The sequence below is a fragment of the Amblyraja radiata genome, chromosome 6 (genome assembly GCF_010909765.2).
Source record: "Amblyraja radiata isolate CabotCenter1 chromosome 6, sAmbRad1.1.pri, whole genome shotgun sequence".
NCBI lineage: Eukaryota > Metazoa > Chordata > Chondrichthyes > Rajiformes > Rajidae > Amblyraja > Amblyraja radiata.
In genome coordinates this window covers 97,627,161-97,771,339 of record NC_045961.1, presented here as the reverse complement: position 1 = coordinate 97,771,339, position 144,179 = coordinate 97,627,161, and the positions used below count along the sequence as shown (strand labels likewise).

Here is a 144,179-nt window from a genome sequence, read left to right as displayed (position 1 = left end):
AATGGGAGACACAGAGATAAGGAAGTGCTAGGTCCACGATGTCTCTTTTTCACACCTTACACGTCCTTATCTCTGTGTCTCCCTCTCCCCTGACTCTCAGTCCGAAGAAGGGTCTCAACCCAAAACATCACCTATTCCTTCTAACCAGAGATGCTGCCTGTCCCGCTGAGCTACTCCAGCATGTTCTGTCTTTCTTCGGTGTAAACCAGCATCTGCAGTTCCTTCCTACACAGTTCTCCTCTGAAGTGACTACGTTGAAGGTGCCACATCAGCAAAGTGTTACATAGAAACATACAAACATCGCTGTATCTCCCCCTTACCTAACCTAACCCCACTGAGATAATAATCTGCCACTTTGTTTTTGCCGCCAAAGTGGATAACCTCACATTTATCTATATTATACTGCATCTGCCACGCATCTGCCCACTCACTCAACCTGCCCAGGTCTCCCTGCAACCTCCTAACATCCTCTTCACAGTTCACACTGCCACCCAGCTTTGTTTCATCTGTAAACTTGCTAGTGTTGCTCCTAATTCCCTCTTCCAAATCATTAATATATATGGTAAACAGTTGCGGCCCCAACACCGAGCCTTGCGGCACTCCACTCGCCACTGCCTGTCATTCTGAAAAGGACCCGTTCACTCCTACTCTTTGCTTACTGTCTGCCAACCAATTTTCTATCCATGTCAACACCCTATCCCCAATACCATGTGCACGTGGACTTCAGGATTTAGTACGAACCTGAAAGTTGCCTCTTCACTTCGAGTGGTCGTGTATCAGATATTTCCAAGGAGATACAATGAACTGCAGATGCTTCTTTACCAAGAGAAAAAAAACACAAAGTGCTGGAGGAACTCAGCGGGTCAGGCAATATCTCTGGAGGACATGGATAGGCGACGTTTTGGGCAGGGACCCTTATTCCTAAGAATCAGTGCGAATGTTGTTTATTTTCAAACAGGCAGTGATTACTTTCTTGAATCTATAGGTCAACTATGATTGAATGGCAGAGTAGACTTGATGGGCCATTTGGGATAATTCTGCTCCTAGAACTACTCATGAAATATGAACTTATTCCTCCGTCAGCCAAGTAACATCTTCCTAGATACTCTAAAAAAAAACGACACAAACTGCTGGAGTAACTCAGCGGGTCAGGCAGCTTCATTGGAGAACATAGATCGGTGATGTTTCGGGTTGGGACCCTTCTTGTCTGCTCAAAATAAAGTGTCTGTTTCAGGAGGCCCGTATTAGGTGTTGCAAATACCTTCAGCTCAACAATGAGTTTGAGTTTGAGTTTAGTTCTATTGTCACGTGTACCGATGTAGAGTGAAAAGCTTTTGTTGCGTGCTAACCAGTCAGCGGAAAGACCACACATGATTACAATCGAGCCATTTACAGTGTACAGTTAAGAGAGTGGAGTGATTTAACTCGTGATTGCAGATCCACTTCTGAGACAACCGCACAACGAGCAGCCGTGGTTGGCTGCGTCAACGTGACGATACCGAGTGCCTTCATCCTGCGAACGTCGGCCTGAGAGAGGATGCTGAGAGTGGATCTCTTTTCCTTCCAAAGAAGTTAGGCGATTTTGCAGATACAGTGTGAGTTGTATATTTTCGGTGTATTGAGGTGCTGCACGGTGGCGCAGCGGTAGAGTTGCAGCCTTAAAGTTCCGCCCCACGGTACGAGTTCATTCCAAGAGCTCTCCCGAGTTTGCCCTGATTCGAACTCGGAGATTTACGGTAATGGCCGCTCGTCGGTACTCGGGGCTCTCGTGGACATTTTTCAACATGTTGAAAAATCTTCACGTGTCTTCCTGAGCTTACCTGCCATTAGCGAGTCTTCCCGAGTACCTGCCGTTAGCGTTACGAGCCGCTAAGTGACGTCCCCGAGCTCCGACGTACCCGCTGTTCATTCTCCGTGCTTACCATGAGTTTGATTTTTTTTAAACTCGGGAGAGCTCTTGGAATGAACTCGTACCGTGGGACAGGGCTATTACAGCATCAGACACCCAGGTTCAATCCCGACGATGGGTTCTCTCTGTACAGAGTCTGTGCGTTCTCCCTGTGACCGCAAGGGTTTTCTCTGGGTTCTCCGGTTTCCTCCGACACTCCAAAGACCAGCAGGTTTGTAGGTTAATTGACTTCCGTAAATATTGTCCCAAGTGTGTAGGATAGAACTAGTGTACGGGTGATCATGTTCGGCGCGGACTTGGTGGCCGAAGGGTCTGTTTCCACGCTGTATCTCTAAACTAAATCAAACTAAGCTAAAGGAGCCTGGTGTAGGTAGTTCAGCTCACAGTAACTAGAGGGGAAGCAATCACAGTTGACTAGTAGACCACAACATTTGCACCAGGTGTGATGTCTTGGCCTATGCTTTTCTTCAATGGTCAGGCAGCAGGACAAACAAAATCTCTGGAGAACATAGATCGGTGATGTTTCGGGTCGAGACCCTTCTTCAGACTGGGTGACATTTCGTGTCGAGACTCTTCTTCAGAGCCAGCCCTCAACAGGGGCCTTCAACAACCCCTCCGCCTCCACCTCAATGAGTTCTGGGCCCGCCACGATGTAGACCTCTTCTTCCGTCGCCTTTCTGCCCATCCAGCATCTGCATTTTCCTTTACTTTTTGGCATTGCCCACAAACTTGCAGTTACAAATTTTCAGTCGGAGTGTCCTTGTTTCCAGCCCTGTTCCCCTTCAATAATGCTCTCATTTTATCATTAAGCTTTCAATTTTCTGGTCGCGAGATAGAGTTTTTGTTTCCAAGACTGGTTCGCCCGGAATCTCATTGTTAACCTATATCGGGATTGGTTTCTCATTGGTACCTGTCAGAAGTGACAGGGTTCAAGTTGAGTTACGGACATTTGGTTCACTGGACAGAGTCGGAGGTTGATCGACAAGGCAAGATGCATTCGGGCCCATTGCTTAGACCTGTCTTTGGATGTCTCCCAGTTCTGTGTTTGCACTGTGTGTTGTATTGGAAATCAATGTACTTGTGTCTTTTTCACTCAACAAAAGACCAAACCCATTTAAAACAAATGACTTGCTAATATCACAAATCTCGGCCAGTGAAGGTAATGTACTCAATATATGAGCAGAGCGTTTCAGAGAAACTTTACTTTAGACAGAGATTGTAAACTATATATGCTACCTAGTGTAACATTTTAATTTCCATATTTATTTTGCACGCTTTAAAGTTTCAGTAAACTCTTTAAAATATACATTATAAGATTTCATCTTGCTCTCCCCATTGACACATAACTTTATAGTGTTACTGAACTCTAGTGATAACTCTTGATTGCAGACTCTCAGATTATCTTTATAGTGACAATTTATTATTTAAAATGCTGTTATCTATCATTTGCCGAATGCAGCATATTTTCTTTGATCTGCATTACTGACATCTACACAATTTAAAGTAGCAGAGAGGAAGAATTTCAGAGCAAACTTAATTGAGGATAACATAAAAGGAATTTTCTTGGAATAATTGATCCATTCTAACTATAATTCAGGCCTCTGAGGTAACTGTCCCTCCACCCCCTGTTGTGGCATCAGGTTGGTTGTCTTTAGTTCATGAAAGCAATTACGAAGCATTTGCATAAAATACTCAAGTGCATGAATAATATATATATTTTCATGAGGAGAATGGCTATTGGATCTTGTAGTCCCAGCACATTGTTAAATCCGATCCTTAACCTGGACACTCCTCGGAGATGTGGACTGATTGCTCTTTGTATCCCAGCGTGTTTGACATTCGGGAGAAATGAAACGAAAAGTTACAAAGTGTCATTTACCTGGAATTTAAACAGAGAAACGCGGGGCCATGCAAAACCGGGGATTCATATCGCTGAGAGAGCATTTAATACGTAGAATAAAGTATTCCATTGGCCTGATGAGTGAGGCAGGAAAAAAAATCACCGATGTACGGCCACTTCAAGGTTGCTTGGGGAACAACTTGCCGGCATAGGTTCACATAAGTTTATGTACTAGGAGCAGAATAAGGCCATTTGGCCCATCGTCTACTCCGCCATTCAATCATGGCTGATCTATCTCTCCCTCCTAACCCCATTCTCCTCCCTTCTCCCCATAACCCCCGACATCCGTACTAATCAAGAATCTATCAATCTCAGCCTTAAAAATATCCATTGACATGGCTACCACAGCCTTCTGTGGCAATTAATTCCACAGATTCACCACCCTCTGACTAAAGAAATTCCTCCTCATCTCCTTCCTAAAGGAACATGCTGTAGAGGTCCACGCGTTGTGTAAACACTCCGTTTGATAATTAACAGATACGGCACCATCGCTCACACGCGCATCAAGTTAATATTTAACTACTACTGTGCATTCGTTCGTGAGCAAACCCCGAGTTAAACTCCAACTCCTTTGAATGGCTCGAAGGGCCGAATGGCCTACTCCTGCACCTATTTTCTATGTTTCTATGTGTCTATGTTTCTATGAATCCCAACCACCTAACGGCCCGCCCACCTGTCCCATGATCTGGACCAGATCATGCCCAGTCCACGAGAGAGTTCGAGCTCGACCAACGACAGTCCAATAGATAATAGGTGCAGGAGTAGTGCCATTCGGCCCTTCGAGCCAGCACCGCCATTCAATGTGATCATGGCTGATCATCACCAATCAGTACCCCGTTCCTACCTTCTCCCCATATCCCTTGACTCTGCTATTTTTAAGAGCCTTATCTAGGTCTCTCTTGAAGGCATCCAGAGAACCTGCCTCCACCGCCCTCTGGGGCAGAGGTTCGATACCAAATTGGCTCAGCCCACCACAGTCCTTTAATTCTGCTATGGCCTCTGGTCCTAGACTCTCCCACTAGTGGAGACATCCACCCCACATCCACTCTACCCAGGCCATTCACTGTTTGGTAACTTTCAATGAGGTGTCCCCTCATCCTTCTAAACTCCAGTGCCGAAAAATGCTCGTTATATATTAACCCACTAATATCTGGGATCATTGTATTAAACCTCCTCAGGATCCTCTCCGGTGCAAGCACATCCTTCCTCAGATACGGGGTTTGGCTGTAACCGGGCATTGGGCGTTAGGCATGACTGGAGGTATGAGGCAAATCAAGCAACATTCTTTTTTTTCTTTTTAATATTTTTATTAGAAGCAATGTACATACATAATAATCATGGTATATAACATAATACATTTCATGTACAACTTCGTTTTTTTTTATAGAAAAAAAAGAAAGAAAAACGAGGAGCTTGAGGATAGTAGTGATGTGTAGGCCGCAATAATTGACGGTTAATGATTGATATTTAGATAAATAGACTGCATCCTTAGAAGTGTAGGAAAAAAGCCCCGAAAATAAAAGGGCCTTAAGAAAAGAGAGGAAATAAGAAGAAAATGCAAAAAAGATAGAACTAAACAGAGAAGGAAGGGAATGTGCCTAATTTGTTACGTTACCCCCCCCCCCCCCCCCCCCCCCCCCCCCCCCCACCACAGACCCCCCCCCCACCTAGCTCTAAAACGGTTACTTTCCAGGGTTATGTTGCACCATATTACACCTGTAATAAATCAATGAAAGGTGACCATATTTTGAAGAATTGTTCTGGTTTTCCTGCTAGAACGAGTCTCATTTCCTCAAGATGTAACATTTCCGACATATTTGTAATCCACATTTTAAACGTTGGGATAGGTGCGTTTTTCCAGAATTTAAGTATACATTTTTTTGCCGTTATCAAACCATAGTTGAGGAAACATCTTTGAAATGACGTTAGCTCAGAACAGGCTTCCATTGCTCCGAAAATAATCAAATCTATGTTTGGGTCCAGCAAATGAAGCAACATTCAATGAAAGGCTGAGATAGAGTGGATGTGGAGAGGATGTTCCTGGTAGTGGGCGAGGTTTTAGTTTAGTTTAGAGTTGTAGTGCAAAAACAGGCTCTTCGGCCCATCGAGTCTAAGAAGCATCCCGACCCAAAACGTCACCCATCCTTTGTCTCCAGAGATGCTGCCTGAGTTACTCCAACATTTTGTGTCTCTCTCCGGCCATTGATCACCCGCGAACTAGTTGCAGGATTTCCACTTTTGTATCAGGCACACTAGAGGCAATTTACAGAAGCCAATCAACCTACAAGCCTGCACGTCCTTGGAATGTAGGAGGGAACCAGAGCACCCGGAGGAAACCCACGCAGTCGCAGGGAGAACGTACAAACTCCGTACAGGCGTCACCCAAGGTCAGAATCGAACCCGGGTTATGGGGGGTGTGAGGCTGTAGCTCGGCCACTGCTCCACTGTGCCACCCCATGAACTAGTCTAGGACCGAAGGCCACAGCCTCACAATAAAAGGGCACAACATTAGGATGAGGATGAGGAGCAGTTGCATTAGCCGGAGGGTGATGAGTCTGTGGAATTCATTGCCACAGATGGCTGTGGAGGCCAAGCCGTTGGGTATTTTTAAAGCGGAGATTGATAGGTGTTTGATTAGTAAAGGCATCAGAGGTTGCGCGGAGAAGGCAGGAGAATGGGGTTGAGAGGGAAAAATAGATCGGCCATGATTGAATGGCGCAGCAGACTCGATGGGCTGAATGGCCTCATTCTGCTCTTATGCCTTATGACCTTCTGATTCCCAAGGTCATAGCTCCTCAGCTGAACACTAAACCTGGATTGTGCCTCAAAACAGTCACAGTCCAATGTTAAGAGTCAAGAGTTTAATTGTCATATGTACCGAAAATGAAACGATAAGATCCTTACCTGCGTAAACAGAACAGGTCTGCAAACTGGGTGGTGAATCTGTGGAATTCTTTGCCACAGAAGGCTGTGGAGGCCGTCAATGGATATTTTTAAGGCAGAGATAGATAGATTCTTGATTAGTACGGGTGTCAGGGGTTATGGGGAGAAGGCAGGAGAATGGGGTTGGGAGGAAGAGATAGATCAGCCATGATTGAATGGTGGAGTAGTCTTGATGGCTGAATGGCCTAATTCTGCTCCTGCCACTTATGAACAGAGATAATATATAATAAACAGAAATTCAATAAATTATATTACTAATATGAGTGTAAAAAATCCCCAAAGTTCTAAGTGCAACCTTGACAGTCCATACTTTGTAGTTGAGGTCAGTGTTGGGTAGTGTTCAATTTCTCCGCCCTTTGAGGCTAATTCAATTCCTTAGTGTTATGTCGAACCATATGCATTTTACTCTTGTATATTGAATGCTAAATAATGCATGAGCTAAGAATGTAAAACACAGTTGAAACTTTAGGTATTGACTAAGGATATTTGTGTGTGAATATTTTAGTTTGTGTCCATGATGGCTGTCGGGAGGGAGAGTGGACGCTGGCGCGGTTTAGCTGCCGCTGCTCTCTCTTCACATTGTGTTTTTGATTTTTTGTCTTTGGATCGAATTCTGTCTTTAATTTGTGTATTGGTGATGTCTTTTTTATTTATTTTATTCCGATTATATGTTTTTTTACTCTTGTTAATTTCCTGTAAGGTGTCCTTGAGACTTTTGAAAGGCGCCCACAAATAAAATGTATTATTATTATTATTATCCATACAGAGGGTTGAATGATACCACCAGTGGTGAGGAATGGTACCAACTGCTCCGATGGTTTACACACAAGTTTTCCTTTATTTAAGAAGGTTTTGCACTGTGTCTTACTGCGCAGTGGGACTAGTGCTTTCTTGATCAACCTCAGAATCCTGATAAGAATTCTGTCCATCTTAGAGGCACAGACAGTAGACGTGACCTTAATTACGTGACATCTTCAATAGAAATGCACACATAGCACCAACCAGCAACCATGGCCTCTTAGATAGAGTCATAGAGTCTTACAGTGTGGAAACAGGCCCTTTGGCCCAACTTGCCCACACCTGCCAACATGTCTGAAGAAGGGTCTCGCCCTAAAACGTCACCCATTCCTTCTCTCCAGAGATGCTGCCTGTCCCGCTGAGTTACTCCAGCATTTTGTGTCTATCTTCGATGTCAACCAGCATCTGCAGTTCCTTCCTACACATGTTCCATTTTGCCCATATCCCTCTCAACCTGTCCTATCCATGTACCTATTTAAATGGTTCTTAAACCTCACAAAAGTCTTTGACGTCTTCAGCTGGGAAGAACTATGGGGCACGATACTTACATTTGGGTGGCGATTGAAATTTGCATCCATCTTAGTTCTGCTTCATCTTGACATCGAAGGCACGATCTCAACAGACCATGAATCTACAACAGAGGCAAGCTCAGTCAAGCTGCGTGTCAAATGAGGCCGCTCTATTGTCCCAGTACCTCTTCCAACTTCTTTGTGGCAATGCCTCACCTCAACACCAACAAACTACCTGTGGGAGTTGAGCTAAGTGGGTAGAGTTGGTTCCTTACAGCGTCAGATACCCACGTTTGACCCTGACCGCGGGTGCTGTCTGTACGGAGTTTTACGTTCTCCTGGTAACCGCGTGGGTTTTCTCCGGGTGCTCCGGTTTCCTTGCACATTCCAAAGACGAGCAGGTTTCTGTAAATTGTCACTGCTCCCACCCCAGCCACAGACTGTTTACCCTCCTACCATCCGGGAGGCGCTACAGGTCTCTCCGTTGCCGGACCAGCAGGTCCAGGAACAGCTTCTTCCCTGCGGCTGTTACATTACTTAACTCTGCACCTTGGTGATTGCCAGTCCCCCCCCCCCCGGACACTCATTCCCCCAGAAAAATTGCACTACTACGACTGTATGTACATATATATATTTATTGCTCATTATTCTATATTTGCTCTTCTAGGGAGATGCTAACTGCATTCCGTTGTCTCTGTACTGTACACTGCACAATGACAATAAAGATTGAATCTGAATCTGTGTGTAGCATGGAACTAGTGTACGGGGTGATCATTGATCAGCATGTACTTGGTGGGCCGAAGGGCCTGTTACCACACTGAATATCTAAACTTAAGCAAATAATTGTGCGCTGAATGGCTTGTTCCCGTGCGTATTCTTTAGTTTAGAGATACAGCGCAGAAAGAGGCCCTTCGGCCCACCGAGTCCACTACCGCTGCACCACCGTGCTGCCCCGACTCTCTGTTTTTGACTGAGGGCGTAGGAGAGGAGAGAAGTCAGAGGGAGGAAGGCAGAATCAACTCCTGCCTGCAGTAATGAGTGATGAAAGTTCATCAATCTGAAATATCAATATCATTATCATCCTTTTATTGTCATCTTGCAAAGCAACAGTTGTACAGTACAAAATGAGAAGACGTTTCCCAGGGAATACCGGAGCATCGCACATAAAAACTTAAACATTTCATGCATAAATAAAAACGATTAAAAAAAACAATCCAGTTCCTGATAAAACAGTACGAATAGTTTTAAAAAGTGCAGGTAAAAAACAGCAACATTAAAATACAAGTAAAAGAAAAGTCATAAAATGTCCATGGCAGCTGATTTAAGTGCCCTGAGCCAGTGCCAGAGTTATTACTCAGTGCCAGTTATTAAATTGTCAGTGCAAAGCCGCAGAATCAGGTGACTGTGAGTACAGAGTGACTGTTTAGCAGCCTCACAGCCTGTGGCAGGAAGCTGTTTAGCAGTCTGGTTGTCCGGGCTTTGATGCTGCGGTATCTCTTGCCTGATGGCAGGAGATCCAGATGTGTGTGGAGGGGGTGCAGTCTGTCCTTTGCTATGCTCAGAGCTTTTTTCAGGCAGCGGCTCTGGAACAGTTCTTGTACCGAGGGTAGGGAGATGCCAATGATCCTCTCTGCTCCCCTCACTATCCTCTGCAGAGACTTCCTGTCTGAGCAGTTACAGTTGGAGTACCACGTGTTTATGCAGTACATGAGTACAGACTCCACCGTGCCCTGTAGAAAGTCCTGAGGATGTTGGTGGGAAGTGAGGCCTGTTAATTGTTTTCCGCTACATACAATTACCATACGACCTTCTGAGTATTTCCATCACTTTCTATTTTCACTTGCCAAAACGCTGTTCTATTTGCAACCCAAAGAAATAACGTAACTGAGGGAGATCAATAGCACAGCACGCTGTCCTTCTTAATAGTACAACTAGTTGTCTTGTTAGAATCCAGACTTGTTCTGAAACCTTTCGCCAATCTTTGGAGATTTTGCAGCCCTCTGAGAGGAATTCATATAGCCAAGGTTAAGTCACCAACGAGAGTCTAGAGCTAGGAGGCAAAGTCTTAGGATTTGCGACAGACCATTTAGGACTGATGTGCAGGAAGGAACTGCAGATGTTGGTTTAAACCAAAGATAGACACAACAAGCTGGAGTAACTCAGCGGGACAGGCAACATCCCTGGAGAGAAGGAATGGGTGACGTTTCGGGTCGAGACCCTTTCTCAGCCCGAAACGTCACCCATTTAGGACTGATGTGGCGTGCGGGCGGCAGAAGCTCGCAGGGCACTGCGGCCTACATGGCACGGCGGACCGCGGTCTACAGGGGGTAAACGGCGAGCCGGTCCCTGCGCAGAGATCCCGGCAGAGCGCGGTCAACAGTGGAAACATCACATGCTCCTCACGCTATTCTGCCTCACGCTGCCGCGGCAGGGTCACCAGCATAATCAAAGACGTATCGCACCCCAGCCACGCCCACCTCCCCTCTCCCATAGAGCAAAAGGTGTAGGAGTGTGAAAACTCACACCTCCAGATTCAGTTTCTTCCCAGCTGTTATCAGGCAACTGAATCATCCTACCACAACCGGCAAGCGATCCTGAACTACTCTCTACCTCATTGGAGACCCTCGGACTATCCTTGATCGGACTTTGCTGGCTTCACCTCACACTAAACCTTATTCCCTCATCATAAATGGCTCGATTGTAGTCAACCAAACTAAACTAAACTAAGCCGCTAAGTCAGCCCCTGCTCGATCCCGGAGGACCGGGAGGATGGCGGCGACAACGGATGCGACAGGCGAGGAGTGAGGCCCGGAGGAGGGGAGAGGGAACCGAGGTCTGGCTTACCACACCCTCGAGGTCGGTTGCGGGAAGCCCCCCCCGGGGCACAGAGGTGGACGGGCGGGGAGAGGGACATGGGTTCGCAGGTCTACCAGCACGTCCATGGGAAGGCGATGGCTGGAGGCCCTGCAGCAGTCTGCAGCTCAGCTGGAACAGGCAACAACTAGAGCATGGACTGGACTCTGAAAATGCCGTCAAAGCATGGAGCCTCGTGCACGTGGGATCAGTAGACTATTTCTGTGCATAGAATGCCGGAGGAACTACTATTCATAGAAACATAGAAATGTAGAAAATAGGTGCAGGAGTAGGCCATTTGCCCCTTCGAGCCTGCACCGCCATTCAATATGATCATGGCTGATCATGCAATATCAGTAATCCCGTTCCGGGTTTTTCCCCATATACCTTGATTCCATTAGCCCTAAGAGTTATATAACTTTCTCTTGAAAATATCCAGTGAATTAGAAACATAGAAACATAGAAACATAGAAAACAGGTGCAGGAGTAGGCCTTTCGGCCCTTCGAGCCTGCACCGCCATTCAATATGATCATGGCTGATCATCCAACTCAGTATCCCGTACCTGCCTTCTCTCCATACCCCCTGATCCCTTTAGCCACAAGAGCTACATCTAACTCCCTCTTAAATATAGCCAATGAACTGGCCTCAACTACCTCTGTGGCAGAGAATTCCACAGATTCACAACGCTCTGGTCGAAAAAGTTTTCCCTCATCTCCGTTCTAAATGGCTTACCCCTTATACTTAAACTGCGACCCCTAGTTCTGGACTCCCCCAACATCGGGAACATTTTTCCTGTATCTAGCCTGTCCAATCCCTTAAGAATTTTACGAGTTGCGTTTACCTCATATGGATTTTCGCTGCCGATCGGTGGATTGAATTTGTCCCCTGCTGTCAGATCCTCGCCTGGGTCCGAATGTGGTAAACTCGCTGCAAGGCCACTGAACATAAATGCTTTTATTTATTTGTCCGCCATTCCTTTACATCCTGGCAACATGTGTCCTCTGACCTTTCTGCCTCATTGTAACATGTGATACATTTAAACATGGCGTTAGTTGCCATGACATCCCTCCCTTATCAAACAAAAAGGATCTCCGCACCATCACATTGGACACTGAGCATTCCAACACTAATGGGCACTTCCATTAGTGGGAGAGTCTAGGTCTAGAGGACATAGCCTCAGAATTAAAGGACGTTCTTTTAGGAAGGCGATGAGGATAATTTTTTTTAGTCAGAGGTTGGTGAACCCGTAGAATTCTTTGCATCAGGCTGTGGAGGCCAAATCAGTGGATATTTTTAAGGCAGAGACAGATATATTTTTGATTAGTACATGTGTCAGAGGTTATGAGGAGAAAGGGGTTAGGAGGGAGGGATAGATCAGCCATGTCTGAATGGCAGAGTAGACTTGTTGGGCAGAATGGTCTAATTCTACTCCAATTCCTTGTGACCCTATGAACACTATTTAGGATGGGGCATTTGTTACAGCAATAACGCATCGTTTTCACATCAATACATCTCATTGACCTTGTCCCACTGCCTCTGTCTGCACTGGTACTGGACTGATCTGGTACATGTCCTGTCCCACCAGTTCATCATTGTCTACTCCTCAGATTCGTGCATTCTTGGCTCATCAATTTGGTCGTCTTGAGTCCGATCCCCCACCGTCTTAACTTCAGCTTGCAGTGTCCCTGGACTATCACGATGGTGATACTTTTTCACGTACGTTGCGTTTCTATCATATTTGAATCCTTCTGGCAGTCGTAATGGGCCTGTCCCACTTAGGCAATTTTTCAGCGGACTTCCGGCGACTGTCAAGTTGCCAGCAGTCGCCTGAAAAACCAGGAACTGGAACGGCGACTATCATAGTGGAACATACACACACACACACACACACACACACACACACACACACACACACACACACACACACACACACACACACACACACACACACACACACACACATCGCCAGGGCAAGCGGGGGGAGTGCTGTCTAAAATATCCCCACGGTGATACAGACCAAGGTGATACAGACACACACGCCGCGATGAACAGGAAGGTTGGCGCTGTAAGTAAGACGGCTAAAGCACAGTGTACGATAAGTCCTTTAAAAGAAGGGGGGAGAAGGAGAGGAGACAGCGTTTAAGAAGCCAGAGATACACGGCTGTGAAGCTCGGCGGACATTTAACGTTACCGGTCGGTTATCCTTGGTTCTGAAAACTACTGCTTACCTTTTTTTCCCCCAATGAGCCAATGAAATTCACCGGTCAGCACCAGCTTCAACCTACGACAACCTCCAAGGACCTTCAACCTCCTGGCAACCTATTAGGACCTCCTTGCGACCCACCTACGGCTCGAGAATTCTCGCTAATCTCCGTGGCGACCTCATTCTAGTCGCCGCTAATTTTTCAACATGTTGAAAAATTCTCGGCGACCATAATGAGGCCGCGACTAGTTCCCAAAATGCGGGGAATCCTCACGACCATGAAGGCGACTCCCCGGCAACCACCCGCGAACATGTGGCGACCATGTGGCGACTGCATAGTCTCCTGCAGTCGCCTAAAAAGTCGCCTAAGTGGGACAGGCCCATATCATATTTGAATCCTTCTGGCGATCGGACCGCCCCCCGAACTCTGGCCAGGCCGGAGCCGGCATATCAGTCCCCGTGGCCGAATCTGCGGGCCGATATCCCGGCTCCAGAACCGTTGGACCCCTCTCGGAGGCTGTGACCCCTGTTTGTCCGGCAGAACGGATAATCCAGCAAGGCTCTGGAACCAAAGGTGCCAGAAAATCGGTGGGGGACCTGTACTTGCAAGCTCCTAGTTAACGAGTAAAGCTCTCTCCCTGTCACGCAGACATGAATAATAGTGTGACTGGTGCCTGAAGGGTTAATTTCCACCAGCTCTTGCTTCGACTGCCTGAAGTGCCTTGTCCTTCCCTTGTGTCACATGTGGCCTAATGATATAAATAAGTCTACAGGGAGCAAACTGGGCCACTAATGAAACGCTCCAAATGATGTCTAAAATGGATATCACTATTAAGGGAAGGAGGAATTTTCACCCCATCAATCTGCCCACACAGTATTTTACTTTTGGACCGTGAGTCCTGTAGCGACGTCTGTTATTAATAAAACTATGTGCGGAGTGGGGGATAAAACGAATAATATTTTTATATGGTGCACATACAGAGTGATAGGGGTTTTCTGGTGAGATGCTTTGGAGAGCTGAACCAGTTCCCACTGGGAATTGGGTTGAAACCCAGTCTCTTCACTCTGGCAGCTGTTAGTGGACCTAAGTGAAATAAATTTAGACGTTCGCAAATCGGTTCCCTGTGGATGTGAGTTCAGAGCTCAAAACACTGCCCTCAGATTTGTAGCAGTTGGCATCTCTTCAGCATTCTCACAGAGGGGACAATCGGAATCAAGAAGCAGAGGACATAGGTTTATGGTGAAGGGGAAATGATTTAACAGGAATCTGAGGAGATACAGGGAGAGGTTGAGCAGGCTGGGACTCTGTTCCTTGGAGCGCAGGAGGATGAGGGGTGATCTTATAGAGGTGTGTCAAATCATGAGGGGAATAGATCGGGTAGATGCACAGAGTCTCTTGCCCAGAGTTGGTGAATCAATAACCAGAGAACATCGGTTTAAGGTCAAGAGGCAAAAAAAACTATAAGAATCTGAGGAGTAGCTTTTTCACGCAAAGGGTGGTGGGTGTGTGGAACGAGCAGCCAGAGGAGGTAGTTGGGGCAGGGACTATCGCTACATTTAAGAAACATTTCGACAGGTGCATGGATAGGGCAGGTTTAGAGGGATATGGGTAAACGCAGGCTGGTGGGACATGCTGGCCAGTGCAGGCAAGTTGAGCTGAAGGGCCTGTTTCCATGCTGTGTGACTATGATTCGTGGTGAAAATAAACAGGTGTGGAAACAGGATGGGAGCTATAGGTGAAGTTCAGTCCATTCATCTGAGACTAGAATCCAGGAACAGACGGGCGCAGGTTTAAAAGGAGTGGTCTCACTGCTGTACATTGACGCATTTCAATGTGTTAAACACAAAGGAAGACAAACGCAGCTGCAAGTGGATCACGGCCTGGTTCGATATCTCAAACAGCCAAGAAGCAAGGAGACTGCAGAGAGTGGTTTACTGCTCCGCTCCATATCCTCCTTGAGATCACACCTTCCCTGCTCCAACAATTGGCCAAACAGGGCACCACCCTGCCTGATGTCATCTGTTGCCGGCTCTGGTTTATCCTGGTCTTTTTTCGCCTCCAGCTCTTCGCCCCATCCCACCAACCCTTACTTTCAGCCTGAAGAGGGGCCCCAACCCAAATCATCACCTATCCCTTTTCTCCAGAGATGCTGCCTGACACGCTGGTTGACTCCAGCACTTTGTTAAGTTTAGTTTGGTATAGTTTAGTTTAGTTTGGAGCTGCAGCGTGGAAACAGGCCATTCGGCCCTCCAGGTCCGCGCCAACCAACGTCCCCTGTACATTAATGCCCCTGTCCCACTTAGGAAACTTGAACGGAAACCTCTGGAGACTTTGCGCCCCACCCAAGGTTTCCGTGCGGTTCCCGGAGGTTGCAGGTGGTTGCCGGAGGTTGCAGGTAGTGGAGGCAGGTAGGGAGTCTGACAAAAATCTCCGGGAACCGCACGGAAACCTTGGGTGGGGCGCAAAGTCTCCAGAGGTTTCCGTTCAGGTTTCCGAAGTGGGACAGGGGCATTAAACGCTACATTACACACACTAGGGAGAATTTTACATTTATGCATTTGTACCAAGACAATTAACCTACAATTCTGTCTGTCTTTGGAATGTGGGAGGAAACAGAAGATCGCGGAGAAAACCCGCTCTGATCATAGGGAGGACGTACAGACAAGCACCCTTAGTCAGGATCGAACCCGGGTCTCTGGCGCTGGAAGGCAGTAGCTCTTCTGCTGCATCACCGTGCCGTCCCAGGACGTTGACCCATCTACGCTGCCCACTTTGTGTCTACCTTTGGTACAAGCCAGCACCTGCCTCCCCCACTGTTGAAGGGATCGACAGGAAACCGACAATGCCTCAAGAAGGCAGCTGATATAATCAAGATCTACATCGCCCTGTAATCTCACTGTTACACTGTGGTCGATTAGGAAATGGTGAGATGCAACGAGACCTGGGTGGCATGGTACACCAATCATTGAAAGTAGGCATGCAGGTGCAGCAGGCAGTGAAGAAAGCGAATGGTATGTTAGCATTCATAGCAAAAGGATTTGAGTATAGGAGCAGGGAGGTTCTACTGCAGTTGTACAGGGTCTAGGTGAGACCACACCTGGAGTATTGCGTACAGTTTTGGTCTCCTAATCTGAGGAAAGACATTCTTGCCATAGAGGGAGTACAGAGAAGGTTCACCAGACAGATTCCTGGGATGTCAGAACTTTCATATGAAGAAAGACTGGATAGACTCGGCTTGTACTCGCTAGAATTTAGAAGATTGAGGGGGGAATCTTATAGAAACTTACAAAATTCTTAAGGGGTTGGACAGACTAGATGCAGGAAGATTGTTCCCGATGTTGGGGAAGTCCAGGATAAGGGGTCACAGTTTAAGGATAAAGGGGAAATCTTTTAGGACCGAGATAAGAAAAACATTCTTCACACAGAGAGTGATGAATCTCTGGAACTCTCTGCCACAGAAGGTAGTTGAGGCCAGTTCATTGGCTATATTTAAGAGGGAGTTAGATGTGGCCCTTGTGGCTAAAGGGATCAGGGGGTATGGAGAGAAGGCAGGTACGGGATACTGAGTTGGATGATCAGCCATGATCATATTGAATGGCGGTGCAGGCTCGAAGGGCCGAATGGCCTACTCCTGCACCTATTTTCTATGTTTCTATGTTTCTATGTACATGTCTCAGCAGGGAATGGAGGGGTATGGATTACATGGAGGCAAAGGAAATAAGTTTAACTTGACATCATGGATGATACAAACATTATGGGCCTATTCCCGTGCTATATTATTCTATGTCCTATGTTCTTTGTTATGTTTTAACATAAACTCCACCCCCCTGTCATCACAAACAGTGTATTATTAATGGTAATGTACTATAAAAATATTAAGCCATTGTTTAAATATTCATGCTATCTTTTATAATAAAGCAAGCTGATGCTGTCTTTAAAAGATAGGAATTTTGATGATCATAGTCAAACAAGAGGAAAAGTGTAACAGACAGTTTCTTCCATCTTTACCAAAGACCATTTTGCAATATTTCTTGCTGCCAAGATTCATCCACTTCCGTTCCTGCCACGCGGCAATCTCAAGTCTTTCATGTGATAGGAGCAGAATTGGGCCATTCAGCCCATCAAGTCTACTCCGCCATTCAATCATAGACAGTCTGATTTCACTTATTTCAGGAGCTTGGCGACTGTACTGTTACTGGTGAGCAAACTGGGTCAACCATCACAACTACACTCGATCGACAGCCATGGAGATGGTTGCAACATTCACAGTTTCATGCAAACCTCTGCTGTGTTTGTTGACTATAGACAGTTCAATCAGAAAGATTAGAAAGAGAGGGAGAGAGAGTCATTCTTGTTGCAAAGCTGCTATTTTGATGCGGTAGGATCCAGACGAGAATGTCTCTGCCTCTTTGATCGGACTTTGCTGGCTTTACCTTGCACAAAACGTTATTCCCTTACCATGTATCTATACTGTAAATGGCATGATTGTAATCGTGTGTTGTCTTTCCGCAGACTGGTTAGCACGCAACAATGACCCTGAATCTCGTACTTATTGACTCTTTGACCTACTAGAAATAGTAATGAACATAAATGATCAAAATGTATTACTGGAGCGAAGGAATGGGCGCCGTTTCGGGTCGAGACCCTTCTTCAGACCCGAAACGTCGCCTATTCCTTCGCTCCATAGATGCTGCCTCACCCGCTGAGTTTCGCCAGCATTTTTGCCTACCTTTGATTTTTCCAGCATCTGCAGTTCTTTCTTAAAAATGTATTACTGAAATTGTTTATACAGTCTGAAGAAGGGTTTCGGCCCGAAACGTTGCCTATTTCCTTCGCTACATAGATGTTGCCAGTTTCTCCAGCATTTTTGTCCACCATTGTTTATACAATGTCAGCAGGCATCCATACTGTACAAAAAAATCGAAATTTCCTTTACATAATGGGTGGCACAGTAGCACAGCAATAATGCTGCTGCCTTACAGCGCCAGAGACCTGGGTTCGATCCTGACAATGGGTGCTTGTCTGGACAGAGTTTATACGTTCTCCCCGTGACCTGCGTGGGTTTGCTCCGAGATCTTCGGTCTCCTCCCACACTCCAAAGATGTACAGGTTTGTAGGTTAATTGGCTTGGTGTATATGTAAATTGTCCCTTGTGTGTGTAGGATAGTGTTAATGTGCGGGGATTGCTGGTCGGTGTAGACTCAGTGGGCCCAAGGGCCTGTTTCCGCGCTGTATCTCTAAACTAAACTAAACCAAACATTATTCCTCCATGTATCTATACACTGTAAATGGCTCTATTGGAATGATGTATTGTCTTTCCGCTGACTGGTTACCGTGTAACATAATCTTTTCGCTTTACCTGACACACGTGACAACGCACGTGACAACGAACAAAACGGAACCTGAACCTCTTCCTTATTGACCCTTTTACCTAGTAAATATAGTCATGAACATAAATGATCAAAAAACACTTTATTACTGAAATTGCTTCTAATGTCAGCAGGGATTCCTACTGTACAAAACATATTGAAATTTCCTTTACTTAACACTGCCACGGGAGAGCAGTTATTCACATATCACAACTCATAATGGGGTGAAAGCACTTAAGGATCAATTAATGTCCATGGAGCAATATTGACATATGCAGCAACATCAGTAACATCGGAGACACAAGGAACTGCAGATGCCGGTTTGCCAAAAAGGACACAAATTTCTGGAGTAATTCAGTGGGTCAAGCAGCATCAAGGTACACCATCAGTACCCTTTGAGCTATACTCCAGCACTTTGTACTTATCAGTAACAGTGCTATGTGAGAACACCTTCAGATTCAGGGACAGCTGTTATCAGGCAACTGAATCATCCTGGCACCACCAGAGAGCAGTCCTGAACTACTATCTTCCACATTGGTGACAGTCGGACTATCCTTGATCGGACTTTGCTGGCTTTACCTTGCACTAAACGTTATTCCCTTATCATGTATCTATCTGTACAACATAAATGGCTCGATTGTAATCATGCATTGTCTTTCCGCTGATTGGATAGCATGCAACAAAAGCTTTTCACTGTACCTTGGTACACGTGACAATAAACTAAACTGTGACTGAGAAGTTAGTTGGCCTTATACTCATGGGAATTTAGAAGGATGAGAGGGGATCTTATAGAAACATATAAAATTCTTAAAGGATTGGACAGGTTAGATGCAGGAAAAAAGTTCCCAATGTTGGGGGGGTCCAGAAACAGGGGTCACAGTGTAAGAATAAGGGGTAAGCCATTTAGGACTGAGATGAGGAAAAACGTTTTCACCCAGCGAGTTGTGAGTCTGTGGAATTCTCTGCCACAGAAGGCAGTGGAGGCCAATTCACTGGATGTATTCAACAGAGAGTTACATATTGCTCATAGGGCTATAGGGAAATCAAGGGATATAGGGAAAAAGCAGGAACGGCAGACTGAATTTGAATGATCAGCCATGATCATATTGAATGGTGGTGCTGGCACGAAGTGCCGAATGGCCTACTCCTGCACCTATTTTCTATGTTTCTATGTTTCTACCCTCCTAACATGAATAACTTTCAAATCTTCACTACAAGTAATGGTCTTTCAAGCACAGGCAAGGTTGTGTTAGCTGCAGATTCTTCAATATGTTCAACAAAAGAATGGTGTTAGTATGTAGATAGCATCTCCATCTAGTGGCCATTGGTGTCCATCCAATATAATGCAGGAAGTAATGAACATATGCTGTTCACATTACCACACTATTTGCTTTGTAACGAGGAATATCAATTGCTTTCAACGGAAAACAAAAAGGCAGGTCTTTTTTTTGGTAAAATCAGATCACACTTTTTATTTTCCGGCATCGTTTTGTGTCAAAGGTGGAACCAGCATGGTTTAGTGCTGGGGAAATCCTGGCTCACAAATTACATGGAGTTGTTAGAGGAGGGACGGAGGAGGTGGCACTGTAGTGAAGCGGTAGAGTTGCTGACTTATAGCGCTTACAGAACCCGGGATCGATCTGCTGTCTGTACGGAGTTTGTACGTTCACCCCGTGACCTGCGTAGGTTTTCTCCGAGATCTTCGGTTTCCTCCCACACTCCAAAGACGTACAGGTTTGTAGGTTAATTGCTTGGCATAATTGTAAATTGTCCCTAGTGTGTGTTGGGTAGTGTTAGTGTGCGGGGATCGCTGGTCGGTGCGGACTCAGTGGGCCGAAGGGCCTGTTTCCGTGCTGTATATGTATTATAGTATATGGACACATTGATTTGTTTTGTAGTCAATGCCTACTATGTTCTGTTGTGCTGAAGCAAAGCAGGAATTTCATTGTCCTATCAGGGACACTTGACAATAAACTCACTTGAACTTGAACTTGTATCTTTAAACTAAACTAAACTAAAGTCTGTAGTAACCAGTGGAGTGCCGCAGGGGTTGCTACTGAGTTTATCATATATGTAAATGTCTTGGTTGACAAATTCCACCTTATCTGTGCCCTTAACACTATGGCAGTTCCAGGAAAATGGCAGGAATCCTAGGAGTATTGGTGCCACTTCAAAGTCCTCAGTCCTCTGTAGTGTAGATACAGGAGACCTGGGTTTAATTCCCCACTGGCGAAGTACTACAGTATGATAAAGCTTTTTACTGTGTGTCGGTCCATGAGAAGAAATAGTATCAGTTGGGGGCAGAAAGGAAATGTATAACATGCAGCATGTGTATTTTTTTTGGAAGTGTATTCTGTGCAAATGTATCCTGGGGTCTGAAGAAGGGTTTTGACCCGAAACGTTGCCTATTTCCTTCGCTCCATAGATGCTGCCTCACCCGCTGAGTTTCTCCAGCATTTTTGTCTACCTTCGATTTTCCAGCATCTGCAGTTCCTTCTTAAACAATATCCTGGTTTTATGCAAGGTTAATATTTGTGGTGTTATGAGTTTAATGATGGGTTAGGATACGTGTAGGACAGGACACGGGTGTTTAGCATCTGTTGGAGTGAGTTAATCGTTTGTAGTTTCCTTTATTTAGTAGATACTGGTAGCAGGGTTTAAGAGAGAGTTAGATAGAGCTCTAGGGGCTAGTGGAGTCAAGCGATATGGGGAGAAGGCAGGCACGGGTTATTGATAGGGGACGATCAGCCATGGTCACAATGAATGGCGCTGCTGGCTCTAAGGACCGAATGGCCTCCTCCTGCACCTATGTTCTATGTTTCTATGTTTCCATAGGTGGTGAGAGCAGGTATTGAGAGGGGGTGGGTCTGGGATGCCAGAACTAATTGTTCAACCTTCCCGAGGTGTCGTGGCCTAAGGAAATACCAGTGAAGAGAGGAGCCCACTTGATAACCCCAATGATATACAGTACTTGCATCCACATGATCAGTTTTCTATGTGCTTGTTAACATGTACGCAGATGAGTATTGCATATGGAATTAGTTATTGTCCTTAAGTTAGTTAGTATATTCAGTTTAGATAGTACCTTGGCTTTGGGCTTGGTTTTCTTGGTTGAGCGCTTATCCTCAAACGCAAGCTTCTTGAAAATGGCGACACAGTGGGATACGGTAGTGATGAAGGTATTTCCTTTCATCAACTGAGGCATTAAGTTAGGTATGTTGCAAAACCTACCTTAAGCGTAGCTGCAGATCTGTCCAAGCCCGTGTGTGCGATTTTGGCGCCGTTGGGAGGGGGGCGGGTTTAAAACGCGATTTTCCCTAGGCTATTCAAATCGAGGTTGTTCAGCCTACTTAGTTGCTGACGAAAAATCGCTGGGAGATTCTTTCGCTGGAGCTATTTTTAAATTTAATTGGTTAATTTAATTGTTATAGTAGGTTAAAAATTATCCTCTAAACCCGCGACCGCCGACAACAGGACGGATCTCATACAGGGGACAACGGAAGGTAGGTTGTTTATTTTTACATTAAAAAGGGCTTCTTAAGATCCCTTTATACAAAGTTTTATGTTGCGAGTAGCCACATTAAATCCCGCAGTATTTTTCTGGGCATTTGGGGGTACAAATTCACCGCAATGGGAACGTTCTAAACCAGCGCGTTCCACAGAGTTCCACAGGATCCCACTCGAAAGCTGATTTAAATGGCCATTAATTTACTGCAATTGAACACTAAATTCCTTCCATTTGGCCTATATATTAATGTAAATGGGATTTAAAAATCATGTTTTATTGTGAATTCTTTGTGAATGTTATTTGAACACAGGCTATTTAAAAATGTTAATCTTTTCTTAAGAAATGGATAGATGTTTACATCTAGTAATTGAAGTTTGGAATTAGCTACAATTGGGTAACTAACTAATTATATGCTTTAATTTCAGGTGATCCAAGTAAGATTGTTTCATATTTGTTTCAGAATGCTTCAATCTATAATAACTGAACATTTCTTTCAGTTCTCTTAATTTTGAAGAAAGTTATGGCCATTTGACTGTCCTCGATCACAGCTTTTGTGTTAAGTCAATGGAAAATCAATAGGGAACAAGATGCTAATTTCAGAGTATGAAAATGGCCATAACTTTTTTAATACTGAAGATATGAAAGTGAATTAGGTGTCAACTTAAACTTATTTTTGTGCTTTATCTGATGGGATAAATTGCAGACTTGATTTTTAAAACCTCAAAATGTTGTAAGATTGCTAATTAAGTATGAGAGCTGGAAGATCATGATGTACTGTAGCTGTAAAAAACATTACTGGGCCCTGTCTATTCATCATAATAGCATTAAAAAGGATGTAATGCAGAAGAGATTCACCAGGTTGTTGCCCGGAATCGAGGGCTTTAGTTACAAGGAGTGTGGATAGGCTGTGGTGAATTGTACTCACCCAACCACAAGAGGTTCAGTGGTGACCTTATGGATTGACTGATTGAAAGATGGAGCATGGAAACAGACACTTCAGCCCACTGAGTTGATGCCGACCATCGATCACCCACACGCACGAGGTATTATCCCGCTTTCGCATCCACTACCTATACGCAAGGGGCGATTTTACCAGCGGTAAATCGACCTACAAAACCGCACATCTTTGGGAAGCGCAAGGAAACTGGAGCACCTAGAGGGAAACCACTCAGGGAGAATGCGCAAACTCCACACAGACAGCGCCCAAAGTCAGGGTCGAACCTGGCAGTGTGAGGCTGCAGTTCTAGCAACTATCAAGTTGATAGGATTTTAAGGGGCACGGGTGGGGCAGATTTTCCCACTTTATTTCCCAGGGTAGAAGAGTCTAAAACTAGAGGGCATGAATTTAAGGTGCGAAAGGAGAAACTGAAAGGAGATCAGGGGACAAGTTTTTTACATAAACAGTGGTGATTGTTCAGAACGAGCTGCCAGAGGCGGTGACAGAGGCAAGTGCAATTACAATATTTATGAGGCTTAACGAGTACTTAGATTGGAAGAGTAGCAGGATAATGCCCTAATGCAGGAAAATGGAATGTATATAGATAAACATATAAACAATATGGACAATTGGGGTCAAATGGACCCATTTCTGTGGTCTACAGCATGACTTTATGACTAAATGGCTCAAATTTGTGTTAGTGGGTTTGGAGTTGATGCCATCAGTTAGACTATGAGTCGGTTACAGATAAAACCATGAAAAGGTGCACTTCTTGGAGGCAGTCCTGTTGGCATGGTCACTTTCTGGTGAGAAAATGGAAGGGAAGTTGGTTTGCGTAATGGTCTGGGCTATGCCCACAGCTCTCTGCAATTGCTTGCGGTCTTGGATGGAGCTGTTCTGGTTCACGAAAAGCTGACTGAATTACGGCCTTTGAAAGTTCACTTCCCCCTCTGGGAGTGTCCTATCCCTGTGTACAGTGACGGCGCCAGAGTAGAGATTTTGAAAGCTTCAAGTGCTTAGGAGCAAATATAACGAGACCTGGAACAGCCATATCTATATAATGGCCAAGAAAACACACCAACACACATTAGGAGGTTCGGCATGTCTGTGGAATTCTCTGCCTCAGAGGGCGGTGGAGGCAGGCTCTCTGGATGCATTCAAGAGAGAGCTAGTTAGGGCTCTTAAAAATAGCAGAGTCAGGGGATATGGGGAGAAGGCAGGAACGGGGTACTGATTGGGGATGATCAGCCATGATCACATTGAATGGCGGTGCTGGCTCGAACGGCCGAATGGCCGACTCCTGCACCTATTGTCTATTGGCATTCCAACTATTCTCACCAACTTCTACAGATGTGCCATAGAAAGCATTTTATCGGGATGCATCATAGCATGGTTTGGGAACAGCTCCATTGAGGACCGTAAGAAATTACAGAGATTTGTGGACATAGCCCAGACCATCACACAAACCAACCTCCCTTCCATTGATTCTATCTACACTTCATGTTGCATGCTCGGCAAGACATCCAGATTACAGTAATTAAGGATGACGTTCACCCTCTACTCCCTCTTCTCCCCTCTCCCATCAGGCAAGAGGTACAGAAGTTTGAACATACACACCTCCAGATTCTGGAGGAACTCAGCAGGTCAGGCAGGATTTGGTGAGGAAAATGGACAGGCGGTATTTCGGATTGGGGCCCTTCTTCAGACTGAAGATCATCTTTAGTCTATAGAAGGGTCCTAACCCAAGATATCACCCATCCATTCCCTCCCCAGATGACCCATTGAGTTCCTCCAGCACTTTGGGTTTTACCTGGTTAGAACAGTTAGAGTTATACTGGTGTCACAATTTGGGGATCTCAATACATACTCTCCTAATTCTCCCGTGAAATTCCAACTGTCATTTACAAGATCTGCTTGGAAATTGGCGCTCCTGATGAAGTCCTCCTGAACAAAAATAATTGGAAGATTTCACAGGAGTACTGACTTGTTTCTTTTGTTTAATTTAGTTTAGTTTATAGATGCAGCGCAGAAACAGGCCCTTCAGCGCCCGGAGTCCGCGCCGACCAGCGATCCCCGCACATTAACACCATCCTACACACACTAGGGACAGTTTACTTTTTTTTTACACCAAGCCAATTAACCTACAAACCTGCACGTCTTTAGAGTGTGGGAGGAACTCGAAGATCTCGGAGAAAACCCACGCGGTCACGGGGAGAGCGTTCAAACTCCGTACAGACAGCACCCATAGTTGTGACCCGAGTCTCTGGCGATGTAATGCCCCTGTCCCACTTAGGAAATCTGAACGGAAACCTCTGGAGACTTTGCGCCCCACCCAAGGTTTCCGTGCGGTTCCCGGAGGTTTTTGTCAGTCTCCCTACCTGCTTCCACTACCTGCAATGTCTGGCAACCACCTGCAACCTCCGGGAACCGCACGGAAACCTTGGGTGGGGCACAAAGTCTCCAGAAGTTTCCGTTCAGGTTTCCTAAGTGGGACAAGGGGCATAAAGGCAACAATTCTACCAGTGCGCCACCGTGCATTAATAAAACGTGATGCCAATTTCGAGGGCTGGCTCTTTGTGTGCCCTCAGGAGGGAGCTGGATCTGATTGGAGATTCAACATAAAGAAGTTAAATGGTTTCACAGGTAACATCTGGACAGCATGATTTTCTGGCCTGCTTTCAATGGCCTGGGGTGGATGAGGAGAAGTTATCCAGAACATCTTTCTCTTCATCAGCTATCAGTTTTTTTCCTCTCTAGAGGGAGGGGTCGTGGGGGGATGCAAGATATCTACACCTGATTGTTCTTCAATCTTGCACGAGGCCGGGTTTTGAAATCTCATCTGTATTTCTTTTTGTTTTGTCCATTCTTTGAAATATGGCAGTCAAGATTAGCATTTATTTAGTTGTGACACAAAGTGCTGGAATAACTCAGTCAGTTATTTCAAGCAGGGGCGGAAAACCCGGGGGGGGCAGAGGGGACACGTCTCCCCCATGTTTTGAGAGGTGGGGGACATCCCTGCCAGGTTAACCTGTCTGGGCTTGCGGGAAATATGGCCAGCGCGGAGAAGCAGCGCTGGTGTCCCGTCAGTCCAGACAGGGCTGTAGTTAACCCGGTGAGACAGGCACAGTTGAGCTGCATTTAGCGCTGGATTGAGCCTCCGAACCCTTGCGCGCGCGTGTGTGAGTGCGCATGCACACGCGGCCGCCAAAAAATTGTGTCCCTCGTCCCCTCCATGTTTTGATAGTGAGTTCCGTTCTTGATTTCAAAGGTAGGTTCAAGGATATTTTGGGCCTCATATCTGAGGAAGGATGTGCTGGCTCTGGAGAGGATCTAGAGGAAGTGTACAAGAATGATCTCAGGAATGAGTGGACTAGCATATGATGAGCATTTGACAGCACTGGGCCTCAACCCACTGGAGTTTAGAAAGTTGAGGGGGGACCTCATTGAAACTTACAGAATAATGAAAGGCATAGATAGAGTGGACGTGGAAAGGATGTTTCCACTGGTGGGAGAGTCATCAGTCACCAGAGGTTATAGCATCAGAATTAAAGGACCCTCTTTTAGAAAGGAGGTGAGGAGGAACTTTGTCCGTCAGAGGCTAGTTAATCTGTGGAACTCATTGCCACAGAGGGCTGTGGAGGCCAAGACAGTGGATATTTTTAAGGCAGAGATAGACAGATTCTTGACTAGAACAGGTGTCAAGGGTTATGGAGAGAATGCAGGAAAATGGGAATTAGGAGGCCAGGATTGAATGGCGTAGTGGACTCGATGGGCCGAATGGCCTAATTCTACTAAAACTTGTGATATTTTCAGAGCAAATTGGGAGGTGATCTGTCAAACATTCAAATGGGGTGACAGGTGATTTGCACAACCCTCTGGTCTCCCTCGGGTAATGTCACAATCCAACAGGACCCAGTGCTGGGATCAGGAGTGCTTACTTTTCAGAAGTTTGTTTCATTATGTTTCCCATTGAGTACTGTGTCAACAAACCTGCCATGCTGCTGCATATTTCAATTTCACTCTTCCGTTTCAGTACATATGACAATTAAAACATTCTTGAACACTCTTGAGCTTACCATGAGGGACTTTATCAAATGCCCGACAACAATCAATGTAGACAACATCCCATGCCCTGCCCTCATCAGTCATCTTCCTCCCCTCCTCAAGAAATGCAATCAAGTGTCGGGGGTTATGGGGAGAAGGCAGGAGAATGGGGTTAGGAGGGAGCGATAGATCAGCCATGATTGAATGGCGGAGTAGGCTTGATGGGCCGAATGAGCTAATTCCACTCATATTCCTTATGACCTTATACCATTTCCCCAAACTCTCTATCCTCCCCATCCTGCACTATGTAGAATACAAATACAAAGTATTCATTCAAGATGCCACACATGCCCTGGCTCCACATAAAGACTCTCTTTTAGGTCACTCAGGGGCTTTATGTCGCTCCTGGCTATTTATTTACTTTTAATAATTTTTTTAAAGGCTCTGGAAATCTCTTTAATTTTGTTGGTCAGGGCCCCATTTCATGGCCCTATTTCCCCTGCCAACTTTCTTAAGTTCTTCCCTATATTTTCTCATAAGCTAAGGGGTTTGTCATAATCTCCCAACCTACCTGGTTGTGACCCTTGTGCTTTTTTTAATATCTGCACTTTCTCTGGAGTTGTAGCAGTATAATGCTGCAACACTATATTCTACACTCATGTATTTTTCTCTTTGCATTATCGGTTTATATAGCATGATTTTACTGGATAGCATGCTAAAGCTTTTCACTGTATTACAGTACACGTGACAATATAAACTAATATCAATATTTTCGAAAAACCGTAGAGGACACATTTGATAATAATTTCCTATACCTGACATACTTTCCCTTCTTTTTTTTCTGATTAAACCCTTCATTTTCCATCAAAATGCATCATCGAGATTACTAGACAAAAGTGCTGATAAAAATATATGGTTCAATATGGACCCTACAAGCTAAAGAGAATGATGTTCCTGTAACAGTGGCAGGGATACGAAGATTGAATCAGAAGGATTCAGTATTAGAGCAAATATATGATGATACTCTGACTGCCTGATGAGAATATAAAGCCTTTTCATCAAAAATGTTATGAATTGTCCAACAAGCAGTCAGTGCAGGTGTATCATAGCCCCAATGATCCTGGTCTGATTGTAACCTATGTTTCTGCCTGTGCTCTGGTTTCTCCCTATAGACATGCTGGTAGTCAGTAAATTGGCCCATGTATTCATGGGAGGTGGTCTTGGAGGGGACGATGCTCTTTAAACTGCGGGGAATCTTGGACAATACAGCTCACCCCCTCTATGACACACCAGTCAACCTGAGGGATACCTTCAGCAAGATGCAGTGCAGAACACCACAGGAGACCCTTCTTCCCTGTGGCTATCAAACTATACAACTGTCGTGGGGTAGACTGGCTCCCCCCCCCACAACTCTTTGCACGTACCAATCCTTTCCACTCGTAACTTTAATTACAGATCTTTCCTGGTCCGAGAACACTAACGCAATTATCAAGAAAGCTCATCAGCGCCTCTACTTCCTGAGAAGATTACGGAGAGTCGGTTTGTCAAGGAAGACTCTCTCTAACTTCTACAGGTGCACAGTAGAGAGCATGCTGACCGGTTGCATCGTGGCTTGGTTCGGCAACTTGAGCGCCCTGGAGAGGAAAAGACTACAAAAAGTAGTAAACACTGCCCAGTCCATCATCGGCTCTGACCTTCCTTCCATGGAGGGGATTTATCGCAGTCGCTGCCTCAAAAAGCCTGGCAGTATCATCAAAGACCCACACCATCCTGGACACACACTCATCTCCCTGCTACCTTCAGGTAGAAGGTACAGGAGCCTGAAGACTGCAACAACCAGGTTCAGGAATAGCTACTTCCCCACAGCCATCAGGCTATTAAACCTGGCTCGGACAAAACACTGATTGTTAATAAACCATTATTTGTTATTTGCACTTTATCAGTTTATTTATTCATGTGTGTATATATTTATATTATGGTATATGGACACACTGATCTGTTTTGTAGTAAATGCCTACTATGTTCTGTTGTGCTGAAGCAAAGCAAGAATTTTATTGTCCTATACAGGGACACATGACAATAAACTCTCTTGAACTTGAACTTGAACTTGATGTTTCATGTATCTTGTGTTTTATGACTGTTGGCAGATCAATTTCCCTCCTGGGATAAATAAAGTACGATCGCATCGTATCATAATTTGGCCTAAATGCAGATGACTGAGTGGAGAATCATTATAAAAACATAGAACCTAGAAAAGTATAGAACAGGAGCAGGCCCTTCAGCCCACAATGTCTCTGCTGGGCATGGTGCCAAAATAAACTAATCTCATCTGTCTGCACATGATGTATATCCCTCCATAATTGAAGCAAGTGTTACCAAAAATAGGGCGACACGATGCCACAGCAGTAGAGCTGCTGTCTTACAGCGCCAGAGACCCAGGTTCAATCCTGACTACGGGTGCTGTCAGTACAGAGTTTGTACGTTCTCCCCATGACCTGCGTGGGTTTTCTCCAGGTGCTCCGGTTTCCTGCCACACGTACAGGTTTGTAGGCTAATTTGCTTCGTAAAATTGCAACTTGTCCCTAGTGTGAGCAGAATAGTGTTAGTGTGCGGGGATCGGACTCGGTGGGCCGAAGGGCCTGGTTCCATGCTGTATCTCTAAAGTAAACTAAATAGATTGCTGTGTGAGCTGGCATTAATTCAGTGCAGCAACTGGCCTCATTCTATGTCACAAGAAGAAAATAGATCAACTTTAATTCAAAGTATTGAAATTACAGGTTAAATGGCTCACTGACTGCTTGTTCAATTTCAAGAGATGATTGTTTCAGATACATTATGGCAGTATAGTTTTTATTACTTGTAATAAGATCACATTGTCAGCAATTGCATGCTTTCAAACTCTCCCAATTTTGTTAGTGGATGATAAACTACAATAATAAATGAATATTTCCCTGTACTTTTGTCCAGTGGTTGAATATTGCGTCTTTCAATGAATCACGAAGCAATAATCGCTGCATTTTACAATCGTTCCTTGTCCAAGATGTGTTTGCAGAATTTTCTGAGAGATAAACGAATGCATAAATTCACATCTCAAACATAAGGAAGTCTTAAAGCTAAGTACAAAGTCTACAGTAAATGGCTCATCATCCCCATTTAATCAGTTAGGCTACTACTTTTTTTAAAAAACATGCAGTCAAAACAATGCTGTGATTAAATCAACATGTGAAAACAAGTGGACATGTGTAAGCATTTTGGTCGTAAATTTAGTGCCTTTTCTAATCTGATAAACCATATGAGGTTTGGCCAGTCAGTTACAGAAGATTATATTGACCTTAATTGTCTCATTTACTACTGGGTAAGATTCTCTTTTCCTTTCAAGTAGAATTAGTAGACATCTCCTCAACCTACTCAGACACCATCTCCTCCAACAATGTGCAGTGAGTTTAGTTTAGTTTAGAGATACAGCGCGGATACAGGCCCTTCGGCCCATCGAGTTCCCGCCGACCACGATCCCCGCACACTAACACTATAGAAACATAGAAACATAGAAAATAGGTGCAGGAGTAGGCCATTCAGCCCTTCGAGCCTGCACCGCCATTCAATATGATCATGGCTGATCATCCAACTCCGTATCCCGTACCTGCCTTCTCTCAATACCCCCTGATCCCTTTAGCCACAAGGGCCACATCTAACTCCCTCGATCCTACACACACACACACACCAGGCACAATTTTACAGTTACACCAAGCCAATTAGCCTACAAAACTCTTTGGAGTGTGGGAGGGAACCGAAAGTCTCGGAGAAAACCCACGCGGTCATGGGGAGAACGTACAAACTCCGTACAAACAGCACCCGTATTCAGGATCTATCCCGGGTCTCCATCGCTGTAAGTACTGTTTTGCCCCTGTCCCACTTAGGAAACCTGAGCGGAAACCTCTGGAGACTTTGCGCCCCACCCGAGGTTTCTGTGCGGTTCCCGGAGGTTGCAGGTGGTTGCCGGAGATTGCAGGTAGTGCAAGCAGGTAGGGAGACTGACAAAAACCCCCGGGGAACCGCACGGAAACTTTGGGTGGGCCGCAAAGTCTCCAGAGGTTTCCGTTCAGGTTTCCTAAGTGGGACAGGGGCATTAGGCAGCAACTCTACCGCTGCGCCACCGTGCCGCTCTGCCAACGGGATTATAAGGAAATTATAACAGGAGAACTAGGTTGGCATGGACAAGTTGGGCTGAATGGCCTGTTCCTCGGCTATTTAACTCTCTGACAATTATTCTGTGCATAGACACCTGATGTTTATGAACAAGAAACATTTCAAAAATATAGGTTCAACCTGAATTGAATTGAATTGAATTGAATTGAATACCTTTATTGTCATTCAGACCTTACGGTCTGAACGAAATTTCGTGCCTGCAGTCATACATACAATCATACAATAATAAACAACAATAAACACAAATTAACATCCACCACAGTGCATCCACCAAGCACCTCCTCACTGTGGTGGAGGCAAAAATCTTAGGGTTACTGTCTCTTCCCTCCTCTTCTCCCTCTGCGCTGAGGCGATTCCCCACCGGGCGATGGCACAAACAGTCCCGCGGATCACCGAACCCCGCAAACGGGCCGGTTCAAACACCGCGGCCCTGGGGTGGTCGAAGCTGCCGCCCTCCAGTCCAGCACACGCAGCCGCTGGCCCGCGGCTGAACCCCAGACTCAGGTCACCGCCGCCAGAACGCCGTCCCAGCCACCGGAGCACCGTTCCAGCCCCGAGTCAGATCGCCCTCACGTGAGTACCGTTCTCCCTTGAGCTGGGCCACTCCGACGGGAGCGCCGTTCTCCCTTGGGCTGGGCCACTCCGACGGGAGTACCGTTCCTCCCTCGGGCTGGGCCACTCCAACGGGAGTACCGTTCCTCCCTCGGGCTGGGCCACTCCGACGGGCCACAGCCCCTCACGGGAGAGTCTCTCAGCCCCTCGCCAGGCCGCTCTCATGAGAGCGCAATTCCAGCCCCGGGCTGGGCCACCCTCACGGGAGCGAGCCCAGGGCGAGTCCTGTCAGCTGCCTCCAGAGTCCCGAGGTCGCCAGCTCCGCCATTAGGCCTCCGTGTAGACGGAGGCAGAGAAGGGGGATATGACAAAAAGGTCGTATTCCCCCGAAGGGAGAGACAGCAAGCCCCGTTTCACCCCCCCACCCCCCCCCCCCCCCCCCCCACATAAACACAACCTAAAAAACAAAAACGTAACTAGACAAAACGAAAAAAAACAACACAAAAAAGTAAAAGACAAACGGACTGCAGGCGAGCCACAGCCGTTCCCAGCGCCGCCACTTCCGGACGAGGTTCAACCTGACACATCAGCCTCGCCTAACCTATGAATTCCTCCCTCACCCAGTACAGAGAAAGGCAGTAAATATTCAATGTTTTATTCAAATCCTACTCAAAGTGTACAGAAGTGTGAAAACGCACACCTCCAGATTCAGGGACAGTTTCTTCACAGCTGTTATCAGGCAACTGAACCATCCTACCACAACCGGAGAACAGTCCTGAACTACTATCTACCTCATTGGTGACCCTCAGACGATCTTTGATCAGGCTTTACCTTGCACTAAACATTATTCCCTTATCATGTATCTATACACTGTAAATGGCTCGATTGTAATCCCGTGTTGTCTTACCGCTGATTGGTTAGCATGCAATAAACTAAACAAATACTTTTTTTTTTTCAATTTTAGATACCAAATCTCTGGAAGATAGAATGTGCAACATGACTTCTGCTTTATAAATGACTAGACTAAGCGGAATCCATTGGGTCCCATGTTCACACGGGAGGGCTGGTCCCCCAACGCAATATTCCACCTCTCCACCAATTTCAATATTGGTGGCCAGTGGGGCGGGGGGGCTTTCTGGAGGGCTAGTATGGGTATTGTGGGCTGAAGGGCCAGAGGGCTAATATGGACATTGTGAGCCAAATGGATTCTTGGGATGACAGCTCAAGCCTGTTGTGCTGGCAGCTCACTCACGGCTGGTGGGCGAGCAATTGACTCACGGCTATTCCTTGAAATGCCATTTCAAGCAGGGTGCAAGGCCACCGAATTCAAGTGCAGTTTCCGACCACTTCAAGCAGGGTGCAAGGCCACCAAATTCAAGTGCAGTTTCATACCACTTCAAGCAGGGTGCAGGGCCACCAAACTCAAGTGCAGTTTCATGCCACTTCAAGCAGGGTGCAAGGCCACCAAATGCTAGTGCTGTTTAATGCCATTTCAAGCAGGGTGCAAGGCCACCAACTTCAAATGCAGTTTCCTACCATTTCAAGCAGGGTGCAAGGCCACCTAATTCAAGTGCAGTTTCTTACCACTTCAAGCAGGGTGCAAGGCCACCAAATTCAAGTGCAGTTTCATACCATTTCATGCAGGGTGCAAGGCCACCACATTCAAATGCAGTTTCATACCATTTCAAGCAAGGTGAAACCATCATTAAACCACACAAAACACCACGTAAACACCACACTCACAGTTCAGTAGAAATTCAGTGTGTTCAGTTGATTCACAGCTCAGACAGAGTCATGACCTCTCCGTCCTCCCTTGCAGAGACTGAGCCACACCCACACTTCCGGGTTTTATAATCCTCCCCTCACCCACTAGAAGGGGTGTGACTTTCATGGCGTGATTGATAGGAGAGAGATTCTCAACATTTTTTAAACACTAATAACACTTTTATTTTTCATTGATGGGAAAAATTCTCTGCACCTGATGAGTGGAGGGGGACTGAGCAAGATGGCCAAAAATCACAGTCGTAAGTGGTAGCGTTTTAACTAAAATCAATATACAGTGCAAACAGGAAGTTGTCAAGTTACCACCAACAACCATTTGCAGCGCAGCATTTCAAAGCAGTTACCGCCACCAGCAACCATTTGCAGTGCAGCATTTCAAAGCAGTTACCACCACCACCAACAATCATTGGCAGCGCAGCATTTCAAAGCAGTTACCACCACCACCAACAACCATTTGCAGCGCAGCATTTCAAAGCAGTTACCACCACCACCAACAACCATTTGCAGAGCATTTCAAAGCAACCACATTTTCATTTTCAAACCACATTAACGGCACGCACAGTTGAGTAGACATGTGTTCAGTGTTATTCACAGCTCAGAGAGACGTGACCCTCTCGTTTCCTCCATCTTGCAGAGACTGAGTGAGACACAACACTTCCGGGTTTTATAGTCCCTCCCCCCTCCCACCAGCTGGGGCAGCAGAGAGAATGTCAAAAAAATGTAAACATTAATAACTATTTTATTTTTCATCGATGGGAAAAATCTTCTTGTCCTGCGCAGCGGAGGGGGACTCTGAGTAAGATGGCCAAAAATCACAGCCGTAAGTGGCAGCGTTTTTCAAAAATCATGAAACAGAAAAACAGGAAGTGGTCAAGATCTTACTTTTAGTAATATAGATTTCATTCAGTTTAGCCAGAACCAGCCAGCCCCTTTGAACCAAATAAATGGCTCTATCACAGAGCGTGCGGTGTAAAATGAGCCAAATGGTCTCCATCTATGTTACATTATACATAAAGTAGGCAAAATAAGATTGCAATATAGTTTACATTAGTGAATTCTACAGCTTGGAAAAATCAAGATATTATATCATTTACACCAAATGGATTTTCACATTTTCATGGATGCAGCTTGTTTAAAGGAATAACTAATCTAGAATTACAGCATTCGAGCAGAATAATATATTTCTTTCCAAGATAACCCTTCGTGATGCTCTGGAGACTCTTCTCTTGTACTAGGTCCGTGTCATATGCCGAGCATTTCCATGTACTCTCGTTCTTCCTGCAAGTCTACAAGAAAAGGAGCACATTAGAATTACATAATGCAATGTTCAAACATTTATACATGACCAACTTGGATCGAAAGGGAGAAAGTGTTTCCACTGGTAGGAATCGGTACTCTGAGAATTTAGATCTAAGTTAATTGCCAAAAAATAGCCCAGAGGGGAGGCATGGTAGAGTTGCTGCCTTACTGCGCCAGTGACCTGGGTTCGATCTTGACTATGGGAGGTTGGGGATAGCATCAAACAGGAAATTAGGGATGCATGTAGCAAAGGTACAGCGGTTATCATGGGTGACTTTAATCTACATATAGGTTGGGCCAACCAAATTGGTAACAGCACTGAGGAGGAGGATTTCCTGGAATGTATATGGGATTTTTTTTTAAGCCAAAATGTAGAAGAACCAACTAGAGGGCAGGCCATCCTAGACAGGGTATTGTGTAATGAAGAAGGACTAGTTTGCAATCTTGTTATGCAAAGCCCCTTGAGCAACAGTGACCATAATATGCTGGAATTCTGCATTAAGATGGAGAGTGACATGGTTAATGCAGAGACTAGAGTCCTGAACTTGAATAAAGGAGACTTTGATGGTATGAGACGGGAATTGGCTGGGATAGACGGGCAAATGATACTTAAAGGGTTGACGGTGGAGGTGCAATAGCAAAGATTTAAAGATCGAATGGATGAACTGCACAAATTGTTCATCCCTATCTGGCGAAAAAATATAATGGGGAAGGCGGCTCAACCGTGGCTAACGAGGGAAATTAAGGATAGTGTTAAAGCCATGGAAGAGGCATATAAATTGGCCAGAGGAAGCGGCTAACCAGAGGACTGGGAGAAATTTAGAATTCAACAGAGGAGGACAAAGGGGTTAATTAAGAGGGGGAAAAGAACATGAAAGAAAGCTTGTGGCTAATAAAAAAACTGACTAAAAGCTTCTTTGGATATTGAAGAGGAAAAGATTAGTGAAGACAAATGTAGATCCCTTAGAGTCAGAGACAGGTGAATTTATAAAGGAAAACAGGGAAATGGCAGGCCAGTACAAAGTATTTTGGTTCTGTCTTCACTAAGGAAGACACAAAAAATCTCCCAGAAATACTAGGGGACCGAGGATCTAGTGGGAGGGAGGAACTGAAGGGAATCCGCATTTGTCAGGAAATTGTGTCAGGTAAACAGTTGGGACTGAAGGCAGATAAATCCCAAAGGCCTGACGATCTGCATCCCAGAGTACTCAAGGAGGTGGCCCTGGATATTGTGGATGCATTGGTGATCATTTTCCAATGTTTAATAGACTCTGGATCAGTTACTGTGGACTGGAGGCTAGCTAATGTAACCCCGCTTTTTATGAAAGTAGGGAGATAGAAAACAGGGAATTATAGACCTTATAGCCTTACATCGGTAGTGGGGAAGATGTTTGAGTTGATTATTAAAGAAGTAATAACAGCGCATTTGGAATGCAGTGATAGGATCGGGCAATGTCAACATGGATTTATCAAGGGTAAATCATGCTTCACTAATCTTCTGGAATGTTTTGAGGATGTAACAAATAGAATGGAAAAGGGAGAGCCAGTAGATGTGGTGTATCTGGACTTTCAAAAAGCCTTTGACAAGGTCCCACACAAGAGATTAGTGTGCAAAACTAGAGCACGTGGTATTGGGGATAGGGTATTGACATGGATAGAGAACTGGTTGGCAGACAAGATGCAAAGGATAGGAATTAACGGGTCCTTTTCAGAATGGCACTATTGGGGTGCCGCAAGGATCGATGCTGGGACGATTTGGACAAGGGAATTAAATGTAACATCTCCAAGTTTGCGGATGACACAAAGCTGGGTGGCAGTGTGAGCTGCGAGGAGGATGCTATGAGGCTGCAGGATGATTTGGATAGGTTGGGTAAGTGAGCAGATGCATGGCAAATGCAGCATAATGTGGATAAATGTGAGGTTATCCACTTTGATGGCAAGAACAAGAAGGCAGATTATTATCTGAATGGTGTCCGATTAAGAAAAAGGGAAGTGCAATGTGACCTGGGTGTCCTTGTAGATCAGTCACTGAAAGTGAACATGCAGGTACAGCAGGCAGTGAAGAAAGCTGTTGGCCTTCATAATGCGAGGATTTGAGCATAGGAGCAAAGAGGTCCTACTGCCATTGTACAGGGCCCTGTTGAGAGCACATCTGGAGTATGGTATGCAGTTTTGGTTTCCTGATTTGAGGAAGGACATTCTTGCTATTGAGGGAGTGCAGCTTTGGATCATCAGATTAATTCCCTGGATGGCGGGACTGACATATGATGAAAGAATGGGTCGACTGGGCTTGTATTCACTGGAATTTAGATGGATGAGGAGATCTTATAGAAACATATAAAATTCTTAAAGGATTGGACAGGCTAGATGCAGGAAAATGTTCCCGATGTTGGGGGAGTCCAGAACCAGGGTCACAGTTTAAGAATAAGGGGTAGGCCATTCAGGACTGAGATGAGGAAAATCTTTTTCACCCAGAGAGTTGTAAATCTGTGGAATTCTCTGACAATTCACTGGTTGTTTTCAAGGGAAAATTAGATTTAGCTCTTAAGGCTAAAGGAATCAAGGGATATGTGGAAAAGGCAGGAACGGGGGTACTGATTTTGGATGATCAGCCATGATCATATTGAATGGTGGTGCTGGTTCGAAGGGCTGAATGGCCTACTCCTGCAACTATTTTCTATGTTTCTATGCTGCCTGTATGGAGTTTGTACGTTCTTCCTGTGACCACGTGGGTTTTATCCGGGTGCACCTGTTCCCTCTCAGATTCCAAAAACTTGCAGGTTTGTAATCGGGGAGACTAAGCGGAGGTTGGGCGATCGTTTCGCCGAACACCTCCGCTCAGTCCGCAATAACCAACCTGACCTCCCGGTGGCTCAGCACTTCAACTCCCCCTCCCATTCCCAATCCGACCTCTCTGTCCTAAGTCTCCTGCATTGCCAGAGTGAGCAACAGCGGAAATTGGAGGAACAGCACCTCATATTCCGTCTGGGGACCTTGCGTCCGGATGGCATTAACATTGAATTCTCCCAATTTTGCTAGTCCTTGCTGTCTCCTCCCCTTCCTCAACCCTCTAGCTGTCTCCTCCCACCCTCCCATCCGCCCGCCCTCGGGCTCCTCCTCCTCCCCTTTTCCTTCCTTCTCCCCCCACCCCCCATCAGTCTGAAGAAGGGTTTCGGCCCGAAACGTCGCCTATTTCCTTCGCTCCATAGATGCTGCTGCACCCGCTGAGTTTCTCCAGCAATTTTGTGTACCTTCGATCTTCCAGCATCTGCAGTTCCTTCTTGAACAGGTTTGTAAGTTAATTGGTTTCAGTAAATTGTCCCTAGTGTGTAGGATAGAACTATTGTCTGGGTGTAGTATGATAACTAGTATGAATGAGTGATCAAAAGTTGGTATGGACTCGATGAGCCGAAGGGCCTGGTTCCACATTGCATCTCTAACCTCTAGACGTGTCTAGACGCCTCCTGGAGGGAGCATGGTATGAGCTGCCGGAACGGGTAGTTGAGGCAGGTACCATCGCAAGGTTTCAGAAATATTTAGACAGGTACATGGATACAATAGGTCTCGAAGGATCTGGGCCAAATACAGGCAGGTGGGGCTAGTGTAGATTGCACATGTTGGTCGTTTGCAAGTGTTTGCATGATGTATGACTCTATGACTCTAAATATGTTGAGATAATGAGAATTTTCTTTTAAACATAGAACATGGAACAGCACAGCCCAGGAATAGGCCCTTCGGCCCACATGTTTGTGCCAAATTAAACTGATCTCATCTGCCTGTACATGGTCCATATCTGTCTATTCCCTGCCTTTCCATGTGCCTACCTAATAGCTTCTTAAACACCACCATTGTATCTGCCTCGACCACCATTCCTGGCAATGAGTTCCAGGCCCCCACCACTCTCTGTGTAAAAACACTTGCCCTGCACATGTCCATTAAACTTTCCCCCTCTCATCTTATAGCTATGCCCTTTAGTGTTGAACATTTCCAGCCTAGGAAAAAAAGTTCTGACTGTCTCCCCTATCTATGCCTCTCATAATTATATATACTTCTATCAAGTCTCCCCTCGACCTCTGATGTTCCAGAGAAAACAATCCAAGTCCATCCAACCTCTCCCTGTAGCTAATACTCTCTAATCCAGGCAGCATTCTGGTAAACCTCCACAGCACCCTCTCCAAATGCCTCCATGTCTTTCCTGCAAATGTGACCAGAAAAATAAAAGACTTTTCTGAAGTAAGTTGTTAGTATGTGAAACAAACAAGCTACTGTAAAAGGGCAGAGAAAAGCAAATTCAAAACTAGCTTTCAGAAAGGAAATAGAAAGGAAAAAAAGATGCAGGGCTCTGGGGAAAGAGCAGAGGTGTGGGGCTAATTGCATCATCATCTCAGAGCAACACAGATCTGATTGGCCAAATGGCCTCTTTCTGTGCCATAAAATATCACAACTCATTTTAATCTTTTGAAATTATTACAACTCACTTCATACTGTGTTTAGTTTTGATCACCCTGCTATCGGAAAGATGGCATTAAGTTGAAAAGAGTGCAGAGAAGATTTACGAGGATGTTGTCAGACCTGAGTGCCTGAGCTAAAGAGAAGGATTAGGCAGGGTAGGACTTCATTCCTTGGAGAACAGGCGACTAAGTGGTGATATTATAGCGGTGTACTGAATCGTGCGGGGAACAGATAGGGTGAATGCAGGATCTTTTATCCAGGGTAGGTGAATCGAGAACTCGAGGTCATAGATTTAAGATGAGAGGGGGACAGATTTAATAGGAAACTCAAGGGTAAATTTCTCACCCAGATGGTGGTGGGCATATGGAATGAGCTGCAAGAGGAGGTAGTTGAGGTTGGTACAATAACAACATTCAATAGATATTTGGACAGGTACCTTTACTGGATGGATATGGGCCAAATGCATGTAACTTGGTCTGCGATAGATAAGTTGAACAAATGGCCCTGTTTCCATGATGTATGATTCTATGACTCATTGAGGATGAGCAAGGGTCTAGAATCATAGTTACACAGCACAGAAACAGGCTCTTCGGCCAAACGCCCATGCTGACCAAGATGCCCCTTCTACACCAATCCCACCTGCCCACGTTTGGCCCTTATCCCTCTAAACATTTCCGATCCATGTACCTGTCCAAATGTCTTTTAAATGTTGTTATAATTTCTGCCTCAATTCCCTCCTCTGACATCTCATTCCATATGTCCACTGTGTGAAAAATGTGCCCCTCAGATTTCCATTAAATCTTTCCCCTCTCACCTTTAACCCATGTCCTCTGGTTCTTGATTCCCTGACTCTGGGTAAAATACTCTGTACCTCTACCCTTTCTATTCCCTTCATGATCTTATCTACTTCTGTAAGATCACCTCTCAGCTTCCTATGCTTCAAGGAATACAGTTTCTTTGGACTCTTTCCCATTCCAACTACAATTCTCCTTACATTATGAAGCCCCATCGATGTTAGTCCCACCTGCCCGCATTTGGCCCATATCCCTGTAAACCTTTCCTATCCATCATTAATCCTACTTCCTAAGGGCGACACAGTGGTGCAGCCGTAGAGATACAGCGCTTGCAGCGCTTGCAGCGCCAGAGACCCAGGTTCGATCCAGACTATGGGTGCTGTCTGTACGGAGTTTGTTCATTCTTCCCGTGACCACGTGGATTTTCTTCGTGGTCTTCGGTTTCCCCCCCACACTTCAGAGACGTACAGGTTTGTAGGTTAATTGGCTTGGTATGAATGTAATTTGTCCCGTGTGTGTAGGATAGTGTTAATGAGCGGCGATTGCTGGTCGGTGTGGACTCAGTGGGCCGAAGGGCCACGCTGTATCTCTAAATTAAACAAAAACGATTTCTTTGGGTGAAAAACTAAAGCCATTCAATTCAACTTTAACATATTCTACAAATTGCAAATACTTTTACAGAGCAGACCATTAGGGAGGCAAAGCAAGTGTCCAGAACCAGGGGCCACAGTCTCAGAATAAGGGGGAGGTCATTTAAGACTGAGGTGAGAAAAAACTTTTTCACCCAGAGAGTTGTGAATTTATGGAATTCCCTGCCACAGAGGGCAGTGGAGGCCAAATCACTGGATGAATTTAAGAGAGAGTTAGATAGAGCTCAAGGGGCTAGTGGAGTCAAGGGATATGGGGAGAAGGCAGGCACGGGTTATTGATTGGGGACGATCAGCCATGATCACAATGAATGGCGGTGCTGGCTCGAAGGGCCGAATGGCCTCCTCCTGCACCTATTTTCTATGTTTCTATGTTTCTAAGTGGACCTTAAAGATTCAGTCAATGGCCAACTGAGAAAACCTTCTCAGTTTTATTTCTTCATTCGATAGATTTTATTTCTTAGAATTAAAATAAGAGCTAGAAAAGAGTGCTGATGGAATTGATTTAATCCACATGTACTGAGGGTAAAAATCACTCCCATTGCCTTTGACTGGGAATCTATCCCAAGTGTAGTGTGAAATTAATCTGCTGGTTTTTGAGGGGGTGGGGGGAGTTTTTGTATACAAACTACGGTTCAGGAAGTTTTTCGCATTTCGTCACATCCCTTTGTAATGAATATTGAGCACAAGACACTACAGTGAAATATTATTTTCTTCTCTACCAAATTTGCCAGCAACATCTTGTTCTACTACTAAGAAGAGACTTTTGCTTGCTATCATTTATCAAAGACTCCGTAAAAGCATAAATGTCATTCCTTAAAGAAAGATTCCACTTAGGTTTGCCAAACAAAAAGGGCCAGAAGGAAATCCGTCTCCTCCTCTCTCCCCTCCAAGTTGCACTCTATCCTGTCTCACAAACACTCTGCCATTGCTTCATCTTAAGCCAATTCTCTATCCAGTTAGCTAACTCTGGATGTCATGCGATCTAACCTTCCAGAGCAGCCTATCATGTGGAACCTTATCAAAGGCCTTAATGAAGTCCATATAGACAATGTCTACAGTTTTGCCCTTAACCTTTTTGGTTACTTCTTCACAAAACAGATTCGTAAGGCACAGTCTCCAACATACAAAACATGTTCACAAGTTCACAAGGTATCGGAGTAGAATTAGGCCATTCGGCCCATCGATTCTACTCTGCCATTCAATCACGGCTGATCTCTGCCTCCTAATCCCATTTTCCTGCATTCTCCCATAACCCTTGACACCCGTTCTAATCAAGAATTTGTCTATCTCTGCCTCAAAAATATCCACTGACTTGGCCTCCACAGCCCTCTGTGGCAATGAGTTCCACAGATTCACCACCCTCTGACTAAAGGAGTTCCTCCTCACCTCTTTTCTAAAAGAGCGTCCTTTAATTCTGAGGCTATGACCTCCGGTCCGAGACTCTCTCAATAGTGGAAACATCCTTTCCACATCCACTCTATCTATGCCTTGCTTACTATCCCCAATCAGCACTTTCCTATCTAAATGCATATATACCTTATCCCTCGGAATCCTCTATAGCAGCTTGCCTACCAATGGGTTAGGCTCACTGGTCTATAGTTCCCTGACTTTTTCATGCAGCCCTTCTTAAATAGAGGCACAACATAAAGAGGAGAAACATGGTCTCCTCCAACTACATCCTGGAAAAGGAGCCTTTCACATATGAAGATAGACACACAGTGCTGGAGAAACTCAGCGGGTCAGGCAGCATCTCTGGAGAAAAAAGGATGGGTGTCGTTTTGGGTCGGGAAAGTAGAGGGTGGGCGGGGGGGGTGGGGGGAGGTGAAGAGGTGAGAAAAGAGCAGGATCAATCAAGGCCAGCCACAAATGACCTGGCAGGCCCATTGTGGGCTAGGGAAGGTGTGATCACCTGCATCTATACCTGATACCTCTGAAGCCAAGCTTACAATTAAAAAGGAGCAAAATAAGGATTCCCTTTCGTTACTGGGAGTCAGTTTGACATACGGTAAGGCAGATGGAGCAGAAAGATCGGGGAAATTCTCTTCAGAACAGGGCGTGCAGATAAGATTAGCTTATACCCCTATCATGGGAAGACATTGTGGGCCGAAGGGCCTATTACTGTGCTGTTCCTATGTTCATAGGTTCAGAAGTGATAGGACAAGAATTAGGCCATTCGGCCCATCAAGTCTACTCCACCATTCAATCATGGCTGAACCATCTCCCCCTCTTAACACCATCCTCCTGCCTTCTCCCCAAAACGCCTGAAAGCTGTACTCAACAAGAATCTATCTATCTATCTCTGCCTTAAAATATATATCCATTGACTTGGCGTCCACAGCCTTCTGTGGCAATGAATTCCACAGATTCATCACCCTCTGGCCCCATGTAACTGGTGGTGTCTTGCAGCAAAATGGCAAACTGCACTGAGAAGGTATTCACACCATGGGTTGCCAGCAGTTCCAGAAAGTCTCTCGCCACCACTTTCTGGAGGACAATTAACAATGAGGAGAAAAAATTGGTGATCTTGCTAGCAATGCCTCTGTCTATTTTAGTTTCAGTTTTTAGGTTTGGAGATACAGCATGGAGACAGATCCTTCGGCCGACCGACCAGCGATCAACCATACATTGTGAATGGCTCGATTGTAATCATGTATAGTCTTTCCACTGACTGGCTAGCATGCCACAAAAGCTTTTCACTGTACCTTGGTACACATGACAATAAGCTCCGAAACGTTGCCTATTTCCTTCGCTCCATAGATGCTGCTGCACCTGCTGAGTTTCTCCAGCATTTTTGGCTGCCTTCGATTCTCCAGCATCTGCAGTTCCTTCTTAAATTAAACTACTTCTGTCCTACACACTAGGGGCAATTTATTGAAGGCAATTAACTTGCACTCCTTTGGAATGTGGAAGGAAATCAGAGCTTCCGGAGAAAACCCACGCGGTCACAGGGAGAACGTACAAACTCCGTACAGACAGCAGGTATAGTCAGGATTGAACCCGGGTCTCTGGCGCTGTACGGCAGCAACACTACTGCTGCGCCACTGTGCCACCTCAAAGGAGATTGGTGAAGGAACACATTTTTTTGAGTTGGCCACGTTTACCCATTTGCTTTTTGTTTGACCTGCTGAGTTTTCAGATTTATTTTCTGCAAGGAATATTATCCTTTCATGTAAGAAGTCTATTACAGGAATATTATGTGTAGGAAGGAGAGTTGGAAGATGGACGTAGCATTCAGATCAAAGGTCCCCACTGCTGGGAGTTCTCATACTGATATAATTGATAATAAAAAATGAAAATCAATGAAATAGCAAAATATTGACAAATTAAATTCATCTGACTGACACTGAATGGTGCACTGTGTAGGCATCCTAACAGATACAAATTAAATATAATCTAATTGATACGCTGTATGAAAACATGAAATTTGTAAGTTACCTGGCAATTATTAAAAAAAACAAGGCAAGCAAAGAACACGAGTGCAATGTGTCTTGATATGTGAACTTAAATTGAAACCCAATTGAATTTGTGTTATTTATTTTTAAGAGCCAAGGCTTGAATCTTGGAGTAATAAAGAGAACGGTTGCTGAGCTAAATGAATAGTCAGAGTTGACAAGGTTTGAGGAATAAACTGAAGGTGGTTTTTTTCTGCAACAGGCAAGATCAATGAGGAGCAGTCTGCACCTGTTTGACAAGAGATCCAATGCATAACTGTTAATGAATGATCGCAAAGAACATTATAACCTGGAAAATGAGAGAAGCTAATATCACTTCAGTCTATTTTTAGAGAAACAGCACGGAAACAGGCCCTTCGGCCCACCGGGTCCGCACCGAATAGCGATCCTCACACATTAACATTATCCTATACCCTAGGGGCAATTTACAATGTTTACAGAAGCCAATTAACCTACAAACCTGTACGTCTTTGGAGTGTGGGAGGAAACTGGAGCACCCAGAGAAAACCCACGCAGGCCACAGGGAGAACGTACAAACTCCGTACCGACAGGACCCGTAGTCAGGATTGAACCTGGGTCTCTGGCGTTGTCAGGCAGCAACTCTACCGCTGCGTAGGCCTCCCCATCATTTATGGTTGGAAAATGTGTGATTTTGCCTGCTTTGCATCATTTATACACAGTGGGGTTCACTGGCCAGCCTGGGCTTTATCACCCATCGCTAATCACGATTGAGAAAATCACTTCTTCTTTCGACAAAATTATCTCACAATGTTACAAGATGTTGCCTCATTTGAAACAATTCCAATACCCATTCATACAGCAATGGTGTTGAATCCCACTCAGCTCATAAACATAGGTAGTAACAGCTGTTGATAGACACAAAATGCTGGAGTAACTCAGCGGGTCAGACAGCATGTCTGGCGAAAAGGAACAGGTGACCTTTCGGGTCGAGGACCTACTTCAGACTGAGAGTCGGGGGGAAAGGGAAACGAGAGATACAGACGGTGATATAGAGAGATATAGAACAAATGAATGAAAGATATGCAAAAAAGTAACGATGCTACAGGAAGCAGGCCATTGTTATCTGATGGCAAAAGCAGAGGATTGCAAAACAATTCTATGTTCTGAACACTGAATGAAAACTTATTTCTTCTGAAACTTTGGAAACTATTGCACTAAGGAATGAGTTTTTAAATAAGCTTGTTAATTTAGAGTGTTTCCATCTGCGTAAGCATGCTAACTTGGAAGGAAACCCAAGGAAAGTACACAAATGATTAACATCCAACAGATCGCTAATTGACAGATTCAGACATCAATGGCATTGCAAACATATAATATGTGTTGAACTTGTAAAGTGACCAATAACAGCAATACACAAAACTGTTTCCTCCATACTATGAGACTATTGAAAGAATCTCTCATAGCTGAGGATGAAGACTCAATCTCCCAACCTACCTCATAGCAGCCCTTGCACTTTTTTAAAATCTGCACTTTCTCTATAACTGTAATGCTAAAATGCTGAAGTCTACATTCTGCACTCTTTCACTTTACCCTTTACCATGCCTATTGTACTTGCGTATGCTTGGTTATACTCATGTAAGATATGATTTGACGAGATAGCATGCAAAACAAAGATTTTCACTCAGTACACGTGACAATAATAGACCAATACTAAGACCAACCAGCAACATTATGCTGAAAACCATATGGAAGCACTGACCTCATGTAGGAAAAGTGCAACAATTTCAACAAGAAAAGTGCAGTCTCAGGTAGTATAGAGGCAAACTATGTGTTTGCTATGAGGTAGATGGTCAGAACCTTTTACTAGGGTGGAAATGTCAAAAACTAGAGGGCATAAAGAGAAAGTTTCAAGGAGATTAGTTTAATTTAGAGTCATAGAAACATAGAGTGGTACAGCGTGGAAACAGGCCCTTTGGCCCAACTTGCCCACACCAGACAACATGTCCCAACTACACAGGTCCCACCTGCCCGCATTTGGCCCATATCCCTCTAAACCTGTCCTAGCCATGTACCTGTCTAACTGGTTCCTAAACGTTGGGATAGTCCCTGCCTCCACTACCTCCTCTGGTAGCTTGTTCCATACACCCACCACCCTTTGTGTGTAAAGGTTACCCCACAGGTTAATATTAAATCTTTTCCCCTTCACCTTGAACCTATGTCCTCTTGTCCTCGATTCACCTACTCTGGGCAAGAGAGACTGTGCATCAAAATTTAGTTTAGTTTAGAGATATAGCACGGAAACTGACCCTTCGGCCCACCGTGTCCTCGCCGACTAGCGATCCTTTCACACTAACACTATCCTACATACGCTAGGGGGACAATTTGTACAATTTAACCAAGCCAATCAGCATTCAAACTTGTACCTCTTTGGAGCATGTGTGAGGCAAGTTTTTTTTTTATACAGAGTGCCTGCAATGTGTTACCAGGGGCGGTGTGGAAGCGGATGTGATAGTGGCGTTTAGGAGGCTTTTAGATAGGTACATGGATATGCAGGGGCTGGTTGGGGGGGGATATAATCCATGGATCAACAGAGGGATAGGGATCAGGCAGAGGAGATTATCTTAATTTACCATCATGTTTGGCACAGACATTGTGGGCCGAAGGGCCTGGTTCTGTTCCATACGGTCCTACAATCTACATTCTAAGCATGGAGGCATAATACCATCCAACTAATTCCAGAGAGGATACCACAACTTTCAGGAAGGACATTGTATCCCTTGGACCCCATTTTCTCTGTTTTGGTTGAGTACGCAGGGATTTTGTCTTTGTGGTTTCATTCTGGAGTTTGCCAATTTGTAATTATATCATCTGAGGATAGACCTTTTATTTATTTTTTTAGTGAAGTTTATTGTCATAGTGTTCTCTGAAATCAATCTGTTTCCATGTATTGAGTGAATATGAGATGGGCTTCACTGTCTTCTGAACAAGCTGAACAAAATAAGATAGACAGAAAAAACTGGAGTAACTCAGTGGGTCGGACAGCATCTCTGGAGAAAAGGAATAGGTGACGTTTCGGGTCGAGACCCTTCTTCAGTGTCTATCTTCGTTTTAAACCAGCATCCGCACCCTTCCTACACAAGTTGCATGAAAATTGGTATTCAAGCGATGCAAAGAGTGTGGTTTCATTTCAGGTCATAAGAGAACAGGATGCTTTACTTTTATTTGTGCATCAATTTCAGGCAACTCTTTGCTGTTGAGGCATAGGTGACAAGTTTGCTGCTGTGCTGATGCCAATTTCAGCATGCTTTTGATTGAAAGAATGTCCTGAGAAGATTTTACATTTCTTACTTCCTCAGCTAAAATGTAACTCTTCTTAGAGAGTCCCTGAAGATAATTGACTTCCATTCTGATTTTGATGAATCTGGAGCAGGTGATGAGGCCGATATGGGATCTGTAGACTCTTCCATGGATGGGGAAGGTCCAACAGGGCATGGTAGGGCGACACGAAGGCGCAGCGGTAGAGTTGTTGCCTTACAGAGCTTGCAGCGCCGGAGACCCGGGTTCGATCCCGACTACGGGTGCTCTCTGTACGGAGTTTGTATGTTCGCCCCATGACCACATGGGTTTTCTCCAAGATCGTTGGTTTCCTCCCACACTCCAAAGACATACAGGTATGCAGGTAAATTGGCTTGATATGTATAAATTGTCCCTAGCGTGTAGGATAGTGTTAATGTGCGGGGATCTCTGGTCGGTGCAGACTCGTTGGTTGAATGGCCTGTTTCCATGCTGTATCTCTAAACTAAACTAAACGAAAAAGGGCAAGCAAGAATACTGTTAGGTGATCTACTCTTTCTAGCATTTACACATGGGCTTCAATGTTCCTCTGATGCGTGGCCCAAAGGTTCCCAACACCATCTCAAATGCTCCTTCTCCACTCTGAGCATCTCCTTGAAACCTTTCCCATCTCTCTGATAATCTCTTCCCCCAATAGAGCTCAGAATAGAGTGCGTGTTCTGGGAATAATGATTTCGATTAAGTGGAGGCCCTTTCCTCTACCTTGGTAGAATATAAAAACAAAACCCATGGAACTATTTACCAGTGGCGTCATTGTGGCGCAGCGGTAGTGTTGCTGCCTGAGTGCCAGAGACCCGGGTTCGATCCTGACTACAGGTGCTGTTTGTACGAAGTTTGTACGTTCTCCCCGTGACCGCGTGGGTTTTCTCTGGGTGCTCCGCTTTCCTCCCACACTCCAAAGACGTGCAGGTTTGTAGGTTAATTGGCTTCAGTAAAATTGTAAATTGTCCCTAGTGTGTAGGATAGTGCTAGTGTATGGGGATTGCTGGTCGGCACAGCCTGGCTGGCCGAAGGGCCTATTTCCCCACTGTAAATTCTAAAGTCTATTTCAAGGAAGAGGTTCTGATCCAGAAGATTTATGGATTCAAGTTCCAATCCAGAGATAAATGGGTTCAATGCATTTCCAGGGAGCGCTGCCTTTCAGATAAAATGCTAATCTGCGGCCCAGAAAACCCTGCCATGGAAAAGACCCAAGCCGTTATTTCAAAGAAGAGATGGACATTTATTCCCTAAAATCCTGCTCAGTTTTAAATCCCTTGCTCAGCATTATGGAAATAGATCATATATTAATATTACTGTGATATTTGAGAGAGATCAGTTTAGTTTAGTTTAGTGATACAGCATGAAAACATTCAGCTCACCAAATCCATGCCGGCCAGCCTACACAGACATACCATAGAAACATAGAAACATAGAAAATAGGTGCAGGAGTAGGCCATTCGGCCCTTTGAGCCTGCACCGCCATTCAATATGATCATGGCTGATCATCCAACTCAGTATCCTGTACCTGCCTTCTCTCCATACCCCCTGATCCCTTTAGCCACAAGGGCCACATCTAACTCCCTCTTAAATATAGCCAATGAACTGGCCTCAACTACCTTCTGTGGCAGAGAATTCTAGAGATTGAATTGAATTGAATTTAGTTTTATTTGTATAGGGACAGTGCATATTAATAAACATTTACATGTAATACGCAAGATTGTAGCCAGTAGCTAATTTCCATCTTTAGTCCCTCTGGTAAACAAGGTAAACACATCACAACACAATCAATCAATAAGAAAAGAGACAAAAACAAAAGACAAAAACAAAACAAAACAAACAATATGGTTTAGCCTGCAGTCATAACATAGAATAAATAACAAACACTCAACACAGTTTAAAGTCCCAAAGTCATTGTCTCTTCCCTCCTTGCTCTTCCTCTGCGCTGAGGCAATCCAAGCCTCCGATGTTGTGACCCCGCCGGGTGATGGTAGGTAAGTCCCGCGGCTGAATCCGAGCTCCGCAAACGGGCCGGTTCGAAGCTGCCGAAGCTGCCGTCCTCCAGTCCAGCGGACGCAGCTGTAGTTGCGGGAGCTCCGGAAAACAGAACTCGAGCTCCCGATGATGTCGTCCACTGGCCCGCGGCTGAGCCTCTGAGGCTCCAAAGTCGGATCGGAAGCTGTGTCGCATCGCAACCACAGCCCCGAAGTCGGCCAGGCTCGCGTTGGTAAGCCCTGGCTCTGCCTCCACAGCCTCGAGGTCGGTCGCAGTTGGAGGCCGCCAGCTCCGGGATAGGCCTCAGCGCAGACGGACACGGAGACGGGGATATGGCAGGAAAGGTCGCATCCCCCCGAAGGAAGAGCCAAAAAACACACCACACCCACCCCCCACACACACACAGCTAAACAAACCAAAATAAACTGTAAAAACAGGACAAAAGAAAACAAAAAACTGAAAAGACAAACGGACTGCAGGCGAGCCGCAGCTGCAAGGCAGCGCCGCCACTCCCAGAGATTCATCACTCTTTGTGTGAAAAATGTTTTTCTCATCTCGGTCCTAAAGGATTTCCCCCTTATCCTTAAACTGTGACCCCTTGTTCTGGACTTCCCCAACATCGGGAACAAACTTCCTGCATCTAGCCTGTCCAACCCCTTAAGAATTTTGTAAGTTTCAATAAGACCCCTCTTAATCTTCTAAATTCTAGCGAGTACAAGCCGAGTCTATCCAGTCTTTCTTCATATGAAAGTCCTGCCATATGAAAGTCCCTACAAACTAGGGACAATTTACCGAAACCAATTAGCCTACAAACCTGCACGTCTTTGGAATGTGAGAGAAAACTGAAGCACCTGGAGAAAACCCATGCGGTCACAAGGAGAACGTACAAACTCCATTAGTCAGGATTGAACCTGGGTATCTGGCGCTGTAAGGCAGCAACTCTACCGCTGCACCACTGTGCCACCCACAGAGTTTTCTGTGTGTTTCCTACTTTACAACAGTGATACTTTCCACTGGCTCCAAAGCACTGGGATATTTTCAAAGGTGCGTTATAAATCCAGTAACAACACTAAAGGCACGGCAGATAATTAAATGGAGGCCAGCTCCTGAAAGAAAAATCTCATCAATCCACTTTCCTGCTCTTTCCCCATAAACCCTGCAAATTATTTTCTTCCAAGTGCCCATCCAATTGCTTTCAGAAAGCCTTGAATGATTCTACTTCCAATACCCTCACAGTCCAGTCCAAAATATTTTTTCTATTTATGTGTTTTAACCGGTTAATTGCCAAAATCCACTGCATCTTAATCCACACACTTGAGACCGAGAAATATCGCAGATTTAAGTCTATTACATTTTTATTTCATTTCCAAAACTGATTTTAAGCCACATAAAACATTTAGTGCAAATCTCATTTTAACCAAATCCCTCAGTTTGACCCTGTGGCATGGAAAAGGTAGACTATCACATCATCTCAGAAGATTATTTTGTTGTATGAAGAAGGGTCTCGACCCCAAATGACGCCCATTCCTTCTCTTCAGAGATGCTGCCTTTCCCGCTGAGTTCCTCCAGCATTGTGTGCCTACCTTAGTTAGTTTAGTTTAGTTTAGTTCAGTTTAGAGATACAGTGCGGAAACAGGCCCTTTGGCCCATCGGCTCCGCGCCGATCAACGATCCCCACACATTAACACTATCCTATACCCACTAGGGACAATTTTTAAATTTACCAAGCCAATTAACTTACAAACCTATACGTCTTTGGAGTGTGGGAGGAAACTGAAGATCTTGGAGAAAACCCATGCAGATCACGGGGAGAAGGTACAAACTCCGTACAGACAGCACCCGCAGTCGAGATTGAACCCGGGTCTCCGGCATTGCATTCGCTGTAAGGCAATAACTCTACCGCTGCACCTCCGTGACCACAAAGATAAGTTCTTTCTTACACATTATTTTGTTGTCGGTACAAATAACTTTTGACTTGACTTTTGTTTCTTCAAGTGGCTTCAATGCCTGTGTGTCATAGAGTTATGGTGATAGTATGGGAACAGGCCCTTTGGTCCAACTTGCCCACATCGGCCCGCATCTCCCAGCTATACTAGTCCCACCTGCCTGTTTTTGGCCCATATCCCTCTAAACCTGTGCTATCCATGTACCTGCCTTAATGTTTCTTAAACATTGCGAAAGTGCCTGCCTCAACTATCTCTTCCGGCAGCTCGTTCCATTAGCAAAAGTGTGAGCAAAACACTTTATGATGGCATTGTCTGGCCCAATACTGAAACCTACTTGACATACAAGGAATATAATAAACAATAAAAAAATTACATAAGAAGGACGAAACTTCGGCACAAACTTCCTGTTATCTGGTGCTGTTATGAAATCTGACATTGACAGGAAATATGATAACCACAGTAAATGTCTCATCAGACAAACAGACTGGAGTGTCTGGCAGCAAGGGCGTCACAGTGGCACAGCGGCAAAGTTGCTGCCTTACAGCGCCAGTGACCCGGGTTCGTTCCCGACCATGGGTGCTGTCTGTACGGAGTTTGTACACACTTCTCCCCGTGAAATACGTGGGCTTTCTCTCGGAGCTCCGGTCTCCTCCCACACTCCAAAGACATACAGGTTTGTCGGTAAGCTGTTTTGGTAAAATTTTGGTAACATTCGAAATTGTCCCTAGTGTGTATAGGGGCAGTGTTAATGTGCGGGGATCACTAGTCGGTGCGTATTTGATGGGCCGAAGGGACTGTTTCCACGCTGTATCTCTAAACTAAGCTAACCTGAAATAAAATTAAACCCGCTTGGGTTTACTCCGGGACATACGGGTTTGTAGGCTAATTGGTTTCGGTAAAATTGTATATTGTCCCTAGCGTGTGTGGGATAGTGACAGTGTGCAGGGATCGTTGGTCGGCGCAGACTCGGTGGGCCGAAGGGCCTGTTTCCTCTCTGTATCTCTAAACTACACGTCACTCTTGGTAACTCTGCCTTCCCATCAAAAACACTTATAGCCCCAATAAAACCCACCTAGTCAGTTGACATCATAAGATCATAAGTGATAGGACTAGGATTAGGCCATTTGGCCCATTAAGTCTACTCCGCCATTCAATCATGGCTGATCCATCTCTCCCTCCTAACCCCACTCTCCTGCCTCCGCCCCATAACCTCTGACACCCGTATTGATCAAGAATCTATCCATCTCCGCCTTAAATATATCACTGGCGGCCTCCACAGCCTTCTGTGGCAAGGAATTCCACAGATTCTAACACCTTCTGACTAAATAAATTTCTCCTCATCTCTTTCCTAAAAGAACGTCCTTTAATTCAGAGGCTATGACTTCAAGTCCTAGACTCTCCCACAAGTGGAAGCATCCTCTCCACATCCTCTCTATCCAAGCCTTTAGACCAAGACTTATACCATATGTATAATGGTGAATAATATGTATAAATGTATAATATGTACCTATACAAATTTACATCACATGTGAACCACATAAAATATTGTGTGCAAGCGATACAGCAGGTGAACGGGGTGTGACTTCCACCGCACAACCACAACTTGACAACGACATCTTTGGAAACAGTCACTTTCAATTCTTCCAACTCTTTTACTTCTCTACTCAAATACACAGTTACCAGAAATCTGTTTCCATGAAGCCAGCACCCCATATAATTAAGGGAATATCTTTAAGTATTCGACAACATCAGGGAACAGCTTCCCCCGAGGGAGCTTCTATTACAAATAATTACATTTGATTTACAGCACAATAACAAGCTAACTAATCTCCTCATGTGTTTACAATGCTGCACAGAAACGTTCATTTCTCACCCTATCAGTATTTACTTCTAATCCTTTCTTATTCATTGACATATCTATGCAGCAGAGAAATACTTTTTAAAGATCAGTCAGGCACATTTTTATCTTTCACTCTTGCAATGCGTTTAGGCATGGGTGGTTATCCTGGCCCAGTTACATAACAAATAGATTTCGAAATGACCGCCAAGGCTGAGGCATTAGACTTTAGAGAAACAACATGGAAACAGGCCCATTGGCCGACCGAGTCCACGCCGCCCAGCCATCACCCCGTACACTTGCACTGGGGACAATTTACAATTTACAGAGCCAACTAACCTGCAAACCTCAAAGCCAACCTCAAAAAGGCTGGCAGTATCATCAAAGACCCACACCATCCTGGCCACACACTCATCTCCCTGCTACCTTCAGGTAGAAGGTACAGGAGCCTGAAGACTGCAACAACCAGGTTTAGGAATAGCTACTTCCCCACAGCCATCAGGCTATTAAACCTGGCTCGGACAAAACTCTGATTATTAGTAACCCATTTTCTGTTATTTGCACTTTATCAGTTGATTTATTCATGTGTGCATATATTTATATTATGGTAGGTACACAAAAAAGCTGGAGAAACTCAGCGGGTGCAGCAGAATCTATGGAGCGAAGGAAATAGGCAACGTTTCGGGCCGAAACCCTTCTCCAGACTTATATTATGGTTATATTATGGTATATGGACACACTTATCTGTTTTGTAGTAAATACCTACTATGTTCTGCGTGCTGAAAGCAAGAATTTAATTGTCGTATACAGGGACACATGACAATAAATTCACTTGAACTTGAAACCTGTACGTCTTTGGAGCGTGGGAGGAAACCAGTGCACCCAGAGAAAACCCACGTGATCATGGGGAGAACGTACAAGCTCCGTACAGGAACTAACCAAAGTCAGGTTCACACGCGGGTGTCTGGTGCTGTGAGGCAGCAACTCTACCGCTGGCACCATGGTGCCGCTACAGGAACTGTGACTTACATTCAACACTCCTGAAGGAAAATACTCTCCAATAAGAGTAACAGCATTTTCCACCACGATTTGCAATGCTCCCTAGATGACCAAATGCATAAGGTCACTAGATTTGCCCCCTTCTCTTCTGCTGGTAAATCTCGAAGAAAACTCCAAAGGGTTTATTTCACAGTGGGGGAGTAAGGCAGGAAAAGAGATGTGTAGCCTGGCAAGTGATAGGTAGATAAAGGTGAGTGGGGGGGGGGGGGGGGGGGGGGGGGTTGACTGGCAAATGGGTGGACAGCGGCTAGAGATGAATAGAAGATAGAAGGGTGACAGAAGAAGACCAAAAGGAGACAAACAAATGTCAAATAAGGAGAGAAGAGGGTAAAATGTACGAAATGTAAAGCCTGAGGGAGGGGTATAGGTGGAAGGGGACAGGGGTGTGGAGGGAATGGGTTGTAGGAATGAGTGTGCACTGGAGTGGAGGGGACACAGGAAAGGGGGCAGGGGTGGACGGACGGAGAGTGTTCGCTAAGGTTGGAGAATGCTATCCAATCCAAGAAAGACTATATATCAATACAATGTAACCCTCAACAGTGCACAAATAAAAGTGCCACATTTAGTGCAAGATAGAATATTGAAATCTCTAGAACTTTAAAATTCTCATCTTGTATGTGTGTGCGTATATGTGTATATGTGTGTGTATCTTTATATTTTGCCAAAATGCTATGCGGTAATGATAAAATGTTTACATATTCTGACACATTTTTCCCCTCAGTGATCAGCTTCACTTAAGATTTGATGCAATATTTCACGATTTATTGGTGATTAAAGTAAAAAAAAAAGACAAAACTGCCTTTTAGGCTTCGACTGATGACGTCACAATGAGGTGGGCGGCCATGGTGGCTCGGGTCGGTACCCGTTCCACACACAGAATATTCCACGAACTTCGAGTGACGTCAGGGGGAGGGCCGCATTTAAATTAACGTTCCGCTTTTTCTCACCCGGCCTTCTACCCCCGACGCCCCGGCTGGGGTTTTACGCAACCATCAAGGATACATCAAGACCACGGCGGTGAAGGAGACATCGAGGCCACGGCGGTGAGGCCTTGTGACGGTGGAGCCTCGCGGCGGTGGTAGGGTCCGGGCCTGTCGGTTGGCCCGGCGGGAGTTGAGCTGGGATTGCCGCATCTTCTCCGCACTAGCTGTGGCCCCAGGCTCAAAAAGGCAGCCAACATCACCCCGGGTTATTCATAACCCCCGACCCCCCAGATTATCCTTCCCCCCCCACCCCCTCCACCCCACCCCGTGTTATTCACATCCCCCACCTACCCCCCCCCCCGCTGCCTCAAAAAGGCAGCCAACATCATCAAAGACCTACACCATCCTGGCCACACACTCATTTCACCACTGCCATCGGGAAGAAGGTACAAGAGCCTGAAAACTGTAACATCAAGGTGAAGGAACAGCTTCTTCCCTAGAATAATGAAACACATTCAACGGTCGTTCACTTGCACAACTGTAGCTCACCCTAGCTACTGCAGAGATATGCTGTTGTCACCAAACTGAATGCACTCAGCACATTTGCCTTTCTTCCTTTGCAAGTGGGAGTCACCATGGACACATCCTGCAGAGCTTACCGATGCTTCAAACTCAATCATGAGCTCTGGGCCTGTACTCGCTGGTATTTAGAAGGACAAGGGAGTGGGGGGGGGGGGGGGGGAGGAACCACATTGAAACTTACTGAATGGTGAAAGGCCTGGATAGAGTGGATGTGGAGAGGATGTTTCCACTAGTGGGAGGGTCTAGGACCAGACGTCATAGCCTCAGAATAAGAGAACCTTTACAATGGAGAAGTGGAGACATTTCTTTAGTCAGATGGTGGTGAATCTGTTGAATTCATTGCCAGATATGGCAGTGAAGATCGTCAATGGATATTTTAAGGCAATTGATAAGGTCTTGATTAGTATGGGTGTCAGGGGTTATGGGGAGAATGCAGGAGAATGGGGTTGAGAGGAAAAAATAGATCAGCCATGATTGAATGGTGGAGTAGACTTGATGGGCCAAATAGACAATAGACAATAGACAATAGGTGCAGGAGTAGGCTATTCGGCCCTTCGAGCCAGAGAAAAAAACAAAGAAAAAAAATACCTAACAGAGAGACAGAAAGTACAATTCTATTTTATATTGGTCTTGTTCGTAATAGTTAAAATTATACACGATTGCATCAGTCATAAACAGATGTGATCATGGCTGATTATCCCCAATCAGTACCCTGTTCCTGCCTTCTCCCCATATCCCCTGACTCCGCTATTTTTAAGAGCCATATCTAGCTATCTCTTGAAAGCATCCAGAGAACCTGCCTCCACCGCCCGCTGCGGCAGAGAATTCCACAGACTCACTTCTCTCTGTGAGAAAAAGTGTTTCCTCGTCTCCGTTCCAAATGGCTTACTCCTTATTCTTAAACTGTGGCCCCTGGTTCTGGACTCCCCCAACATCGGGAACATGTTTCCTGCCTCTAACGTGTCCAAGCCCTTAACAATCTTTAATGAGATAACCTCTCATCCTTCTAAATTCCAGAGTGTACAAGCCCAGCTGCTCCATTCTCTCAGCGTATGACAGTCCCGCCATCCCGGGAATTAACCTTGTAAACCTACGCTGCACTCCCTCAATAGCAAGAATGTCCTTCCTCAAATTAGGGGACCAAAACTGCACATAATACTCCAGGTGTGGTCTCACTAGGGCTCTGTACAACTGCAGAAGGACCTCTTTGCTCCTATATTCAATTCCTCTTGTGAAAAAGGCCAACATGCCATTTGCTTTCTTCACTGCCTGCTGTACCTGCATGCTTACTTTCATAGACTGATGTACAAGGACCCCCAGATTCCGTTGTACTTCCCCTTTTCCCAACTTCACGCCATTTAGATAGCAATCTGCTTTCTTGTTTTTGCTACCAAAGTGGATAACCTCACATTTATCCACATTAAACTTAATTTGCCATGCATCTGCCCACTCCCCCAACCTGTCCAAGTCACCCTGCATTCTCATAGCAATCTCCAGTTCACACTGCCACCCAGCTTTGTGTCATCTGTAAATTTGCTAATGTTACTTTGAATCCCTTCATCCAAATCATTGATGTATATTGTAAATAGCTGTGGTCCCAGCACCGAGCCTTGCGGTACCCCACTAGTCACTGCCTGCCATTCTGAAAGTGACCCCTTAATCCCTACTCTTTGTTTCCTGTCTTCAAACCACTTTTCTATCCATGTCAGCACTCTACCCCCAATACCATGTGCCCTAATTTTGCCCACTAATCTTCTATGTGGGACCTTATCAAATGCTTTCTGAAAGTCCAGGTACACTACATCCACTGGCTCTCCCTTGTCCATTTTTCTAGTTACATCTTCAAAAAATTCCAGAAGATTATTCAAACATGATTTCCCCTTCGTAAATCCATGCTGACTCTGACCAATCCTGTTACTGCTATCCAAATGTTCGGCTATCTCATCTTTTATAATTGATTCCAGCATCTTCCCCACCATCGATGTCAGGCTAACTGGTCTATAATTCCCTGTTTTCTCTCTCCCGCCTTTCTTAAAAAGTGGGATAACATTAGCTACCCTCCAATCCACAGGAACTGATCCTGAATCTATAGAACATTGGAAAATTTTCACCAATGCATCCACGATTTCTAGAGCCACTTCCTTAAGTACCCTGGGATGCAGACCATCAGGCCCTGGGGATTTATCAGCCTTCAGTCCCATCAGTCTATCCAACACCATTTCCTGCCAAATGGCCTAATTCTCATAGAACTTATGAACTCAAGACACCTCGGTGCATGTGGTTTAACAATTAAAGCCACTGCTGCTGTCCTTCCTGTTCTAAGCAACAGAGCTGAATTTGAAAAACACAGTGGCACATGGGGCAGCACAGTGACACAGCTGGTAGAGCTGCTGCCTCACAGCATCAGAGAACCAGGTCCGATCCAGGCCGCGGATGCTGTCTGTGTGGAGTTTGCATGTTCTTCCTGTCACTGCATGGGGTTTCCTCTGGGTCCTCCCACATCCCAAAGACATGAAGGTTACTTGTAGGTTACTTGGTCTCTGTAAAATTTTCCCAAGTGTGCAGGGAATGGAAACAAAAAACAGAATGAGTGTGAACTCAGAATGAGAGTGAGCTCGATGGTCAGCTTGGTGGGGCTGTTTCCATGCTGTATCTCTGAAGTAATCTAAACTAAACCAACACAGGAACCCATGTAAACCACATAGCCTCTCAAGCCTGTTCTTCCATTCAATGTCCGACGTAAGACACTTCTCACTTCATTCAATAGACAATAGACAATAGGTGCAGGAGTAGGCCATTCGGCCCTTCGAGCCAGCACTGCCATTCAATGTGATCATGGCTGATCATCCCCAATCAGTACTCCGTTCCTGCCTTCTCCCCATATCCCCTGACTCCGCTATTTTTAAGAGCCCTATCTAGCTCTCTCTTGAAAGCATCCAGAGAACCGGCCTCTGAGGCAGAGAATTCCACAGACTCACCACTCTCCGTGAGAAAAAGTGTTTCCTCGTCTCCGTTCTAAATGGCTTACTCCTTATTCTTAAACTGTGGCCCCTGGTTCTGGACTCCCCCGACATCGGGAACATGTTTCCTGCCTCTAGTGTGTCCAAGCCCTTAGCAATCTTGCATGTTTCAATGCGATACCCTCTCATCCTTCTAAACTCCAGAGTGTACAAGCCCAGCTGCTCCATTCTCTCAGCATTCATTGCACCTTTGAACACCAGGAGCATACAAAAGATGGCCCATTAAAAAGGAACACATCCAACAAGCTGCTGAATAGTTTCTTCACTCCAAGCAGTAAACAAAACAGTTTTACGGAAGTAATTTCAAAATATCTTTACGATTTGAGTGGTATTTTTCATAATCGGCAAGGGCTCAATGGAAATGGTTTGCAGCAATGTTGCAGTCAGCACAAATTTCCACAAAGTGAAGTGGACTCTAGCAATAACCACAGTCCACAGACTAAAGAATCGTGAGGCAATAATGTGATCTTAACATATCACCATCAATTCAAGAAATCTCCAGGACAGCTCCTCACAGATTCAAAACAAAACTTGAGCAATATTAGAAATGCTCAAATTAAATTTCCATTGCGAGCTTGCTCAACATTTTAAACCTCTCCACAGAACAGGGGCGGGTCAGATCATCACTGACGTCCGTGCCTGTGTGTTGCAAAATGGAAACCTGAGAGTCACGTTCCAGCTCACCAGACTACCTCTTCTGTTGCTGGACTCTCTGTTGTCAAGCTGGGCTGGGTGCAGAAAATATTTACGAGGATAGACACAAAATGCTGGAGTAACTCAGCGGGACAGGCAGCATCTCTGGAGAGAAGGAATGGGTGACGTTTCGGGTCGAGACCCTTCAGACTGTTTAGGGATAAGGGAAACGAGAGATAAAGGACAAAGGACATTTATTGTCACATACACCAATTGGTGGAGTGACATTTGAGTTACCATGCAGCACACAAATAAGATGAATGAAACACTTTAGAGTGTAACATAAAACATAAAAACATCCCCCCACAGCGGAATCAATGTTTCCCACTGTGAGGGAAGGCACCAAAGTTCTGTCCTCTGCCTCTGTTCACTCGAGGTCGGGGCCTATTGAGGCCTGATGTTTTAGGGCTGATGATGTGGAAATATATGCCAAACAGTAACGATGAGAAAGGAAACAGGCCATCGTTAGCTGTTTGTTGGGGGGAATGTGAAGCTAATGTGACTTTGGTGGGGGAGGGATAGAGAGAAAGGGAATGCCATGGCTACCTGAAGTTAGAGAAATCAATATTCATACCACTGGTATGAATATTACGGGGTTGTTGCCTGGACTCGAGGGTCTGAGCTATAGGGAGAGGTTGAGCAGGCTGGGACTGTATTGCTTGGAGCGCAGGAGGATGAGGGGTGATCTTATAGAGGTGTATAAAATCATGAGAGAAATAGATTGGGTAGATGCACAGAGCCTCTTGTCCAGAGTAGGGGCATCAAGGACTAGAGGACATAGGTTTAAGGTGACAGGGAAAAGATTAAACATGAATCTGAGGAGTAGCTTTCACACAAAGGGTAGTGGGTGTCTGGAATGAGCTGTCAGAGGGAGAAGTCGTGACATGGACTATCACAATGTTTACAGGTACATGGATAGGACAGGTTTCGATGGATATGGGCAGGTGGGACTAGTGTGGATGGGACACGTTGGTCGGCCTGGGCAAGTTGGACCGAAAGGCCTATTTCCACACTTTATGACTCCTAGCCTTTATAACCATTCTTTAATTTAATAGTTAATGTAACTTTGTTCATTATTGTACTCATCTCTTTATTTATCAGTCAGGATTTATTTATTGAGCTCAAGTAGAGACAATCATGGCCTGAAGGCCAATATCATAATAAGTACCAGATTTATTTCTTAAAAACGAGTTTTCTTCTACTTGTCTGTTGCATTCAGTAATTGGTGCATATGAATATTGAGGTCTTTTTACACCCCTTTGTGATATTAATATGGTCAAAAGTCACGGAAAGAAATTGTACAATTACATTAATGAGCATGTGGCAAAGAGGGTGAGCAACTTCCAACTGATCCATCACAACATTACAGCCTAATTTTATATCCTAAAGGCTCATATCAAATGAAAGGGAAATACAATGTGTCATTACAAAGTCTGACATTTGATTTCTTTTATGGCCATTATTTTGCTTATGTTCCCTTTTGAACATTTTATCCTTGTGTTCATCAAAGTGTAAAATATCCATGATCAGAGTAAACTTCTTATCCTCTTTTCAATATCAGCCTCAGAATCAAGAGCAATTAGACCAAACACCATCAGGATGTAAAAAGTGTAGAGAGGTAAAAACAAAAAATCAAGGATGGCTTCTAATGAATTTGGCCTTTCCATAAATATTGGGAAATTATGTCTTGCAAATTATATGATACACCAATCTTTCATCATTCCAATGTCCCTTATGTACATCCAAAGCAGTTTTCCGTGCTTTAGAGTTAGAGTGGGTAAGAAGGAACTGCAAATGCTGGTTTAAACTGAAGATGGACACAAAAAGCTGGAGTAACTCAGCGGGACAGGCAGCATCTCTGGAGGGAAGGAATGGGTGACGTTTCGGGTGGAGACCCTTCTTCAGACTGTTAGGGATAAGGGAAGCAAGAGATATAGACATTGGTGTGGAGAGATAAAGAACAATGAATGAAAGATATGTAAAAAAGTAGCGGTGATAAAGGAAACAGGATATTGTTAGCTGTTTGTAGGATGAAAATGAGAAGCTGGTGCGACTTGGGAGCGGGAGAGATAGAAACATAGAAACATAGAAAATAGGTGCAGGAGTAGGCCATTCGGCCCTTCGAGCCAGCACCGCCATTCAATATGATCATGGCTAATCATCCAACTCAGTATCCTGTACCTGCCTTCTCTCCATACCTCCATATCCCTTTAGCCACAAGGGTCACATCTAACTCCCTCTTAAATATAGCCAATGAACTGGCCTCAACTACCTTCCGTGGCAGAGAATTCCAGAGATTCACCACTCTCTGTGTGAAAAATGTTTTTCTCATCTCGGTCCTAAAAGATTTCCCCCTTATCCTTAAACTGTGACCCCTTGTTCTGGACTTCCCCAACATCGGGAACAATCTTCCTGCATCTAGCCTGTCCAACCCTTAAGAATTTTGTAAGTTTCTATAAGATCCCCCCTCAATCGTCTAAATTCTAGCGAGTACAAGCCGAGTCTATCCAGTCTTTCTTCATATGAAAGTCCTGACATCCCAGGAATCAGTCTGGTGAACCTTCTCTGTACTCCCTCTATGGCAAGAGATAGAGAGAGAGGAAATGCCGGGGCTACCTGAAGTGAGAGGAATCAATAATCATACCACTGGGCTGTAAGCTACCCAAGATGCCGTTCCTCCAATTTGCATTTAGCCGCACTCTGACAATGGAGGAGACTGAGGACAGAGAGGTCTGTGTGGGAATGGGAAGGAGAATTAAAGTGTCCAGCAACCGGGAGATCAGGTTGGTTCAGGCGTTAGAGTTGTGGGCTTGTCTATGGAGGAGATTGAGGCTAAACTAGGTGTGATGTGTGGTTGAAAGCAGATGGTTGCACTATGCTCGTGGGATGACTCTCACAGTGGGCAAAACTCTTGTACACTCATATCTGGATTAACCAGCAGTCACTAATTAAGGCTGACCTGACTCATTCACTTGAGATAACGTGGATGTTGGGATGACCATTTGCCAACTGCCTTGATAGAGACAAAATGCTGGAGTAACTCAACGGGTCAGGCAGCATCTCTGAAGAAAATGAATATGTGACGTTTTGGTTCGAGAGCTTTCTTCAGAAGGGTCTCGATCTGAAACTTCACAAATTCATTTTCTCCAGAGATGCTGCCTGACCCGTTGAATTACTCCAGCATTTTGTGTCTATCTTTGGTGTAAACTGCATCTGCAGTCCCTTCCTGCACATGTCTTGATAGGGAAATGGGTGAAAAGATCAAAAATTCCATTAATACATCAGCACAACATATGATATGAGCTTTTCAGTGATATTCTTATATGTGGGTAAAGTCAGCTGATGAAAATAAAAAGCTATTATATTTAGAACACAAAGTGCTGGATCAGGCAGCATCTTTGGAGAACATGGACAGGTGACGTTTCAGGTCGGGACCCTTCTTCACATGAAACGTCACCTATCCATGCACTCCACTGCTGCCTGGCCCACTGAGTTACTCCAGCACTTTGTGTACTACACAAGATTCCAGCATCTGCAGTTCCTTGTGCCACCATTCCATGCCCAAAATGCACCTGAAGTCGCGCAAACCCTTCTGGTCTTCCGTTAAATCCCTGGAAGACTTTGACTCCAAGACTGAGTGGTGCAGAGCCTGGAAAGATGGCAACACCAACAACGGAGAGGACATCACGGACCCCACCGGGTTTTGACCTCCATCGCAAGCAATGGCTAACCCTGGACAGAATCCGCACCCTCCATGCAAGGACAGCCCATCACCTGCATAAGTGCGGGATGACAGACAGCCCTGCTTGCGACTATGGACATCCAGACCAGACCATCCCACACATCATGAATGACTGCTCGCTGAGGCTTTTCCCTGGGGGCATCAAAGCCATCCACCCAGTTACTGATGCTGTCCTGGCCTGGATGTCAACCCTTGATCTACAACTTTAGACTGTGCACGCCATAAGCAAGATGAAGAAGATGTGCCACCATGATATATAAGCAGGTTCATGTTATCTATAGACAAACGTGTATGGATCTCACCTTCATTGTGGTTTTGGATTTTATATGTTTTATATTCCACTGGATGCAGCAAAGTTACCACTAAGCCTTGGTCTGGTTTCTCATACGCTAGCAGGAGCTTTTCTATGCTGCTGAAATAACGTGGTGGAACTCCTTTCAATGTCTGTTACATGAAAGAACAAAATGAAAAGAAGTTAGATTCAGGCATCTGATTATTCAAGATGAGACAGTCAGAGTGGTTATGTTCATCATGTGAGCTGTTAACCACACAAAGCATGATACGCCCTAAATCAACCATCAATGACATCTTCTCTCTCTCGTACTTACTCACCTCCCCCCCCACCCCCCACCCCCCTCCCTCCTCCCCCCTCTCCCCCCTCCCCCCACACCCCATCTTCTTTGTGTATCATGTTATTTGGATTCTACCTTTATGAATCACAGAGTTACACAGGAAAGAGGCTCTTCGGCCCCCGTGTTCCAAACTGACAATCAAACACCTATTTTTATTCTCCTCTGATTCCCATCAACTCCCCCAAATGTTACCACTCACCCACACACAAAGGAACATTGACAGTGGCTAATTATCTAGTCCACCCACCAGTCGAAGGGATTTACAACAGTCGCTGGCTCAGAAAGGCAGCCAGCATCATCTGAGGCCAACACCACCCTGACCACGTTCTCATTTCACTCCTGCCATCGAGAAGAAGGCACAGGAGCCTGAAAACTGTAACGTCCAGGTTCAGGAACAGCTTCTTCCCTACAGCCATTAGGCTATTGAACACTACAACCTCAAATAAGCTCTAAATTACATAGACTTTTGAGTAATTATTTTTGAATTTGCACTACTATTGCCTATTTATTTGTCCATTAATTTTCTATATACTGATTTTGATTTGTATTTATTATGAGTTTTACAGAGTAATATGTTGTGCCGCTGCAAGTATGAATCTCATTGTTCCGTTTCGGGCCATATGACAATAAATCACTCTAGATCTTTGGATATGGGAGGAAACCGGAGCGTCAAGTCACGTGACATGTTCTTGTCACATGTAGCGAGGTACAGTGAAAAGCTTTTTTGTTACACGTAAACCAGTCAGCAAAAAGACAATACACGATTACAATCAAGCCGTCCATAGTGTTCAGATACAGGATAAAGGGAATAAGGTTTAGTGCAAGATAAAGTCCAATAAAGTCCGATAAAAGATAGTCTGAGGGTCTCCAATGAGGTAGATAGTTTAAGGTAATAATAATAATAATGGATGGGATTTATATAGCGCCTTTCTAGAATACTCAAGGCGCTTTACATCGCATTATTCATACACTCCTCAGTCACACTCGGTGGTGGTGAGCTACCTCTGTAGCCACAGCTGCCCTGGGGCAGACTGACGGAAGCGTGGCTGCTAATCTGCGCCTACGGCCCCTCCGACCACCACCAATCACTCACATACATTCACACACAGGCAAAGGTGGGTGAAGTGTCTTGCCCTAGGACACAACGATAGTATGCACTCCAAGCGGGATTCGAACCGTAGACACAAGTAGACACAAGGTAGACACAAAATGCTGAAGTAACAGTGGGACAGGCAGCATCTCTGGAGAGAAGAAATGGGTGACGTTTTGGGTCGAGACCTCCACAGGTTCAGCATTGAGACCCTTCACAGGGAGATAGTTTAGTTTAGTTTAGAGATGCAGAATGCAAACAGGCCCTTCGGCCCACCGAGTCTGCACCAATCATCGATCACCTTTTATGTATCCCCCCATTTTCATCCACTCCCTACAAACTAAGGGCAATTTTACAGAAGCCAATGAAAGTATGGTAAGGTATGGCACTTTATTTGTCACATGTACCGAGGTACAATTAAATTATTTTTGGTATATTGTTCAGAAGTATCACTATACATAAGCACTTGGATACATATTAGATAAGCATCTGAGATAAAGTACAAGTGTATGGCAGTAGTATAATGAGACAGTATACAGAGTCGCCAGTTTGACACCATGTTCAAGTACCCAGTGGATGTAAATGCAGGGATCGTGATCTGACCATGAAGGTCCGTTGTCCTGGCAGCCTTGCAGGGTTGGCCTAGCCAATCGTAGCCGTGGTGATGACAACCTGGAAACCTGTTCAAGAAGGAACTGCAGATGCTGGAAAATCGAAGGTAGACAAAAATGCTGGAGAAACTCAGCGGGTGAGACAGCATCTATGGAGCGAAGGAAATAGGCAACGTTTCGGGGCCGAAACCCTTCTTCAGACTGAAACCTGGATACCTGAACGTCTTTAGGATATGGGAGGAAACCGGAGCACCCGGAGGAAGCTCAGGTGGTCACAGGGAGAACGTGCAAACTCCACACAAACAGCATCCGAGATCAGGATGGAACCCGAGTCTCTGGCGTGTGATGCAGCAGCTCTACCAGCTGCGTCACTGTTCGTTCAGTTACACCATTACACTGCTGCAGGTTATAAGAATGAACATGGGAAGACCAGGTTTGCTGCACCAACAGCTGTTACTCAAATCAATCAGTGCAGTTCCCTCGGCGTATTTCTTCTTCCGCGCATTTGGATTGTCAGATTGTCCAAACACTCAGCACTCTTGTGAACTTCACCCAATCATTTGACTGACACCCCATCCGATCAGATAAGTTCTTGACACATAACCGGAGCAACTTCATTAAAGCAATGCGAATGGCTGCAGGAATTCACATTTCACCAGACCCGTCAGAACTCCCTCCTTCTATGTTGCATCAGATTCCTGGTCTGTTAGAAGGAGACTGAAAGACAGATCAGTGTGCCCGGTGTGAGCTGTGGGATTCAAGCAACTATTTGCATCCCAATGCTCAATGAGAAAGACCATTCCTGCTGTTGAACAAACACCTTGTCTCACTGTGTTCTCTAACGTGAACTGAAGTACCCAGCTTAAAGTACCTCAGTCGCTTATGGGGTTGTGCATAGAGACTTTTCTTTTCTTTTCTTTTATAGTGAAGAGGATATTTCCACTCGTGGGAGAGTCTAGGACTAGAGGCCACAGCTTCAGAATAAAAGGACGTACCTTAAGAAGGGTGATGAGGAAGAAGTTTAGTTTAGTTTAGTTTAGATTAGATTAGTATAATTTAGTTTAGTTCAGTTTAGTTTAGTTTAGAGATACAGCCTGGAAACAGGCACTTCAGCCCACTGAGACCGCATTGACCAGTGACCCCCGTCCACTGAGATGAGGAAAAACTTGTTCACCCAGGGAGTTGTGAATCTGTGGCATTCTCTGCCACAGAGGGCAGTGGAGGCCAATTCACTGGATGTTTCGAAGAGAGAGTTAGATTTAGCTCTTAGCGCTAAAGGAATCAAGTAATATGGGGGAAAAAGCAGGAATGGGACACTGATATTAGATGATCAGCCATGATCATATTGAATGGTGTTGCTGGCTTGAAGGGCCGAATGGCCTACTCCTGCACCTATTTCTATGTTTCTACTAGCAATTTTTGTTAGGGCACCCGAAGCCAAATTAACCTACAAACCTGTAAATCTTTGGAGTGTGAAAGGATGCAGTCACGGGGAGAACGCGGTATGTACAGACAGCACCCGGTGTTAGGATGGAACCCAGGTCTCTAGCACTGTAAGGCAGTAACTCTACCGCTGCGCCACTGTGCCGCCCATGCTTGGGTCGTGCATGGAAGCTTTTATTTTATTTTATAGTGGAGGAGATGTTTCCACTAATGGGAGAATCTAGGAGCGGAGACCATAGCCTCAGAATAAAAGGACGTAGCTTTAGAAAGGAGATGAAGAAGAAGTTCTTTAATCAGAAGGTGGTGAATTTGTGGAATTCATTGCCACAGACGGCTGTGGAGGCCAAGTTAATAGAAATGTTTAAGGTGTACATTAACACATTCTTGATTAGTACAGGTGTCAGGGGCTATGGGCAAAGGCAGGAGAATGGGGTTGATAGATCAGCCTTGATTGAATTGCGGAGTAGACTGGATGGCCTAATTCTGCTCTTATAAATTATGAACTTATGAACTTATGAATTCAACTGCAGGATGCAAGCATTGATGGCTAGGCCAGCTTTTTATCGCCCATTCCTAAATCCCTAAGTCTGCTTGTCCATTTCAGAGGCAGTTAACAGCCAACCACACCTTTGGAAAATAGGTCAGACTAGAGAAAGTTTAGCACAAATTTGGCGGCACAATGGCACAACTGGTAGAGCTGCAACCTCACAGCACCAGAGATCCTGACCACAGGTGCTGTCTGTGCGGTGTTTGCATGTTCTACCGGTGACCGCACGGGTTTCCTTCGCGTGGTCCAGTTCCTCCCACATCCTAAAGACGTGCAGGTTTTGTAGGTGAATTGGCCTCTGTAAATTTCCCCTACTGTCTCGGGAGAGGATGAGAAAGTGGGATAACATAGAACTGGCTTGAATGGGTGGACAGCTGACAGATGGTTAGCATGGACTCAGTGGGCAGAAGGGCCTGTTTCCATGCTGTATCTTTCAGTCAATCAAATGAGCCAGATAGATTTTATAACAATAATCATTGTGCTAGCTTTTCTTGTCTGAAGAAAGGTTTCGGCACGAAACGTTGCCTATTTCCTTCGCTCCATAGATGCTGCTGCACCCGCTGAGTTTCTCCAGCATTTTTGTGTACCTTCGATTTTCCAGCATCTGCAGTTCCTTCTTAAAAAAATTATTTTAAGCTCCACTTTAGTTAATTAACTGAATTTAAATTTCCCACTTGTCAATGGTGGGATTCTTGCTGATGTCTGTAGATCGACAAAACAGACTTCTTCTTGGTCCTTGGTTTCTTGGTCCTCCAAAATATTCCAAATGGAATTTAAACTGGAGGTGGTGAAGGGAGGACTTAAGCCAGAAAGGGTTATTGGGAAGAAAGAGCTACTTTAAATTTAGTTGCATCTGGTTGGGTAACTATGGTAGGGTGGAGATTATTCCATGCTTTAATTGTGCGTGGGAAGAACAAATTGCTGTACACATCTGTCTTTGTAGCTTGGATCACAAATTGGATCGAATGCCCTCGTCTGCTCCTAATTGGTTTGGGTTTGGTGTAGGTCTTGTAATCTATGTCGAGCTGACCATTTAACATTTTGTAAAAACAGGTCAAACGGTGAGCTTCACGTCTATCTTGGAGAGGGTTCCACCCCAGAGAATTCAGAAGTTTGGTGACAATCGCTTCTCTCTCATAGGTGTTAGTAACAAATCGAGCGGCCTGTCTTTGGACACGTTCGATGGAAGCAATGTTTTTATTTGTGTATGGGTCCCATGCTGCAACTGCGTAGTCCAAATGAGGTCTAACTCATGAGCACTGTCACACCAGATACCAAAATCGGGAATTTGATTGAATGTGATTAAAGGTTTCATTTCCTTTTTACTTGTAGATAGCTTGTGGTTTTGTACTGAATCTACAAACAATGAAGTAATTAAAATTGGTTTATTCCCGGGTTGCATTAGTCTTTGATTCATCAGGGCGCCATTTAGCTGACATCGTGTAACTGTTCTCCGAGACTAGAAGATGTTTTAAGATTAGCTACATTCTGAAACAAACCAAGCCAGTCTTCTGAATAGAGCTGAGACAATAGAGCTAACACCAAAAAAACAAAAAATGGCATTTTGTGATCATGAACGAATTAAATTCCTTATGGGCTCATGTTCACAAAACACTCGTGCTACAGTGAATTAACTCTGACAGTGTTCGTGAGAAGTGGCCAATAATGAAATTTGCCTGGAAATTCATCCGAGCACAGAATATGAAATATCGTCCCATCCACTTGTATTCTGAAACACATTTGTTTTTGACAAGGGAGTGCTTTCCCATCAATTCAAGGGAGCAGACCGGCTGCAAGGCCAATCGATGGTTATTAGTTGAGATTTTTCAATATCTGTTACCTAAAAACTATTAGCGCAACATTTAAGAAATGTTTAGGACAGGTTTAGATGGATATGGGCCAAACTCAGGCAGGTGGGACTAGTGGAGATGGGACATGTTGGTCAGCATGGGCAAGTTGGACTAAAGGGCCTGTTTCCACTGTATGACTCTTTGACTAGATGAGACATGTTGGTCAGTGTGGGCAAGTAGGGCTGAAGGGCCTGTTTCCATTCTGTATGACTCTTTGACTCGATCTTTCAGGTTTCTGAGTTTTAAATGGAAACATAAGGAACTGCAGATTCTGGAATCTTAAGGAAAACACTAAGTGGCTGGTCATGCAGCATCTTTGCAAGCACCTCTCTTTTACAGATTTCTTTCCTCCACTATAATTAGTTTGATGAAGGGTCCTGACCCGAATTGTCACTTGTCCAATCCTTCCACAGAGTTGCCTGACTCGCTGAGTCCCTCCGGCACTTTGTGCTTTATTTTAAATTTTAGAGATATCTTAAAACAGTTTAGAAGTCTTCAATTACTCTTAATTTTGAATGGGCTAAATCATATTTCAAACTTCATACTTTCAAAGAAGGAGGCCATTCAGCCCATCAAGCCCATACTGGCCCTCACAGAAACAATATCAATCCCTTTGCCACATTTATTTCCCTATAGCCTATTCCACCCCCACCCCTGTCTTGCCCTTCAACTACCCACCTCCCCCCAACCCTCTACCAATTATCTTACCACTCAGTTTACAGTGTAAAGGGTACAGGGTAGTTTACAGTGGCTACAGCTCACAATCACCTACCATCTTAACCTTTGATAGCCACAGGGTTCCCAACATCTCCGAGGTCTTGCACTGTGACCATCCAGCAGTACAGAGTGGTCCACATGTTGCAACTAGCCCTCTGGCTGTTAGACACATAGAACATAGAAACATAGAAAAATAGGTCCCTTCGAGCCAGCACCGCCATTCAATATGATCATGGCTGATCATCCAAAATCAATAACCCGTTCCTGCTTTTTCTCCAATATCCTTTGATTCCTTTAGCCCTAAGAGCTATATCTAACTCTCTCGTGAAAATATCCAGTGAATTGGCCTCCGCTGCCTTCTGTGGCAGAGAATTCCACAGATTCACGACTCTGGGTGAAAAAGGTTTTCCTCATCTCAGTCCTAAATGGCCTACCCCTTATTCTTAAACTGTGACTCCTGGTGCTGGACTCCCCCAACATCGGGAACCTTTTTCCTGCATCAAGCCTGCCCAATCTCTTAAGAATTTTATAGGTTTCTATGAGATCCCCTCTCATACTTCTAGATTCCAGTGAGTATAAGCCCAGTCGATCCATTCTTTCATCATGTCAGTCCCGCCATCCTGGGAATTAACCTGGTGAACCTATGCTGCACTTCCTCAATAGCAAGAATGTCCTTCCTCAAATGAGGAGACCAAAACTGCACACAATACTCCAGATGTGGGCTCAACATGTACAACTGCAGTACGACCTCCTTGCTCAAATCCTCTTGCTATGAACGCCAATATGCCATTTGCTTTCCTCACTGTCTGCTGTACCTACATGCTTACTTTCAGTGACTCAAATACAAAGACACCCAGGTCTCGTTACACCTCCCCTTTTCCTAATCTGTCACCATTCAGATGATAATCTGTCTTCTTGTTCTTGCTACCAAAGTGGATAACCTCACATTTACCCACATTATACTGTGCCTGCCATGCATCTGCCCACTCACCCAACCTATTCAAGTCACCCTGCAGCCTCATAGCATCCTCTTTGCAGATCACACCGCGACCCAGCTTTGTGTCTACCGCAAACTTGGAGATGTTTTGTGTCATTCGCAAACTTGGAGATGTTGAATTAAACATAGAAACATAGATCATCTGACAGCTTGTGCTGCTAAAGGACTTTGCGCTTTCTCTGAACCACCCATTCCAGCCTCAGACAATGGGTTTAGGTTTAGCTTTAGGTTAATTGCATGCCACGGAATCAAATGAGAAAATCTATCTATAAACTATTACTAAAATTCTCATCTTGTCCGCTTCCAGTTTCCGTTGTTTTTAAATTTGCGCAAAAACGGTACCCCATTTATCTAGGATTTTGTTGCCACTTTACTCGCCGTTCTCCTCTGCTCCAAGCAAGCCTAGTTTTTTTCCCGATCATTGGAATATTATAAAAGTTATGAAGATTTAAAAATCATGAGATCAGCAGATTGGTCTTCTCGCTTGTCAGTCACCATGAAGGTAACGCCCCTTCCGGCACCCGCTGTCAATCACCGGGGCGAGGAGAATAAAGCCCGAAAGCCCGGAAGCCCAGAAGCCATGAGTAAGAGGCGAGTCCAGAAGCCGTGATTGAGTGAACTGTGAGTCCAGAAGCCATGAGTGAGTGAACTGTGAGTCCAGAAGCCGTGAGTGAGTGAACTGTGAGACCAGAAGCCCTGAGTGAGAGAACTGTGAGTCCAGAAGCCGTGAGTGAGTGAACTGCGAGTCCAAAAGCCGTGAGTCAGTGACCTGCGAGTCCAGAAGCCGTGAGTCAATTAACTGCGAGTCCAGAAGCCATGAGTCAGTGAACTGTGAGTCCAGAAGCCATGATTCAGTGAACTAGTGAACTGCGAGTCCAGAAACCGTGAGTGAGTGAACTGTGAGTCCAGAAGCAGTGAGTGAGTGAACTGTGAGTCCAGATGCCGTGAGCGAATTGCGAGTCCAGAAGCCACGAGTAAGTGAACTGTGACTCCAGAAGCCATGAGTGAGTGAACTGTGAGTCCTCCAGAAGCCATGAGTCAGTGAACTGTGAGTCCAGAAGCCGTGAGTCAATGAACTGCGAGTCCAGAAGCCGTGAGTCAGTGGACTGCGAGTCAAGAAGCCGTGAGTCAATTAACTGCGAGTCCAGAACCCATGAGTGAGTGAACTGTGTGTCCAGAAGCCATGAGTGTCTGAGCTGTGAGTCCAGAAGCCTTGAGTGACTGAACTGTGAATCTAGAAGCTGTGAGTGGCTGAACTGTGAGTCCAGAAGCCGTGAGTGAGTGAACTGTGAGTCCAGAAGCCGTGAGTGAACTGTGTCCAGAAGCCTTCAGTGAGTGAATTGCGAGTCCAGAAGCCATGACTGAGTGATCTGTATATCCTCCAGAAGCCGTGAGTGCCTGAGTGAATTGTGAGTCCAGGTGCCATGAGTGAGTGAACTGTGATCCTCCAGAAGTCGTGAGTGAGTGAATTGTGAGTCCAGGAGCCGTGAGTGGGAGAACTGTGAGTCCAGAAGCCATGAGTGTCTGAACTGTGAGTCCAGAAGCCTTGAGTGACTGAACTGTGAATCCAGAAGCTGTGAGTGGCTGAACTGTGAGTCCAGAAGCCGTGAGTGAGTGAACTGTGAGTCCAGAAGCCGTGAGTGAACTGTGTCTGGAAGCCGCCAGTGAGTGAATTGCGAGTCCAGAAGCCGTGACTGAGTGAACTGTGAGTCCTCCAGAAGCCGTGAGTGCCTGAGTGAATTGTGAGCCCAGATGCCGTGTGTGAGTGAACTATGAGTCCAGAAGCCGTGATTGAATGAATTGTGAATCCAGATGCCGTGTGAGTGAACTGTGAGTCCAGAAGCCGCGAGTGAGTGAACTGTGAGTCCTCCAGAAGCCGTGAGTGAATGAACTGTGAGTGCAGAAGCCATGCCTGAGTCAATTGTGAGTCCAGAAGCCGTCAGTGAGTGAATTGCGAGTCCAGAAGCCGTGACTGAGTGAACTGTGAGTCCTCCAGAAGCCGTGAGTGCCTGAGTGAATTGTGAGTCCAGATGCCGTGTGTGTGAGTGAACTATCAGTCCAGAAGCCGTGACTGAATGAATTGTGAATCCAGATGCCGTGAGTGAGTGAACTGTGAGTCCAGAAGCCGTGAGAGGCTGAACTGTGTCCAGTGGCCATGAGTGACTGAACTTTGAGTCCAGAAGTCGTGAGTGACTGAACTGTGAATCCAGAAGCGTGAGTGACTGAACTGTGAGTCCAGAAGCAGTGAGTGGGTGAACTGTGAGTCCAGATGCCGTGTGTGTGAGTGAACTATGAGTCCAGAAGCCGTGACTGAATGAATTGTGAATCCAGATGCCGTGAGTGAGTGAACTGTGAGTCCAGAAGCCGCGAGTGAGTGAACTGTGAGTCCTCCAGAAGCCGTGAGTGAATGAACTGTGAGTGCAGAAGCCGTGCCTGAGTCAATTGTGAGTCCAGAAGCTGTGACTGAGTGAACTGCAAGTCCAGAAGCTGTGAGTGAGTGAACTGCGAGTAGGGAAGCCGTGAGTGAGTGAACTACGAGTCCATAAGTTGTCAGTCACTGAACTGCAAGTCCAGAAGCCATGAGTCAGTGAATTGCAAGACCAGGAGCCGTGAGTCAGTGAACTGCGAGTCCAGAAGCCGTGAGTGAGTGAACTGCAAGTCCTGAAGCCGTGAGTGACTGAACTGTAAGTCCTGAAGCTGTGAGTCAGTGAACTGCGGGTCCAGGAGCCGTGAGTGAGTGAACTGCTAGTTCTGGAGCCGTGAGTGAGTGAACTGTGAGTCCAGAAGCCGTGAGAGACTGAACTATGTCCAGTAGCCATGAGTGACTGAACTTTGAGTCCAGAAGTCGTGAGTGACTGAACTGTGAATCCAGAAGTGTGAGTGACTGAACTGTGAGTCCAGAAGCAGTGAGTGGGTGAACTGTGAGTCCAGAATCCGTGAGTGGGTGAACTGTGAGTCCAGAAGCCATGAGTGAGTGAACTGTGATTCCTCCAGAGGCCGTGAGTGAGTGAACTGTGAGTCCTCCAGAAGCTGTGAGTGAGTGAACTGTGAGTCCAGAAGCCGTGACTGAGTGAACTGTGAATCTAGAAGACGTGACTGAGTGAACTGTGAGTCCAGAAGCCGTGAGTGGGAGAACTGTGAATCCAAAAGCCGTGACTGAATGAATTGTGAGTCCAGATGCCGTGAGTGAGTGAACTGTGAGTCCAGAAGCCGTGAGTGAGTGAACTATGAGTCCAGAAGCCACGAGTGAGTGAACTGCGAGTAGAGAAGCCGTGAGTGAGTGAACTGCGAGTCCATAAGCCGTGAGTCAGTGAACTGCAAGTCCAGAAGCAGTGAGTCAGTGAACTGCGAGTCCAGAAGTTGTGAGTGAGTGAACTGCGAGTTCTGAAGCCGTGAGTGACTGCACCGTGAGTCCAGACGCCGTTAGTGACTGAACTGTGAGTCCAGAAGCTGTGATTCAGTGAACTGCGGGTCCAGGAACAATGAGTGAGTGAACTGCGGGTCCTGAATCCGTGAGTGACTGATCTGCAAGTCCAGAAACCGTGGGTGACTCAACTGTGAGTCCAGAAGCAGTGAGAGACTGAACTGTGTCCAGAAGCCATGAGTGAGTGAACTGTGAGTCCAGAATCCACGAGGGAGTGCACTGTGAGCCCAGAGCCGTGTGTGAGTGAACTGTGAGTCCTCCAGAAGCCGTGAGTCAATTAACTGTGAGTCCAGAGCCGTGCGTGAGTGAACTGCGAGTCCTCCAGAAGCCGTGAGTGAGTGAACTGTGAATCCAGAAGCCGTGAGTGAGTGAACTGCAAGTCAAGGAGCCGTGAGCGTGTGAACTGTGAGTCCAGGAGCCCTGAGTGACTGAACTGCGAGTCCATGAGCCGTGAGTGAGTGAACTGTGAGTCCAGAAGCCGTGAGTGATTGAACTGTGAGTCCAGAAGCCGCGAGTGAGTGAACTGTGAGTCCAGAAGCCACGAGTGAGTGAACTGTGAGTTCAGAAGCCGTGAGTGATTGAACTGTGAATCCTCCTGAAGCCGTGAGTGAACTGTGAGTCCAGATGCCGTGAGTGTGTGAGTGAGCTGTGAGTCCAGAAGCCATGAGTGAGTGAGTGAGCTGTGAGTCCAGAAGCTGTGAGTGTGTGTGAACTATGAGTCCAGAAGCCGTGAGTGTGTGAGTGAGCTGTGAGTCCAGAAGCCATGAGTGAGTGAACTGTGAGCCCAGAAGCCGTGAGTGAGTGAACTGTGAGTCCAGAAGCCGTGAGTCAGTGAACTCTGAGCTCAGAAGCTGTGAGTGAGTGAACTGTGAGCCCAGAAGTCGTGAGTGAGTGAACTGTGAATCCAGAAGCCGTGAGTGAGTGAACTGTGAGTCCAGAAGCCGTGAGCGTGTGAGTGAACTGTGAGCCCAGAAGCCGTGAGTGAGTGAACTGTGAGCCCAGAAGCCGTGAGTGAGTGAACTGTGAGTCCAGAAGCCGTGAGTCAGTGAACTCTGAGCCCATAAGCTGTGAGTGAGTGAACGGTGAGCCCAGAAGCCGTGAGTGAGTGAACTGTGAATCCAGAAGCCGTGAGTGAGTGAACTGTGAGTCCAGAAGCCGTGAGCGTGTGAGTGAACTGTGAGCCCAGAAGCCGTGAGTGAGTGAACTGTGAATCCAGAAGCCGTGAGTGAGTGAACTGTGAATCCAAAAGCCGTGAGTGAGTGAACTCTGAGTCCTCCTGAAGCCGTGAGTGAACTGTGAGTCCAGATGCCGTGACTGAGTGAACTGTGAGTCCAGAAGCTGTGAGTGTGTGTGAACTATGAGTCCAGAAGCCGTGAGCGTGTGAGTGAACTGTGAGTCCAGAAGCCACGAGTGAGTGAACTGTGAGTCCAGAAGCCACGAGTGAGTGAACTGTGAGTTCAGAAGCCATGAGTGATTGAACTGTGAATCCTCCTGAAGCCGTGAGTGAACTGTGAGTCCAGATGCCGTGACTGAGTGAACTGTGAGTCCAGAAGCTGTGAGTGTGTGTGAACTATGAGTCCAGAAGCCGTGAGTGTGTGAGTGAACTGTGAGTCCAGAAGCCATGAGTGAGTGAACTGTGAGCCCAGAAGCCGTGAGTGAGTGAACTGTGAGTCCAGAAGCCGTGAGTCAGTGAACTCTGAGCTCAGAAGCCCTGAGTGAGAGAACTGTGAGTCCAGAAGCCGTGAGTGAGTGAACTGCGAGTCCAAAAGCCGTGAGTCAGTGACCTGCGAGTCCAGAAGCCGTGAGTCAATTAACTGCGAGTCCAGAAGCCATGAGTCAGTGAACTGTGAGTCCAGAAGCCATGAGTCAGTGAACTAGTGAACTGCGAGTCCAGAAACCGTGAGTGAGTGAACTGTGAGTCCAGAAGCAGTGAGTGAGTGAACTGTGAGTCCAGATGCCGTGAGCGAATTGCGAGTCCAGAAGCCACGAGTAAGTGAACTGTGACTCCAGAAGCCATGAGTGAGTGAACTGTGAGTCCTCCAGAAGCCATGAGTCAGTGAACTGTGAGTCCAGAAGCCGTGAGTCAATGAACTGCGAGTCCAGAAGCCGTGAGTCAGTGGACTGCGAGTCAAGAAGCCGTGAGTCAATTAACTGCGAGTCCAGAACCCATGAGTGAGTGAACTGTGTGTCCAGAAGCCATGAGTGTCTGAGCTGTGAGTCCAGAAGCCTTGAGTGACTGAACTGTGAATCTAGAAGCTGTGAGTGGCTGAACTGTGAGTCCAGAAGCCGTGAGTGAGTGAACTGTGAGTCCAGAAGCCGTGAGTGAACTGTGTCCAGAAGCCTTCAGTGAGTGAATTGCGAGTCCAGAAGCCATGACTGAGTGATCTGTATATCCTCCAGAAGCCGTGAGTGCCTGAGTGAATTGTGAGTCCAGATGCCATGAGTGAGTGAACTGTGATCCTCCAGAAGTCGTGAGTGAGTGAATTGTGAGTCCAGGAGCCGTGAGTGGGAGAACTGTGAGTCCAGAAGCCATGAGTGTCTGAACTGTGAGTCCAGAAGCCTTGAGTGACTGAACTGTGAATCCAGAAGCTGTGAGTGGCTGAACTGTGAGTCCAGAAGCCGTGAGTGAGTGAACTGTGAGTCCAGAAGCCGTGAGTGAACTGTGTCTGGAAGCCGCCAGTGAGTGAATTGCGAGTCCAGAAGCCGTGACTGAGTGAACTGTGAGTCCTCCAGAAGCCGTGAGTGCCTGAGTGAATTGTGAGTCCAGATGCCGTGTGTGAGTGAACTATGAGTCCAGAAGCCGTGATTGAATGAATTGTGAATCCAGATGCCGTGTGAGTGAACTGTGAGTCCAGAAGCCGCGAGTGAGTGAACTGTGAGTCCTCCAGAAGCCGTGAGTGAATGAACTGTGAGTGCAGAAGACGTGCCTGAGTCAATTGTGAGTCCAGAAGCCGTCAGTGAGTGAATTGCGAGTCCAGAAGCCGTGACTGAGTGAACTGTGAGTCCTCCAGAAGCCGTGAGTGCCTGAGTGAATTGTGAGTCCAGATGCCGTGTGTGTGAGTGAACTATCAGTCCAGAAGCCGTGACTGAATGAATTGTGAATCCAGATGCCGTGAGTGAGTGAACTGTGAGTCCAGAAGCCGCGAGTGAGTGAACTGTGAGTCCTCCAGAAGCAGTGAGTGAATGAACTGTGAGTGCAGAAGCCGTGCCTGAGTCAATTGTGAGTCCAGAAGCTGTGGCTGAGTGAACTGCAAGTCCAGAAGCTGTGAGTGAGTGAACTGCGAGTAGGGAAGCCGTGAGTGAGTGAACTACGAGTCCATAAGTCGTCAGTCACTGAACTGCAAGTCCAGAAGCCATGAGTCAGTGAATTGCAAGACCAGGAGCCGTGAGTCAGTGAACTGCGAGTCCAGAAGCCGTGAGTGAGTGAACTGCAAGTCCTGAAGCCGTGAGTGACTGAACTGTAAGTCCTGAAGCTGTGCGTCAGTGAACTGCGGGTCCAGGAGCCGTGAGTGAGTGAACTGCTAGTTCTGGAGCCGTGAGTGAGTGAACTGTGAGTCCAGAAGCCGTGAGAGACTGAACTATGTCCAGTAGCCATGAGTGACTGAACTTTGAGTCCAGAAGTCGTGAGTGACTGAACTGTGAATCCAGAAGTGTGAGTGACTGAACTGTGAGTCCAGAAGCAGTGAGTGGGTGAACTGTGAGTCCAGAATCCGTGAGTGGGTGAACTGTGAGTCCAGAAGCCATGAGTGAGTGAACTGTGATTCCTCCAGAGGCCGTGAGTGAGTGAACTGTGAGTCCTCCAGAAGCTGTGAGTGAGTGAACTGTGAATCTAGAAGACGTGACTGAGTGAACTGTGAGTCCAGAAGCCGTGAGTGGGAGAACTGTGAATCCAAAAGCCGTGACTGAATGAATTGTGAGTCCAGATGCCGTGAGTGAGTGAACTGTGAGTCCAGAAGCCGTGAGTGAGTGAACTATGAGTCCAGAAGCCACGAGTGAGTGAACTGCGAGTAGAGAAGCCGTGAGTGAGTGAACTGCGAGTCCATAAGCCGTGAGTCACTGAACTGCAAGTCCAGAAGCAGTGAGTGACTGCACCGTGAGTCCAGGCGCCGTTAGTGACTGAACTGTGAGTCCAGAAGCTGTGATTCAGTGAACTGCGGGTCCAGGAACAATGAGTGAGTGAACTGCGGGTCCTGAATCCGTGAGTGACTGATCTGCAAGTCCAGAAACCGTGGGTGACTCAACTGTGAGTCCAGAAGCAGTGAGAGACTGAACTGTGTCCAGAAGCCATGAGTGAGTGAACTGTGAGTCCAGAATCCACGAGGGAGTGCACTGTGAGCCCAGAGCCGTGTGTGAGTGAACTGTGAGTCCTCCAGAAGCCGTGAGTCAATTAACTGTGAGTCCAGAGCCGTGCGTGAGTGAACTGCGAGTCCTCCAGAAGCCGTGAGTGAGTGAACTGTGAATCCAGAAGCGTGAGTGAGTGAACTGCAAGTCAAGGAGCCGTGAGCGTGTGAACTGTGAGTCCAGGAGCCCTGAGTGACTGAACTGCGAGTCCATGAGCCGTGAGTGAGTGAACTGTGAGTCCAGAAGCCGTGAGTGATTGAACTGTGAGTCCAGAAGCCACGAGTGAGTGAACTGTGAGTCCAGAAGCCACGAGTGAGTGAACTGTGAGTTCAGAAGCCGTGAGTGATTGAACTGTGAATCCTCCTGAAGCCGTGAGTGAACTGTGAGTCCAGATGCCGTGACTGAGTGAACTGTGAGTCCAGAAGCTGTGAGTGTGTGTGAACTATGAGTCCAGAAGCCGTGAGTGTGTGAGTGAACTGTGAGTCCAGAAGCCATGAGTGAGTGAACTGTGAGCCCAGAAGCCGTGAGTGAGTGAACTGTGAGTCCAGAAGCCGTGAGTCAGTGAACTCTGAGCTCAGAAGCTGTGAGTGAGTGAACTGTGAGCCCAGAAGTCGTGAGTGAGTGAACTGTGAGTCCAGAAGCCGTGAGTGTGTGAGTGAACTGTGAGCCCAGAAGCCGTGAGTGAGTGAACTGTGAATCCAGAAGCCGTGAGTGAGTGAACTGTGAGTCCAGAAGCCGTGAGCGTGTGAGTGAACTGTGAGCCCAGAAGCCGTGAGTGAGTGAACTGTGAATCCAGAAGCCGTGAGTGAGTGAACTGTGAATCCAAAAGCCGTGAGTGAGTGAACTCTGAGTCCAGAAGTCGCCCAGAGCACGGTGGCAGCCCGGAGAGCGGGGCCTGCCCGTTGCTGCAAACTCGAGATCCTGGGGAAGTGATGAATGAGAGGTTGAGGTAGCCGGGTGCTTGCTGGGCCGGGCGCTGGCGGGGCTCACCACCCCTGCCCACACACTCCCACCCCCCTCCCCTCGCACAAGCCCTCCCCCCAGCAGCAAGGGACGGCAGCGGCTGGCCACGACAGTGCTCCCCCCCCCCCCCCCCCCCCCCCCCACCCCCACCTGGCCCTGCCTGGAGCCGTACCTCTCCCCCAGCTACAGAACACTCTCTCTGGCCCCCATCTAAAGCCTCCCCATCCCCAGCTGCAGGACTAGCCCAAGAAACAGGTGAGTTGATCATGGGGAACAAGGATATGGCGGACCAATTGAATAACTACTTTGGTTCCGTCTTCACTAATGAAGACATAAATAATCTGGCGGAAATAGCAGGGGACCACGGGTCAAAGGAGTTGGAGGAATTGAGTGAAATCCAGGTTAGTCGGGAAGTGGTGTTGGGTAAATTGAATGGATTAAAGGCCGATAAATCCCCAGGGCCAGATAGGCTGCATCCCAGAGTACTTAAGGAAGTAGCTCCAGAAATAGTGGATGCATTAGTAATAATCTTTCAAAACTCTTTAGATTCTGGAGTAGTTCCTGAGGATTGGCGGGTAGCAAATGTAACCCCACTTTTTAAGAAGGGAGGGAGAGAGAAAACGGGGAATTACAGACCAGTTAGTCTAACATCGGTAGTGGGGAAACTGCTAGAGTCAGTTATTAAAGATGGGATAGCAGCGCATTTGGAAAGTGGTGAAATCATTGGACAAAGTCAGCATGGATTTACGAAAGGTAAATCATGTCTGACGAATCTTATAGAATTTTTCGAGGATGTAACTAGTAGCGTGGATAGGGGAGAAGCAGTGCATGTGGTGTGTCTATACTTCCAGAAGGCTTTCGACAAGGTCCCACATAAGAGATTAGTATACAAACTTAAAGCACACGGCATTGGGGGTTCAGTATTGATGTGGATAGAGAACTGGCTGGCAGACAGGAAGCAAAGAGTAGGAGTAAACGGGTCCTTTTCACAATGGCGGGCAGTGACTAGTGGGGTACCGCAAGGCTCAGTGCTGGGACCCCAGCTATTTACAATATATATTAATGATCTGGATGAGGGAATTGAAGGCAATATCTCCAAGTTTGTGGATGACACTAAGCTGGGGGGCAGTGTTAGCTGTGAGGAGGATGCTAGGAGACTGCAAGGTGACTTGGATAGGCTGGGTGAGTGGGCAAATGTTTGGCAGATGCAGTATAATGTGGATAAATGTGAGGTTATCCATTTTGGTGGCAAAAACAGGAAAGCAGACTATTATCTAAATGGTGGCCGATTAGGAAAAGGGGAGATGCAGCGAGACCTGGGTGTCATGGTACACCAGTCATTGAAAGTAGGCAAAGTGTTCAAGAAGGAACTGCAGATGCTGGAAGATCGAAGGAAGAAGGGTTTCGGCCCGAAACGTTGCCTATTTCCTTCGCTCCATAGATGCTGCTGCACCCGCTGAGTTTCTCCAGCATTTTGTGTACCATTGAAAGTAGGCATGCAGGTGCAGCAGGCAGTGAAGAAAGCGAATGGTATGTTAGCTTTCATAGCAAAAGGATTTGAGTATAGGAGCAGGGAGGTTCTACTGCAGTTGTACAGGGTCTTGGTGAGACCACACCTGGAGTATTGCGTACAGTTTTGGTCTCCAAATCTGAGGAAGGACATTATTGCCATAGAGGGAGTGCAGAGAAGGTTCACCAGACTGATTCCTGGGATGTCAGGACTGTCTTATGAAGAAAGACTGGATAGACTTGGTTTATACTCTCTAGAATTTAGGAGATTGAGAGGGGATCTTATAGAAATTTACAAAATTCTTAAGGGGTTGGACAGGCTAGATGCAGGAAGATTGTTTCCGATGTTGGGGAAGTCCAGGACAAGGGGTCACAGCTTAAGGATAAGGGGGAAATCCTTTAAAACCGAGATGAGAAAAACTTTTTTCACACAGAGAGTGGTGAATCTCTGGAACTCTCTGCCACAGAGGGTAGTTGAGGCCAGTTCACTGGCTATATTTAAGAGGGAGTTAGATGTGGCCCTTGTGGCTAAAGGGATCAGAGGGTATGGAGAGAAGGCAGGTACGGGATACTGAGTTGGATGATCAGCCATGATCATATTGAATGGCGGTGCAGGCTCGAAGGGCCGAATGGCCTACTCCTGCACCTAATTTCTATGTTTCTATGTTTCTAAGAATCCATTCGGCCCACAATGTCCATGCTAGCCCTCTGTAAACCAGTTCCTGTGACCCACAACACCCATACTGGCCCTCCAGAAAGCCCCCCCCCCCTCCCCCACTGGCCACTGCCTGAAGCAGTCCCACTACCCCTGCTGCAGGACACTCCCCCGTCCCCCTACGGCCCCCGACAGCCCCACCTGAAGCCGTGCCCCTCCCCAGGTTGCAGGACGCATCCCCTACCAGCCCCCGACAGCCCCCACCTAAAGCCGCCCCCCTCCCCCAGCTGCAGAATGCAACAAGAGACGCAAGAAGAAAGAATGGACTGAATAAATCTCCTCTAACATTTAAATTGTTGTTATATTTTAAGAGTTATTCACATTTTAAGCTTTAATAAATCCCTTTTCCACTTGCCGTGCCCGTCAGCTGTACCTGTGCAGTAATACCTGCGTGTTCTACGTCACTATGGGAACCCAATGGGAGGGAATGGCTGCGCCGCCAGAGAGTGGATGGAGGGGGGGGGGGGGGGTGTTTGAGGGGGGGATGGAATAAGTGCATGGGGGTGGAAGGGCAAGGGGTGGAGTGGGGGGGTGAGGAGAGGAGGGGGGATCAGGGGCATCACAACGGGAACCCGTCAGCCGCACCTGCGTAGTTGGGGGCTATGCGTGAGTGGTGGAATATTGGAATTAGTGGAGAGGTGGAATATTGCGTTGGGGGACCAGGCCTCCCGTGTGAGAATGGGACCCAACGGGTCCCACTTAGTCTAGTACTACATATAACTACACTTGTCAAATTCAAGTATAATTGGTAGAGCACAGGGAAAGATAAAAAGTGCAGAACATAGCTCTCAGCATTATTGTGGGGTTGGAGATTGCAACCTTCACGTGGTCCACCCTGTTTCGACTAATGCAATCAACCCGACGTGCACAAACAAATAGATCAAATAGAACAAGTTGACCTACAGCTTTAGGCTGTGCACGCCATACGCAAGAAGAAGAAGCATTGTTGTACACCAGTTCCACAGCTAAAGTCAAATGTCCGCAGTGAGGGACAGGAATAGGACAGTCGCTTAGCTCATGGAAAGACCATTGAGAAGCCTGATAACAGATGAGAAGAAGCTGTTCCTGAGTCTGGTGGTGCACGCTTTCAAACTTCTGCATCTTCTGCCCGATGGGCACGGGGAAAAGAAGGGATTTCTGGGGTGAGACATCATTGATTACGTTGGCTGCTTTTCCGGGACAGCATGACGTGTAGACGGAGTCAGTGGTGGGGAGTCTGGTGTGTGTGATGGACTGGGCTACGTCCAATAGCTGCCTCATCATCAGCACAGTCTGGCCCATTGCTTTCGAAACGTCCGATGCATTCAAATCATAATAAAAGCTCTTTGTCGCGTCGCCTTTAGTTCTTTTGCCAATTAGCTGAAAACTGTTCCCTGACAGGAGCTGTGGTGAAGGGGCAGAGGGAGTTGCCCAATCCAATGGAAATGTTTCACTATTGAGAGGATTTGTTTGTTAAACTTAATGCAAGAAGCAGATGCAGGCGCTCATGTACTGCTTTGTACAAGGCATTAATCACACAGCTTGCGTGCCTTAAAAGTAAACACAACCGGCAAAAGAAAAATGCAAAGCCATTGAGTACTGACAAAGAAAAACAGAATGCCCTCAGTGATCAATTTCTCCTGACCTCTAAAGGCAAGAAGGGTTAAGGAAGGATGTCTGAAGTGGCACAAACTGAGAAAACGCACTACAGTTGGATATTGTTTCATTCTGTTTACCTTTTTATTGTCATGTGTACCAAGCTAGAGTGATAAGCTTTTATTGTGGCGTGCAAATCAAATTACAATCGAGCCATCCACAGTCTACTTATACAGCATAAAGGGAATACGTTTGATGCAAGATGAAGTCCAGTAAAGTCTGATTAAAGATAGTCCGAGGGTCTACAATGAGGTAGTTGGTATGTCAGCACTACTCTCTAGTTGGTGATAGGATGGGTCAGTTGCCTGACAACAGCTGGGACAAACTGTCCCTGAATCTGGAACTGTGAGTTTACACAATTCTGTAATTCTTGCCTGATGGGAGAGGGGGGGGGGGGGGGGGGGGGGGGGGGGGCATTGGGGACGGGACTGCATCATGCACATGAAAGTAGCCCCGTGATATTATTAAATCTTTGTAAATAAACCATTACTCGCCCCATGTCACAACTGGGGTATAAACTTGTGTTATGATTGGAGAAAGCATCGGCTCTTTCTCATGGATGGTAATGAGTGCTGTCATCTGCGCAATATTGCAAGTGCATAGTTGATGAAAAACAGGTGCAATCCGCTTATTATGTGCCTCAAAGAGTGATAGCTCAGTCATCTGGGTCAAAGACTCTTGATTCTCGGAAGCAGCTGCTTGGAATGTGCGCTCAGTGTGCGGGAGCAGTGCGCCCCCTCTCCTGACCTCGCCTGCATTGATGTACAGATGCTCCACTGCCATCCCGTGCTCCCAAAGGCAAAGCCATTGGACATCCGCCAACTCAACATCTCTTGGACAGAGGTTGGGAGAGACGGCTGGAGGGATTTCAGCCTGGAGCCCTAATCCATCAACAAACTACTGCTAGATATTGTGAAGACTGATTCATATGGAAGCACAGTGTTGTAGCCGGTAGAGCCGCTGCCTCTCAGCGCCATAGACCCGGGCTCGATCCTGACCTCGGGTGCTGTCTGTGTAGAGTTTTCACGTTCTCCCTGTGACCGCACGGGTTTCCTCCGGGTGCTCCGGTTTCCTCCAACATCCCAAAGCCATGTAGCTATGTAGGTTAATCAGCCTCTATAAAATTGTCATTTGCATGTAGGAAGTGGATGAGAATGTGGGGATAACATAGAACTAGTGTGGGTGGGTGATCGATGGTCAGCGTGGACTCGGTGGGCTGAAGGATCTGTTTCCATGATGGTGTCTCTAAAATTAATTCCGTTTCAAAAGTCTCTGCGTCGTCAAGATTCAACCTCCACACTGATTGATTGATTGATTGATTGAAAGATACAGCATGGAAGCAGGCCCTTCAGCCGAGCAAGTCCCTGCCGACCATCAATCTCCTATTCACGAGTTCTACGTTATACCACTTTCACATCCACTCGCTACAAACTTGTGGTAACTTACAGTGCAAAGAGGAAAGTCAAACATAGCCCGGGTACTTCACAACCAGCTTGCATACATGACCAGCACGTGTATGATAAAGACCATCTCCGTTCTTTCCCCCCGGGGACAGAGCAGGTGGCTTCACAGGTGAGGGAGACTGAACCAGCATTCCCGGAGACGAAGCAGGAAACTAGGGCGCAGGCGAAGTCGTCACTCGCAGGCGAGTTGTTGCAGACGTGGGTTGTTGGTATAGGCGGAGTGTCGCTAGACACAGACGGAAGTATACTTGTACGGTCTGGATAATACGGAGGTAGAACTGGCTTGTTCAAAGGCAGGATATGTTGTCTGTTACGCCTGTAGGTGCCGCCATCGGCACTGACCATATACGAGCGTGGCTCAGAAGCAACTCCAGAATCACACCAATACGGTCATGGCCTTTGTCAGTCTGTAAACGAACCACCTGCTCCTTGGTCAATGCTGGCAGTGGCCTACTTGTTTTGTCAAACCATTCTTTTTGAATGTCACGCGTTTGTTGTAACCTGGACTGAACCTCCTCAGGTGGAACCACCTGTGGGACCAATGCCTGATGCGCCCCAGGCACCGTGGCATGGGTCTGTCTCGACAATAAACGTTGCACAGGTGAACCCAAAATGGGGTCACGGAAGATGTTGCGTAAGTTGAGCAGATCCTGGAACGTCGGAATTAGCTCTGTGTGAATGTTCCATGAGCTGTTTGGCACTCTTGACAGCCCGCTCAGCCAGTCCATTTGACTGTGGATATTCGGGGCTGCTGGTAATGTGACAAAAATTCCAGCGTGTAGCAAACTCCCTGTAGTGTTGGCTGGTAAATTAACTGCCGTTGTCAGTTAACAGTCTATCCGGAGATACGTGGACTGAAAAATGGCGACGTAACTTTGAAACTACCCCGTGAGAAGTGAGGCTGCTGAGAAGATCAATGTCAAACCATCCTGAATATGAATCGACGAGTGCCAGGTACTGCTTGCCATGCCACTCAAATATGTCAGCTGCCACTGTAGACTATGGGAGTGCAGGAAGCGGATGTGAAAGAAGTGGTTGCTTTTGTTGGTGAGGTGCCAAGCTGCTGCACACTGCACAGGATGCCACATTCTCTGTGATGTAGTCGGCTATGCCACGCTAGTAAAACATGCTTCTTCCCCGTAAGACAATAGCTTCAGCGCCTGGGTGCCCTGCATGGACAGCGTTAAAATACTTGTTGTGCAGCGAAGCAGGGACCACAGCCTTGTGTCCTTTTAAGACAATGCCATCCTGCAGCACTAGATCATCACGGACGGCAAAGAAAGGCCGGAATGGCAGCGGAATATTGTAGTGTTTGTCTGGCCAGCCGCACTTAATGACGGAGGTAAGCGACCGTAAGGTACAGTCAGCAGCAGTGTGGGCAACCAAGTCCTCCATACAGGACGAGGGGATAAAAGACACGGCCATTACGATAAAGTCATCATCCGGCGAGGGTGGATTCTCGCAAGTCTTCCGGGGTGCAGGCGACAGAGTGTCAGCCAGGTACATATCCTTACCGCGTTTGTGGATCAGAACATTGTTATATTTTTGAAGTTGCAGCAACATCCGCTGTAGGTGCGTTGGAGTGGCGTGGATCGGTTTGTTAAAAATGCTGATCAGAGGTTGGTGGTTAGTTTCAATCATGACCGTGTGTCCAAAGATAAAATTTCTGAATTTCTGAATTGAATTTCTTGCAGGCGAAAACAACCGCCAACAGCTCTTTCTCTATTTGGGCATACCGTTGTTCTGTGTCAGTCATGGTGCACGAGGCATAGGCAACAGGCTTATTGCCATTACCATTACTTTGAAGACATGTTGCGCCTAGTCCATGTTGTGAGACGTCACAAGTCAGTGTGACCGGTCGTTTAGGATCAAAGTAAGCAAGAATAGGAGCACAAGACATCTGCTGCTTAAGAATGTCGAACGCCTTCTGTTGTTGCTCGAGACTGGTCCAAGCAGTGTCTTTGTGTGTAAGCAGGCACAATGGGGCTGATATTTTGCTGAAATCCGGAATTAATTTGCTCAAGTAGTTAACCATGCCAAGGAATCTCTGTAAACCTAGCACGTTTGTGGGTACTGAGAGCTCGTTGATAGCACTGGTTTTCGCTTGATCAGTTTTTAGGTCGTCTTTGGTAAATACATGGCCAATGCATTTCACCTCATTCCCCTTGAATTTACACATTTGAGGATTCAGCTTGAGATTGATGGCCTTGGCACGATCCAAGACCTTCGGTTTGGCATTGTGTTCTTTGACCATTCGTCCTGTAATGAGGATGTCATCCACTACAATGGAGCATGGGTAGCCTGCAAACAACTGCTCCATAGCTTGTTCAAATACTTCACTAGCAGAACTTATTCCAAAGGGCATGCGAAGAAATCTGTAATGCCCAAACGGAGTGCTCAATGTGGTTAACGTGGAGGTGTTCCAGCGAAATCTGCCAGAATGAACTCTTTGCATCTAGCACCGTGAATACCGTTGCCTCAGCCATCTGCGCAGCAATCTCATCCACAGTGTACATGAGATAGTGGGGTCGTTTAATTCCTGTGTTTAAGTCCTTGGGGTTGATGCAAATCCGTATCTCGTCTTTATTCTTCTTGGTAGCCACGACCATGGTGGAGACCCAATCCGAGGGGTCAGCAATGGGAGTAATCACACCTAGAGACACCATTCTGTTAAGTTCACCTTGAACACAGTCATGCTTAGCATGGGGAATCTTATGAGCTGGACGAACAACTGGAATTGCCTCAGGGTCAATGGTAATCGTATACCTGACAGGCAACCTGCCCAGCTTATCATCAAACAAAACCTTGTATTGTGTCAGGATTTGATTGTTAAAGTCCCAGTCTATAGTCAGATGACATACAGAAGGGCCGAAAGCAATCAGACCCATGTCTTGACATGCGTTGACACCCAGCACAGACGTCACATTTTCACGAACCACATAGAAATCCAGGTTGTGGACATGTGAGTTAAGACAGCAGCGTAACTCAACTTGACCGAAAGGGTGCACTCGACCTTCTATAAATGGAACAAGGGAGGCAGCCGTTGGAGAAACAATCTCTGTTTTTCGTAACTTTTGGAACACAGCCAGGCAAATGACATTGCAGCGGGCCCCTGAATCTACTTTCAGATAAAGAGTTTTGCCATTAATGAGCAAAGCGACCTTGGGGTCTAATTGTTTACGCATTAAATCAGACAAAGCATGTACATCAACATCAACACACTCGCCAGCTGCCTGTAAATCTATGGGTGCTGGTTGTGATAATTCTGAGAAAGAGCTTTCATGGCCAAGCGAATTAACAGATTGTCTTGTTTGAACTCTGCTATTACGTGAACGACAGCACTTAAGGAAATGGTTTATTTTGTTGCAAAATTGACATAATTTTCCATACGCAGGGCAATGGTCACGAACAGCAGCATATGAACCCCCACAATTAAAGCAATTGTCAATCAGTCTCAACTTTGCATCAGGCACTTGAGGAAAACAAAGAGAGATTTGATAAGACATACCGGCAGCAATAATTTCACGAGCAGTAGAGTGTCCCAAAACTTTGATGTGAGCATCAGCCATTTCAGCAATGCAACAACATTTTTCAGCAGTCTCTAGAGTAAGATCAGCATCCCGCAGTAGCTCGTCGCGTAATTTATCATTGCGGATGCCATGAACCAAACGGTCACGGATAAGGCTATCACATATATCTCTGAAAATGCACCGACTTGCGATGTGCTTCAGTGCACTGACGTACAACTCCACAGGTTCTCCATGTCTCTGGCACCGTGAAAAAAACAGATGCCGCTCAATCACTAAATTGGTACGTAACACACATAATTGTCGGAATTTGCGCAGTAGGCAGTCACGGTCTCGAATGGATTCAGCAGGAGCAATCTGGACACCAGCCTGGTCAAGTCTAGCCAGTTCATAGTGAAATCTTCTGGCACGACGAGCAGCTTCTGTGCCTGCCAAATTAAGAAGGATTGACGCTCGAACACCAGGATCAGGAGTAGGGTGAGCCGCTTCAATGTAAATTGAGAAATCTTCTTCAAATACACGCCATCGTTCTGCGAGATCTGCGAGATCCTCGTCAAATACCAGGACCTCTGGTTTTCTGAGAGCAGAAGCCATTGCAAATAGTTGGAAAAAAAAACTAAAATAAAAGCAATACAATTAAACAAGGAGTGAGTTTGTATACTCTGACACCATGTTGTGATGTTGCTGTTCAAATAACTGAAGCCTTACACCATGATAAAGGTCCAAAAACGTTATTAACGTTACAGCATCAGTAACTTCATGATAGCACGTTTCTCTAATAATGTGGGAACCAGGCAGGGAGGGTTACTGTAAAGCTAGTGGGCAAAACCACAAAGTATAACTCATAACATGTGTGACACTGATCTACAGTGTGTGCTACCAAAATACTCCTGTCCCACCAGGGTCCCTAACACGCTTGTCCAATGCTAGGCAACCATCAAATACATCTTATACTTGCATTGCATTGTGCAAGATCTGACTATTCAGCTGACCATCATGCTTACAGGCAAACACTGAAGTGTGAGGTTCTGGTACAGAAAGTCGTAAGGTGTTAATCTGAGAAAACACACAAACTAAGTGACTGCTTTCAGTGGGCCAGTCCATATTCAAGGACTCTGTGCCAAACTTAGATGAGTATGCCACTGCCATCACAGTTTAGTTTAATTTAGAGATACAGCGCGGAAACAGACCCGCCGAGACTGCGCCGACCAGCGATCCCCATACACTAACACTATCCTACACACCAGGGACAATTTACAATTTTTTTTTTTTTTTTTTTTTTTTTTTTTTTTTTTTTTTTTTAAATTAGAAGTACGGTAAATTACAATAATCCACAACACATATGTCTTAATACATTTTTTGTACCGCTTCATTTTTTGAGCTTTAAAAAAAAGATAGAAGTAAAGGAAGTACAATTTACAATTTTATTCAACAGAGCCAATTAACCTACAAACCTGAACGTCTTTGGAATGTAGGAGAAAATCAGAACACCCAGAGAAAACCCACGCAGGTCACAGGGAGAAAGTACGATCTCCTTACATGGTCAGGATCAAACCCGGGTCTCTGGCGCTGTAAGGCAACAACTCTACTGCTGCGCCACCGTGCTGCCCTTGACTGTCACAAACTTCATCAAAAATTCGTTGGCGCAGACTCGGTGGGCCGATGGGCCTGTTTCTATGCTGTATCTCTAAAGTCTAAGGTCTATAAATGTGCAGAGGAATACATGCCAAAGAAGGCAAAATTAGTATTCCCTAACTGGAAACCATCAGGTCCATTCTCAAGAGAAATCCAAGCCTGTAGCATTCATGTCAAACAATCCCAAGAAGTACAAGAAATCTATTTACAACCATCTTAAAGAGATCAAGGATGCTAAGAGGAAATTTTGGACCAAGCTAGAGACCCAGGATAACCACGTGGACATTGGTTGATTATGGCAAGTCTTGCATGCTATAACGAGCTACTTTGTGAAGTAGTGCTGTATCTCTGCATCAACATGTCCCCGATGAGCTCAATGCACTCCATGCTTTCCTTGAGCAGAAGGTCAGTGGAGGAACAGCACCCATCCCGACACCTTCAGGTGCACCTGAACCCAAAGTCACTGTTCAGTTGTCAGGTAGACAAAAAATGCTGGAGTAACTCAGCGGGACAGGCAGCATCTCTGGAGAGAAGGAATATGGTGACATTTTGTGTCGCGACCCTTCTGTCGCAGTTGTCAGATCAGCCTTCCTTAGAGTGGATCCATGGGAATGAGGAACCGTCGTCCCGAATGTCGGTCGCAAGCGTAGAGACGGTGTTTCAGGCTGGCTGCCGCAGCAACTACTGGCGGCCGACCCCGGTGTTTCCCGGATACGAGCAGGGCGGGCGGCACTGACGGGCCGCGGAACCCCAGCACTGATGATAGTAGCACCACATCCCTTTACAGGCGTGGCCCGGGACCGGCTGCACAGCCGAACCCCTGGTGGATACAGGGCATGGTCGCTGGGCCTTCCAAGGCACTGCCGACACCCGATCGATCGAAGCGCCGCCCTGCTGCTTGGGCTGCCACAGCTCGTCCGCACGCTTTGCTAGCTGCAGGGGGTCAGCAAAATTCTCACCCGCGAGGAGCAGGCGGATGTTGCTGAGACCGACCATGTGCATGAGCCTCACCGCTCGGTCACGTCGGCTGAGCCCAAAGGTACACAGGAAGAGCGCTTTGAGGCCCTCGTAATTGTCCTCATCCGACGGCGCGCGTAGGTAATGGACCAGGCGACCGGCCGACTCCTGATCCAGCGCGCCAGCCGCACGTACTTAGTGTCATCAACCGTGATGCATCTAATGTGGAACTGGGCCTCGGCCTGCTGAAACCACACTTGGGGTTGCGATGTCCAGAACACGGGCAGCTTACGAGAGAAGGCATTCTGCTGGGCTGGATTGATGGCAATTTTGTGTTGCTGGGGTACATCGTTGGCTGCGTCCATTATGTAAATCCAAAATAACCGTTTTGGATCACCACCATAGCGAGCCACGCGTTGTGAATCATTAAGTGATTAAGTAATACAGAGAACAGCACACACGCATCTGGTGAAGGTTCTCCCAGAGTTCTGACTAACTACCAGTGCACACCCCTTAACCCCGTGATGACTTGTTCCCGCCAAACACAGTCACATGACCCTGCCAGTCCTAGTGCAGAGGGTTCACTCAGTAAGTGGCCTAAGCACCAGGTGGCGCCACAAAAGCTTCATAGAAACTAAGACATTGATGTATTAATATGAAAAATATTTATGATTTTGTTATTCTCTCTTCACCTCGCTAATTCTACGATTTTACAGGGTCTTTAGATTTAGTAGGAGTGGTTTCTACTTATTAAAAGATGTATATACTGGAAGGGAGTTGCGTCTGCGCATATATAAATTGAAACAAAAAGAAATACAATGTGCACACTGAAGAAGGGTCCCGATCCGAAACGTCACCGATCCATGTTCTCCAAAGATGCTGCCGAACCAACTGAGTTACTCCAGCACTTTATGTCTTTTTATGTCAACCTGCCGTGTCTCTAAATTGAAACAATATGCATTACTGAAATGCGTCGTCAACCTATAAAACTCAAAGTTATTACTGAAACATCCGAGGGCATATTGTTCAAAACAAATCAAGGAGAATGCAAATTTACAGAAGAAATGAATGAGTGAATGTGTCGGTTTCCCACCAGAAGCGATGACTGATAACTCAGAGTTTAGATTTCTGATGTTCGGTGATTTATGATATGAATCAGTGTGACTTTATGAGGTTACAGTGTAGGGAGCTCTCTGTACATATAATTTGCAGTAATTAGCTATTTAATCCCTTGCACCAAACTACTGCAAACCAATGATTCAATATTATATTGAGAGTCAATCATTGAACTAATCCAATTAAATGTGGTCTTGGTCATTTATATTTATGCTTATTTCCAGAATTAATTTAGAAGTGCGTGTTTTTCAATCAATCAATCAATCAATCAATCAACCTTTATTGTCATCTTGCAAGCAACAGTTGTACAGTGCAAAATGAAAAGACGTTTCCCAGGGAATAGCAGAGCATCGCACATGAAATTTAAAACATTTCACACATAATAACACTAAAAACAATCCAGTCCCTGATGGAACAGTATAAATAGTTAAAAGCAGGTAAAACACAATGTTAAAATACAATAACCCAATCATAAAAATGTCCGGGGCAGCTGATTTGAGTGGCCAGTGCCAGTTATTAAAGTGGCCAGTGCCAGTTATTAAAGTGTCCGTGCCAGCCGCAGAATCAAGTGACTGTGAGTACAGAGTTCCCTGCTTTGGATGAAGTTGAAGGAAAGAGTTGAGTGGTTTTTGATGTTTATTCGTTTTTATCTGTGATAAAATTGATGAGTTCCCATCGCTGACCAAAGATATGTTGAGAGATTTATATAGGCTGGGTTTCGATGGAATAAATAAGTGGAGACTACCCAGCAGACAGATGAAAGGATTCAAGGAAGATGTGCCATCTTCCTCATTGATTCCAAGCAATCTCTGGCCCATGACCACCCAATGACCTCAGTGCTGTCTGTGCGGAGTTTACACATTCTCCCTATGACCATGTCGGTTTCCATTGGGTGCTCGCTCTGGTTTCCTCCCCCATGCCAAAGACGTTTCAACGATAATTCACTGAATTATCTACGATAATTCACTGATGTAAATTGCCCCTGGTGTGTGGGGAGTGGATGAAGAAAGTGAGATAACATAGGTCAATGGTCGATGTGGACTCGGTGGGAAGAAGGGCCTGCTTCCAATAGACAACAGACAATAGACAATACGTGCAGGAGTAGGCCATTCAGCCCTTCGAGTCAGCACCACCATTCACTGTGATCATGGTTGGTCATCCACATTCAGTACTCCATTCCTGCCTTCTCCCCATATCCCCTGACCGCTATCTTTAAGAGCTTTATCTAACTCTCTCTTGAAAGCAACCAGACAATTGGCCTCCACTGCCTTCTGAGGCAGTGAATTCCACAGAGTCACAACTCTCTATGTGAAAACGTTTTTCCTCATCTCCGTTCTAAATGGCCTATCCCTTATTCTTAAACTGTGGCCTCTGGTTCTGGACTCCCCCAACATCTGGAACATGTTTCCTGCCTCTAGTGTGTCCAAGCCCTTAATAATCATATATGTTTCAATAAGATCCCCTCCCATCCTAAATTCCAGAGTATGCAAGCCCAGCCGCTCCATTCTATCCACATATGACAGTCCTGCGATCCCAGGAATTAACCTCGTGAACCTACGCTGCACTCCCTCAATAGCAAGAATGTCCTTCCTCAAATTTGGTGACAAAACTGCACACAATACTAGTGTGGTCTCATTAGGGCCCTGTACAACTGGAGAAGGACCTCTTTGCTCCTATACTCAACTCCTCTTGTTGTGAAGGTCAACATGCCATTTGCTTTCTTCACTGCCTGCTGTACCTGCATGCTTACTTTCAATGGACAAGGACCCCCAGATCCCATTGTACTTCCCATTTTCCCAACTTGACACCATTTAGATAATAATCTGCCTTCCTGGCTTTTGCCCCCTCAGTGGATAACCTCACATTTATCCATATTAAACTGCATCTGCCATGCATCCGCCCACCACCCAACCTGTCCAAGTTACCTTGCATCCTCATAGCATCCTTCTCGCAAATCACGTTGCCACCCAGCTTTGTGTTGTCTGCAAATTTGCTAATGTTACTTTGAATCCCTTCATCTAAATTATTGATGTATATTATAAATAGCTGCGGTCCCAGCACCGAGCCTTGTGGTACCCCACTAGTCACTGCCTGCCATTCTGACTTTGTTTCCTGTCTGCCAACCAATTTTCTATCCATGTCAGTACCTTACCTTCAATACCATGTGCTCTAATTTTGCCCACTAATCTTCTATGTGGGACCTTATCAAATGCTTTCTGAAAGTCCAGGTACACTACATCCACTGGCTCTCCCTTGTCCACTTTCCTAGTTATGTCCTCAAAAAATTCCAGAAGATTAGACAAGCATAATTTTCCCTTTGTAAACTGACTCAGACCGATCCTGTTACTGCTATCCAAATGTGCCGCTATTTCATCTTTTATAATTGACTCCAGCATCTCCCCCACCACCGATGTCAGGCTAACTGGTCTATAATTCCCTGTTTTCTCTCTCCCACCTTTCTTAAAACGTGGGATAACATTAGCTAGCCTCCAATCCACAGGAACTGATCCTGAATCTATAGAACATTGGAAAATGATCACCAATGCGTCCATGATTTCTAGAGCCACTTCCTTAAGTACCCTGGGATGCAGACCATCAGGCCCTGGGGATTTATCAACCTTCAGTCCCATCAGTCTACCCAACACCATATCCTGCCGAATGTGGATTTCCTTCAGTTCCTCCGTCACCCCAGATCCTCTGGCCACTAGTATATCAGGTTAATAGTGTCTTCCTTAGTGAAGACGGATCCAAAGTACCTGTTCAACTCGTCTGCCATATCCGTGTTCCCCATAATAAATTCACCTGTTTCAGTCTTCAAGGGTCCAACTTTGGTCTTTAAGCTTTTCCTAATCTCCTTTATATTCTTGGCTAGCTTACATTCGTACCTCATCTTTGTTCCCCGTATTGCCTTTTTACTTATCTTCTGGTGCTCTTTAAACGTTTCCCAATCCTCTGGCTTCCCATATAACCATATAACCATATAACAATTACAGCACGGAAACAGGCCATCTCGACCCCTCTAGTCCGTGCCGAACACATAATCTCCCCTAGTCCCATATACCTGCGCTCAGACCATAACCCTCCATTCCTTTCCCATCCATATAACTATCCAATTTATTTTTAAATGATAAAAACGAACCTGCCTCCACCACCTTCACTGGAAGCTCATTCCACACAGCTACCACTCTCTGAGTAAAGAAGTTCCCCCTCATGTTACCCCTAAACTTCAGTCCCTTAATTCTCAAGTCATGTCCCCTTGTTTGAAACTTCCCTACTCTCAGTGGGAAAAGCTTTTCCACGTCAACTCTGTCTATCCCTCTCATCATTTTAAAAACCTCTATCAAGTCCCCCCTTAACCTTCTGCGCTCCAAAGAATAAAGCCCTAACTTGTTCAACCTTTCTCTGTAACTTAGTTGCTGAAACCCAGGCAACATTCTAGTAAATCTCCTCTGTACTCTCTCTATTTTGTTGACATCCTTCCTATAATTAGGCGACCAAAATTGTACACCATACTCCAGAATTGGCCTCACCAATGCCTTGTACAATTTTAACATTACATCCCAACTTCTATACTCAATGCTCTGATTTATAAAGGCCAGCACACCAAAAGCTTTCTTTACCACCCTATCTACATGAGATTCCACTTTCATGGAACTGTGCACAGTTATTCCCAGATCCCTCTGTTCACCTACATTCTTCAATTCCCTACCATTTACCATGTACGTCCTATTTTGATTTGTCCTGCCAAGATGTAGCACCTCACACTTATCAGCATTAAACTCCATCTGCCATCTTTCAGCCCACTCTTTCCAACTGGCATAAATCTCTCTGTAGACTTTGAAACTCTACTTCATTACCCGCAACCCCACCTATCTTAGTATCATCTGCATACTTACTAATCCAATTTACCACACCATCATCCAGATCATTGATGTACATGACAAACATCAATGCTCACCTTTGCTATGTTATACTTCTTCTCTTTTATTTTTAAACTGTCCTGACGTCCCTTGTCAGCCACGGTCACCCCTTACTCCCCTTGGAATCTTTCTTCCTCTTGGAAATGAATTGATCCTGCACCTCTGTATTATCCCAGAAATACCTGCCATTGTTGTTCCGCTGTCATCCCTGCTAGGGTATTTTTCCAGTCAACTTTGGCCAGCTCCTCCCTCATGGCTCCATGGTCCCCTTTGTTCAACTGTAATAGTGACACTTCCAATTTTCCCTTCTCCCTCTCAAATTGTAGATTAAAACTTATCATATTATGGTCACTACCTCCTAATGGCTCCTTCACCTCGAGTTCCCTTATCAAATCTGGTTCATTCCATAACACCAAATTCAGAATTGCCTTCTCCCTGGTAGGCTCCAGTACAAGCTGCTCTAAGAATCCATCACAGAGGCACCCCACAAACTCCCTTTCTTGGGGTCCAGTACCAACCTGATTTTCCCAGTCTACCTGCATGTTGAAATCTCCCATAACAACCGTAGCATTACCTTTGCTACATGCCAATTTTAACTCTTGATTCAACTTGCACCCTATATCCAGGCTACTGTTTGGGGGCCTGTAGATAACTCCCATTATGGTACTTTTACCCTTCCAATTCCTCAGTTCTATCCAATCTGACTCTACATCTCCTGATTCTATGTCACCCCTCGCAAGGGACTGAATTTCATTCCTCACCAACAGAGCTACCCCACCCCCACCTTTTTGATAGGACGTATACCCTTGAATATTCAGTTCCCATCCCTGGCCCTCTTGCAGCCATGTCTCTGTAATTCCCACAACATCATACTTGCCAATTTCTAACCGAGCCTCAAGCTTGTCCACTTTATTTCTTATACTTCGTGCATTCATATACAATACTTTTAATCCATTACTCCACTCACCCTTCACATCGATTCCTATTTCACTTGGCCATACTCTCCTATCTCTTCCTGAGCTTTCTGCCCTGTTAATTCTGGTGTCTTTCTTAACTTTTCTTATATTCTCTTTCCCTTTAACTCCATCCTTATATCTCCAGTTTGTCTCCATAATGCTGTATCTTGGATTCCATGTGGTGCTAGAGGTTATGGGGAGAAGGCAGGAGAATGGGGTTAGAAGGGAGGGATAGACCAGCCATGCTTGAATGGCGGAGTAGACTTGATGGGCCGAATAGCCTAATTCTGCTCCTATCACTTATAATCTTATGATGTTATGATCTTTAAACTAAACTAAACTGCAAAAGGAGCATTCATTTGAAGTAGAGAACTTCAAATCCATGCATCAGCAACATAGGGAGGCCTTGCATAAGCTATGAAAGGGCTCACCTTCGCACAAGCAATCCACCGTGTCTGCGGAAGAGTCCAATGTTCCATTAGCCTCATACGGCATGTAGAACCAACAAAATCAGTGTGGAAACAAGTTGTTCTCCATTCTGAGGGACAACCTAAGAAGAAGATGAAGGAAGGTGCAGTCTGAAGCACTTGGAAGGGAAGCCTTGAATAGCTCAGCCAGTCCCTCATTGCAGCTAGGTCCAAATCCTTGATGTCCCTACCCAAGAGAGTAATGGAGTACCTTCCCCAGAAGGACTGCAACAATTCAGGAAGGTTTTAGTTTTTACTTTTAGAGATACAGCGTGGAGACATGAAAACATGCTGGAGGAACGCAATCAAGGGATATGGGGAAAAAGCAGGAACGGGGTACGGATTTTGGTACTGAGTCCGGAAGTGGAGGCGCTGTTGAATGGCTGTGGCTCGCCTGCAGTCCGTCTGTCTTTACCTTTTTGTTTTTGTTTTTTTTTGTCTTGTTTTAGTTATTAGGTTGTGTTATGTGTGGGGGGGGGGGGGGGGGGGGGCTGAAACATGGTTTTCTGTCTCTCCCTTCGGGGGAATGCGACTCTTTCTGTCGTATCCCCCCTTCTCTGCCTCCGACTGCGCTGAGACCTAATGGCGGAGCTGCCGGCCTCCAACTGCGACCGACCTCGAGGTTACGGAAGCAGAGCCAGCCAGGACTTACAACGCGAGGCTGGCCGAATTTGAGCTGCGGCGGCGTTCCAGCGTTCCAGTGGCAGCGGCACGACTCGGGGCTGAGACGGCGCTCCAGTGGCAGCGGCACGACTCGAGGCTGAGGCGGTGCTCCGGTGAGGGCGGCCCGACTCGGGGCTGAGGCGGTGCTCCAGTGAGGGCGGCCCGACTCGGGGCTGAGATGGTGATCCGGTGGCTGAGGCGCCGTTCTGACGGTGGCGACCTGAATCCGGGGCTCGGCCGTGGGCCAGTGGATGACACCGTCGGGAGCTCGCAGGTCACAGGTTGGAGCCTGTTTTCCGGAGCTCCCACGGCAACAGCTGCGTCCGCTGGACTGGAGGATGGCAGCTTCGACCACCCCGGGCCGCGGAGCTTGAACCGGCCCGTTCGTGGCGCTCGGTTGAGCTGCGGGACTGACTACCATCGCCCGGTGGGGTGGCAACATGTCGCCTCAGCGCTGAGGGAGAATGAGGAGGGAAGAGACATAACCTTAAGACTTTTGCCTCTATCACAGTGAGGAGGTGCCTGGTGAACTCACTGTGGTGGATGTTAATTTGTGTTTATTGTGTGTTTTGTTGTTTATTATTATATGTATGGCTGCAGGCAACGACATTTCGTTCAGACCGAAAGGTCTGAATGAGAAATAAAGGATCTAATCTAATCTAATCTAATTTTGGATGATCAGCCATGATCATATTGAATGGTGGTGCTGGCTCGAAGGGCCGAATGACCCACTCCTACACCTATTTAATATATTTCTATGTTTCTAACTCAGCAGGTCAGGCCGCATCTCAAAGCCCCTTCATCGGGAACAAAACCTGCTGAGGTGATTCCAGCATTTTCTGTTTTTACTTCAGGTTTCCAGCATCTGCAAGTATTGTTTTTCATTTTTTATTTCCGGTTGGATGGTAATTGTATGCTTTTTCACAGGTCTGGTTGTGGCAAATATTATTCTTTTATTTGAAGAAAATTGGGTACATATTTGGAGAAGCGAAAACTGCAGTGTCACAGGAATAGAACAAAGAAGAATTAGCTTTAGGATTTTAGTTTAGTTTAGTTTAGTTTATTATTGTCACGTGTACCGAGGTACAGTGAATAGCTTTTGTTCCGTGCTAACCAGTCAGCAGAACGACAATACATGATTACAATCGATCCATTACAGTGTATCGGTACATGATAAGGGAATAACGTTTAGTGCAAGGTTAAGCCAGCAAAGTCCGATAGAGGGTCTCAACCCGAAACGTCACCCATTCCTTCTCTCCAGAGATGCTGCCTGTCCTGCTGAGTTACTCCAGCATTTTGTGTCTAAAGTCCAATCAAGGATGGTCTGAGGGTCACCAAAGAGGTAGATAGTAGTTCAGGACTGCTGTCTGGTTTAGGTAGGATGGTTCAGTTGCCTGATAACAGCTGGGAAGAAACTGTCCCTGAATCTGGTGGTGTGCGTTTTCACACTTCTGTACCTTTTGCCTGAATGGAGAGGGGAGAAGAGGAAGTGGCCAGAGTGTGACTCTTCCTTTACTGTGCTACTGGTCTTGCCGAGGCAGCATGAGGTATAAATGGATTCAATAGAAGGGAGGTTGGTTTGTGTGATGGTCTGGGCTGCGTCCACAATTCGCTGCAATTTCTTACAGTCCTGGATGGAGCTGTTTACTAACAAAGAGACAGTGCAGACATGAGATGCATAAATGCCCCCTTCAGCAATAAATGTTGATGGTTTCACCCCCTTGATACCCATATAATCAAGAATCTATCTCTGCTTTAAAAATGACAATTGACTTGGCCTCCACAGTCTTCTGTGGCAATAAGTTCCATAGATTCACCATCCTCTGACTAAAGAAATTCCCCCTCATCTTCTGTCCACTCCTTCCCCTTCTCTGGAATTAAACATGCTTGATTTCTAACATTTCCTAGTTCTTATGAACCTAGGTCGTCAACCTAAAGCATTAACTTTGGTTTCTCTTCAAGATGCTGTCTGGCCTGCTCAGTATTTTCTGTTTTAATTACTTGCAATCAATTTGTTTTCGCAATAAATAAATAATATTTATTTATTGCGTCCGCTGGACTGGAGGGCGGCAGCTTCGACCACCCCGGGCCGCGGAGCTTGAACCGGTGAGCCGCGGGACTGACTTACCATCGCCCGGTGGGGTAACAATATGTCGCCTCAGCGCAGAGGGAGAATGAGGAGGGAAGAGACAGTAACCTTAAGACTTTTGCCTCTATTTGCCTCTATTTGCCTCTAATGCCACTGCCATTACTGTTGTGAGTAGCTTGACCTCCTTCATCGGAATGGGCTCACCAACCTCCAGTGGTGAGGAGGTGCCTGGTGAACTCACTGTGGTGGATGTTAATTTGTGTTTATTGTGTGTTTTGTTGTTTATTATTATATGTATGGCTGCAGGCAACGACATTTCGTTCAGACCGAAAGGTCTGAATGACAAATAAAGGATCTAATCTAATCGAATCGAATAATATTAAAGGTAGTTGTGAGTTCAGTCTGTGTGCATAACAAACTCCCAGGAAAAATGTACTCACGATAAATATAGACAGGAAAATTCTTTCCAGAAGTACTTTGATCTGGACAACCTCACAACAGAAATTTGTCGTCCATAATTAGGCAGAAAAGAAACATACACTCAGCCTGGTGTTGAATACATGGCCCAATTGTTGGTACGCACATTTTCCCGTGTATTCTTATTTAGACCACTTGCTGTGAAACACTTACAGCTTTTATGAAATACAGCGTTACAAGAAGTCAGCACTATAAAGAGTTGCTGAACATAAGAAGCATATGCTTTGTGCCTTTGCTCATATATTTTAACATCGCACCAAATGTGAACAACACATTAAGTCTGAACTGACTGCCAGACTCAATTTATCATTCGTGTAAATCAATGGACCAAAAGTAGTTAGCGTGGCCCCAGCAGTTCTGTGGCGAACTACGGGCGATACTTTCTCCTTGGGCCGTTAGTCTCCAATGTGCATGACTGCACCTTGCAGGGTGGAAACCAGAGATGAGTTGGTCATCAGATGCCAATGGTAGAGTGCTGATCTACATCAGTGCCTGTATTTTAAGATGCCATTACTGTTGTGAGTAGCTTGACCTCCTTCATCGGAATGGGCTCACCAACCTCCAGTAAAATTTGTTTAGTTAAATATGTCCCCATTCTTATTTATTTTATTTACGTTTTTAATTAATTTCTAGTTTAGGTATTTTAAATATGTGTATTGTTTTTTTTTATTGTTAAATATATTTTTTAAATCATTTAAATAATTTGTAAGGGTGTCAGGGGCTATGGGGAGAAGACAGGAGAATGTGGTTGAGAGGGAAAGATAGATCAGCCATGATTGAATGATTGAGTAGACTTGATGGGCCGAATGGCCTAATTCCGCTCCTAGAATTTATGGACTTACGAGCTTACATCAATTTCTAACAGTATTAACGTAATATCTCTGAGACATATTACAGATATGTTATATTAATCATGTAACAGATCACTCATACATATAACAAATGAATCATATCAATGAATGTAACATATCAAAACATATAACAGATTCATCATACATATAATGTATTAATCATATCAACCTGTTATATGATTAATATAGCATATCTGTAATACATCTCAGAGATAATACATGTTAATACTTTAAATGAATTAAAATAATTTTGATGAATCTGTTGTTACAGATTAATATGATTAATCCATAACAACAGGAAGAAAAAACAATTATATGAATCTGTTATATGATAAATATAACATAATTAATATGACTACTAATTATGGAAAGACACAAAATGCTGGATTAGCTCAACGGGTAGGCAGCAGCCTTGGAGAACATGGATAGGCGATGTTTCCAGGTTCTCGAGGGATATTGTCTGACCTGCTGAGTTACTCCAGCATTTTGTGTCTTTCCTTGGTAAACCAGCATCTGCAGTTCATTGTTTCTACTGATTATTCATTATATCAACAGCGTTATTAATATAATTCAATTAATTAATAATTACATTATTAAGTTAAAAGGTGTCCAAGGGTGATCTGGGCTTTCTGATGCAGGGTCCCATGGAACGCTACCTGAAGCCCAGTCACTGTTCACCCGCTGCCTCCACTTCACAGAGCGCACCAGGAGCAGAGACCTCCAGGATCATCAGTCATAGTTCATACGTTTATACGTTATAGGCTATTCGGCCCATCAAGTCTACTCTGCCATTCAATCACAGCTGATCCATCTTTCTCTCGCAACCCCATTCTCCTGCCTTCTCCCCATAACCCCTGACACCCGTACTAATCAGGAATCTGTCAATCTCCGCTTTCAAAATATCCATTGCCTTGGCCTCCACAGCCGTCTGTGTCAATGAATTCCACAGATTCACCATCCTCTGACTAAAGAAATTCATCCTCATCTTATGGCATAGATATGCAGCATACAAACAGGCCCTTGGGTTCACTTGTCCATGCCAACCAAGATGCCGTCTCAGCTAGTCCCATTTGCTTGTGCTTGGCCCATACTTCTAAACCTTTCCTATCCAAGTACCTGTAAATTGTAAATTTTAAATTGTACCTGCCTCAACCACTTCATCTGGCAGCTCGTTTTATATACAGTACGTACCACCCTCTGTGTGCTCCTTGGGTTCCTGTTTCCCCTCTCTATAAACCATGGAAGGTTTTCAAGGAGTTGAAGGGAGGAATGCATGGGAAGGGGATGGGGGTGGAGAGGGGGGTGTTGTTGTGAGCAGGCAATGTGCCAGATTGTAATCTAGCCCATATTTTAATGCTTTGTTTTCCTTCAGCTTTTCAACAAGAAACTTTATTCCCTTTTATTGAAAGGCACTTCCACTCTCCTTTCCTTTAATGTTTAATTTAGTCATGTTTTTCTTGTAGCATAGAGTGGTGTTACCTCTTGTTGTTACTATAAGCCTCTACAGGTAGCACAATTGTGCAGTGCTATTCAATTCTGACTCTGGGTTCAATTCTGACTGTGGGTGCTGTCTATATGGATGTTTGTATGTTCACCCAGTGACCGTAAGGGTTTTCTCCGGGTGCTCAGGTTTTCTCCCACACTCCAAAGATGTACAGGTTTGCAGGATAATTAGCTTCTGTAAATTGCAAATTGTCCCTAGCGTGTAGAATAAAACTAGTGTATACTAATTCTGTCATGTGGTCGCTGGTCGGCGTGGACTCAGTGGGGCGAAGAGCCTGTATCTCTACAACCTAAAGTCTCCTGTGGTTTTGAGGTGTTAGTATTAAGATAGTTTAATCAACACATACTTTTCTGTGCTGGGAACTCAAAGCTGTCCTATTTGACAGACCACTCTTTACGTACTTACCTTTCCATGTCACTATTGCCCAATTTTACTGTATGTTGGGCTGCAGAATTTAGAAATGCCCTGGAAATAGGATTCAGTGTGTTGTAAATGGATTAAGTAAGTTTTGTTTTTCTTACCTGAACAGACCATTTCCCAGAAGTTTCGGAAACCCGATAAGTATGAACAAAGGGTTGATTCCTAGAGAGTGAGAGAGAAAGAGAGAGGGGGGGGAGTGAGAGAACACATTTTTAAAGAACTATCTGGTCAGATTTTAAAAAGAAGGTACGATTTTGGATCTGTGCATTGTGTTGGAACTGGGGACAGTATCTTGAGATTGCAGGGGTCAAGTACACATGTACAACTCATTGTGTGTTAATGAAATATCTGATCATTGAAAACCATTGATGTAATAAAGCCAATACAAACAAAAGTTTTTTTTGTGTGAGTATTCGTGCAAAGTTAAATGGCTTTACATGCTGCCAATCCGCCAAGGAGTGAAAGAGAAACCTGTAAAATGGCTTATTTCCCCTCTTTTTCAGCTGCTCGTGATTAGGGGGACTGGCTTGCATTTCTATGGCACCATTCACTACTTTCAGAATGTTCCACCAGGCTTTGCAGCCTATCAAGCACATTTGAATGGAGCCACTGTTGTGGTCTCCCCATTAATTCCTGTGAATCTTTAACTCTTCTCACTCAAAGTGGAAAGAAACATTCAGGATGGGATTGAGAAGTTTGAGTCCATTCACCAAGAGCTTTCAGGGGCTGTATTAGTGTGTAGGAAGGAACTGCAGATGCTGGTTAGCACCAAAGACAGACACAAATAGCTGTAGTAACTCAGCAGGTCAGCCTGCATCTCTGGAGAAAGGGAACAGGTCAAGAAGGTGTTCTCAACCCAAAACACCACCCTTCCTTTTCTCCAGAGATGCTGCCTGACCCGCTGAGTTACTCCAACATTTTGTGTCTATCTTCAAAGGCTGTATTAGTACTAGAAAGAATACTCCATGTCACAAACTACTCTCCCACCCAGACTGTCAGACATCACTTGCCCCAACAGTGGTGGAGATGCAGCTCATTTATTAGCCTCACCTCAGAATCCATAAAGCCCAAGTAGAAATAAGTCATCATTGATCCTGAGGTGCTGCACTGGCAGAAGAAAGTTTTAGGTTTACGTTTAGATTTATTATTGTCATGTGCACCAAGATACACTGAAAAACTTTGTTCTGCATGCTATAGAAACATAGAAACATAGAAACTAGGTGCAGGAGTAGGCCAATCGGCCCTTCGAGCCTGCACCACCATTGAATATAATCATGGCTGATCATCCAACTCAGTATCCTGTACCTGCCTTCTCTTCATACCACCTGATCCCTTTAGCCACAAGGGCCACATCTAACTCCCTCTTAAATATAGTACTATTAAATATAAACTATCTGATCAAATCAGATAGTCCTGTACATAAATAGTTTCAAGCTAGACACAAATACTATATGTAGAACAAAGGGAAAGATAGAGAGTGCATGATATAGTGCTCAGCATTGTGGCGCACCACCTTCAGAGACAAAATCCAATGTCCGCAATGGTGTAGAAATGAATTGGACAGTGTCCAAGCTATTGGAAGGACGGTTCAGAAACCTGATAGCAGAGGGGAAGAAGCTGTTCCTGAGAATGGTGGAGTACACTTTCAAGCTTCTGCTCGACAGGTGCCAGGAGAAGGAATGACCAGAGTGGGGCAAGTCTTTGATTATGTTGCCCGCTTTCCCAAGGCAATGTGAAATGTAAACAGAGTTAATGGTCCAAAGTCCAATGAAAATGAATCATGTCATCCTCTTATACTCAATCCCATGTCAAGCATTTTATATGCCTTCTTTACCATTTTATCATTAAATGATCCAATTTTAGGTAACAAAATGGTGGTGGTGGCATGTCTGGTCAGTATGATGGGCGGGGCTACATTTAGTTTTAGGTATTGTCACGTGTAGGGAGGTACAGGGAAAAGCTTTGTTTTGCATGAGGTCCAATCAGATCTGATAAAACAATAATCATATAACCAAATAACCATATAACAATTACAGCACGGAAAACAGGCCATCTCGGCCCTTCAGGTCCGTGTCGAACACTTATTTTCCCGAACACGTAAGTAAAATTAAGTCAAACTCAAGTACAATAGGTAGACTAAAGGGGAAGGTACAGAATGCAGAATATATAGTTCTCAGCAAATTGAGAGGGGGTTGGGCAAACACCAGAAATGAAAATAAGTCAAAAAACCGTGAGATAAGCAGCAAAGATGTGCAAAATGTGAAGCTGGAGGAAGGGATATAGGTGGAAGAGGACAAGGGGAAAGAGGGCATATTAGTGTGAGAAATGGCATAGGGAGGAGAGGGCAGGGAGGGGAAGGGGGGGGGGGGGGTTGTTAATTTGTTACCTAAAATTGAAGAATTTAATGAGTGGTAAATAATGCTTATGCTTGTGTTCATAGGACATGGGATTGTGTATAAGAGGATGTCATGATGCAGTTTCATAGGACTTTGGTTAGACCACATTTGGAATATTGTGTGCAGTTCTGATCGCCCATTACAGGAAGGACATGGAGGCTTTGGAAAAGGTGCAGAGGAGGCTTACCAGAATGATGCTTGGATTAGGGGATATTAGCTGCAGGGAAAGGTTGGACAGACCTGGATTGTTTTCTTTACAATGCCAGAGGTTGTGGGGGACATCTGATAGAAATATATAAAATTATGAGGTAGTTTAATTTTTTTCCTACGATAGAAATTCAAATACGAGAGGGCATGGCTTTAAGTTGAGAGGGACAAAATGTAAAGGAGGTATGCAGGGCAAGTTTTTTACATAGGGGTGGTGAGTGCCTGGAATGCGTTGCTGGGGATGGTTGTTGAGGCAGATATGATGGTGGCATTTAAGAGACTTTTAGAATGGGCCACATGGATATGCAGGGAATAGCGGGATATGGATTATTTGCAGGCAGAAGAACGGTCTCAACACAAAACGTCACCCATCCCTTTCCTCCAGAGATGCTGTCTGACCCGCTGAGTTACTCCAGCTTTTTTGTGTCTATCTTCAGATAAGAGTTGGCCTTGGCATCATGTGTGGCACAGACATTATGGGCCGAAGGGCCTGTTATTGTGTTGTACTGGTTGTACTATGTTGTGCCTTCATTCTGGTATCTTGCACTTGTCCTTGCATCATGCCAGCAAGGAATTTCATTACACCCCGGCATATATGACAATAAACTAATATCAATTTGTAATGGAAAGACTCTGCAACAGTTTATTTACAAACTGCAAAGCACGACCCCCCCCCCTTTGCTGAAGGTGTTACACATGAATGTCTGGTTTCCGTTTAACCTACCCGTGAGACTCGCTATTACTAACACGACGGATAGTCAGATTAAATGTGTAGGAAGGAACTGAAGATGCTGTTTTAAACAAGATAGATAGACACAAAATGCTGGAGTAACTCAGCGGTGCAGGAAGGATGCTGGTTTACACCGAAGATAGATACAGAAAGCTGGAGTAACTCAGCGGGTCAGACAGCATCTCTGGAGAGAAGGAATAGGTGACTTTTCGGGTCGAGACTCTACTTCAGAGTGTCAGATTAACATCCACAGCAACTCTGCAGTCTCCTCTCCCCATCTATCTGCACACAGCCTCACTAAAAGGCAGGACTATGATGGGTGGGAAATTGTGGAAGATTAAAAACCGTGAAAGCTGTTAAAAATTGAACGGTCGCTCCGTTTGAGGCGACTTCCTGACACTGAAACATTTACGCGATTCAGCAGTTGTTCCTCTGCGTAAATACGCCCAAAGTTTACATTCAACTGAAGTATGTTAAAAAAAATAAAAAAATTATAAAGCAGGTGTGTAAACTAAAGGTAGACACAAAGTGCTGGAGTAACTCAGCGGGCCAGGCAGCACCTCTGGAGAGAAGGAATGGGTGACGACGGTTCGGGTCGAGACCCTTCTTCAGATCCTGAAATAGTTTTTTTTTCTCCTTACTTCTTGTCTTTATTACGTTTACATTTACCCGCATGGATCTCTTCTTGTTTAACACCGGGAAAGTCCCCGTTTGATGGCAAGACCTTCATTTCATTAGCGCCTAGGGATGTCTGAGACTGCAAAAGGTGCGAAAGGAATGCAGATTTTTTTTAATTCTCCTGCTGCTATTGTCTGCTATATAGACTGAGCATCTCGTTTTACAATAATCACTCACAAAGCTCCGTCTGGCTGAATTAGCGGAGTCAGGGGATATGGGGAGAAGGCGGGAACGGGGTACTGATTGGGGATGATAAGCCATGATCACATTAACCATATAACCATATAACAATTACAGCACGGAAACAGGCCATCTCGGCCCTACAAGTCCGTGCCGAACAACTTTTTTCCCTTAGTCCCACATTGAATGGCGGTGCTGGCTCGAAGGGCCGAATGGCCTACTCATGCACCTATTGTCTATTGTCTATAGTCCTTCGGTCCAAAAACTGCAACCCTGCCCGGAGTGGTATGGGGTGTTGGTCGAGAGGGACACTTTATTATTGTTACCGGTGTCCAGTGTAAAAAGCTTTGTCTTACGAGCTATCAAACTAGATCAGATATACTACACATAAACGCGATCAGGTCAAACTCAAGTGCAATAGGTGGAGCATCGGGGGAAATACAGACTGCAGAATATACACTAGTTCTCAGCATTGTCGCACATCAGTTAGAGTCATAGATTCACAGAGTCACACAGCGTGGAAACAAACCCTTCGGCCCAACTTGCCCACAGCGCCCAACATGCCCCATTTACACTAGTCCCACCTGCCTGCATATGGTCCATATCCCTCTCAACCTAAGCTAGACACAAAAAAGCTGGAGGAACTCAGCCGGACAGGCAGCATCTCAGGAGAGAAGGAATAGGTGACGTTTCGGGTCGAGACCCTTCTTCAGACCGATAGTCACGGGAAAATGAAACGAGAGAATGTGATGTAGAGAGATATAGAACAATGAATGAAAGGTATACAAAAAAAGTTACGATGATAAAGGAAACAGGCCATTGTTAGCTGTTTGTTGGGTGAAAACGAGAACGCTGGTTGGGGGAGGGATGGAGAGAGAGAGAGGGGGAATGCCGGGGTTACTTCAAGTTAGAGAAATCAATATTCATACCACTGGGCTGTAAGATGCCCACGCGAAATATCCAACCTAAGCTGTCCATGTACCTGTCTGAATGGTTCGTAAACGTTGCGATAATACCTGTATAGTTCCTTGGAGAAAGTCCAATGACTGCAATGGTGTAGCAGTGAATCGAACAATACCCCAGCTTAGGGAAGGATGGTCCAGAAGCCTGATAACAGAGGGGAAGACGCTGTTCCAGAGTCTGGTGCGTGCGTGCTTTCAAGCTTCTGTACCTGCTGCCTGGCGGGAGCAGGGAGAAGAAGGAATAACAGGGATGGGACAAGTATGATTATCTTGTCTGCTTTTCCAAAGCAGCGTGAGGTGTGGATGGAGGCAATGGTGGGGAGTCTGGTCTGTGTGGTGGACTGGCTAGATCCACAACAAGGGAGTGTGCTCGCAGAGAGTGGTATCCAGGCAATGTAACCACGGATAGTGTCCATGGGAGTGTGGGGTGGGTGGTGGGGGTAGCGGGTTAAGGGGGTATTATAGGCGTGGATGCGGCGGGCCGAATGGCCTGTCTCCATGCGGTATCTCTAAACTAACCTAAATGTTTACATGTGTGTATGTGTTTTCTAAGATTTTAGATCAAAATCTTTTAGCATCTCCTGTAGGACGGGAACAAACGATGAAAGAAGAATTTACAGAAGAGATCACTAACGAGTTTCATTTTCAATACGACTAGTGAAATGTCTCAGCGGAATCCCCGCAACTTTCCTGATACTTTTCATCAAAGAGGGAAATTAAAATGCAGGAAATGTTCACAAGGGGCCACAAGCGAGATGCTGCCTGACCCGCTGAGTTACTCCAACACTTTGGGTCTTATTTTGTAAACCAGCATTTGCAGTTCCTGGGGTCAATACAAGCGACTGCAGATGCTGGAACAAATGAGGGGGGGGGGGGGGGGTTACAAACTCTTGGAGGAACTCAGAGGGCCAGGCAGCATTAGGGAAGGGAGATCAAGCTGAGGAAGGGTCCCGACCTAAAGCGTTTTCTGTAGAAATAAACTGCAGATACTGGTGTATGCCGAAGATTGACACAACGCGCTGGAGTTCAAGTTCAAGTGAGTTTATTGTCATGTGTCCCTGATAGGACAATGAAATTCTTGCTTTGCTTCAGCACACAGAACATTGTAGGCATTGACTACAAAACAGATCAGTGTGTAATGCCATAATATAAATATATACACACATGAATAACTAAACTGATCAAGTGCAAATAACAGATAATGGGTTATTAATAATCAGAGTTTTGTCCGAGCCAGGTTTAATAGCCTGATGGCTGTGGGGAAGTAGCTATTTCTGAACCTGGTTGTTGCAGTCTTCAGGCTCCTGTACCTTCTACCTGAAGGTAGCAGGATGTGGCCAGGATGTTGTGAGTCTTTGATGATACTGCCAGCCTTTTTGAGGCAGCGACTGCGATAAATCCCCTCGATGGAGTAACTCAGCGGGTCAGGCAGCATCTCTGGAGAAAAAGGATGGGTCGAGACCCTCGTTCCATTTCCCACTTTTTCAGTCCATTTTCCTCAATACGTCCTATCTGACCCTTCCAGCGTTCTGAAATCCGGTCTCGAATAAAAACGTTACTCCAGAGCATGTTGTGTCTATCTTCAGTGTAAACCAGCATCTACAGTTCCTTCCAGCAGTTCTTCCAGTAGTTTGTTCTGTATTTTGTTTACTAGAAATGTTCAGCCAACCGTCTTAAAGTTTCTAGACGCTTTCCGTTGCCTTTTTGTTTTCATTAACTGGCAACATCATAGCGGGATTATTTTTAAACTGCAGCATTGTTGTTCCTGTTTCCGTTTGGTAAAATAGGGCACGGGTTGTGAACGTGTGGGGATTTTTAATTTTCATTTTCTATCAATTTTTTTTCCGTCCCCCCCATTACCTATGGGCACGAAGTCCCCCGGAGGCGAGGAGTTAAATATCGTTATTCTCAGTAATGCATTTTCTCCGCGGTTCACTCCTTCCTTCGAAGCGCAGTAAATGATAACACCTTGTACGCTACCTAAATCTAGCAGTCGCAATCTTTCACGGCGGGCTGAGCAACGCCGTCGGTTTAAGCGTGGGGCAAGGTTGAATTACTGAATTGTTTACGGAAGGTGTTGAATATTTGTTGTTACAAATGTTACAGCCAGCATTACTTTGTACAGGATTCAACGTCAAAACGATTTTACGAAAAAAAATATTCGTAGTTTATTTAAAGTCAAGCCGCGTGTCAATTTCGTTACTGTTTCAAAAATGTAACTTCGGCTTTGCAATCATTGTGGTATTTGCGTTTTGTATCAATGTTCTAATACTAAATGTCAAGAGTTTGGGAATGTTCAGTTTAGTTTATTGTCACGTGTACCGAGGTACAGTGAAAAGCTTGTGTTGCCGGCTAACCAGTCAGCGGAAAGACAATACATGATTACAATCGGCCCATCGAGCGCAGAATGTAGAAGCAAAGAACTGCAGGTGCTGATTTACAAAAATAAGACACAACGTGCTGCAGTAACTCTGTCTGAAGAAGGGTACCGATGCGAAATGTCACCTATCCATGTTCTCCAGAAATGCTGCCCGACCCGCTGAGTTACTCCAGCACTTTGTGTGTTTTTTTTAAATGTGTTTGTGAATGTGTGAAATCGTTATGAATAAACAGGCTTGGGGCGTTTTATGTCTGGGATAGATTCCTGGGCAATCTTCCAGACCTGTAAGTATTAGATTATGCAAAATCTCTTTCACAAAACTAGCAGAATCTAGCATCTACAGGGTCTGAAGAAGGGTTTCGGCCCGAAACGTTGCCTATTTCCTTCGCTCCATAGATGCTGCTGCACCCGCTGAGTTTCTCCAGCATTTTTGTGTACCTTCGATTTTCCAGCATCTGCAGTTCCTTCTTAAACACAGAATCTAGCACCTCCCCGACTGGATAAAGATATTATCCAGAAATGTTATCCTAGCGAGCATGTCCGGCGCATTATTGCGGCTCAAAGTGCGAGAGTAACTCGGCACGTCAGACAGCAATGTTTTTTTGGAGAACATTGATAGGCGACCTTTCGGGGCCTATCCGTGTTCTCCAGGGATACTGCCTGACCTGCTGAGTTACTCCAGCACTTTCTGTAGTTTTATTTATTAACAGGCAACTGCGTTTCCTTGTCTCTGCATTTCTGCGGCTCCTCAACGTTCGAAAACAAACCACTTCACATTCCTGGGATTCCCTGTGTAATCGTCGGGGATTTATTTGAACGTCGATTGAACTCTTTCAGAGTCAAGTGTTCAGAGTTAGACCTGGCAATATTGGAGAGCCGTGAAAGATGGCCTTGATACCGACACGGATTAACAAGAGGGAATTAATTCCTAGCATGCGGTGTGGCACCTGTGAACAAGATATACCGGAGTGTTAGAATCGCTGTCGATTACTCGCGCGTAGAATTTACGCTTCATCTGTTTATTAATTCAGATCCAGCGATATGTTCCCTCCGGTCAAGGAACAACCATCATCCCCTCTCCCCAAACTCGGAGTCAAAACCCAATGCCATGAATTAACAGCGTTTCCATTCATCTCATCCACGCTACTTTGTGCTGGTTAAATAGATCTACCTTTACTAAAGTCCACACGCTCCCATACTTACAACACACACAGACAATAGGCTCCTGGCACGGTCTCGCTATCTCGGATCAGGTAACTTCCGTCATTCCCCATCGATGCCAACCGATCTTCAGTCTCTGCGCGGGTGATGCGCCCGTGATAGACGGGAAACCTCATGTTTCCAAGAAGGTGACTGAATGGCATGGGGTTTCTCTTTCTCTCTCTCTTTCTCGCTCTCTCTCACATTCTCTCCCCTCCCTCTTTCTCTCCGCAGCGTCTCTGGTTTACAACGACTGTGTGTGGGTTCAGCGCGATCACCGCCTGACTTCCTGAGTGATAACATTGCTGGTTGAGAACGCTGAGAGATGCGTTTCCCATTCTATGTCTGCTTCAAGATAAACATGTTTATCTTCTCACAATCAAACATCCGAGTATTTGACGGTGATACAGGAAATACAGCAAAAGCTGAAACGTGTCTAATTTTGTCTTCTTGCTGTTGGGTGTGTGAAAACATCCACTTTTAGACAATAGACAATATGTGCAGGAGTATGCCATTCGGCCCTTCGAGCCAGCACCGCCATTCAATGTGATCATCCCCAATCAGCACCCCGTTCCTGCCTTTTCCCCATATCCCCTGACCCCGCTATATTTAAGAGCCCTATCTACCTCTCTCTTGAAAGTATCCAAAGAACCTGCCTCCACCGCAGAGAATTCCACACTGAGGCAGAGAATTCCACACTCACCACTCTCTGTGAGAAAAATTGTTTCCTTATCAGTTCTAAATGGCTTACCCCATAAGGGCCTGTCCCACGAGCATGCGACTGAACGCGGCAAGCGCGACCAAACCGGAAGCGGGGGTCGCGCGGAGGTCGAGTGATCCCGTACAAGTTGACGTGAAGTTCGAGCAAAATCCGTGGGAAGTTCGTGCTAGGCGTACGGCGTCAAGACGCTGCGCACGCCCGTCAAGGCGGTGCGTACGGCCTCAATGTGGCTGCGGGCCGGCAGGCCGTTGCCGCGCGGAATTTTTGGACAGTGTCAGTTTTTCGGATCCCCGTGCGATGTCGGGACCAGCTCCGCACAACTCCATACGGCTCCGGCGATCGAAGTGGGACCGGCCCCGCGAGGCCGTATGGCTCAAGCGACCACGTTAGGTCGCCCTTGCCGCATGCAGTCACATGCTCGTGGGACAGGCTCTTTATTCTTAAACTGTGGCCCCTGGTTCTGGACTCCCCCAACATCGGGAAAATGTTTCCTGCCTCTAGTGTGTCCAAACCCTTAATAATCTTATATGTTTTAATGAGATATCCTCTCATCCTTCTAAACTCCAGAGTGTACAAGCCCAGCCATTCCATTCTCTCAGCATATGACAGTCCCGCCATCCCGGGAATTAACCTTGTAAACCTACGCTGCACTCCCTAAATAGCAAGAATGTCCTTCCTTAAATTAGGGGACCAATACTGCACACAATACTCCAGGCGTGGTCTCACTAGGACTCTGTACAACTGCAGAAGAACCTCTTTGCTCCTATACTCAACTCCTCTTGTTATAAAGGCCAATGTCATTCGCTTTCTTCACTGCCTGCTGTACCTGCATGCTTACTTTCATTGACTGATGAACATCCAGATCCCGTTGTACTTCCCCTTTTCCCAACTTGACACAATTTAGATAGTAATCTGCCTTCCAGTGTTTGCTACCAAAGTGGATAACCTCACATTTATCCACATTAAACTGCACCTGCCATGCACCCAACCTGTGCAAGTCATCCTGCATTCTCAGAGCATCCTCCTCGCCGTTCACACTGCCACCCAGCTTTATGTCATCTGCAAATTTGCTAATGTTACTTTGAATCCCTTCATCTAAATCATTGATGTATATTGTAAATAGCTGTGGTCCCAGCCACGAGCCTTGCGGTACATCAATAGTCACTGCCTGCCATTCTGAAAGGGACCCGTTAATCCCTACTCTTTGTTTCCTGACTGCCAACCAATTTTCTATCCATGTCAGCATTCTACCCCTAATACCATCTGCCCTAATTTTGCCCATTAATCTCCTATGTGGGACCTTATCAAATGCTTTCTAAAAGTCCAGGTACACTACATCCACGGGCTCTACGTCCATTTTCCTAGTTACATCCTCAAAAAATTCCAGGTGATTAGTCAAGCATGATTTCCCCTTCGTTAATCCATGCTGACTCGGACCGATCCTGTTACTACTAACCAAATGTGCGGCTATTTCATCTTTTATAATTGACTCCAGCATCTTCCCCACCACGGATGTCAGGCTAACTGGTCTATAATTCCCTGCTTTCTCTCTCCTGCCTTTCTTAAAAAGTGGGATAACTTTGGCTACCCTCCAATCCACAGGAACTGATCCTGAATCTATAAACATTGGAAAATGATCACCATTGCATCCATGATTTCTAGAGCCACTTCCTTAAGTACCCTGGGATGCAGACCATCAGACCCTGGGGATTTATCAGCCTTCAGTCCCATCAGTCTACCCAGCACCATTTCCTGTCTAATGTGGATTTCCTTCAGTTCCTCCGTCACCCATATCCTCTGGCCACTAGTAAATTAGGAAGATTGTTTGTGTCCTCCTTAGTGAAGACGGATCAACTCATCTGCTATTTTCTTGTTCCCCATAATAAATTCACCTGTTTCAGTCTTCAAGGGTCCAACTTTGGTCTTAACTAATTTTTTCCTCTTCACATACCTAAAGAAGGTTTTACTATCCTCCTTTATATTCTTGGCTAGTTTACCTTCGTACATCTTTTCTCCCCGTATTGCCTTTTTAGTTATCTTCTGTTGCTCTTTAAACATTACCCAATCCTCTTGCTTCCCGCTCATCTTTGCTACGTTGTACTTCTTCTCTTTTAATTTTATACTGTCCCTGACGTTCCTTGTCAGCCACAGTCGGCCCTTACTCCCCCTGGAATCTTTCTTCCTCTTTGGAATGAACTGATCCTGCACCTCTGTATTATCCCAGAAATACCTGCCATTGGTGTTCCACTGTCATCCCTGGTAGGGTATCTTTCCAGTCAACTTTGGCCAGCTCCTCCCTCATGGCTCCAAAGTCCCCTTTATTCAACTGTAACACTGACACCTCCGTTTTACCCTTCTCCCTCTCCAATTTAAGATCAAACTTGACCATATTATGGTCACTACCTCCTAATGGCTCCTTAATCTCAAGTTCCTTTATCAAATCCTTTTGCAGAGGTTACACCAGATGGAACCTCAATGGGCATTTTTAAGGCAGAGATTGACAGATTCTTGAATACTAAGGCCGTCAGGGGTTATGGAAAGAAGGCAAGAGAATGGTATTGAGAGGGAAGGATAGATCAGCCACAATCGAAGGCGGAGTGGACTTGATGGGTCAAATGGTCTAATTCTGCTTCTATAACTTATGAAATTATCAGATCCTGAGGATCATGATAGCTAAATTTAAACATAGCACGTTGAATACTCCAATTTTAGGTACCTAACAAACCCCCACATTCCCCCCACATTTTTCCCCATGATTTCCTGTGTCCCACCTAGATGCACATGTATTTCTACCACTATCCTGCCCCCTTTGTGGTCCCCTTCCTGTAACAGGTATAGCTTGGACCCAATATCAGCACAGAATCAGGCAGGTATAGTTGGTAACGAACTTTATTACGATACTGTAACACAGAGTAGTAACACAGGAATGGGTACACCGTACTCACACAGAGGCTCAGGATTGAGCGAAGGTTCCGAAGAGGGGCAGGCAGGAGACGTAGTCGGGGTAGCGGAAGGTCCGGTCACCAGGAGATCCAACACACGATGCAAACAAACTAGCGAGGGACAGACGAAAGGAGAGTCGAAGCCAGGCAGGAAGTCGGGAAATCGCTGGAGAGTCTTGCATGAATGCTGAGAACAATCTGGCACTATGTGAACGGTGAGGAGAGTCTATATACCGGGTTAATTGGTGATCAGAGGCAACTGAGTGCAACAGGTGAGGAGAGTTGGGCTGATGAGAGCGGAGTGGCAGGCAGGCAGGTGAGGAGAAGGAGGGGCCGGTGGAAAAGTACTGGGAGGTGAAGTGGATGAGAATGAGGAGAGGGCAGACTGTGACAGAACCCCCCCCCCTCAAGGGACGGCTCCTGACGTCCCAAAACAAAAAAAAAACAATAAAGAAAATAAACCCAATCCCACGCAGAGTTGGGTGGGAGGAGGGGGACCGGAGGAGGGCTAATATTCGTCCGAGACATCCATGTCCGCATCCTCCTCCATAGCATCAGAGGAAAGCTCCATCCCGTCGTCACTGGGCGCCTCAGACGGAAGAGAGGACAGAGTCTCAGGGGCGGCGACCCCTCTAGGAGTGGCGGACTTGGACGGCTGGTCGGGATGACGCCGGTGAAACTCCCTGATGAGGGAGGCGTCCAGGATGTGTCGAGCAGGAACCCAGGACCTCTCCTCTGGACCGTAACCCTCCCAATCGACCAGGTATTGGAGACCCCTCCCGCGACGGCGGGAGCGCAGGAGGCGATGCACCGTAAAGGCTGGGCCTCCGTCGATGAGACGAGGAGGTGGAGGAAGAGGGACTACGGGGACCAGGGAGCTCTCCCGGACTGGCTTTACTCTGGACACGTGGAACGTAGGATGGACCCGCATGGAACGAGGCAACTTGAGCCGCACAGCCGCTGGGTTGATGACCTTCTGGATCTCAAAGGGACCGATGAACTTGGGTGCCAACTTCTTGGACTCCACCCTCAAGGGAAGGTCCCGGGTCGACAGCCACACCTTCTGGCCCGTGAGGTAGGTGGGGGCCTGGGTGCGGTGACGGTTGGCAGCCATGGCGTAACGGTCCACGGAGCGGAGAATGGCCACCCTGGCTTGGGTCCACGTCCTGCGGTAGCGACGAATGAAGGCCTGGACGGACGGGCAGGAAACCTCTTTCTCCAGCGCCGGGAACAGTGGAGGCTGGAACCCGTAGGCACACTGGAAAGGGGAGAGCCCAGTGGCCGAGCTTGTCAGGGTGTTGTGGGCGTACTCCACCCACAACAACTGCTGGGACCAGGAGGAGGGATGCTTGGACACCATACACTGCAGCGCCGTCTCCATCTCCTGATTCTTCCTTTCAGTTTGGCCGTTGGACTGGGGATGAAATCCGGATGTCAGACTCACGGTGGCCCCCACAAGCGTGCAGAACTCCCTCCAGAACACAGAGGCAAACTGGGGTCCCCGGTCGGAGACCACATCGACGGGGAGACCATGGAGCCTGAAGACGTGGAGTAACACGAGCTCGGCAGTCTTCTTGGCTGACGGAAGCGTGGACAGGGGCATGAAGTGAGCCATGTGGACGCAGGCTGGGTGGGGGCAGGCCGGTAACGAAGTCCAGGGAGATGTGGGACCATGGTCGAGGGGTACAGGCAGTGGAAGCAGATGACCCGCAGGAGCTTGGTGTGAGACCTTGTGCTGGTTGCAAACGGGACAGGCGTTGACAAACTCCCGAGTGTCCCCCTCCAGCAATGCCCACCAGAACCTCCGTAGCACCATCTCCTTGGTCCGCTGAATGCCGGGATGACAGGTGAGTCGAGAGCAGTGGGCCCACTGAAGGACGTCGGACCGCAGGGCACAAACCACAAACAGGCGATCAGGAGGGCATGCGCTGGGTCCCGGCTGGTTCTCCAAGGCCGCCTTGACCCTCTCCTCCACTTCCCAGGTGAGGGAGGCAACCCTGTGCGAGGACGGGAGGATGGTGTTGGGGCCAGAAGCAGGCTCCTCCTTCGCCAAGAACTGTCGAGAGAGGGCATCGGGCTTCACGTTGCGGCACCCAGGTCGGTAGGAGAGGGAGAAGTTGAAGCGGGTGAGGAAGAGAGACCAGCGGGCCTGACGAGAGTTGAGCCTCTTGGCTGACTGGAGGTATTCAAGGTTCTTGTGGTCAGTCCAAACCAAGAAAGGCTGCTCGGTTCCCTCCAGCCAGTGACGCCATTCCTCCAATGCCAACTTAACCGCCAACAGTTCTCGGTTGCCAATGTCATAATTCCTCTCAGCAGGGGTCAGGCGTCGGGAGAAGAAGGCGCATGGATGGAGCTTCTGGTCCCCGGCAGCCCGCTGGGACAGAGCAGCTCACACCCTCACGTCGGAGGCGTCCACCTCCACCACGAACTGTCTCTCTGAGTCCGGAACTTGGAAGATGGGGGCCGATGTAAACCGTGTCTTGAGTGTCTGAAAAGCTTCGTCGGCCGCGGCAGACCACCGGAACGGAACCTTGGAGGAGGTGAGTGCCGTGAGGGGTGCGGCCACAGTACTGTAGCCACGGATGAACCGTCGGTAAAAATTGGCGAACCCCAGGAGCCTTTGGAGCTGCTTGCGGAAGTCAGGAACAGCCCAGGTGGTGACAGCAGAGACCTTGGCGGGGTCCATCTTGATGTTCCCTTGGCCAACGATGTATCCTAGGAAGGAGACTGACGGGGAGTGAAACTCGCACTTCTCAGCTTTAACGAAGAGCGAGTTCTCCAGGAGCCGATGTAGAACTGCCTGGACGTGGTGTACGTGTTCCTCCTTGGTCCGTGAAAAGATGAGGATGTCATCAATATAGACGAACACGTACTTGTTCAACATGTCTCTGAGAACGTCATTGACCAAAGCCTGGAAGATGGCCGGAGCGTTGGTGAGGCCAAAGGGCATCACCAGGTATTCATAATGTCCCGTGGGAGTGTTGAAGGCGGTCTTCCACTCATCTCCCTCTTTGATGCGGACCAAGTGGTAGGCGTTGCGTAGATCCAACTTCGAAAAGATGGTGGCCCCCTCCAGGAGCTCGAAAGCAGAGGAGATGAGTGGGAGAGGGTAGCGATTCTTCACCGTGATGCCGTTGAGCCCCCGGTAATCTATGCAGGGACGCAGAGATTTGTCCTTCTTCTCCACGAAGAAGAACCCAGCCCCAGCAGGAGACGAGGAGGGACGGATGAGACCAGCAGCCAAGGAGTCGTTTATGTATTTCTCCATGGCGCCTCTCTCAGGGGCGGACAGGGAGTAAAGGCGACCCCTAGGAGGAGCGGAACCAGGCAGGAGGTCTATGGCTCAGTCATAGGGCCGATGAGGAGGAAGGGAGGTGGCCCTAGACTTGCTAAAAACCTCCCCAAAGTCATGGTACTCGGCTGGGACCCCCGTCAGATCTGGAGCAGAACTGGAGCAGGTGGCTGGTTGAGGAGCTGAGGCTTGCTTCAGGCACACTTGGTGGCAGGAAGGGCTCCAACCCAAGATGACCCCCATCCTCCAGTCGATGTTGGGGTTGTGTCGCCGAAGCCAGGGGTAACCCAGGATGAGGGGAAGACGGGGAGACTGTAGGATGTGGAACTGGATGGTCTCATGGTGATTACCAGACAGGAGCATGCGCACTGGGACCGCCTGGTGAGAAACAGTTCCCAGGAGATGGCCGTCGAGGGCGTTGGCGGGAACAGGTTCAGGCAGGGGAACACAACTGATGCCAAGCTGGCGGGCTAGTTCCTTGTCCATAAGATTAATGTCACAACCAGAGTCTATGAAGGTGGCGAGGGTGTGAGAACCATCAGACAACAGCAGACGGGCATTACAAAGAGGGCGTCGGGCAGAGGAAAGTTCAGAGGTTCGACTCACCAGTGATTCCTCCGCTACTGGTGAGTCTGGCCTTTTACTGGACACTTGGAGATGTAATGACCCGCCAGGCCACAGTAGAGACAGAGGTTCCCCCGACGCCGACGTTCCCGTTCATCGGGGGGTGAGACTGGTGCGACCCACCTGCATGGGTTCGGGTTGCCTCGACGGTTGCCCCGACAAGGGTAGTCCAGTCTCCGGAGGAAAACGAGCTTGGGTGGATAGCTGGCGGTCCACCTGTCCCTGTCGCCTCTCCCGACCTCTCGCCAGGATGCGTCGGTCCAGACGGGTCGTTAGCTCGATAAGCCCATCCAGAGAAGAAGGAAGGTCGTGGGGCACCCACTCATCCTTGATATAGTCATTTAAGCCCAGCAAGAAAGCGTCACACTGGGCCGGGGCGTTCCAATCACTCTGACGGGCCCTGGTGCGAAAGTCGATGGCGAAGTCAGCGACGCTCTGGTTCCCCTGGCTCAACCCCGGCAGACCTCCCGCAGCGTCCGGACCCATCGAAACCTCACCGAACACCTTGCGAAGCTCCGCGGCGAAGGCCTGGAAAGAGGAGCAAGCTGGCGTGCATCGCTCCCATTCAGCCGTTCCCCACAGCCGAGCTCTGCCAGTCAGGTGATTAATGGTAAACGCCACTCTCGCCGCTTCCTGGGCGAAGGTGTAGGGCTATAGGGCGAAGAGAATGGAACAGTTCGTGATGAATGGGTTGCAGCCCTCCGGGTCTCCAGCGTAGCGCTCCGGGATTCCCACCCGGGGCTCAGGTGATGGTCCTGGCGGACCGGGAGCTGGTGCTGTCGGAGCCGGAGGCGAAGCATGGGGTGTAGCCTGGGCGAGGGTGGTCATCAGCTGTTGGACCTGGGTGGCTAGTGCAACCAATGCTTGCTCCTGGTTTGACACAGCCTGTCGAACCTCGGAGTTGGAGGCAGTGAGCATAGCTTCGTGCTGCAGGAGCATGTGCTCAATCCTCTCGAAGCGGTTTGACGGAGACGTTGTGTGCGCTGAGTCCATTGTTGGCCAGATTGTACTGTAACGGGTATAGCTTGTACCCAATAGCAGCACAGAATCAGGCAGGTATAGTTGGTAACAAACTTTATTACGATACTGTAACACAGAGTAGTAACACAGGAATGGGTACACCGTACTCACACAGAGGCTCAGGATTGAGCGAGGGTTCCGAAGAGGGGCAGGCAGGAGACGTAGTCGGGGTAGCGGAAGGTCCGGTAACCAGGAGATCCAACACACGATGCAAACAAACCAGCGAGGGACAGACGAAAGGAGAGTCGAAGCCAGGCAGGAAGTCGGGAAATCGCTGGAGAGTCTTGCATGAATGCTGAGAACAATCTGGCACTATGTGAACGGTGAGGAGAGTCTATATACCGGGTTAATTGGTGATCAGAGGCAACTGAGTGCAACAGGTGAGGAGAATTGGGCTGATGAGAGGGGAGTGGCAGGCAGGCAGGTGAGGAGAAGGAGGGACCGGTGGAAAAGTACTGGGAGGTGAAGTGGATGAGAATGAGGAGAGGGCAGACTGTGACACTTCCATCTATACCCTATCCGATCCCCCTACCGCCGACCACCCATTGTTCATCCACCTGCCAATCAACCACTTCCCCTCTCCTCTCCCTTCAACTATATCCACTTATCTTCTATCTTTCTTCCACCTACGACAATCAGTCTGAATATGGGCCCTGACCTGAAACATCGCCTATCCATGTCCTCCAGAGACGCAGCCTGATCCGCTGTGTTACCCCAGGAATATATGTCTTTTTTTGGATGTTGGGATGTTTCCACTGGTGGAAGAATTGTGAACGAGTGGACAATGAAGACCTAGGTGTGTGGATTGGACACAGGGCATTGAATCTTTGAATATCTCTACCTCCAAGGGTCATGGAGGCAAAATCACTGAGTGATGTAAAGAGGAAACATACTTTTTTTTCCCAATGATCAAGGAAATTGAGTGCTCTGGGAAAATGGCATAGAAGAGATGAAGCCTAGGTCAGACCAGCTTTGATCTTATTGAACGGTGGTGGCAGGCCTAAGGGACATAGGGGCCAAGTCAACAGAGTTAGAGTATGCATACATCATGGGAACAGACTCATTGCCCCAACTTGTCCATGTTGACCAAAATGTCCAACTAGTCTGCATTCGGCTGATATTCCTCTAAACCATTCCTATCCATGTCCCTGTCCAAGTGTCTTTTAAATGTTGTTATAGTACCTTCCTCAACTGCCTCCTCTGAAAGCTCATTCCCTAAACTCATTACCTTCAGGGCAAAAAAGTTGCCCCTCCGGTTCCTATTAAATCTTGCCCCTCTCACCGATGTCCTCTGGTTCTTGATTCCTATACTCTGGGTAAAAGTGTGCACTCGCCCTAGCTATTGCAAATCTACTTCTACCCTCAACCTATTTACTCCTGCTGCTATTATCTTATGAGATGCGGTAATGGCAGGTATAGAGTTCATTCGATCAACTATGCTTGTGTCTTCCCTTTGAGTAGTCCAATTCTTCCCCCATCCTAACGATTAATGGGAAATAAGAACCATCATCCCAAATTAAGGATCTCCACATTGAGTCCCAAGGACAACAATGCATCTAGTCGATAGAGACACAGAATTACAGAAAGGAGGACATTCAACCCATCATCCCCAAGAAAGTTACCCCAATCTAATCCCTTCTCCCAGCCCTTGGTCTGAAATCCTGTAGGAATTAGGATTTCAAGCAAATCCAGGCACTTTCTAAGACTTTCCTCAACACCTCTCTAACCTTTCTGCCGATCACTTTAAATCTAAAATCTGGAAAAGGGTCTAGATCCAAAAAGTCTAAAGAAGGATACCAAAATGAAACGTCGCCTATCCACATCCTCTACAGATGCTACCTGGCCTACTTATATACTCCAGCACTTTGTCTGTGTTTTAATTTCAAAAATAAACTTATTTCACAATTTAAAAAAATATATAAACAAAAACTGTGCAGTAACGCTTCTTAGAGTCTCAATGTCTATACATTTGATAGTGTCATACTCAGCAGTATTCACACCTATCTTTAAACAAAATATCCTTACCACTTCTGTGACCTAATGTGGCACTTTGTGTTTTACTCAAGATTCCTGCATCAGCAGTTCCCTGTGTCTCCATTTTAAATCTATGCCCCCACAATCTTGACCACTCTACTACACTGAAACGATGAGTGGTATGCTCTTAGGTGAGAAATCCAGTCCCTACATTGAAATAGACACAAATTGATAAAGTAACTCAGAGGGTCAGGCAGCATCGCTGGAGGAAATAAATAGGTGACACAAATTGCAGGTACAACTCAGCGGGTCAGGCAGCGCCTCTGGAGGAAGCTCCCAGACTTCTCCCAAGATATTGCCTGACCAGCTTCAGTAAAACCAGCATCTGCAGCTCCTTCTTCCTACATTAAAATAGTATCAACAATCTGCTTGATGGGTGATTGGCAGAAAGTGAGGATCTTACCAGGCTGATTTGTCATAGAGTGCGAGGACCTCTAGTGGTGCAGCCTAGGTTTAAAAGAAGCTCATGAACCAAACTCACTACCAAGTATTTGCAGTAAACTGAATTAATGCTTTGAACATCAGTCTAACTGAATGCACGATGAAACCGTTGGTGAGAGCACACAATTCAGTGAGATAATCACATGTTGTAATTATTTAAGAATAAAGGGTAAGCCATTTAAAACAGAGATGAGCACAAACTTCTTGTGAATCTGTGGAATTCTCTGCCTCAGAAGGCAGTGGAGGCCAATCCTCTGAATGCTTTCAAGAGAGAGTTGGATAGAGCTCTTAAAGATAGCGGAGTCAGGGGATATGGGGAGAAGGCAGGAACGCGGTACTGATTGTGGATGATCAGCCATTATCACATTGAATGGCGGTGCTGGCTCCAAGGGCCGAATGGCCTACTCCTGCACCTATTGTCTATTGTCTACTGTCTATTGTCTAATAATGCTTCTACTGCAATCCTGTGGCTTTGACATTGACTGCATTTCATATGTCCTCAGTGGTCAAGATCATAGGTTTGGGGGAAAAAATACACAAAGTATTGGAGTAACTCAGCAAGTCAGGCAGCATCTTTAGACTGCCACTGATCAGTCCATGCCTGAATGTCTAGGTCTTGCTGCAGGCAAGTGTGGATTGTTTCATTAGCTGAGGAGTTGTGAGTAGAATTAAAGATTGTGCAATCATCAGCAAACATTCGCATATCTTCCCTCGAGATGGAAGGAATGTCATTGGTGAAGCAGCTGAAAATGGATAGGACCAGGACAATGCTCTGTCGAACTCTTGCAGTGATGTCCTGGATCTGCGATGATCTTCCTTTGTGCAAGGTTGGGATCCAACCATTGGGGTATTGTCTACTAGATGCCTATTGACCCATTGTAACCAGGATCCTTATTAGAAACATAGCAAATAGCACCAAGGGAGCCGAGGCGATGGCTGCCCTGCCAGCAGTCTGTTCGTTTTTTCATTCTTTTTGTTGTGTGTTAAAAGTTTGTTTTCATGTTCTTTGTTTTTTTTTTGTGGGGGAAGGGGGGAGGCGATTGGGGGAAGCTTTTTTTCAAGTTATTACCTTGCCGGAGATGTGATTAATTTTCAGATCACATTCTCCGGGCACTCTGCGGCCTTCCATCGATGGAGCTGGAAGCCTCCTCGGACTGACTTTGAGCCCTATCGCAGGGTGCGGACTTAACATCGGTGCTGATTCCTTGCCTGGGATCGCTCTCACCGCGGACTTACCATCAAAAGCTCGCAATCGGGAGAGGCTAGTCGGGAAGCTCCAACGTTGCGGAAGGTTCGACCAGCGCCGACACGAGGTTCGATCGCCCGGCGCGGGGGAGCTGACATCCCCCCCCCGATGCGGGAGCTGATCGCCTCGCCGCCGGCTACGGGAGTCAAGATCGTCCCGTCAACGGCTCGAGGCCGATGACCGACGAAGAACTAAGGGAAGGACTTGAACTCTATTTCGCCTTCCATCACAGTGAGGAATGTGTCGGAGTCACTGTGGTGAATGTTCATGTTAAAATGTGTTTTTGTGTGATCTGTTGCTTTTAATTGTATGACCATGACTGACCTGGCCAATGAAATTCTTCGTATGTTGCAAAACATACTTGGCGAATAAAGTGTGATTCTGATTCTGATTCTGAAATAGGTGCAGGAGTAGGCCATTCGGCCCTTCGAGCCAGCCCCGCCATTCCATATGATCATGGATGATCATCCAAAATTGGTATCCCTTTTCCTGCTTTTTCACCATATCCCTTGCTTCCATTAACCCTAAGAGCTAAATTTAACTCTTGAAAACAACCAGTGAATTGGCCTCCACTGTCTTCTGTGGCATAGAATTCCATAGATTCACAACTCTCTGGGTGAAAACGTTTATCCTCATCTGCCTTGAGTATTAGAAAGGCGCTATATAAATCCCATCCATTATTATTATTATTATCTGAGTCCTAAATGGCCTGCCCCTTATTCTTAAACTGTGAGCCCTGGTGCTGGATTCCCCCCAACATCGGGAACATCTTTCATATGTCAGACCCTCCATCCAGGGAATTAATCTGGTGAGCCAACGCTGCACTCCCTCAATAGCAAGAATGTCCTTCCTCAAATTAGGATACCAAAATTGCACACAATACTCCAGGTGCAGTCTCACCAGTGCCCTGTACAACTGCAGTATGACCTCCTTGCTCCTATACTCAAATCCTCTCGCTCTGAAGACCTACATCCAATTTGATTTCTTCACTGCCTGCTCTACCTGCAATCTTACTTTTAGTGACTGATGTACAAGGACACCCAGGTCTCGTTGCACCTCCCCTTCTCTTGATCTGACAACATCCAAATAATAATCTGCCTTCTTGTTCTTGCCACCAAAGTGGATAACCTCACATTTATCCACATTATACTGCATCTGCCATGCATCTGCCCACTCACCCAACCTATCCAAGTCAACCTGCAGCCTCATAGCATCCTCCTTGCAGCTCAAACTGCCACCTAACTTTGTGTCATCCGCAAACCTGGAGATGCAACATTTAATTCCCTCGTCTAAATCGTTAATATATATTGTGAATAACCGGGGTCCCATCACTGAGCCTTGTGGCACCCCATTAGTCATTGCCCGCCAATCTGAAAAAGACCCGTTAATTTCTACATATGGCTTCCTGTCTGCCAACCAGTTCTCTATCCATGTCAATACCCTACCCCCAATACCATGTGCTCTAATTATGCACACCTTGTGTGGGTCAAAGGCTTTTTGAAAGTCCAGATATTGACACACTCAGTCAACTGCTCCCTCCAAATCAAGGGTTGCCACTTTCCCAAACCTCTGTCCAAACCTAGTTCCCCTGTTCGTCACTTTCCATCCCATCAGCCTCCACATTTAGTGGATTAAACTTCACAATTTCTCACTTTCACACTCATCATCAGAAATATCTTTAAAATATCTTGAAGATATTAAAATACTTAAAGTACTGGGCCAGGCAGCATAGTGTTAGTTTAGTTTAGTTTAAAGATACAGTGTGGAAACAGGCCCTTCAGGCCACCGGGTCCGTGCCGACCAGCGATCCTCGCACATTAACACTATTCTACACCCACTAGGGACAATATTTACATTTACCAAGCCAATTAACCTGCAAACCTGTAGGCCTTTGGAGTGTGGCAGGAAACCATAGTTCTCGGAGAAAACCCACGCAGGTCACGGGGAGAACGTATAAACTCCATACAGACAGCACCCGTAGTCGGGATCGAACCCGGGTCTCCGGCGCTGCATTCTACCGCTCTACCACTGTGCCACCGTGACCGCCATCTCTGGTGAAGATGGATATGTGCCGTATCAAGTCGGGACCCTTCTTCAGACAGGGTCCCAGCACAAAACATCACCTATCCATGTATTCCAGAGATGCTGCCTGACCCGCTGAGTTTCCAGCCCTTTTAGGGTTTTTTTGTAAACCAGCATCTGCAGGTTCTTGTACCTACATTTACTGACTCACTGCAAAATTTCCTCAAATTATGCTTACTTAGAAGAAGCTCTTCAGATGGGAGTTCTGAGACCCTCTTTTACTTTCCCCCCTCTGTGATTCTTGCTGCTCTTCTGCTCTGCTGTCAGAAGAAAGTTCCCAACCTGAAATGTCACATATTCCATCTTCTCCAGAAATAGACAAAAGACAATAGGCAATAGACAATAGGTGCAGGAGTAGGCCATTCGACCCTTCGAGCCAGCACCGCCATTCAATGTGATCATGGCTGATTATCCCCAATCAGTACCCCGTTCCTGCCTTCTCCCCATATCCCCTGACTCCGCTATCTTTAAGAGCCCTATCTAGCGCTCTGTTGAAAGCATCCAGAGAACCCGCCTCCACCGCCCTCTGAGGCAGACAATTCCACAGCCTCACCACTCTCTGTGAGAAAAAGTGTTTCCTCGTCTCCGATCTAAATGGCTTACTCCTTATTCTTAAACTATGGCCCCTGGTTCTGGACTCCTCCAACATCGGGAACGTGTTTCCTGCCTCTAGCGTGTCCAAATCCTTAACAATCAATGTTTCAATGAGATGCCCTCTCATCCTTCTAAACTCCAGAGTGCACAAGCCCAGCTGCTCCATTCTCTCAGCATATGACAGTCCCGCCATCCCAGGAATCAACCTTGTAAACCTACGCTGCACTCCTTCAATAGCAAGAATGTCCTCCTCAAATTAGGGGACCAAAACTGCACACAATACTCCAGGTGTGGTCTCACTCGGGCTCTGTACAACTGCAGAAGGACCTCTTTGCTCCTACATTCGATTCCTCTTGTTATAAAGGCCAACATGCCATTTGCTTTCTTCACTGCCTGCTGTACCTGCATGCTTACTTTCATAGACTGCTGTACAAGGACCCCCGTTGTACTTCCCCTTTTCCCAACTTGACGCCATTTAGATAGTATATGCCGTCCTGTTTTGCTACCAAGGTGGGTAACCTCACATTTATCCGCATTAAACTTACTCTGCCATGCATCTGCCCACTCCCCCAATCTGTCCAAGTCACCCTGCATTCTCATAGCATCCTCCTCACAGTTCACACTGCCACCCAGCTTTGTGTCATCTGCAAATTTGCTAATGTTACTTTGAATCCTTTCATCCAAATCATTGATGTATATTGTAAATAGCCGCGGTCCCAGCACCGTGCCTTGCGGTACCCCACTAGTCACTTCCTGCCATTCTGCTGTTGCCTGATCCACTGTTACTCCAGCACTGTGAGTCTTTTTTGTAAACCAGCATCTGCATTTCCTTGTACCTATCAGAAACATCTTACCTTCCCTTTACATGTAACCATTCCTTCGTGACTCCATGATCTGATCTTCCATCTCCACTCTCCTTCTCATGATCCTTTCCCATGTAACTGCAGGAGATGCAACAATTGTCCTCTCTCTATTTCCCCGCTAATAATAAGCTGGCTATAGATTCAATGTTAAAAACACCAACTTTAAATTACCCGCTCTTCCTTTCCATCTGTATCAGAACTAACAATTTCTGCCTGTAATTTTGGTTCCGTTCTTCTTTTTCCAATAGCATTGTCTGGATTGCTGGGCATGTCCCACAGCCCTGCTATTTGCAACACAAAACGCAACATAATCGGACTCCAACTGCCATACTAATTCGTTGATCTTTTGGCTGTGGGCCAAGGTGTTTTTTCGTTTAAGTTCATGAGCCAAACCACGTAACTACCTGAATTTTTAACATATTGTGTAAACATATTATATAAATCATACCTGAAACTCATCAAGAACAAAACCTGCACATATTTTTAAAATATGAGAAAAACACATTTGACATTTAGTTGGACGCCAATAGACCAATCACGCGCTTTGTTTCAGGCTAGCTAGGCAGGGACCCACATCAAGTCGTGGGACCAGTGAAACTTTGTGAATCAACTTAAACTGAAAGGTAAGATCTAAAGTCTAAATTTATGAAAATTATTCTGTATGGACTTTAATTAATTTAATTTCAACCTCTTATAATGTGAAAAATTAGATCTGGAGGCTGAAGTTGAGGGGCTAAACTATGTCTATCCATAATAAATTAAATTAAAAGTTGTCACTAATGCCAGCTTGTTGAAGTCAAAGAAGTCTTCTTTAACATCTAATCTCAGAGTTGCCTGCGACATTTACCGAGAAAAAGTGCTCCGACCGCAGAGCCTGTGTACTTAACATAGTGAAGCCGCGGTCTACGATAAGAAGCAGCCGATTCGGGAACTCGGAGCCGCGGAATGTGTTTGGATCATCTCCGCGGGGGGGGGGGGGGGTCCTGTACATAGTGCCGTCCGTAGCGGCGACCGCTGAGGGTTCAAGGCCCTGACCACGGGAGAACAAAAGAGGCGATTGACTGCACTTTATTGCCTTCCATTGCAGTGAGAAATGCTCAGAAATGGTGGATGCTTATGTTGAAATCAATTGGTGTATGTGAACTTGAACTTGAACTAACTGATCGACAGTAGTAACTTAGATAGTGTAAGTCTCAAGAAGAGGTTGACATTTTATGAATTGAAGTCCATGCAGACTTAAGTACTATGAGATGTTTTTTTCTGTAGCTATTCTGTAGCCTCTGCCCCTCCACTTGAACTTGAACCAACTTATCTACAGTAGCAACTTACAGTGTAAGTCTCAATTGAAGTCTATGCAGACTTAAGTACTATGAGATGTTTTCTTTCTGTAGCTATTCTGTAGCCTCTGCCCCTTCACTCTTCATAGCCCCATGCACATTCACACACAAAAGTATTTTGTGTGGACATGCACTGTAGGCACTGTGCCACATAATGTACACTAATTTGATCATTTGCTGACTTGCCATCCCATCTACCTGGACATGCGTACATGTATATTTCCCCATTGATATGGTGATATTGCCTTACATAATATAAAACATGAAAAGATGTAAAATACACCCTGACACATGTTATCTTCTATTAGAAACATAGAAACATAGAAATTAGGCGCAGGAGTAGGCCATTCGGCCCTTCGAGCCTGCACAGCCATTCAATATAATCATGGCTGAGTATCCAACTCAGTATCCCGTACCTGCCTTCTCTCCATATCCTCTGATCCCCTTAGTGTGAAAAAAGTTCTTCTCATCTCGGTTTTAAAGGATTTCCCCCTTATCCTTAAGCTGTGACCCCTTGTCCTGGACTTCCCCAACATCGGGAGCAATCTTCCTACATCTAGCCTGTCCAACCCCTTAAGAATTTTATAAGTTTCTATAAGATCCCCTCTCAATCTCCTAAATTCTAGAGAGTATAAACCAAGTCTATCCAGTCTTTCTTCATAAGACAGTCCTGACATCCCAGGAATCAGTCTGGTGAACCTTCTCTGCACTCCCTCTAGGGCAATAATGTCCTTCCTCAGATTTGGAGACCAAAACTGTACGCAATACTCCAGGTGTGGTCTCACCAAGACCCTGTACAACTGCAGTAGAACCTCCCTGCTCCTATACTCAAATCCTTTTGCTATGAAAGCTAACATACCATTCGCTTTCTTCACTGCCTGCTGCACCTGCATGCCTACTTTCAATGACTGGTGTACCATGACACCCAGGTCTCGCTGCATCTCCCCTTTTCCTAGTCGGCCACCATTTAGATAATAGTCTGCTTTCCTGTTTTTGCCACCAAAATGGATAACCTCACATTTATCCACATTATACTGCATCTGCCAAACATTTGCCCACTCACCCAGCCTATCCAAGTCACCTTGCAGTCTCCTAGCATCCTCCTCACAGCTAACACTGCCCCCCAGCTTAGTGTCATCCGCAAACTTGGAGATATTGCCTTCAATTCCCTCATCCAGATCATTAATATATATTGTAAATAGCTGGGGTCCCAGCACTGAGCCTTGCGGTACCCCACTAGTCACTGCCTGCCATTGTGAAAAGGACCCGTTTACTCCTACTCTTTGCTTCCTGTTTGCCAGCCAGTTCTCTATCCACATCAATACTGAACCCCCAATGCCGTGTGCTTTAAGTTTGTATACTAATCTCTTATGTGGGACCTTGTCGAAAGCCTTCTGGAAGTCCAGATATCAGGAGGGAGCAGTGTATCCCGGGTTATCATGCCGAGTGCTATGTGCCATGTACAGAATGATGTAAGTGTTGACTGCAGAAACTCTCTTACTACAAAAGATTTGGAATCTCATGAAGAATATTCAGATGAAGATTAGATGGAATGTAACCAAAGATTGGGGAAATAAATGATTATACAATGTCTTCTATTAATGTGGAGTGTTTTACTGTTTATTGTGTCGAATTATTTAAACAATGAGTGAATGGCTTGCTGGTTTGCGACAATGCAACAGTGCGACAGTCCACCCATCCACACATCTAGTTACACGTTTGACCGGTACACACGGACCAACACACACACACACACACACAAACTACAGATACACAAACAATGCAACACTTTTTGGGTTCTTTTAGGTTAAAGGTAATAGCACTCATTTGCAAAGGCACCATGGGGGGTGGGGTCGCTAAAATAAATCTGAGGAAAGACATTCTTGCCATAGAGGGAGTACAGAGAAGGTTCACCAGACTGATTCCTGGGATGTCAGGACTTTCATATGAAGAAAGACTGGATAGACTCGGCTTGTACTCTCGAGAATTTAGAAGATTGAGGGGGGATCTTATAGAAACTTTAAACATTCTTAAGAGGTTGGATAGGCTAGATGCAGGAAGATTGTTCCTGATGTTGGGGAAGTCCAGAACTAGGGGTCACAGTTTAAGGATAAAGGAGAAATCTTTTGCCTATGGCCTACTCCTGCACCTATTTTCTATGTTTCTATGTTTCTAAATATAAGCTCATTGTAACTTAAAACGAATACTCATCGAGTAAACATCAGAGTATTTGATTCTTGGACAGGATGTGACATTTACATCAGAAATACGACTTTTTACTCTTCAGGTCTGTCCCCCAGCCTGGTACTGCCCCAGTCCCACTCTGCACACTGGCAGTCAGTGGGGTTCAGTAAACAGGGAAATCCACAGGAACTGCCCGGACCCATCAATTAGGCTGGTTCCAGAGCCGGACCTCTGCGGCACCCATTCAAAATACACACTCACAATTATATTCATTACTAGACTAAGTGGGATCCGTTGGGTCCCAGCACCACACGGGAGGGCTGGTCCCCCAACGCAATATTCCACCTTTCCACCAATTCCAATATTGGTGGCCAGTGGGGGGGGGGGGCTTTCTGGAGAGCTAGTATGGGTGTTGTGGGCTGAAGGGACTGGTTTCCAGAGGGCTAGTATAGACATTGTGGGCCGAATGGATTCTTGGGCTGGCAGCTCAGTCACTCAAGCCTGAGTTGGCAGCTCACCAACTCACGGCTGGTGGGCTGGCAGTTGACTCACGGTTATTCCTTGAAATTCCATTTCAAGCAGGGTGCAAGGCCACTAAATTCAAGTGCAGTTTCTTACCACTTCAAGCAGGGTGCAAAGCCACCAAAGACAGCGAGTCGTGACCTCTCCCTCCTCCATCTTGCAAAGACTGAGCCACGCACACACTTCTGGGTATTTTTAGTCCCTCCCCCCTTCCAACCAGAAGGGGCGTGGCCTTCATGGGTTGCTTGACTGGAGAGAGAATCTCAACATTTTTTAAACACTAATAACTCTTTTATTTTTCATCGATGGGAAAAATCCTCGGCACCTGATGAGCGGAGGGGGACTGAGTAAGATGGCCAAACATCTCAGCCTTGCGTGGTAGCGTTTTTTCTAAAATCAATTTAAAGTGCCAACAGGAAGTGGTCAAGATTAGACTTTTAATTATATAGAAGGCAAGGCAACTTTAATTAAGCAAAGCAACTTTAATTAGGCAAGGCAACTTTAATCAGGCAAGGCAACTTTAATCAGGCAACACAGCTTTAGCATTTCCAAACCAAAGGCAACAGAGCTTTAGCATTTCCAAACCAAAGGCAACACAGCTTTAGCATTTCATAGAAACATAGAAAATAGGTGCAGGAGGCCATTCGGCCCTTCGAGCCAGCACCACCATTCATTGTGATCATGGCTGATCGTCCCCTATCAATAACCTGTGCCTGCCTTCTCCCGATATCCCTTGACTCCACTAGCCCCTAGAACTCTATCTAACTCTCTCTTAAATCCATCCAGTGACTTGGCCTCCACTGCCCTCTGTGGCAGGGAATTCCATAAATTCAGAACTCTCTGGGTGAAAAGGTTTTTCCTCACCTCAGTCTTAAATGACCCACCCTTTATTCTAAGACTGTGGCCCCTGGTTCCAAACCAACGGCATCACAGCTTTAGCATTTCCAAACCAAAGGCAACACAGCTTTAGCATTTCCAAACTATATTTTCAAACCACATTAAAGGCACGGACAGGTCAGTAAAACAACTCACAGTTTAGTAGACATGTGTTCAGTGTTAATCACAGCTCACACTGAGAGACATGACCTTCTCGCTCCCCCTCATCCTGCAGAGACTGACTGAGGCACTCAACACTTCCGGGTTTCATAGTCCCTCCGGAAGGGGCGTGGCCTATAGGAGAGAGAATCTCAACATTTTTTAAACATTAATAATTCTTTTATTTTTCATCGATGGGAAAAAATCCTCTTGTCCTGCACAGCGGAGGGGGACTGAGTAAATGGCCAAAAATCACAGCCGTAAGTGGCAGCGTTTTTTCTAAAATCAATATACAGAACACCAGGAAGTGGTCAAGATCAGACTTTTAGTGATATAGATATTGTGGTGGTTCCTGGGGAGTAGGCCACTCCCTGGTTCATCCCCCTCGGCGCTTCACGGACAGGTCCGGGGGAGGCTCCCAGCTACGAGATAAGAGCAGGGATTTTTGGAGCGAGACCAGTCTTCAGTCTCTCACTGAAGCGAGAGTAGTGTGCTGTGCTCATTAAAGCCTCTCCAGAATTTGCCTGGCTCCTGGCCTTCATTCCGGGCTCTCTCACGCACCCGCTACAATATTCTTTTTTTAGTCATATTCACATCATATAATGGTGAATATGTGGCTTAAATAGACTAATATATGGCTTAAATAGACAGCAGCACGGAATTAGGCATCCCATAGAATAATATGAGCATTGAACACTAGATGGCGCTTACTTGTTCGATGTCATTTTCTAATTAGCTTCATTAATTAATGTGCAACTTTTGGCACTGACGAGTTATGACTTCCTTCTCAATTATATTTTATCTAAATCTGTGCAAAATTTCAAGTAGTTCCCAGACATGGGTCACGAAGGTTAACTTCTAGACACATTTCCGATGCTCGGCCCACAGCCTACCTGTCCTCTCATAGATATTTCTCTTAATCTATATAAACCCCTTCAGGGCACATTCTCTCCATCTGAAAACTAACATATCTCACAGTTTTATGGAAAAGTCTCGGACTGAAATGTTAACTCTGTTTATCTTTCCTCAGATGCTGCCCGGCCTGCTGAGTGCTTCCGGCATTTTAATTTCAACTTACTCCACTGGCTCGTTATCAATTTGTGAGGGTAGCAAATTCTATGCCACAAGTATCTCCAGTTGGGTAAAGAAAGGTAATTTATGAAGAAGGAAATGTGGAAATGGATATCTAAGATTAATGCGAGCCTTAAACAAAATGTATCGACACTCGGAATGCCTAAGCTGATTAGAATACAAAGGAACATTAGAAGCTAAATCCCAACACATTCCCAAATTTTGTAAGACTTACTGAATCAAAAACTGGAATTTTATGCACTCATCGTGTACGAAATCTAATATGTGTGACAGGCCCTTATTTAATTAAAAGTCAAATGTGGGAAAATAATTTATAATAAGAGTACATAACACATATTAGCTGAAGTGCACCAGACAAATCCACCTTGCTCTTAGTAATACGTATAAAGCAATTAGCTTGAAATCTGCCATTAATGTTTCTAATAATGATACCAAAATTAACCTGCTTCCCACACTCCTATCTATTAAAAATGGACAAAAAGATGGAGAAACTCAGCAGGTGAGGCAGCATCTATGGAGCGAAGGAATGGGTGACGTTTCGGGTCGAGACCCTTCTTCAGACTGACGAAGGGTCTCGACCCGAAACGTCACCCATTCTTTCGCTCCATAGATGCTGCCTCACCCGCTAAGTTTCTCCAGCTTTTTGTCTACGATTTTTCCAGCATCTGCAGTTCTTTCTCAAACCTATCTATTAAAAGGTCGTTATTATTAACTGTAAATGTTGTCAACAATAGAACTATAACCACTGTATATCAGAACATATGGATGGCCAATGGATGTAGTGTATCTAGACTTTCAGAAAGCCTTTGATAAGATCCCGCACGGGAGACTGGTGACTAAAATTAGAGCACATGGTATTGGGGGTAGGGTGTTAACGTGGATAGAAAATTGATCGGCAGACAGGAAGCAAAGAGTAGGAGTGAACGGGTCCTTTTCAGATTGGCAGGCAGTGGCGAGTGGAGTGGCGCAAGGCTCGGTGTTTGGGCCGCAACTGTTTACCATATATAGTAATTATTTGGAAGAGGGAATTAGGAGCATCACTAGCAACTTTGTGGATGACACAAAGCTGGGTTGCAGTGTGAACTGTGAAGTGGATGTAAGGAGGTTGCAGTGTTACAGGTTGAGTGAGGGGGCAGATGCGTGGCAGATGCAGTATAATATAGATAAATGTGAGGTTATCCACTTTGGCGGCAAAAACAAGGGGGCAGATTATTATCTCAATGGGGTTAGGTTAGGTAAGGGGGAGGTACAGCGAGACCTGGGTGTCCTTGTACACCGGTCACTGAACGTTGGCGTGCAGGTACAGCAGGCAGTGCAGAAAGCGAATGGAATGTTGGTCTTCATACCAAGAGGATTTCAGTATCGGAGAAAAGAGGTTCTTCTGTAGTTGTATAGGGCTCTGGTAAGACCATATCTGGAGTATTGTGTACAGTTTTGGTCTCCTAATTTGAGGAAGGACATCCTTGCGATTGAGGCAGTGCAGCTTAGGTTCACGAGATTGATCCCTGGGATGGCGGAACTGTCATATGAGGAAAGATTGAAAAGACTAGGCTTGTATTCACTGGAGTTTAGAAGGATGAGGGGGATCTTAGAGAAACATATAAAGTTATAAAAGGACTGGACAAGCTAGATGCAGAAAAAATGTTCCCAATGTTGGGCGAGTCCAGAACCAGGGGCCACAGTCTTAGAATAAACGGGAGGCCATTTAAGACTGAGGTGAGAAAAATGTTTTCACCCAGAGAGTTGTGAATTTGTGGAATTCTCTTCCAGAGGGCAGTGGAGGCCAAATCACTGGATGGATTTAAGAGAGAGTTAGATAGAACTCTAGGGGCTAGTGGAATCAAGGGATATGGTGAGAAGGCAGGCACGGGTTATTGATTGGGGACGGTCAGCCATGATCACAATGAATGGCGGTGCTGGCTCGAAGGGCCGAATGACCTCCTCCTGCACCTATTTTCTATGTTTCTATATAAGATACTTAACCATGACTTCAGGGACAGTTTCTTCCCCGCTGTTATCAGGCAACTAAACCATCCTACTGCAACTAGACAGCAGTCCTGAATTACGATCTACCTCGGACTATCTTTGATCAGATTTTACTGGGTTTATCTTGCGCTAAACGTTATTCACTTATCATGTATCTGTACGCTGTGAATGGCTCGATTGTAATCATGTATTGTGTTTCCGCTGACTGGTTGGCACGCAACAAAAGCTTTTCACTGTACCTCGGTACACGTGACAATAAACTAAACTGAACTAAAGTAAACTCAATTAAACTGAAAAGATCTATATACTTAAAACTCTGATCTTGTATGTGGATATATGTGTGTGTGTGTGTGTGTGTGTGTGTGTGTGTGTGTGTGTGTGTGTGTGTGTGTGTGTGTGTGTGTGTGTGTGTGTGATCACATCTTCTCGAAAAAACGCGCTAACAGTAAAATGTTTACATATTCCGGTAGAGATTTAACCCCGTGGAGTCCGAAATTGCCTTATCTGAAAAATTCATGCTTTATTTCTCGAGTTATTAATGAAAATGTTCACAAATCTGAAAAAGCTTTGAAAAAAACCTGGCGTCTTTCGCTGATGACGTCACAATGGGTCTGCCACGTGCGAGTGAAGAACGAGCTCTTGGGTCCGTCTCGGGTCGGGTCGGTCTCGGGTTGGTCTGGGGTATTCAAGGATATTCATTATTCATCAGCCAATTTAAAGAAATTATTCATAGCTGTGATTTAAATTTAGATATGTTCCTTGATGACCATCACTGTAATCTATGTTTGTTCACTGAATTGAGGACCATATCTAAACAAATTAGAACAATCTATCTTTAATATATTTACTTAAGCCTCCGCACTTTTTGGATAGACAATTCCAAAGATTTATTAACTTCTAGATGAAAATAAAATCTTCCAGTCTCTGTGTCACTGTGCAGCTTCAGTGTATTTACTTTTTAGAATACAGTTAAGTAAAAATTGTACTCAACATAGGCACAATCATACTTGAACAAGAGAGTATGAATAGTAGATTACACTGAGACAGTACACAAGAACCAGCATGTGTCCGGTGCCATTTTGAAAAGGAGATTAACCAAGATAGACACAAAAAGCTGGAGTAACTCAGCAGGACAGGCAGCATCTCTGGAAAGAAGGAACGGGTGATGTTTCGGGTCGAGACCCTTCTTCAGACTGAAAGTCACGGGTAAGGGAAACGAGAGATAGAGACGATGATGTAGAGTAATAAAGAACAACGAATGAAAGATATGTAAAAAAGTAATGATGATAGAGGAAACAGGCCATTGTTAGTTGCCTGTCTACTACCTGGCTGGAATGTTCCCCTCTCAGAAGTGACTGGCGAGGTGGAGTTTGTTTTCCTTGGAATTGAGGAGACTAAGGGGGGAACCTGATTTAAGTTTAAATACATTAGGCTTAAAGTAGATAATGGGAAACCTTCCACCATAACAGAGGAGTAAAAAACTGGAGGACATTGGTTTCATGTACTTTGGAGGGGATATAAAGAAGATTTTTTTTCACCCAAAGGATGGTTAGAATTTGGAATACACTGCCTAAATGAGTGGCGGTACTATTATGATATTTAATAACTATTTATCTGATACGATGTTCCAATGCAGAGAAATCTATTGATAAAGTGCAGATAAATAGGGATGTATGACGTGGAACATGACAGGCTGAATGGCTTATTTCTGTGCTGTATGATACTAGGACTCTACAACTCTATGTGTTGGGTGTGTGAGGCTCAGATGACCACATCGCTTGCATTGGTAAATTGCAGGACTTTGGAGTAGCATTGAGGCTGGTAAAATATTTGTGCGCTCTCCAGTTGGTGTCTCCCTTCTCCAGAAAAGAGAAGAGGCTGCTTTCTTTGGCAAATCTGACATCATTGTTTGCACAACAGAATGATTTGTTTGGCAAACATTCTTCATTGTGGCTTAAGGGAATACGTTTAAGCTTCAACATGCATTTAAAGCACAAATTGCACTTTAAGTTGCCTAAGAGACACATGACAACAATTTAAGTGCTATGTAATATTAGGAATGAGATTTAATAATGTGTAAGATGAGGCTCCCACTTTTCCAACTGAACTTGTCACTATTTATATATATTACCACTACCACAAGAGAGTGACTCCTCATTTTATATACTGGATAGACAAATTACCACCTCAACTGTATTTAAAATATAGAGAGAATATATAGTATTTAAATATAGAGATTTAGTCCATTTTTAGATCTGTTCCAATTAAAGCAACTTAATTGCTCAAGCCCCAAAATTGGAAATGTATTTTCTTCTCGAAACTCAACTTTTCCCAACACATCCATCTACCTGATGGCTTGAGTGAGCAGAAGTTGACCAAAAAAACTTTTAAATATAGAATCTAACTATTAAATGATATTAAAGGGGAAAACAATGTCATAGAAGATTTCTCATTTTTTTAATTGAAACTCCAATTTATGATCCATATTATCATTCTCAGTTATAAATATGAGGGAATCAAGGGATATGGAGAAGGTTCTGGAAAGTAGTGTTGAAGGCACTGGTCAGGCCGCATGTGGAGTATTATGAGCTGTTTTGGGCCCCATATCAGAGGAAGGATGTGCTGGCATTGGAGAGGGACCAGAGGAGTTTTACGAGATTGATCCCAGGAATTATTGAGCATATGATGAGTATTTGAAGGCACTGGGCCTGTACACGCTGCTGTTTAGAAGATTAAGGGGGACCTCATTGAAACCTACCAAATAATGAAAGGCCTGGTTAGAGTGAATGTGGAGAAGATGTTTCCACTAGTGGGAGAATCGAGGACCAGAGGCCATAGCCTCATAATAAAAGGACATATGTTTAGAGAGATGAAAAGGAATGTCTTTACTCAGAAGGTGGTGAATCTGTGGAATTCATTGCCACACGTGGCTGTGGAAGCTATGTCAATTAATATTTTTAAGGCAGAGATTGATAGATTCTTGATTAGTCAGGGTGTTAGGGGATATGGGGCGAAGGCAGAATAGGGCTGAGAGGGAAAGATAGATCAGCCATAATTGCATGGCGGAGTAGACTTGATGGGCTGAATGGCTTTATTCTGCACCTAGAACTTATGAAGTAGATTCTGTAGTCAAAGATAATTTTCTTGACCATTACATTGTCACAACCATTAACTAATTGGAACAGAGGTAATTCTGGTTCTCTCTTCTGAGACAATGCCTGACCTAGAACGTTCTGGGGGGGGGGGGGGGGGGGGGGGGGGGGCTTACACATTGCCAATGTCCACTGGAATTTGTTTCTGTAAAGTAAACCTAAACAAGGAACTGCGGATACTGGTTTCCCAAGGAAAGACACAAATGCTGGAGCAACTCAGTAAGTTAAGCAACATCCCTGGAGAATATGGGTAGATGGTGTTTTGGGTCAGGACCCTTCATGGTGGTGGCTGAATTTAAATTCAGTTAGCGAATATATACTAATGTTAGTAATGATAACCACAATGACTACTAGATTGTTGCTTTATTCACCTGCCTTGTTCCCTAATACCCTTCAGGGGAAGAAACCTGCTGTGCTTATCCAGTCCTTATGTGACCCCAGCCCCACATCATGTGGTTGACTGAAATAGGATATTATTCAGTTCAAGGCTCATAATTACCGTTGTTTACAGGAATGCCCTTATCCTGGAGAAAATAAATCTTCAGTCTGAAGAAGGGACCCGACCCAAAACATCACCCATCCATGTTTTCCAGAGATGCTGCTTGATCCGCTGAGTCACTCCTGGATTTTTTTCTTTGGTAAACCAGCATCTGCAGATCCTGTATCTCTCTATATGGAACCCCACTTTTTTAAAAGGGGAGAGAGAAAATGGGGAATTACAGACCAGTTAGTTTAACATCGGTAGTGGGGAAACTGCTAGAATCAATTATTAAAGATGGGATAGCAGCACATTTGGAAAGTGGTGAAATCATTGGACAAAGTCAGCATGGATTTATGAAAGGTAAATCATGTCTGACGAATCTTATAGAATTTTTCGAGGATGTAACTAGTAGAGTGGATAAGGGAGAACCAGTGGATGTGTTATATCTGGACTTTCAGAAGGCTTTCGACAAGGTCCCACATAAGAGATTAGTATACAAACTTAAAGCACACAGTATTGGGGGTTCAGTATTGATGTGGATAGAGAACTGGCTGGCAGACAGGAAGCAAAGAGTAGGAGTAAACGGGTCCTTTTCACAATGGCAGGCAGTGACTAGTGGGGTACCGCAAGGCTCAGTGCTGGGACCCCAGCTATTTACAATATATATTAATGATTTGGACGAGGGAATTGAATGCAACATCTCCAAGTTTGCGGATGACACAAAGCTGGGGGGCAGTGTTAGCTGTGAGGAGGATGCTAGGAGGCTGCAAAATGACTTGGATAGGCTGGGTGAGTGGGCAAATGCATGGCAGATGCAGTATAATGTGGATAAATGTGAGGTTATCCACTTTGGTGGCAAAAACAGGAAAGTAGACTTTTATCTGAATGGTGGCCGATTAGGAAAAGGGGAGATGCAACGAGACCTGGGTGTCATGGTACACCAGTCATTAAAAGTAGGCATGCAGGTGCAGCAGGCAGTGAAGAAAGCGAATGGTATGTTAGCATTCATAGCAAAAGGATTTGAGTATAGGAGCAGGGAGGTTCTACTGCAGTTGTACAGGGTCTTGGTGAGACCACACCTGGAGTATTGCATACAGTTTTGGTCTCCTAATCTGAGGAAAGACATTCTTGCCATAGAGGGAGTACAGAGAAGGTTCACCAGACTGATTCCTGGGATGTCAGGACTTTCATATGAAGAAAGACTGGATAGACTCGGCTTGTACTCGCTAGAATTTAGAAGATTGAGAGGGGATATAACCATATAACCATATAACAATTTACAGCACGGAAACAGGCCATCTCGACCCTTCTAGTCCGTGCCGAACACGTATTCTCCCCTAGTCCCATATACCTGCGCTCAGACCATAACCCTCCATTCCTTTCCCGTCCATATAACTACCCAATTTATTTTTAAATGATAAAAACGAACCTGCCTCCACCACCTTCCCTGGAAGCTCATTCCACACAGCCACCACTCTCTGAGTAAAGAAATTCCCCCTCATGTTACCCCTAAACTTCTGTCCCTTAATTCTCAAGTCATGTCCCCTTGTTTGAATCTTCCCTACTCTCAGTGGGAAAAGCTTATCCACGTCAACTCTGTCTATCCCTCTCATCATTTTAAAGACCTCTATCAAGTCCCCCCTTAACCTTCTGCGCTCCAAAGAATAAAGCCCTAACTTGTTCAACCTTTCTCTGTAACTTAGTTGCTGAAACCCAGGCAACATTCTAGTAAATCTCCTCTGTACTCTCTCTATTTTGTTGACATCCTTCCTATAATTAGGCGACCAAAATTGTACCCCATACTCCAGAATTGGCCTCACCAATGCCTTGTACAATTTTAACATTACATCCCAACTTCTATACTCAATGCTCTGATTTATAAAGGCCAGCACACCAAAAGCTTTCTTTACCACCCTATCTACATGAGATTCCACTTTCAGGGAACTGTGCACAGTTATTCCCAGATCCCTCTGTTCACCTGCATTCTTCAATTCCCTACCATTTACCATGTACGTCCTATTTTGATTTGTCCTGCCAAGATGTAGCACCTCACACTTATCAGCATTAAACTCCATCTGCCATCTTTCAGTCCACTCTTCCAACTGGCATAAATCTCTCTGTAGACTTTGAAAATCTACTTCATTATATCTTATAGAAACGTACAAATTTCTTAAGAGGTTGGACAGGCTAGATGCAGGAAGATTGTTCCCGATGTTGGGGAAGTCCAGAACAAGGGGTCACAGTTTAAGGATAAGGGGGAAATCTTTTAGGACCGAGATGAGGAAAACATTTTTCACACAGAGAGTGGTGAATCTGTGGAATTCTCTGTCACAGAAGGTAGTTGAGGCCAGTTCATTGGCTATATTTAAGAGGGAGTTAGATGTGGCCCTTGTGGCTAAAGGGATCAGGGGGTATGGAGAGAAGGCAGGTACAGGATACTGAGTTGGATGATCAGTCATGATCATATTGAATGGCGGTGCAGGCTCGTAGGCCGAATGGCCTACTCCTGCACCTATTTTCTATGTTTCTATCACTACTTGGATCTATGATTTTGTTCTTCCATACACACAACCCTAGGTAAGAATTTGGGAAAGTAAAATCGTAAATAGGTTAATTGCTGTAAATAATTCAAGAAGCAAAAGGTGACAGAATATTATGAGACTTTTCAACCTAAATAGAACTGTGAGTTGTGTTTTTCTTTGAATGTTATGTCCCACCCAGATCTGTACTCAGCTCTTCCACTGTCTCTCCACTCATACTGCTACTCTTCCAATTGGACCGAGAAGGACTGACTCATCGTCAAAGGTGACATGCTTGACCCCTTCATATACAATCAACTGCTCCATCCATCCCCACTTCTCTTCAACGAGATTGTCTGCACTTGGTTCCACTCCTACATTTACAATTATAACCAGAGTATTTCTAGCAGTGACCTTTATCCAATCCTCATAATTCCCTTGGAATCCTTCTAAACCTAGTCCAGTCACATTGACAATCACACTTTGGGCCTTGGTAACTTTGGCCACAGCTTCAGTGTGTACATTGTCTCTCTTGGCAACTCTGCTACTTCAGTTTGCTTATTGCACTTCATCTGTAATCTCCTCCAACTAACAATAGGAAAAACCAAAACCACCATTACTGGCTCAAGTCAAGTTCAAGTTACATTTATTGTCACATGCACCAATTGGTACAGTGAGATTTGAGTTACCATACGAATATAAAAGAACACAATACATGGTAGAGTTTAAATAAACATCCCTCCACAGCGGAATTAACGTTTCGCACTGTGAGGGAAGGCAATAAAGTTCAGTCATCTTCCTCATTGTTCACCCGTGGTCGGGGCCTTTGAGCCCTCCGCAGTCGCCACTACGGTGGCCCGATGTTCAGGCCCTCAGGCTCCAATGAAAAATTACATTCCCTCACCATTGGCCAGAGCAGGCTGTCTGACCCAATTTTCTCCCCAAACCTTTCTAGATTTATCCAACTTTAATCTCTACCTAGAGCCACATCAATCAACCCAACTACACTGAACACAATCAAAATATCTGTCCCCTTTCCATTGATTTCTTCTGGAATACTGTCCATTCACCCCACCGTTCTTCAGTCACCCAATTGTCGTGGCTATCCCTCGAGGTCGAGGATGACGGTCTACGTTCCGTTGTTTTTTATAAACTCAAGTGGCTTATGAGTCCAATCCTGGTCATTCCAGATGGCAGATCGGGCTTTGGTTGTAGCTGCCTCTCTTTTTGTTTTGAATGAATGAATGAATGAATGAATGAAAACTTTATTGTCATTCAGATATACATCTAGACACAGTGCACCTTGAACGAAATTTCGTTGCATTTGACTCTCCAATCAGGTAAATAGTAAAAGTAAAAGTGCTAGGTGCGTCCATAAAAATGCCTCATGTGCATGGTTCTGTAAAATAAATATATATAAAAAGTTTTTTTAAAGTGTCGATATTTAAAAAGTTCTAGCCTCGGTTTTGTTGATTGTTCAGTAATCTTATGGCCTGGGGGATGAAGC

At 45.7% G+C, this 144,179-nt stretch overlaps 1 protein-coding gene across 1 annotated transcript; it reads right to left on the bottom strand.

Annotated features, from left to right (window-relative positions):
• Nucleotides 1–34,390: 34,390 nt before the first annotated feature.
• LOC116974629 (SH2 domain-containing protein 1A-like) lies at nucleotides 34,391–112,726 on the bottom strand. The gene is made up of 4 exons (XM_033023311.1): nucleotides 112,509–112,726; nucleotides 103,874–103,934; nucleotides 63,556–63,697; nucleotides 34,391–34,801 (listed from the first exon to the last, which is right to left on the bottom strand). Exons 1-4 carry the CDS (start codon nucleotides 112,667–112,669, stop codon nucleotides 34,758–34,760), a joined length of 408 nt encoding a protein of 135 aa, XP_032879202.1. The 5' UTR covers nucleotides 112,670–112,726; the 3' UTR covers nucleotides 34,391–34,757.
• Nucleotides 112,727–144,179: the final 31,453 nt, after the last annotated feature.

What these genes read in the sequence shown, in the direction of transcription:
- LOC116974629 (XM_033023311.1), bottom strand. Translation starts at nt 112,669, where the DNA reads ATGCCATTCAGTCACCTTCTTGGAAACATGAGGTTTCCCGTCTATCAC. An exon ending in GCCTATTGTCTGTGTGTGTT is followed by an intron (nt 103,935 to 112,508) that starts GTAAGTATGGGA and finishes CTCACTCTCTAG; the next exon opens with GAATCAACCCTTTGTTCATA. An exon ending in CTGGGAAATGGTCTGTTCAG is followed by an intron (nt 63,698 to 103,873) that starts GTAAGAAAAACA and finishes TTCATGTAACAG; the next exon opens with ACATTGAAAGGAGTTCCACC.